Source organism: Conger conger, chromosome 7 (assembly GCF_963514075.1).
Source record: "Conger conger chromosome 7, fConCon1.1, whole genome shotgun sequence".
NCBI classification, from domain to species: domain Eukaryota; kingdom Metazoa; phylum Chordata; class Actinopteri; order Anguilliformes; family Congridae; genus Conger; species Conger conger.
The window spans coordinates 30,304,809-30,432,900 of NC_083766.1; the positions used below are offsets into that span (position 1 = coordinate 30,304,809).

The 128,092-nt window shown below is 41.3% G+C and overlaps 4 protein-coding genes across 5 annotated transcripts; all 4 read right to left on the bottom strand.

Annotated features, from left to right (window-relative positions):
- Window positions 1-33,430: 33,430 nt before the first annotated feature.
- ubash3ba (ubiquitin associated and SH3 domain containing Ba) lies at window positions 33,431-86,468 on the bottom strand. Its single transcript, XM_061249833.1, has 14 exons — window positions 85,945-86,468; window positions 48,135-48,188; window positions 46,755-46,941; window positions 45,536-45,734; window positions 44,973-45,142; window positions 43,950-44,158; window positions 43,363-43,510; window positions 42,661-42,781; window positions 41,867-41,989; window positions 41,114-41,206; window positions 40,111-40,255; window positions 39,197-39,303; window positions 38,465-38,574; window positions 33,431-37,877 (listed from the first exon to the last, which is right to left on the bottom strand). Exons 1-14 carry the CDS (start codon window positions 86,070-86,072, stop codon window positions 37,740-37,742), a joined length of 1,932 nt encoding a protein of 643 aa, XP_061105817.1. The 5' UTR covers window positions 86,073-86,468; the 3' UTR covers window positions 33,431-37,739.
- Window positions 86,469-89,175: 2,707 nt separating this feature from the next.
- On the bottom strand, window positions 89,176-99,786 carry f11r.1 (F11 receptor, tandem duplicate 1). Its single transcript, XM_061248704.1, has 10 exons — window positions 99,530-99,786; window positions 95,284-95,343; window positions 95,031-95,147; window positions 94,003-94,143; window positions 93,224-93,426; window positions 92,546-92,648; window positions 91,842-91,949; window positions 91,698-91,710; window positions 91,112-91,163; window positions 89,176-90,642 (listed from the first exon to the last, which is right to left on the bottom strand). Exons 1-10 carry the CDS (start codon window positions 99,570-99,572, stop codon window positions 90,607-90,609), a joined length of 876 nt encoding a protein of 291 aa, XP_061104688.1. The 5' UTR covers window positions 99,573-99,786; the 3' UTR covers window positions 89,176-90,606.
- A 4,734-nt stretch (window positions 99,787-104,520) lies between these two features.
- Window positions 104,521-113,592, bottom strand: LOC133133862 (upstream stimulatory factor 1-like). The gene is given in 12 exon segments (XM_061250125.1): window positions 104,521-105,641; window positions 106,508-106,636; window positions 107,054-107,148; window positions 107,730-107,788; window positions 108,425-108,512; window positions 109,844-109,994; window positions 110,576-110,689; window positions 112,169-112,198; window positions 112,201-112,319; window positions 112,434-112,483; window positions 112,674-112,742; window positions 113,507-113,592. Coding segments are annotated over 11 exon segments (933 nt in total). The 5' UTR covers window positions 112,682-112,742; window positions 113,507-113,592; the 3' UTR covers window positions 104,521-105,551.
- Window positions 113,593-114,891: 1,299 nt separating this feature from the next.
- On the bottom strand, window positions 114,892-119,248 carry thy1 (Thy-1 cell surface antigen). 2 transcript variants are annotated; one of them, XM_061250572.1, is made up of 4 exons: window positions 119,157-119,248; window positions 117,800-117,860; window positions 116,590-116,910; window positions 114,892-115,310 (listed from the first exon to the last, which is right to left on the bottom strand). In XM_061250572.1, exons 2-4 carry the CDS (start codon window positions 117,834-117,836, stop codon window positions 115,216-115,218), a joined length of 453 nt encoding a protein of 150 aa, XP_061106556.1. In that variant the 5' UTR covers window positions 117,837-117,860; window positions 119,157-119,248; the 3' UTR covers window positions 114,892-115,215. The 2 variants fall into 2 exon arrangements, with proteins under 2 accessions (XP_061106556.1, XP_061106557.1); XM_061250573.1 differs by lacking the exon at window positions 119,157-119,248 and adding an exon at window positions 118,508-118,575.
- Window positions 119,249-128,092: the final 8,844 nt, after the last annotated feature.

The window sequence follows — 128,092 nt, forward strand, 5'->3', positions numbered from 1 at the left end:
AAACCTGCATGCCATTCTATGTCAAAATCTGCAAACACAGACTTCAATTCACATTGTTTCACCACATAAAAACCCATGATTAAAATTTAATATTAAGGGCTGGGTATTTTCTTACCTTATAATACCATATAATACTTTAAAGGTATTTTCCACATGCTAGATTTTTGTGACACCGCTGCTGTGAACTCTGGGGATTCACACACCCTCCCAGGCCTGAAGTGAGGCTGTATGGTACACTCTCCCAATGAAATCCAAAGTCCTGGTAGATAAACACTCATTGGGGAAGTGGTTTTTCTGAGAAATATTACATTCAAAATAAGCTAAAATAGGCAGTACATAGACATTGCTGAAAGAGATTAACTGAATTTAGAGCAAGATAATTAGCGCTGTAATTATTTGTAGATTTCAGCTGTAATATTTTCCCTGGATTCCATTAGACCATTAACAATCAAAGTAAGAACATTATGAACTTTAGGTTTTTAGGTGAAATATCCTTTGAGTATAGATAATTGGAGGTATGCACTGTGGAATAGCAGTGAGTTAAATGGATCTGTTTTAGTCGCAAAGCAATGCCAGCAAAACCACAGTGTAATTGGAAATACTGTACATAATGGTCATAATATGGCCTTTATCTCACAGGTATTCAGAAGCATACATAATTGCATTGAGACATATAACTATACATTAATGCCTATTAAGACTTATTTTTTCTATTTTACTTGATGCAAATACCTTACATTCTTTAATTAAAAATTCCTTTAAATATTAATGATTATTATTATAGTATTGCTTTAGTACAATTGTTAATATTAGCATGGCTGGCTAAACAAACAGCATACCACTTACATTGCTCTGTACACAAAATGGAAAGCTAAACTAGAAAAGTACATTTCTGTAATTATATTAGCAATATAATCTGCAATGTCATAGAAAGCACAGATCAGCATCATCCAGTGCTGGATTAATATGGGTGCTCACCACACAACAGCTGTGGCTATGTTGCACGTTGGTAGGTAGTTACAGACTAGTTTACTTATCAACTTAAGTGTTTACTTGTATTTAAATTGTATTGAAATAAAGTAAGACATTTTGAGAGATGCATGTTACCTGCATGTTTAAAATCAGTCACTGTAAAATATTGAGTGAAATGAAAAATGTATCGAGAAGGCAGCTATACCCTTTCAGGTCAAAATGTTGTTTGCACTATTAACATGTTTGATACCATTATTACAGTGCATGGTATATTTTTCCATCATTAAAATGTGAAAAAAGGTATAACTATCAAATCTCTGAATGCTATAAAATATTTAGTAAATTGGTACGGCCTGGTTTAAATGCTTGAATGGAAAACCATTTAAAACTGCTGCCAAAAATCCCAGGAGATCAGAGTATCTGTCAGCCGGCTGTGTTTCCTGGTCATCGCCGGTGCCAGAGAGGCAGCAGGTCGGACCAGTAAAATGGCCACATGTGCTCCCAGAAATGCTCAACTCAAACACTTCACACTTGCCGTGGAACCCGGCCAGCTCTCTTCACAGGAAGGGAGGGACGTCGGACCACCCGAGGAGCGTACACAGCCTGCAGCCATACCACCGTACAGTTTACCCTACTTCCACTGAAGAGCACTGAGGGCTGGGCGGATACTGGGATATGAGGCTCCCTGGCTGCTGCTCCTGGAACTGGAGCTTGTGGGCCAGTAGGGAGTGATCTTCCCCTTCCTGCCAATGCGCCAGTGCAGTAACACGTGTCCCACTCAAAACCCTGACTATGTCCGAAACAGCCACTGTGTCCTCAAAATGTACACTGTCTACAAAACTTTAGAGTGTGATATGCCCTGTGCGTACACTGGATGAAACAGTCACTGTTGTTTGGGTGGCATGTTTTTCTAATGCTGGCATGTAAACTCCCAGGATGACGTACATATTACCAGGGTTTCACTGAGTCTATTCGGGAGCAGAATTTTCAAGAAGTAAACCACACTTTTTAGGAGGTCCCATGGAAAGGAAGAGGTGGAGCCATCTTGGGTCCAATCACAGTCTAATAAATGAGAGAGGAATAGGTGGGGGCTTTTTATTAAAGTGGCAGAAGTCTTACAACGCCAGAGTACCGTATTTGAAAATATTATGGAGGATGTATCAGATAGTCAGCACTATGTCTGATAGACAGTAAGTATTTTAAGGACACAGTAGTTAGGAGGCATGTTTCAGGCATGACCAGGCTCAGCACAATCCAGGAAATACGTATCAGCCAGGGGATTTAAGTACACTGCATTTAGAGAAAATTCTGGTTTCTAAACATTTTATACTGAATTCATATGCACAATAAAATAAACAAAGTACAATAAACAGTATACTCAAATTTTATACTCAGTAGTGGACAAGTAAGGTGTTTCAGACAAGGCCCCTGTGTTTTTCTCTCTGGCGCAACCAGGACAGCCCTATAAGATAACAGAGGCCTGGCTTTTTGTCCCACATCTGTGTTCATTCTACACTTAAAATTTTTCACGCATGCACTCTCTGGGATAATTTGGGCAAATCTAAATCAAGCAGTTGTTTGATTCCAAAGACCAGAAACTCGTGACAACATCGGCTGAAATTAGCAACTAATGCTTTGAGAGCGGGAAGCCAGAAACTCTGGCTCTGGTATGATTGGCCCAGCTGTGGGGAACGCTGGAGCTGGGAACCCAAGCCTAGGACACAGGGAACGTCTCCGTGCCCGGACACGCTCGCGCTCCGACACTACCACCCGCCGTCGCCCAGGGCGGAACCGTTTACCCCGGTTAAATAATAGGAGTCCGCGGGACGTGGACGAGGAGGCTATTACCAGGCATGGCTGGGAGCCTGGACTCACACGTTGCTCACGTACCGTCTGAGTCTGATGCAGTACTGCATCTCTGGTGCATCTCCACACCGACCACAACGCCTCCATTTTCCCTCTCCAGAGTCTTCAAAGATACCCGTGGGCACACACACGCAGATACACGCATGCACACACACACTCGCACACACACACACACACACACACTTGCACATGCACACACACATTCACACATACACACACACATACACACACCACTCGCACACACACACACATACACACACACTTGCGCACACACACACACACACACACACACACTTGCGCATGCACACACATGCACACACACACACATTCACACGTACACACACACATACACACACCACTCGCTCACACACATACATATATGCATGCACACGCATACACTCACACACACACTCGCACATACACACACATGCACACATACACACACACACACACTAGCACACGCACACATACACACACATGCACACATACATGCATTTGCACATAAACACACACTAGCACACACACACATACACGTACAATCGCACATACACATACACTCACACACGCGCATACACACACACTCACACACACTTCCAGTACACACACATATTATATCAGACCTTAGCAGGGTGTCAGACAGTCAGCCACAGAAGCTCTCTCTGTCACCCTATTACTGTTCACACCTTTTTTATATGTTTATGCACCTTCAGATAAAGCTATTTCAGATGTCTAAGATGGAATATGCACCATGCAGCATCAGGGAAAAGTATATTCAATGTTTATTCATGAGGATGTTGCAAATCTACACTTTATTTAAAATAAATGATGGACCATGTTTGTATTGACTATTATTAAGTATACTATGTGACTTCAACTGTTTAAGTACTTGGTACAAATGCAGCCACTGTCCTTTTTATTAAGTTTTTTTTTGGTGTGTAAATGAACCACAGACCTAAAAAATAAAAGTACATTTCAAGGGAAAAACTGTATAGTAAATGACTGTCCTCTCGTTACATAAAATCTGTCCTTGTAATCTAATTCAGTTCATCAGACTGCCACCTGAGATATCCGCAGGTTCTGACCCACTTTCGCCAGGGGTTCTGCTGAGCTGCGTAGGAGCTCAAACAGGGAAGCGAGGAGCGAGGTTCTGGAAGGGAGGCCGTCTCTCACCTGGCCTGGTCCTGGCTGTCCAGCTGCCACAGCTGTCCCTGTCATATGTCCCCAAACGCCGCTGAAAATAGACACGCTAATCCTGTGTACAGACAGCCTGTTCCATCTACGCATACTCAGACGGCTTTCTGCTCCACTGCGATAAACACAGGAAAGTCATTATTGGATTAATTCCTCTCATTTCTGCCAGATCCTTCAAAAAAAAGAGGAATAAAACGGCCGTTCTCTGCTTTGCATGTTATTAAAATTTGGTGGCGGGTTTTTAAGCAGTAAAGCGGCTTTTTCTGCTTATTCCCTGAGCTGACACCTACTGACATGGCCTGAGGTGACTCCAGATCCAGTCCAGAGTCCATCCTAGGACACAGACAAATCACACACACACACACACACACACACACACATGCACACAAGCATACACACACCATGCACAAACACACACACATGTATCCATACATTCAAACACACAAACACACAAACATACACACACCATAGACACATGCAAACATACACACACCATACACACAAACACACACACGCACATACACACAAACATACACCCACCATACACACACGCACAAACATACACACACCATACACACACACACAGAGACATACACACTTCATACGCACACATAAACATACACACACCATGCATAAACATGCACACAAACACATGTATACACAAACACACACACAGATGAGTAGTCAGAACAGAGAATGAGGACACAGGAATGATGCAGTCTGGACTCCGTACAGATGTGTTGTCTTCACACACTGTCAGAGCTGTCAGAATCCCGCCTCGTATTAAAATATCTCCAGAACAAAAGCTGTTGAGGGCAGCAGAGCATGGGGGAGGGGAGGGGGGTGCTGCAGTGTCAGGGTTATGTCAAGCCATAAGGCTTTCTGGCGCGCTGGCGGCTCAAACACACGTAGCGTTCACACTGTGTGACTCACAGACTGATGAGGAGGCCTGTCCTCTCTGTGGGGAGAGAGGAGAGAGGGTCACCCACTCAGGGTCGCGCAAGGTCACAGGAGCTGAATGTGCTTAGACAAATGAGGTCTGAGGTTTGAGACGGCAGCGACTGGGGGATCATCTTTGGGGAGAAAAGGAGAAAGTGGGGTGAATGTTTTTGTGTCAATTGTATTATTGTTGTGGGTATTATTATTATTTCTGCTGCTGTTGTTGCTGTAGTATTTACCGACTCTTTAGCTGTGTTTGTGTTCGGATGTGTCGCTGTACAATTTGGCAATATCTATAGATATTTCCTGCCAATAAAGCACTTTGGATTTGAGAGGATGAGAAAGAGAGAGAACGAGAGAGACAGAGAACGAGAGAGAGAGAGAGAGAGAGAGAGAGAGAGAGAGAGAACAGCAGTTACTCACCAAATGAGTAAAATGTTGAATTTACGAGCCACTCGCAGGTACAGAGGCTGCAGCCCTCTTGGGAGGCTGGAGGAAATGTGTGGTTTCAGCAGCACATTACATTACAAACTGAAAGAAAAAAGGGAATTAAAGTCCATTTATGGGCCACATCTATTTCTGTGCGCAGAATATACTGCGTAGGTGTATAGGTTTTATTCCTGTTGTTAGTAGTTCCATTTGTTATTTGCTATTTGTTTATTATGGCAGCATATTTCTTGTGTTGTGCAGTCGGTGTACTGTTGTCATGCCAATAAAGCTGACTGAACTCTACTGAGAGAAGGAGAGAGTGAAACTCGTGTAGACAAATAGAGAGCTAGCAAGGAATATGTGTCAAGAGACTGAGACCAAGAATGAGAGGCAGAAAGCGGGATAGACTGGGAGAGATCAGAAGAGACGGCAGCAAGGGTCAAGAAACAGAAAGAAAGAGAAAGGACAAGAAAAAAATAGTGAGAGACGAAAAAAAAAAACGCTAAACCTTTTCCGTGCGCCCTGTAGCCCGGCCTAATACAATAGAAAGGTGTATCATTTCAGACCCTGCTGAGCATGGACTGTAGGCCATTCTAAGGAAAAGAGGAGAGATTGCACATTAAGACTGACCCGGGAGTATGAGGCAGGTGAGCTCCTCTAGGGGGAAAGTGACACGTTTGTATTGTTGCACTTACATAAAGAGACCCTGGTGGTGAAGTCATGCTATCCTTTTCAGGTTCGGCTAGACAAGATTCTCAAGTGCAAGATGATTGTTAGACCCTGCCATCTTGCATCTAAATCGCTCGCTCAGCTTAATGGGGTTGTTGCGATGTGATTTTCCCTTTGACAGCAAATGGCAACTTCCATCTTCCCAGTGTTCTCACACTGACTTATCATTGTCTTCTGAAATATATCCATATGGAAAGGTAATACATTTACAAATATGGTGGGAAATTCAAAATCTGTTTAAATGCATAATGTGCAATATATCTATAAAATACATAAAACATGTAAAGCATGTATTTAAATATATTTTTACTAATTTGCACACATTTCAAAATATTACTGTATTCCATTCAAATACAGTATATGGAAATTCATGTGATAAAAATGCAAAAGTGGCCCATTTCAAATATTTAAATATATTGTCACAATATATTTGAAATATATGTAAATATATGATGTGACAACATATGTGTAATCAATAAATTACAAATATAAGTACATATATTAAAATATATGTAGTCTACATATATATAATTATTTTGTATGTGTATATCCACCACTTGGTAAATGGTAAATTGACTGCATTTATATAGCACTTTTATCCAAATTGATGCCTTTCATTCATCCATTCACACACGCTCACACACCAACCATGGCCATGCAAGATACCAATCAGCTCATTGGGAGCAATTGGGGTTAGGCACACATTAACCCTTGATTACTGCTCACACTCATTCTGAGAGGAAGGCAGTGTTGTTTGCTTGAACATATGTGCACCATTCATGATGTTTATCTCTCTACTCCAGAGTGGTGCTTGGCAGGAGAGGTGTTGGGCTGTGGTGTGAGATGGAGTCGGTGGACAGCATATTCCACACGTTCCTTCACACACAAACACATTCACTGTAAATGAGAGCCTCAAGTTAACCACCATCTTCCTCACACACACACACATACCTATATACACTTTATTAGGTAGACCTGTACACCAGCTTGTTAATGCAAATATTTAATCAGCCAATCATATGGCAGCAACAAAATGTATAAAACATCCAGGAAGCAGCAGTCTTGCGGGCAGAAACATGTTGTTAATGAGAAAGGAGAAAGGCCAGACTGGTCAAAGCTGACAGGAAGGTGACAATAACGCAAACAACCACGCACAGTGGCATGCAGAAGAGCACCTCTGAACACACAATGTATCAAACCTCTAAGTGGATAGGGTACAGCAGCAGAAGAATGAATAAGTCTAATAAATACCTAATAAAGTGCTCACTGAGTGTATGTACATATTCTCTTTACTCACACCGTGTGCTACACTAGGTTGCGAGCTCATTGCAGTGTGGTAACTGGATTGCGAGTTCATTGCAGTGTGGTAACTGGATTGCGAGCTCATTGCAGTGTGGTAACTGGATTGCGAGCTCATTGCAGTGTGGTAACTGGATTGCCAGCTCATTGCAGTGAGGCAACTGGATTATGAGCTCATTGCAGTGTGGTAACTGGATTGCGAGTTCATTGCAGCGTGGTAACTGGATTGCGAGCTCATTGCAGTGTGGTAACTGGACTGCGAGTTCATTGCAGTGTGGTAACTGGATTGCGAGCTCATTGCAGTGTGGTAACTGGATTGCGAGCTCATTGCAGTGTGGTAACTGGATTGCTTTTGCATTCCATGGCTCACTGAAGGGCCTTTGTGCTCAGTCTGTTTCTGTGTCCTCTCTCCCACCTCTGCAGGCCTGGAACAGGGGGGTACAAATGATAACAGATGCTGATGACAGGTGAAGAATATTTATTTTTACAACCTAATGAGCTGTTTAAAATATAAAAATGCGAACAGAGGACTAGGCATAATTGCCTTGCAATGTCACCTGTAAACAAACATTTAAATATCGACCACCCTGACCAACCAATAAGAGTTGTACATAGAATGTACAGATTATCAGTTTATAGAGTTGGTAAACCGATTGGTAAAACTTGGTAAAACTTTGGTAAAGCTTTGATAAAAGTTTATAGACTTAAAAGCTTAACTTTAAACTCAGTGTTGAGACAAAACATCCTGGGCAGAACTTATGGGTAGAGCACTGTGTGGTTGCTTGTATCAAAATTGCCTGAGAACTGCATTCAAGATGGCTGATGTTTCCCCTGTTCGCTGTCTGGCCCACCTCTCCCATAGCTCCCCCCACACCTTCAACAAAAAAAGCCACTCAGTGATCAACTGTCACTCACACCAGGGATGAAAAAATAGATTTTTTTAAATCAATGGGATCTTCCCTGGTTCCTTTGGTTTTCATTCATCATTAGTTGAGATGTACTCTTCATATAAATAAAACAGGCTTTTAAAACTTTGGGTTATACCTTTATTTTAATGAAGTAACCCCATTGAACATGGTGGCATTATTTGCAGTATCTATTAAATCAGTATGTTTATATCATGTGCTGAAACAGCAAAATGTGTAGTTTTAGCTACTGGATAGTATATTCAGTATGCCTCTACTGTATATTTCCTATATGTTAGCTTGTGGGCTATCATTGGCTAGCAACAAACTATTTAATCTTCTGTGACTGTTAAAACCTTTTTCTTCCTCTGAAATATGAAGACATATTGTGCATTTGGTACACTGCAGGAAAATATTAAAAATGAAAATACCCAAAAAAAATGGAATACATTTTTTATATGCACATGTAAAAATGGCACCCTTTTCAGTGACCTTTTCCTACAGAAAAAACAGTATCAGCCTACATAAAATGTCCTAATTAGGGAGTAGGAGGATTTAATTGTTTATATTACTCACTATAATTTGTGAAACCCCATATGGCAATTTTACACATAGTTTAATGATGATTAAAAATAATGAATGATAGCACATGAATTCAGAATGCATATACTTGCCAAATTACAAATAATATGTTAAAGCTACCTCAACATAAACACATATACAATGTAGAAGCTATTTCCACTTAGGTTCACATAATTTAACATACAGTCAGTGAGCACTTAATTTTTTATTTATTGGACTTATTTTTTTTTTTCTTATTGGTCTTCTGCTGCTGTAGCCTATCCATTTAAGAGGTTTGAGGTGTTGTGTGTTCAGAGATGCTCTTCCATAATTGAACATATATTAACGTGTAACTTTTTTGCCATTCTTTAGATAAAACTGAATTAAAAACCCTGAGCCAGCTATACACACAGGACAGAAAAGAGCCAGGTGCACTACGTTTTTTTGTTTTTTTTTGCTGCTCCAAGATTACAATTTAGCTTGGCACAAAGGACCAGGTGCATATTCAGTGCTTTAGAATGGGTCCAGCGTGTAAATACGGAGGGGGTGAGGACGGGGGGAATGGTTTGGGGGGGGGGGGGGGGTGTTCAATATGCATGTTCCGGCACTCGGCAGCACAAAGGTGTCTGGCGGTTTCCCCGGCCCCCTCCCCTCCCCGCTCCCCACTTCCTCTCCCCTGTCTCTCTCCCCCTGTTGAAAGCCATCTGCATTCGATTTGCTAAACGTCTCAATCTAATTACATTACCCCCGCTTAACGCAGCCCCAGCCCCACGGCCACAATGGCAGCAGTGACAGACAGAACAAAGACCTTGGAAATGAGGGGGAGAGAGAGAGAGAGAGAGAGAGAGAGAGAGAGAGAGAGGCGTCTGGATGCCACCGGACAGCTTCATTTCCATTCCATCCCTCTCTCCCTCTCTCTGTCTCTCTCTCTCTGTTGCTCTCTCTCCCTCTCTCTCTGTTGCTCTTTATCCCTCTCTCTCCCTCTCTCTCTCTTTCTCCCTCTCTCACTCCCTCTCTCTCTCCCTATCTCTCTTTCTCTCTCTCCCTCTCTCCCAGATGTGTACAGTCCTCTTGTTTATTCGCCTGTAAAAAGCAAGTTATTTATTTTGGTCTATAACTGTCTGCTCCTCGGCTCGCACAGCTACTGTAATTGGACTTCTCCTGTGCCCCCACCCCCAAGCCCCCAGGGATACTGTCTGTGGAGGAATCTTCCTTTACACGGCTCAACACGGACACGCTGAATGTGCACTCCACTCAAGGAGCTGAGGAAGGTGCTACAAGCCTGTCCCCTCCTCCTTCGTACAACCGGCAAAAAAAAATCAAATCTTTTGGGGGCCGTGATCAACCGCCCCCACCTGGCCTCCCTGCTCCCCCCCCCCCCCGCCCTCTGTCCAACTCCACTCCTTCCACCACCTCCACACCTCCTTTCACAAACCTAGAGGGAGGGACGGCAAAGCACGTTGGGACAGCCTTTGGTTCAAAACTCATGCAAATGTTCTGTACTCTATTCAAGTGTGCACAGAGGGAGGGAGGGAGGTTGGGGGGGTGTGGCCTGGGGGGATAAGAATGCAAGGAAAATGAGAATACATATCATCCCTCTACCAGCATAGGAAAGGGGGAGGGGGGGGGGGGGGTCCCACAGTGCTTTCAAATTTTAAACAAAATGGAAAAAATGGAGCCCTGGTGACAGCTCCTTTTTTCTCTCCCTCTACTTTCACACATTCATTCGGGCAGAAAATAAAAAGGGAGATCTGAAAGAGAAAAAAAGAGTTAGATGTAAATTCCTTTGCAGACAGACAAAGGGTACTGCAGGCTGCGGGCGAGGGTACTTATGTAGGAAAGGCGAAAGGAACCTGCCGTGTGTGTGTGTGTGTGTGTCCGTGTGCGCATGTGTGTGTATATGTCTGTGTGTGTGTGTGAATGTGCGTGTGTGCGTGCACGTGTACATGTCTGTGTGTGTTTATATGAATTTATGTCTGTGTGCATGCGCGGATGTCTGTACACATCTCTGTGAGTGTATGTGAATTTATCTGCGTTTGCGTGCGCGGATGGGTGTGTACATGTCTCTGTGTGTATGTGAATGTGTGTGAGTGCATGTGCGGATGTGTGTGTACATGTCTGTGTGTGTATGTGAATGTGTGTGTGTGTGTACGTGTGTGGATGTGTGGGTACGTGTCTGTGTGTGTGTATGTGAATGTGTGTGTGTGTGTGTACGTGTGCGGATGTGTGTGTACGTGTCTGTGTGTGTGTATGTGAATGTCTGTGTGCGTGTGGAAATTAGAGCTATGAGATTCCCAATGCAACACCAGTGGTTATATCCCACAGAAAAGACATGTTGTGCATACTCACATATTTAAAATGGCTTTTAATTACTAATCTCATTTAGCCGGTAAGCAATTAAGAGGACCAACTTCATAAGGAACCAACCGTCTGACTCTGAACTCCCAACACCAAATACTGTATGCAGCCCTGCCTCCTGTCTGGTTCGCCAGACAGTCTGGTTGCTGTACTGACTTTCCCTTTTCACGACTCGTCTGTGATCCCGTCCCAGAATAGAAACCTGTAATTCCTTTCATCTTCCTAAATTAAGCAAGACCCTCGTCCCTCTACCTCAGCCTGCAGGGATAAAACTGCACCCGGTGGACAGATAGAGAGACAGAGAAATTAAGCAGCCTTGCAACAAATAAAAATAACTCTGCATCTTCTCAATGCATCTCTTCTCTCAACCATAAGGGGAGCTGACAGTGAGTTCTGGTGGGATGGGCTTGCCTCCATATTGTGCCAGACAGCAGCCAGCCAGTTCACACAAGGGTGAAGTCCCCAGATTCATGCTCCAGATCAGTTCAATGCAAGAGAAATACATTCAGCTCAACTCCACAGAAATTCCTTGTGAACCTCGACTCCATCTGAATTAAGTGTTGCCTGCTTCAGATTTGTATGTTAGCTATTCCAAAATGTAATTATATTTTAAAAATTCTAGGGGTTTGACATTTCTCAACTGACTTTAGACCTCAACGTGTTGGTAATATTATATCCCTGAGCAGTCTTGAAAAGTTGCTTAGAGATTTGTGTTTCTGGTTTTCCATATAGTTTTTTCCCTTGAGTTTATTTGCCCCATTTTGCATTTTATCTGTACATTGTGTTCAAAAGCTGTACGGCACGATTCAAAATCAGCGCAGGCAGCAACGTAGGTAAATTAAGTACAACTCTTGTTTAAATAGCAAGACAAAGAGAACACCATAGCTACACGTGAGAAGCAGACTGTGGGTCAGAAGAAAAGGCTAGTGTGGCAGATGGAGGACGTTTTTCAGCGTTACACCTTCTTAATTAGGGTTATGGATAGCAGCTTGGCAGCATTTGGATGAATGTCATTTTAAAGAAAAACATGAAGAAATATTCAACCATAAAAATACCACTTTCATATCTTATGTAGGCAACAGAGGTGTGCAGCTCAATCTATCTGCATCTGTTCAAACAACAAAATAACCTACAGTATATCTACTGTATATCCATGACGAGGTGCAGGTGACCTTGCAACCAAGGAGTGTGGGGGGCATCCATTCATCTTACAGTGTAATTTATAAACGCATCTTTCATTATGTCAGGAAATGTTTTAAAATGCATGTTTTGTCTACAAAAACATATAGTGGTTCTTTCATTGTCAATCTAGAGCTCACTATTCTTATCTTCTGAAGATATTGCTCAATTTGGCTGTGCATTTCTGAATATGGCATTCATTCACATACGGCTACAACCCCATGAGGGAACGTGACCTTATTCAGTGAGCTGACGGCTTTAAACAAAAGCCAGCCTAGAGTACATGCATGCTCACTACATGTGTACATCATGGATATTCATGGTGAGTGTAAATCAGTCATGTCCCTTTCCTGGTACTTTTACAGATCCATCAAGCAAATTCAAAGAAGTAAATTCACTTCCCATTAATCATAATCATCAAGTTCAAGTTCACCCTATTAGGTTGATTCCAGAGTTCTGTCAATTGTTAACATTTCTCACAGGAAGCCATTGAAAAGGGAATTTCTGTTATCTGAAGCATTGATGGTAGAAAAGTATTTCATTCTCACGTTTGAAGGTTTGCCCTGTGAGCAGACATCATGCTTTGGTTCAAACAATTTGTGAAATAAGCTTTTGTCCTTACATACACCAAATAGGACTGCAGCACCCAAACCAAAAATATTTTGTTCAGTGGCAAGGCCAGGAGCATGGGTCACTCTCCGCTGGGCAGGGGACAGAAAAGAAAGAGCAAGGATACTTTTTTACCTCACATGGACTGAGAGGATGTTTTTCAGTCGCAGGCAGGAAAGAAAATGAGGGAAGAGAAAAGAAACAGTCGGAACAATGAAAATATGGAGAAGAGAGGAAGAAATTGAGCGGGAGGAAAAGATGGAGGGACAGTGACCGGGGCTCATCAAACATGAACCCCTATCAGGACACAACTCTGGAAAAAGCTCAGCTTGGGTCGAGTTGACCCATTTTAAACATTTATGTAAAAGAGGAATGATTTCTTTGAGAGATGTATCTCATGAGCAGTGAGTAAACCAGAGTAAATGTGGCGCTTGTTTTGTGTTTAATATTTGTTGTTCATTTGCATTTGCTTTAGGTATTTTGTCTACTTGGCAATTAATTAAACTGCGAAATGCGAATTTTCCCCGGTAAACCTACCTTCAGTATAGGGGATCTATTGTACAAATATAAATCAGTGACACTTTAATTGTTAAATTTGATCTTGCAGATGATCATGGCAACCAAAATGGATTATATATTGCCTAGAGATAAATATAATAAATATTGCATATTCTATATATATATATATAATAATTTTATCAATTATATTTCTGTATTGCATTAAATCTTGGGAATATTTGACCCAGGCTAACAGTTTATAGCAGTTAGCTAATAAGAAAGGGTTAAAGGGTTAAAAATGTGTGTGTGTGTGAGAGAGAGAGAGAGAGAGAGAGAGAGAGAGAGAGAGAGAGAGAGAGTGAGAGAGAGAGAGAGAGAGAGAGAGAGAGAGCTTCTTATGAATTTAAAACTTAAAACTTGAGATATAGCGAATCTATATGTCTAAGGTGAGAAAAGAAACAAAGTGAGGTACAATGGATCAGCGTCCCTGGTGGTTACTGATTACCTGACATACGTACATCCATTAACCCATTCCTTTTATTATTCATTAAAATATGTTATTTTATGTGCGTCGACATATGTAGATGTGCACACGTGTGGGCATCTTATATTTCATACAGAAAATGGATGAAACAAAGTGTCTTACCTCCAGACAGCCATCCAGCCAGTGCCAGAGGTCAGAGGTCATGGGAAACTGAGGGAACAAAAGAGCACTCAAACTGAGTAAGGGAGGGAGGGCAGCAGTCCTGGAAAAGAAAGAGGACAGAACATAGAGAATATAGAGTGTGTGTGTGTGTGTGTGTGTGTGTGTGTGTGTGTGTGTGTGTGTGTGTGTGTGAGAGAGTGCGCGTCTGTGTGTGTCTGTGTCTCTGGCTGTGTGTTTCTATGTCTGTGTGTGTGTGTGTCTGTGTATGCGTGTGTATGCGTGTCTGTATGTGTCTGTGTGTGTGTGTCTACATGTGTGTGTGTGTGAGTGTGTCTGTGTCTGTGATTGTGCGTGTGTCTGTGTGTGTATGTGTGCGCGTGCGCGTGCGCGTGTGAGCATGACCAGCGTCTCTGTGTGTGGGTGAGAGAGAGAGCGTGTGTGTGTGTGTGTGTGTGTGTCTGTGAGGGAGAGGGGGTTAACCGAACGGGAAGGTGCAGGAAGTTAGCTACAGCAAAACAACAAGAGGAAAGCCCAACAGTAAAGCAGCTTCAGAGACACCCGATATCGGCCTGGCTACTGGAGGCCCTTGTGAGAGTGAGGCCAGGGCTGCCTATCTCACCGCCCCCCTCACCTCCCTTAGAGACTCTGCGGACTGAGACAAGCTCCCTCCAGCATTGTTTGCACACTGACTTTCTGGCAGGACAAAGCTCAGCAATTAACAAGTCGTGCATTACAAAGCCTGGTTACACCAACAAAAGTATAAGGTCAAATTCATTGAGAATTAACTTGACCTTCCACTAATTAAAAGACAGCAAAGCTAGCCTTCAGTGAAAAGAACTGTGGGCAGGTACCTGCATCATTTTCGGCAGAATTTTTTTAAACAGTGTTCATTTAACTCTAACCAATGACAATACAACAGAGTTTATTTTTTACTGAACTCTATTGATTTGACACAGATGATTTTACTGGGAACAGCCATAAAATAGTACCTTGAATGGGGGTAGGTCATGTAGATATAAAAAAAATTTTTTTGAAAGGATGTATTAGTAATACTCAGAAATCTGTGCAACGGCAGAGGTGGCAGCATTTGAAAATAAAAAAAGCCTGGCACTTGAACTGAGGCACCAAGTCCTCATTCCACCACCTGCTGTATTAAAGCAAAGCACCAAAACAAGTCTGCATCCATAATTAATCTAATCAAAACCTATGTATGCTAACTGAAGCAAAATAATGACAACTACAATGTTTGAAGCTTTTCTTATTACAGTAATAGACATTTGAAGTGGTACATTTTCTGACATGTTATTAATAACAATAGCATACATTGTATAGTTTTAAGTTAATCCAAAATAATTATTAATAAAAATGTATACAGTATATCCATAATAAAGACGATGTTAGCCTGCCATCCAACAAAGAAATTCATGATTTATCATACAGCAAAAACAAAATGATGGCTTTTGATTATTTACTTTCAGTGAATTGTTAAGTGAGCTGTCACTCTCAAGGAGTACATTTGAATAATTAATCTACAGTACATTCACAAAGAATTTGTGGTACTTTATTCACACACCAAATTCAGTCATCACAAATATCTCATCTGTTGCAGGTTCTGCCTTCCTTTCCTGGGGTATATGTAGCCCAAAGCAGCTGGAGCCTAGCAAATGCACAGGACAGGGGCAGGATGAATCACAAAATGTGTCAAACTTTGCTGATAGCTAGTTTCAGTTTTTGCATTTGAAAGGATCAAAAAAGGAAATAGCAAAAATTCACAACAAACAGACATATATTTTTTTTTAAACATCAATTTTAAAATCATGCTGCTGTCAGTCACTATCATCTGTTTCTAACACAAAAGGTCTCACCATCAGATATACTACCCTAGCTAATGCTAACTCACCATCTCTGTGATAGTCACATTATCTGTTCTAGATACATGCCGTCTAAAAATGCCCTCATTGCCAGTGGTTGCAATATGATGACAAACTGGGTAACACTTTACTTTGTTGCTGTATATGCCATAAAGCCACAAAACACTGTCATCAGCATGACATATCCTGCAATAATCAGCCATCATATCTTATGACCAATGCTTAATGACCACCTGTAATGTGGCAGAAATAATTTTGAACCAGTTATTTTTATTTTATTTTTTCAAAAACATGCTGAATACATTATGGCAGTGTTATGACATTTTTCATAAGTAAGGCTGGGGGTTGTCATGGAAAATATTGGTTAGAATCACAAAGCAGTCACAGCAAACTGAAGAAACCCCCACATAAATCACAGTCTTTTAAAAAACATAAATGTATGAAATTCATGAATATATCTCACGCAGCAGTGGGAAATAACAATAACAAGTTCTGAGGCAGCAACAAGTGGTGAAGTTCAGAAGAAAATCCGCAGTCATTCGCCATTAGGAAGAAATCCAAGTGAAATGCATGGCTGGTACATCTCATTGCTTCGGTCCATCGTGCTTCTCTGCCTCTAATTTAACAGAATATAACAGACCTGGGGCTCTGCTGCATGGTAATATCGGGCGCTAGCTGGGAGCACAAGCTTTGGAAGGACCTGTGTACTAATGATGAACCAAAGGCAAAGGTGAGTGGAGCACGGCTACACTCTTAGGGTACGTGAGGCAGGCCATGGTCTGGAATAGATCCAGACAATGCCAGTGCCAACTGTGGGACAGGAACGCATCGCATCACCCAGGGTAGGGAGGCCTTTGGTCAGCAGGCTGTCACCCACCTCAGCCTGTAGCTTAGTGGTGAAGGTACATAACTAGGACCCGGAAGGTTGGTGGTTCCTGGTGTAGCCACGATAAGATCTGCACTGCTGTTGGGCCTTTGAGCAAGGTCCTTAACCCTGCATTGCACTCGGGGGGTTGTCCCCTGCTTAGTCTAATCAACTGTAAGTTGCTTTGGATAAAAGCGTAAGCTAAATAACACATTTTTATGATATTATCGCATGGTAGCGCCCCCTCTGGCCAGCCGGGTCCCTGCGGTCTGCCTGTGCCAGCTGTGTGGTCCTGAGGTGCAGCTGTTCAGCTACTGGGCTGTGGAGTGAGAGCAAAGGGCAGCTGGAGGACCCGCATGGCCACTGACAGAACCGGTGGAAGGCGAAATGTCATCAGGCATCCCAAAATCACAAACAAAATGGAGGAAAAAGGGACCAAAGAACGTCCACTTTCATCTCACAATCAGTCACGTTTCATGCAATGCCATTGGATTCTTTTATTGCTTTTAATGTAGTTTTTGGTGTCAGGGTTTTAACAGTAAATTAGCTCTATAGTGCTTAAAGAAAGCTTAGTGTTCTGTTAGTCAAATTCAGCCATGTAGATATCTCATCTCGTCTCTTCATAAAGCGAGCAACATAATCTCTATATAGTAAATACCTATTTATTTAAGTGAGCATTTAGGAAGTAGTGTATATGAGGGTTGGCACGCAGTCTATCTAAACCTGTGATTTGGTTATCTTTCTAAAGCTGTAGTCTTCCTGTACATACCATACATAAATACTTTTTTTCCTTTTTTCCTTTTCCCCATTATTGGCTGTAGGTAGAGTGAGGATGAGAGCACATATGGTGAGGAAAAAAATACAGCTCTTAATCCAATTCATTTTACACCTGAACCAAACGGGCTACAGCGAGGGTCCTGAGCCACAGGTGGCTATGCCAAACTGTGCCAGTTGGCAGCTCTGATATGGTAGCCTAACATTTCATCAGACTCACTTTCTCGGCTCTAATATTAAGCATAAGTTGTAAATTGTTATAACAAAGGTTCTAACAAAAAATAAAATAGCCTTCACATGTATTATTCATCTTTAACTTTTCTGTCAACCGAATAGAACCTTCTGGCTTTTAAATTTCCTTTGCAACCTTTCTTACAGCTCCAGCTCCTCCCCTATCTCTGGTGTGGCCCAAGCCCTCCTCTGAGTCAAGGCCCACAGCCACCTCTCTGAAGGAACTTCCATTTTCTGCTGGAAGTGGTGTTGGGGGGCCACTAGGGGGCGATCTTCACTCTGGTCAAATTATCCGCAATGCCCCAGCGCAGTGACGGGGTACACTGGGCTTCTGGAGATGCCGTCTTTCAGATAAGACATTAAACCGAGGTTGTGTGGTTGTTTAAGATCCCATGATACTCTTCACAAAGAGAAGGGGGTTCCCCGGTGCCCCCAGCTCTTTCAATCTGCCACCTAATAATCCCCTGATTCAATTGGCAAAAACATTGTTCTCATTCCACCTCAGCTGGTGTGTGGTGAGCGGTCTGGCACAAAATGGCAGCCATGTTGTTCACCCAGTTGGGTGCTACACATTGGCTGTGGCTGAGATGGGTTTCCCCCTCATCACGGTAAGCACTTTGAGTGTCTAGAAAAGCGCAATATAATTGTAATGATCTATCTATAAACCCTTTTGTGAAATGTGAAATCAATCATCAGTAACACGTTGTCATTATTGGAAAGGGCATGCATACATACTGTCAAATCTGAAAACAGTGTCTGGGACAGTAGAACTTGGAATCACAGGAACAGCGTCTAATAAAGTAAGATGAAGAAATATTACATCCAAATACAATGTTGTAAAATTGGTTTATGTTCCAAAGTAATTGATGTCCTAAAACATCCAGGATCTAAACATGGACTGTTGTTGCAGCAATCTGTTTCCATAAAACTAAGCATGAGGAGTAATGCTAGTTACTTTTCATTTCAAACAGTTGAATTAATTGAGAGTTTGATGCATTGAAATGAATGAAAAGACAGTCCTATCATATATAATGTGTGTATTGCATTTTGCAAATGCAAATACTTTGATGTTAAGTTCTGTCATTCTAAACAAGTGATTTGGTTTAGTGAACAAATTATTTTAGGTGTATGTGTATTGTATTCAGGATATTGAATAAAAGTATTTTTTTTAAATGTGCACTTTGATTATCCATTTTGAATTTTGTTTTTTAAATGATCAGCTTTGAAAAACTACCCCAAGGTTCTGAAATGAGCCAAAGTAACTTATTTCAGGTTAAGCATCAAAGTCACTTTTCAAAATGACATTATTCATTTACTGCTGTAAATAATTCAAAGAAATGTCAGACACTTCAAAAATGTTAGTGGAGTCACAAAGGTATAGACGCATACAGGCATTACAGCAGTGTCTGACATATTGTTCAAACCATACTAAACTAATACCCAGGGTCTATTTTACAATTGCTAACAAGCCTCTGATACAGTTTTCTTTTTCAGAACTGCCTTGACAAAAAATGCACTCAGTAGACACAAAAACGTTTTTAAAAATCTTGAATGAATTTCTTAGTCAGGCTCAACCGCCAAAAGAACTGCACATTTCTACAGCCTAATTTAACATTTTTGCACACACAATTAAAAAACTGATACAGTCAAGTTCAAAATCTAACAGGCTAAGATTCAAGTGCATAGCAATTTGCTAAGTCACAAATACTATATTGAAATGCATTCAAAAGTTTTCATAACAGTTATAGAAAGTGAGTTCTGATTGAAGTTGAGACATGTTTTGTGATGTTGTTGGAGGTGTTTTTGCAGTTCCAAGCAACATGAGGGTGCAGACATTTGTATGAAGAGTTTTGAATAAGTAAAAATGCTTGTTTGCAATTGTAATAATATCACTACCTACCTTATACTTTCTTTCAATTGTGTCCATAGAGTAGCCATTTTTTGGAACCCTCTGTTATACTGTTGGTGTGAAGGGTGAAAGTTGCCAGACAAATAACCATTTTGCCCAAAAAAGAACTGGTTAATTGGATAGGGTTCTTCTATTGAGTCACTCAGCATTTTTTTTCTAGGAGAGTTAAATAATCATGCTGCAATACTTTGGTAGCTCAGTATTGCAGTTATGCGGCAAGTGGTAAAATGTCCATTGCTAATAATGAGAGTCTAAGAATGATGTACTCACTCTATCTGAGTTAAATGTTAATTGAATGGAGCAGATTTGACACAAAATATTTTACTATCTGCCTGAGCTCAATGGGTGTATGGGCAGCAGAATTTTGAGTTCCTGCTTCCTCCTTTGGTTTGAAATACTGGCCCCTCACTGGTCATCGCACCTACCAAGAGGGGTGAGTTTCGAGTTTCAATCCCAATTTCAGTCAACCAAACAACTTAGGGAGGTAAGGAATTTCCAAGCACAGCTATTGATCAAAGTCATAGAAGAATGACCCTTGACCCCTGCATGAATTACCTATGACCTCTTACATCAGCAAGAGGGAGTCTAAACAAAATGGCCCCAGGGTTTCCTCCCTGAATATGCAGCACTGCTCACACCTGTACATCTGGAAATATAAATAAGACCAGCTTTGCAGAGAGCAGCTAAACAGGAGAGAAAAGCACTGGACCCACTGCTGGGGAATCAAAAAAAACTGCAGCCCCATGAGAGAGGAACCAGGTGAACTTAAAGCGTGTGTATTAAAATACACACATATTCTGAACCTGCATCCATTCCTTTCAAATTTTTTATTTTCATTAACATGCCCTCACTTTCTACATATAAAAGGCTTATTTTTGGCAATGGAGACTCCCAGCATGCTTGGATTTCACTGCACAAATATCTGTTTTTGTAAACCAGTCCCTGAACGTAACATACTTCATAGGGAATATCTTATTTGTCTTATTGTGTGATGTGCCTCGGAGCGAGTCTTCTGTTCCTATCATTAATTTTTCAAAAGCGGATCTCTTCATGAAAAACATACCCATCCCACCACCCCCTCTCTCTTCCTTTAATTTTTTCACTGGCCTTCAGTGCTTCTTTCAGTCTTCATCTTCACATCTTTCCTTTCCCACTCACATCTCACTGTATCCGTCTCTCTCATCCAAATACTCTCAAGAGCTGTGTTTGTTGTGGTATATCCACATTTGTCTCTTCAAAAGCACTTCCTTTGAATGTTTCATTTCGAACGAGCACTGCGGCTTTCTGGCGGTTTATCCTTTTCTTACCTTACAATACCCAAAGTTTTACCTCTGATGAATTCAAAAATGAGGACTTTCCGTAAAAAAAAGGAAATGTAGTAAACAGTGTCCTCTGCTGGCAGATTTGTGAATGGTTTCGCCTGTATGTGAGGGAGACCGGCTGCCTTATAATGAGAACTGCAGGCATAAATGGCACCACTTTCCCCGTGCTACCACGGCTAGCCACACTAACACTCTGGAATGCCTGAGTCACCTGGGCCGCTCCTACCAGTGTCAGCTCAGCTCTCCCCACACCAGCATGAGTACAACGTTTACTAATTTCAATGAATAAACTAAGGTAATCGATGAGCAGCTTAATGTATTATTAATTTTCTTATGGATAAATTGTATGTGAGGTAGGTTAGCTAGCAAAGCCAACCCATGCAAGCGAGTTATGTAGATAGTTAGTGACTCTGAAAGGAATTTAAACTCTATATGTTACTATGTAAGGGCTGTGCTGTTATGTACACCGACTAACACTAAGTCAAAACGGAATAAAATACGGTTCTGATTCATCTAATTATAGCTCACAGAGATACGTGAATATGTGCTACAAGATTAGCAATCAACATGTTGATTAAATATAATGCCTTTCTGAAGTGATATAAACGATTGTATCGTTACTTGGCTAATGTCAGTATATATAATTAATTTTAATGTATTTAATGTATCAATGTATTTTATTATAACCACCGTTATGTTCAACAGATTAATAGCAAAGAGAAAGTATGCATATTAAGAAACTGTTGCTTCTCTTCTGTCCTTTTGCAATTTCATGAACTTTAGCCAAATAAAAACTATGTTGTATATAATTAATATGACACGGCATACATGAGAGTTGAAAGAAACTCAATGGTTGTTTTCAGTCTTAAAATAACTTTTCACCTCATTAATATGCTTTTTCAACTATGCAACATTATGTTTAATGACGTATTTCACACGTTCTTATTTTAAAGCATTAGGTGGATTCCTAATGGTATATAATAAAAAGTATTGCTCCCCAAAACTATGGCACTCAAGAAAGTAAAATAATGAAATAATGCGTCTCATGTCTCATGAGAGACACCCGAGGGGTTAAATATTCTGCTCGTGAGTCTCGTGCCATAGAAATGAATCTCTACCGCCTCCCTCTGGTAAAACCAGGTATGGAAGCACCCATAAATGGCGGTTATTTTCTGAGAGCCACTCACACAAGCACACCCACCAACACACACACACACACACACACACACACACACACACACACCAGGCAACAATGAGCACAGTCATCTGAAACAATAGCACAAGCCGGGCTGAAACGTAGGAGAACGCTAAAGGTTAATGGCTGTGCGGAAATCGATACAGCAGCCCGGCTCTCCCCTCAGCTGCGAGCCAGGACCTTTTCCATTTCATCTGTATGCTGCAGCGCTGCGCTCCAGACGGACGCGACGCCTCTAATCGATGTGGTCTGATCGCGCCGTGCCTTTCGGGACGACTGAAAAATGTTAATCAGTTTCCATGATGCTAATTTACTCAGTTTCCACATCAATTATGAATGGCCGAGCTAATGCAGCGATTACGGCAGTGCGGCTTAATCACAGGATTCTGAGACGGGACAGGACTGGACAAAAGAGATAATTTGTGCCATCATTTCTCCTTCGTCTCTCCTCCCCGTATCCTCATAGGAACTGATGAGAGCTGCTGACTTCTTTGTTATGCCTCCACACCCTCAAATTAGGCAACACAATAAAAGGTGACGTTGCAAAATATGTAAACTAATGACTACTTTAATTTGGCGTTATACCGTATACTTTGTTCATTAAAGGTATTCTGATTCATCATTCCTTGCAATAATTATTGCATAATAGTCTGAATAAATAGTTGAACAAGGTCTCTTAGTCTACTAGGAAGGGACACCTTGAGGGAAGGCTACTACTTCTTTCCTTATCCTTGTATTTCTGAAGTTGTAAGCTGGAGTGACAATTATACAAGCAGAGTACTGGAAAATATGTGTTAATGCAAGCTTTTGACAACCTGTCAAACATTACCCAGCCTTAATCTCATTCAACCCGTGTGTAAACTGCAGGTCTGCCAAAGCTGTGATGGAACAACTCGCTTTAGATTGAAAGAAGGATTGGGGGCAACAGGGCTAACATTATTTGAATACAATAAATACAGTATTATTGATTCTTTTGCTACTGTGTTTGAGTATGTCAGGCATTTCTGCTTAGTGTGTGATACAGTACAACTGCGTGACCCAGTGAAAGAACGTTAATATCACAAAATCATGTTCTTGTCACAATTTGAGGACAGAGATCAGGGGATGACGTCACCGTCCTGTGCACTGGACTTGTGTTCAGAACGAGCTCCGCCGCTCTGTCTCCGTTTACACTGATTACTTTGGCAGGGTCATGAAGTACTCAGTCTGGGAATTACACACAGATGAGCCCTCCCCTGCCAGCTTCTTCCATGGAGAGATCACACCTTCTCAAAAACGACCCCCTCACCAACTCCAGAATATTCCAGAAAAAAGCACTATAAATGACAAATAACCATCCGAGAGCTGATTACTTTTTTGGACAGTTAAAACAGATGCAGAAAATGTGGGGCAGATGCGTAGTTTTCAAGTTTATAAATCCCTCGGTGGAGCTGAGCTCATTAGATAATTCCGGCCAGACTCCAGATGGAGAATTGCACCTGGTGCAAAGTTCCAAATCCTCCCTTTTCTCAGACTACTTCGTCTGTTTAATTCAATAGAGGAAAAGTTCACAGAATCAGGTTTGTGAAGCCAAGGTAAAGATTGCGATATTTCCCTCATGCAGCTTTCAGCAAACAGAAGTAAATTAATTACTTGTGATAACCCAGTATAGAATGCCAAATCAACTTTATTTTGTACCAATAATACAACAATAATATGACTGGTCAGTGTGAATATATTTGTGGGGAGGTATTCATAAAATATGAAACACAACCAGGAGGCAACAAGGCACATATGTTTCTTTACTCAGAAGTTTCTAGCACAATCAGTTCTGGCTGGGTGATGAGTTTCACTGCTTGCTTTCCGGACGCAAACCGATCAAAGCTTCACTGTCTGACTCCACTCTTATATAGACGTCGGCCTGAAAATATGTCTTTACTGTTTATCGTCCACGCTGGTGTGCAGAGGCTGCTGACATAGCAAAAGGAGACCTACCATCAGAGAATGTGTTGAGCATAAACATACATAATAACTAACATGAGGAGCAGGGAGAATAAGCAGAGTCCTTTGGAGTTTTTTAGTTGGTATGTGGGAGATAACCCATCATTGTATGCTGCCAGTCACCACAGCTGAACTATATATGAATAATATGGATGGCTACCAGCTGTTTCAAAACATAACTTCAGCTGGTCAAATGATGTCAAGCTAGGAGCTGGTCTTTACTATGCAGTTACCAGCTGTTTCAAAACCTAGTTTAAGCTGTGCCATCTTAAAACATGCACAGTTATTATTTATCGTTCAGTCACTGGTGTGAAGAGTGGCGACACTGAGCAGATGCGGACCTGGGCACTGGCACAATTTCTGATGGATCCGAATAACAACTTTTTGATGTTTTTCCACTGATGAAAGGGCCAAGAGCACATCTCTGGCAGGCTGTGTTTGGCCCCGGGGGCCCCATTTGGATGGCCCTGCTGCAGCGGGGTCCGCTCTGAGCCCTGCGGGGCCACACCAGCCACCAGCCCGGCCACAGATAAGGGAACAGATTGGGAAATGAAGGAGCTAAGCTGATTGGGACGCTGTTCAGAAGGATGAATAAATATAAGGAGCAGCAGCTGATCCTCGACCAGGGACGGCGGGTCTCTAATGCCCTCCTTAATCTGCGCGCGAGATGGATCACATCGCCCGCGACAGCCCAGCCCGGCCTCCACCGATGACTGCCGTACGTCACACGCGTTTAATGCAGTCTGTGACGGTGAACGGAGTCCTAAAGCAACGGCTTGCTAAGGTTACGCAATGCCAACAGACCTGTGTATAACGGGTTCCTTGAAGGGCCTCTTAAAAGCCTTTCAGACATTTAATTCATAAATTGATTAAATACTTTAAAGGGTAACCGGGACAACACTAAAAGGGCAACATGTTATTGACTCTGTACGCAAACAATTATAAGAATGTCATAAAAATCATAATAACATAACATGCATGGCTACCGGATGTGCGGTAACCCATAACACAAGAACAGCACGCAGTAAAATATGCTGCGTTCATATAATGTGCACAGAATTTATATGAGTCGAAAAGGGATCAAATGCACTCTGGCAGAGTTTATTTAACACTGGAAGTTGTATGTGTATTTTGCTCAGCTTTAGTCAGTGTGAGATCATGCTTCTTGATGTGGGTATTTGGAAATAGGGCTCTGGTCCTTAATGTATTCTCAGGGCCCTGGAACTGGGCACTTTTCATTTGATTATGTTACTCTGGAGATAATAGTATTGCCAGAAATGTCAGAAATACAGATTGATTAGTCAACCAAACAGAGTATGAACCCAAAAAGTAGCATGAGCAATTACATCTTTTCAAGTTCTCACAATGCATTGATTCTATTTCTTCATCTGAAATGAATGAGCTGTGAGAAGGTTGCAGAGGAAACGGCTTAATGAAACAAAAACAAAACAAAACTTCTTGTGTAAAATAATACAGTAATTTTAATGCATTACTTGAGACATTGATGGATCCATGTATTAATGAACAATGCTGGTAAGAGCTTATGTTGAGCTGGGCAGTCAGAACTGCATTGGTAGACTGCTCAATGTTCCCTCAGTAACTTGCTTTGAACTCACAGTCTGGGTTTGAACTCCTTTCCGCTCGACAGACTTTAGCAACACACATAGGATACCTTCTTTATGACATTTTACTTTGATATGTTTTCATATTTAGAACATAAGGTAGGACTATATTTTTGTTGCCTGTTGCTCACAGCGGATTATTATTATACTCAATCTTATTTTTCTGCAGAATGGCAAAATTATTTATTTATTATTATTATTAAAAAATACTTTAAAATGATTTGTAGCAATAAGACTAGACTAATATGAGTAAGTATTCCCAATTAATATATATATTTTCAGTGTGTCACATCTGGTGACCTCTAAATGTAACATAGTGCAAATTAAACTAAGAAATTTTTGCATTTGTATTGTGATAATAATACAATGGCTGAGTAAATTGTCAATGAAGTCTGTATTCTTGGCAGTGTGGAAGAGCTTCCTCTCCCACACATTGTCTCCAGTACAGGAAATACAAGCAGGCAAATATCTGGAACCATGGAAACAACACACTGCGTCTGTGCTGGCCACAGCACTGTGCAGAAATATTCCTGTGTTACTACAGTAACTGTTCCAATCACAGTGACATCTACGTTTGAACTGTATGCTAGTGTTGTATTTAAATTTAGTGCATGTCAAATGTATTTTCATCTACTGTTACATTCTTGACTGGGAAAGAGGTTTTCTGTCTCAATGGGACTTTCCGGGAAAGAATAATAGAGTGGTTTGTTTAAAAGGACTATCGATGATTTCGTTTATTCTCACATAATCTGAATGAAAAGCACAAAGTAGATAATATCATAAAATATAATGTCATTGTTTCATTTTTAATCATTAATTCTTTTCTTTTTTTTGTCATTGTATACATTTTGTGAAATATGAAAGATCAATTGACATTTTCAGCACTCTCTTTATGTCAGCTTGGTGTCCTTCTATTTATAATACCTATAATGTCGCCCATAATTATAGAAATGTTTTCCAGGCCTTGGGGCCTATGTCACCCAAACTCAATGCTGCAGTAATGTGCTAAAATATCCAACATACAACCCATATTCAAATATTTAAAAAACTTGCAATATATGCTTACAATATACTATGAACCAAGATTATTACTTTCTGCTTGAATCATAAAAAAAATAATAATAAAAAAGATTTTTCTATGTCTTTGTGAATAATTCTGGGGAATAATGAAATATGAACTTGAAGTATAAATGAACTTGCTGCTATATTTAACTTGTTCAATTCAGACTTAAAGATGGTTCAAAAGCAATTGTGTCTAGAAATGTAACTCAAATGCTGAATGTCACAGCAAATGCTACTTCAGGGAGTGATCAAGGAAGCAGTTTTTTAAACCTTATGAAAACATTATGCTAAACTTTGATATTAGTTTTATATTATTTATAATTCAGAGCAGATGCTGTACTAACAGTACCTCCTTCCAAGAAACACAGGAGACCAGAAAATCTATTCAGCCTGCAGGATGACAGAGATGGGATCTAATTGACCTTGCACTGGGTTTAATGGAGCCACTCTAAATGTTCCAAGCCATTAATAGATATACAGAATAAAATGATTAAACATAAGATTATAATTATTCATTATATTGATTACAGCCTGTCCCCGATCTCTCTGTTTTGGCAACAACAAGGCATTTTAGTGTAATTCTAATTCTATAAATGGTCATAAAACTAGCTATGGAAAAAGGTATTTAAAAAACCCCGACAATTTATAGTCTTGGGTAACATGAGGCTAATATGGGTAACATGGGTAACATGAGGCAAATGGAATTATAATCAACAATGATAAAAGATATTGTACTTAGGGAAAGAACAATCAAATTGTATATAATGTCCTGCCACATTACCAAAAAACCGTCCACTGGATGCGACATCATCCAAGCGCACCCCATCCTGCAATCTGTTGGCTGAGACTGAGCAGAGGTTTCATTTGTAAAAGGAGCGGTCGACCTCCCGCTTTAGGTAGATTTGAAGGTTTTACAGGAGAGCTACCCTTTCAAGGGTAAGACGTCTCTCCGCTAGATTCAATTATGGCTGCAGTCAATGGGTCTTGCAGGGAGGGGAGCCTGATGAGAAAGAGCCGCTCGGGCTAAATCAGGACAAGCGGGGCAGGTATTACATTTCCCTGGCTGGCTCCCTGTAAACCCATTGCCCCGCTTTAAACCCTGTGCTGCTGAGGAGGACTGAAACTTGAGCCGCTGCAACGCTGGGCGTATTTATAAGCACAGTTTACTCCCGGTAAATTTACCCAGGGATTCAGCGTATGCGACGCGCATACACACAATGTGAGAGAGAGAGAGAGGGAGAGAGGGAGGGAGTGGGGGAGAAGGAGGGAAGGAGAGGGGGAGAGAAAGAGGGAGAGAAAGAAGGAGAGAGGGAGGGAGGAAGGGAAAGAGAGGGATAGAGAGGGGGAGGAGAGACAGAGGGAGGGAAGGAGAGAAAGAGGGATGAGGGAAGGAGAGAGGGAGAGACAGAGAAGGGAGATTAATGATTATGCTTTTTAATCGTTAAATAGTAAAAATAGAAGAGAGATGGCCTTCGTTTGCGCCAGTATGTGCTTCCTCAGAACTAGCACTGCTCATGACTGCCCTCTATGGGCAGCTGTCTGCTACAGCGGGGCAGAGAGGCAGGGAGACAGCAGTGTAGTACACTGGTTAGGGGACAGCAGAGAGGCAGGGAGACAGCAGTGTAGTACACTGGTTAGGGGACAGCAGAGAGGCAGGGAGACAGCAGTGTAGTACACTGGTTAGGGGACAGCAGAGAGGCAGGGAGACAGCAGTGTAGTACACTGGTTAGGGGACAGCTCAGAGGTCAAGTCTCACAGCAGGAGGGGCAGTGGCATTGCAAAGCCTTCAGTAAGAAAACCCGCTCGTATAAATGATGTAGAGTGCAATAATGTTCAGACTCGCTGTTCCCAGGCCACACTATTACATGCATCTCTACCCCGATTCTCCTCTTAATTTACACTCCAATATAAAAACCACCCGGAGCAGACGCATTAGTAGCACTGCAAAACGACAGGCTGGGATTGTTTCAGAACCTCTGATGAAGGCTTGTTTCCACCAGAACACGTTAGCGTTCGGATAAGGGGCGGCCTACAATAAATGGTGAAATAGTGATCAGTCTTATTTTTATGACTGGGCATGTGACCTTCTCGTTTTTGAGATAATTGAGCTCTCAAAAATAAATATTTGCCCTTTTTTCCCCATAACTGCATTGAACACTGAAAAAAAAAAAAAAGAGATGGCCAGTAAGCATGACTTACCGCAGGAGGCAACTGCCTATATGAGCAGAAGCATATTCATTTGATCTCTTTCAGAGTCTGTTCTTCCATGGGGGAACAAGAGCATTACTCGGTCAGCCTATTTCACTGTCTATGTTTGTCCTTGCTGTTGTGCTACACAAATAAGCATGCATGCACAACAAAGGCAAGGAATTGACAAGCAGGCTGCGATCAGAGTTTATTAGTGGTTGCCATGCTGGGGTGGTAGGAGAAGCTCTGAATGAGTCTGGGCTCCATCACACAGGAACACAAACAGCCAATTTGGACCGAGCCGGAGTTCATGCCTCCACCTACAGACTACAGAGTGTGGTCTCATTTCCAGCTGAGCCCTTTCCCTGAGGAAGTTAAAAGCCTTCATGTCCAAGCCAGTTTGTCTGCTGATATCAAGGCGTGCGTGATGCCATGATGAAAAGAAAGCTTCCAAGAACCTTGTCAAATGCTCACTGCAATAGAAATGAAATCATAAAAATGATTATTTCCAGTTATCCAAATCCTGTCTACAGCATTTGAATAACACTGAGCAGCTTTGGTGGGAATTGCCGTGTGCATGACATAGACATACCAAACCTTGGAGCTTGACCCTAGTCAAGGGTAATTTGTTTGCTTGAGACTGGTCAGTCATGTCAGTCTTTTTGTCAGCTTGAGTGGTACAGGGTGTGTCATTTGCACCTTGACATGTCATGTCTTTAGTGTATATACATCAGAAAAGAAGAATTAATTTGTGAAGTCCCTTTCTTCAGAATACAGTGGAATTATGATGCACTCTTTCAGGTCACAAGTGGTTAAAAAAGGCTGTATAGTGGCTCATCACACTGCAGGGTCAACAACAAGCTCTTCATAATAAATGAGCCATTATTTTCTGTAGAAGTATGCAAAGGTTTGGGCCCCAGGTCAAATTACATGTTTTGTTGAGTTTCTACATAAAAACAGGTTTACACGGCCTCTGCAGTGCATAAACTTCAACCTGACATATTTCTGTGAATTTTAATGCATAATTACTATTCATTTGCTGAATTTAACGGTTTCATAAAATGCAGAAATGTAGCGTGAGCACAGGCAGCCTTCCAGGTGATCCATTAATGCTTTGTTCTCAAGGTTTCAAAACTCAGTGGACTTCACTTTTAAATGAAGTCAGGCCAAAACAATCCCAGAGCTTTATGAATAATCTGACCCCTCTAACCCATCAGTGTTGTGCTTACTCTCCACAACCGCTCCAAATAAAGATAATTGACTCTTATAAAGCAGGAGAAGGCTATAAGAGGATATTTACAATGGGGGAAATAAGTATTGAACACATCAACATTTTGTCCAGTAAATGTATTTCCAATGGGCCTATTCAAGTGAAATTTGCACCAGACTTTGGTATTAACTCAAAAAATCCAGACAAAAAATCTAAACATTAAAGTCCATATGTAAATAAAGTTATGTGTAATAAAGTGGAATGAAACAGGAAAAAAGTAATGAACACACTAAGAAAAAGCAGTACACCACAGCAAGGAACCAGCAGAAAACCATAGCTAATTAGGAGGCAAATCTACCTCCAATCTGTGTGAATTAATGTCAGCTGGGTTAGAATATATTGATGGGTCATAAAAGGTTTTTTTTTTGTTACCAAGGTGCCACACAAGAAACATCTAATGATGGGAAAAAGTAAAGTGTTCTCTCGAGACCTTCGCAACCAGATTGTTGCAAAACATGAAAATGGAATTGGCTACAGACGTATTTCACAACTTCTGAATCTTCCAGTAAGCACCATTGGGGGAATAATCCGTAAGTGGAAGCAACATCACTCCACCATCAACCGGCCACGCACAGGAGCTCCTCGCAAGATTTCTGATCAGGGAGTCAGAAGGATACTTAGAAGAGTAGCCAAAGAGCCAAGGACCACTAGGAAAGAGCTCCAGAAAGACTTGGAGGCAGCAGGTACAACTGTGACAGAAAGGACAGTAGGCAATGCACTCCACCGCCATGGCCTCTGTGCACGCTCAGCCTGCAAGACTCCACTACTGAAAAAAAGACATGTTAAAGCTCGTTTAAAGTTTGCCAAACAACATTTGGACAAGCCAGTGAACTACTGGGAGCATGTACTCTGGTCAGATGAGACCAAAATTGAACTTTTTGGCTGTCACACAACACACCATGTTTGGAGGAGAAATGACACTGCAGATCACCCGAATAACACTATACCAATAGTGAAGTTTGGAGGTGGAAGTATCATGGTGTGGGGCTGTTCCTCTTCTCGTGGTACTGGCAGACTTCATATCATTGAATAAACAATGAATGGAGCCATGCACAGAGAGATTCTTGAGATGAACCTGCTGCCATCCACCAGGATGCTGAGGATGAGACGTGGGTGGACCTTCCAGCAGGACAACGATCCAAAGCATACAGCAAAGGAAACTCGCAATTGGTTTCAGAGAAAGAAAATCAACTTGTTGGAATGGCCCAGTCAATCACCTGACTTAAACCCAATTGAACATTTGTGGAAGCATCTGAAGATCCAGATTCACAAGAGGGCCCCCCGCAATCTTTAAAGATTTAAAGACAATCTGTGTAGAGGAATGGGCAAAAATCACACCTGAATACTGCGGGCGATTAGTTACTTCATACAGAAAGCGCCTTGAAGCTGTCATTACAAACAAAGTATTGAATTAATTTCACTTAGTGTGTTCAATACTTTTTTCCTATGTCATTCCACTTTATTACACATAACTTTATTTACATATGGACTTTAATGTTTAGATTTTTTGTTTGGATTTCTTGAGTCTGGTGCAAATTTCACTTGAATGGCCTCATTGGAAATACATTTACTGGACAAAATGTTGATGTGTTCAATACTTATTTCCCCCATTGTAAATGCTTTATGCTCTCATCACAAAATTCAACATCAAGACAGTTATCAAGACAACACTTTCTTTGACACTTTGACTTTCTTATATTTTGTAAGTGCTTTAGGCTGATGAAACAAAAACTGAGCACTTTGACCAATGGAATACATTTGGTGAAAAGCAAGAAAATAACATCTTACCAAACATTAAGCAAATCCAAAAAACTAACATCCCCAAGTAATGCTGAAAAAGAGGTTGAATATTTCAACAAGACAATGATCCCAACCATAACTCAAAATCAACCTAATGGAGGCCTGCACAGTCCTCGGAATATTATTGAAAATCTGTGGGGAGATCTCAAACATGCAGTGTATGCAAGAATGCCCAAAAATATTCCTGAAGTAGAAGGGTTCTGCAAGAAAGAGCAGCAGTGATTGCCAAAGCAAGAATATAAAATTACTGTCAGCCGGGTACAAGATGTTTGGAAGCCAAAGGAGGCGTTACTAAGCAGAGACTGACAAAGTACCCAAAAATTTGCACATGCCACATTTACTGTTCAATCTTTTTCAATCAGTTAAATCGAGCAAATAAAAATTATATGTGTATATGCACTGTGTAATTTTGTTCCCTGCAGAGGTTGTAACTGCCATTGGACCAGGGGTGGCCAAACCGTTACGTACCATTGTACTATTTACGGGTACTAGAATACCCAGGTTTACAAAAATAATCAATGAACTGAAAAAGAAAGTACCTCATAAGACCCACCTAAAGTCACAGTCAAAGTCTTCCTAATGTGTGCACTGTCAAATGCCCATTGCATCTTCATGAACGACTGAACAAGTTACACAGTGCCACTTAGTGGGAACTGGCAGTATTGCTGTGCAATACAACAGCTGAACGAAACAAAAACAAGATACACTTTAAAAACGCATCATTAGAATGCTCTATCTAATTGAGACGAGACGGCTTGGAGAAGGCGTGTCACTCTCAGGGTCACAAGATCCTACTGGGCCGCCGAGGGACGGGGTCGTAAGCGGTGTATCCCCAGCTAGCACCAACTGGATTAGATATTAGATATTAGGTATAATCGGCTACCTAATTGGGGGAAAAAGAGGAAAAAATAAATAAAATAAAAAAATTTCAAAAAAGGAATGATATATCAAAATGACTCTGGAATCATTTATCTCAGGGATCTTAATTAAATCTAAATGGGTCAGTGTATTTTAACATGCAATAAACGAAACAAAGGACATATAAATAGCTGGAGTAGGTCTGCTCTCATCTTCTGTGTTTGCTCTCAGTCAAAATGTCAATGCGGTGCCTTGTTCATTGTTTATCACAAAAATAAAAAATAAAAATACAAACACACAAAATGGCAATAAAACATTTATTTGCAAACATAATTTATATATTTCTAAAGCGGTAAGTTGTTATAATAATTATAACAATCAATAATTACTGAGGCAATCATTTGCAACAAAATAGAATACACATTCTTTAGAAACACTGTTTTGTAAATGCATAAAAAATTAAAACAATAATTTAAATACATAAAGCATTTTAACTTTACTTTTTATTTTTGTTTTATTTGTTCTTATTCAAGTAAAGGGTTTGCCTTGAATCAGCGCATTGTTGTACTTATCCCCCATTTCTCATGGTGCATTTCCATTAGAATGCATGCAAAGCCCTGGAGAGTTCACTCCAGCAGTTCATCTCACTTCATAAAGCATGAGGAACATTTTTTTGTTCTTTTTTTAATTACAAGAAAACAAGAACGGCTACCCATAGCACGTGGGGCAAACAATAATTCCCAAAGTACTAAAACCATTTCCTACAGACAGTTAAATTCAGGACAAGAATACGACAAACCGAAGACGGGAACAAAATGAGACGCAACAGGACAAGGAGTTCGACTGGTCACATCTGTCCCCTGCAGGCATGAGCGAGAGAAGAGTCTAGTACCATTTTATGCTTATTGATGAGTTCTTGAGTTTTATAGAAAGGCTAAACAAATGTGCTTTAACATATCCACAAACATGTGAAGGTTAATACACAGAAAATAAATGAAATCCTCAAGATTACTCTTTGTAACATAATCCTACAAAGTGATAATAGAGTATACTATCAATCAGACTCTTCAGCACCCATGTAATATAAATCAAAAAGCTATGATGGCCTTCATAATAACTTCATTGATACAATTTCATATGCTTTATGTTATACAGGCCTAACACTTGTATGAATTGCACCATAAAGTGTGACTGAATCTGCTCGTGAAAACATCCAGTGTGCGGTGCAATAAAAGCATATAACTGGATACAAAGACAGTAACAGAATATAGCTTTTCTCTACAATAAGAAAATAATTGGCCGCAGAAATTTAGCTCCGCCCCCTCTGGTAAATTTGTTTTCTGACAGTAACCAGCCACGTCTTTCGATGTATTCAACTTCCTACACGTTTCGACGCAACCGGCACATTTACCGTTATTTTTACAATCCAATGTCTACGTTCGTCCATAAACCTCTTAATTGCATCCCAGACGGTTTCTGCAGACACAGAGTTTGTTTACATGTTACAGGCCTGTGTGAACGCTGTCCCAGGGAGACAGTCGATTTGACCGTTCTGATATTATGAGGTGCTCAGTTTTGCATATAGATTATGTTAAGCATGGCAAGCAGAGGAAGTTTGGCAATAGCAAGTGAGACACATACGTACAGACGTATATGTATTTATTATCCCTAGAATCAACAGTGAAAGAATAACCTACAGTCAAAGTTGATAACATAAAAGTAATTAATAAATTATAAATCGACAGGGATAAAATATTACAGGGGGTTTTGACTACCAGCACCTAGAACAAATGTATAATATTTTTTATTTCAGTGGAATTTTAAAATTCAGTCTCATGTTCTCCACTACATTTAATTTCAGTGAATAAAAATATAACTGTGCTAAAGAGTCTGATCTGAAATCTGACAATGTGCCCCTCTTTCTCCCAAGAGCAAAAAAGGTAAACATGGAAAAAGAAACATTTTGCTAATTCTTGGCTCACTGATTTAAAAAAAAAACATATCTGACAAAAAAACATAAATACATTAAACTGCAGGTTCTCCACAGTTCTGTGGAATCTGTGCTCAGATTTGTTAGGAAAACTTTCCACAGCGGGTCACGTGCCATGACAACAAAACTGCTCTGTATACTTTTTATGGGCATACAGGACTCTAGTTATCTTTTTCAGTATCGCTATTATTTCCCAATCATTATACTTTTATTAGGCTCTGCTGCAGTTTCCTCGAGGGGACTGCTCTTAATGTTATTCGACTGATTGCAGAAAATGAGCCTCCTTATTAAAGAACAAGGTCACCGCTAATGGAAAACGCACCATTAACTGGCAACCTGTTTAACAGGCCAGTGAAAAGAGCAGCGACGCTACATGCTACGTTGAGTTCAGGGCCTGTATATATTTTTAAGCGTCTCAGAGTAGAAGAGCTGTTCTAGGACACGTTTTGTTCTCAGCTCAGAACAGATATGGATAGGACAAGCATGGGGGAAAACTGATCTGAGATCAGCATTCCTACTCTGAGACACTAATACAGGCCCAGCATGAATCTCACAAAACCACAAAAACATTCTGCCATGGATGTAGGCCATAAGTATATGCTGCATTTTCATTAGAAACCGAGTCAAATGACTGACTCTGTGAAACTGAAAGTAATGAAAAAATGAATATTGCGGTACCTGAGACGAATGAGGAAATGTCATAGTCAGGGACAGAGATGCTATACGATAAGTCCTACCCCAGGACACAAGAAGAAGAAGGATACACTAAATAGGAAGACTGAAACAATCATAAGACTCTCAATACCCGACCTGTCACTTGGGTCATTTAGTTATTTAGCGTGGTCGTGACAGAGAAATGGCTACTGATACATACTGATGTAGAATTACATGCCAGGTCATCCATCCAGAGGAAACCGCACGTTCATAACTCAACAGCGACCACATGCATCTTAAAAACACACATGGACCCATTCACACCTCTCTGATTCTGTTTTACGCAAACTGGCAAGAGCACGACTTCATGATGACAATGTAACGTGCATCAGCACACACAGCTCACGTGTATGATATGTAAAGGTGGGCAATGGATCTTTACAGTGCATGGTGTCTCGACATTTTCCCAAACACGTCATCTATGTAGGTTAACAGGGACTCGCACTACACAAGCACGCACACGCACATACAGTACCCACACACTTGTAAATATACGTGTGCGTGTCTGTCTTTCTAAGCCCAACACTCCCTTTACCACAGAGCTAGTGTTATGTAATGGTTGGCCAAAATATCTAGAAGACCAGTTCAGATCAAATCTGAGACAACAGACAAGATGGTAATGGTGAGTTTTTGGAAAAAATCTTAGACTGTCTTAAATGCTACACAGTCCATGTCAAAATGATGGTTAGCAAATTAAACAGCTGTTACTGTTACAAGTTATGAGCTGATGAAGGAGATTTGTCTCATCTTCGACCCTGGACGCAATCCTGTGTATAAATTCACTGTGAATCTTTTCTGAAAAAATTCTAAAATCTTGCCAGCCAATGACCTTGATCTGAACAGTTCTTTAACTTTCCAGCTAACACAAAACATTCTCAAAATGTTTCTACCATGTAGTGGCAATGTTATAACATTGACAAAACATTCATGGGGCAGCCTGTAGCGTAGTTGCTAAGAGTTGCTAAGAAGGTTGGTGGTTCAAGCACTGGTGTAAGCCATGATAAGATCCGCACAAGTGTTGGACCCTTGAGCAAGGCCCTTAACCCCACATTTTCCAAAGGGGGGGGGGGGTTGTCCTCAGCTCAGTCTAATGACTGTAAGTTGCTTTGGATAAAAGCGTCAGCCTAATAGCAAAGGGAACATTGGGGGAACATTTTGTTTTAGCTGGGTTGGTGGATTGTCGGGAGTTTGCGTTGTGCTTTTCACACCTTTATGGTATTCAGTCAGGAGGAAGGTTTCACGGTTCTGCACAGCGTGCGAGCGAGCCGGACTTAAGCGAGCGGCGGGGGGAAGCCGAGCCCAGCGTCTGGCCGAGAGGACCCGGAGCAACGCGTACGAGAAAGCGCTGGATGAACCCAGAGAGCTGTGCTTTACCGGACGCCGCGACACCCGGGCAGAGACCAACCACGGCTCGTCTATCCCTGGGCTCGTACTAAAATCACACTCATTCTGTGGTAATAACTCATTTAACAGCATCCGTTAATTCTCCAGCACGGTGGAATGTGGGCATTCATTGGAACCAGACAGAGCAGGGTTCAGCCTCCTGCACTCTGCTAGCACCAGGGTCATGTATTCATGCAGGGAGACACTGCTCCCTCAGATCTCCCTCACCGCTTTCATACGCACAGCTAGATTAGCATAAGTATTGATATATATAAATACCATATATACTTTTAGGTCTTATAGCCAGATTAGAGGGCGATATACATGCAATTTGAATGTGACAGAAGATGGAGAGGGAGTGGTTGGGGGTTGGGTTTAGGGGGTAGAAGCGTGGTTTAAACCGGCGCGTGTGGGTGACCGTTGGCCAGCTTGAGTGGACAGGGTATCAGAGAGGAAGAGAGGAGGTGGGTGATTGGCTCAGACCTGCAGCAGGACTGAGAGGAAGAGAGGAGTTCTGTGATTGGCTCAGTCCTGCAGCAGGGTCTCTCTCCAGTTGAAGCTGTGGTTGGGGCCATGCGTGAGGGGGAGGATGGGCGGGTCCACCAGCTGCCACGCCCCCGTATCACCCTGCTCCTCGCACGCGCAGAATCCCAGGTAGGGGATCTGGAGGAGGAGGAAGGGAGAGGGAGCAGAGAGAGGGGAAGTAAGAGTCAGATTCATCTGGCAAAGCAGCGCAAATGAAGATCACAAGAGACACCAGAGGAACCATACAGCCGCTACTACACACAAAGTATGTTTGTTGCTGTGGCGGTACCTGATATTTTATAAAATCTACCCCTAGCCAGCAATACATAACTAATTTGTACACAAAGAGAACATACTTTCGGGGTACCTTTGGGTAATATCATCCTTGAAAAACAAAATTGTGTCTTTATTTTTGACAGTGGACTAAAACACTAAACAACAATAATACTTGTTATTATTATTAATGTTGTTCCCTTAAGGAAATGCAATATACTGAAACATATTGTAAATCAGCAGCATACTGAAACATATTTTTGTAAATATACTGCAATATTTGAAAGCAGTATAATGAAAATCGGAATAATATATTGTATTTCAGTACGTTTTAGTATATTCCATAAAGGCGATAATAATACAGGTTATAAAGATTTTTCATACAGTAGGTTCAAACTATGTTCTAAACAAAAAGAAAGAAAGAAAGCGATGGCCGGCTAACGCTAGCTCACCTTTCTGACCACTTGGACAAAGTCCTTGGAGTTCTGGGGCGTGAGGCCCTGCATCTGCCGTGTGCAGGCCTCCAGAGAGGAGGCATGCGCCACGATGAGGATGTTGTTCCCTGCGGAGGAACACACACACGCACATACACACACACACACACACACACACACACACACACACGCACATACACGCACAAACATGCACACACAGGGCCACGGTGAGGGGAGGCATTCAAACAGACCCACTGTAGGCATCCCATAATAACCCTCATCTATAACTGACATCTAAAAGTCAAAGAGTCAAGAAATGCTTTGCCTCGCTGTCAAGTTCTCTATAACATTGTGTGGAGGAAATGAAACATGTTTGTCAAAAATTCAAAAGCATACGAACTTTGTACTGCGTATGAAGGAGTGGAAAGTGTCAATCACATCCTCGACTGACATTAAACTCAGCTTCAAAGTCATAAGGTCTCTTTTATGTTTCAGTTTACAAAACGGCAGTAATACTAAATGGCAGTTGGAAAATACAAACTCCGTCTCTTCTTTGAAATCTCTGCTTAAAAGACATTTTAGAAAATGTGCTGCATTTTCATTTTAAATTTTAAAGCTCTTTGAACACTCAAACACTGTGGCTTAGTAATGAACTACATATGATTTCAGCACAGGAAAACGCGATCATTATTATTAATTAAAAGGAGCTATTACAAGTTTTGTCACTGTAAGCCCCGGGGTCCAGCTTACCGATGCTTTTACAGTCGGTCAGGATCTCCCTGGTCACTTGAAAGCTTCGGCTGATGTACGTGTCATAGGACTCCGACACGGTCAACTTGCTAATGGGGATGTGAGGTCTACAAAGGAGGGAAAAAGAAAAGAGAAACAACATAATAACATGTTTATATACATAAATACTGTATGTAAACCTGAGTACTACCCTGGTAGCAAATCCACAGATTGCTAACACTGTATAGATTCACTCAGTGAGCAATTATGTATTAATTTGACTTATTTTTTAGACTTTTTGGTCTTCGGCTGCTGTAGCCCATCCACGTAAAGGTTTGACGCTTTGTATGCTCTTCTGCATACCACTGTTGTAATGCATAGTTTCTGTCACCTTCCTGTCAGCTTTGACCAGTCTGGCTCTTCTCCTCTCCCATTAACAAGGCGTTTTTGCCCACAGAACTGCTGCTTTCTGGATGTCTTTTGTTTTTCGCACCATTCTCTGCAAACTCTAGAGACTGTTGTGCGTGAAAATTCCATGATTTTATGCATTGCACTGCTGCCCCACAATTGGAAGATGAGATAATCGCATGAATAAGTAGGTGTACAGGTGTTCATAATGAAAGCACAACAATGTAATTGCCAGCGTACATTAGCCAAGAAGTGCAATTTTCCATCATTTACATTTTCTATCAATTACACCAGATTCAAATTCAGATAACTGAAATAACACACGGTGGAATCCGTTTTTGTTACAGTATGTTAGAGCTTAGTTCCAGCATACATAAAACATCCGACATATCGCCAATATCCACAGTAACCACAGTGATAAAAAAACAGATGAGACAGGTGGTCAAATGTGTGTGGCACTATCTACAGTTTAAGCGATGCCCACATTTGGGTCTTCAACACCAATCACGTTACACAGCGGTGAGCACCTGTAGGTTGTGTCCACGCTCAGGTTGGCTGCAACCAGGTCCGGGGGGGGGATCCAGGCAGGCAGAGAGGTGCCTGAAACCCACTTGGTCCATTCAAATAAACCCGGCTCCACCTTAATCTTAAGCTTCCCATCCTGCTGGAGTCCTGAGAGGTAGCGAGACGGAGAGAGGGAGAGAGGGAGAGAGCGAGCGAGCACAAGCATTAGAGACAAGAATGATATACTATGCATATATACACTTAAAACTTAACTCCATCCATCCATCCATTATCTTAACCCGCTTATCCTGAACAGGGTCGCAGGGGGGCTGGAGCCTATCCCAGCATACATTGGGTGAAAGGCAGGAATACACCCTGGACAGGTCGCCAGTCCATCACAGGGCACACACACCATTCACTCACACACTCATACCCACAGGCAATTTAGACTCTCCAATCAGCCTAACCTGCATGTCTTTGGACTATGGACTTTGCTTAAATACTTAAATTATGTAAACCCATACAGCACGGCTGAATTCCCAGTATATAGTGTATGTATACAATGCGGTCCATAAGTATTTGAACAGTGGTACAATTTCTGTTCTTTTGGCTCTGTACTCCAACACATTGGATATGAATTGAAACAATGAAATGAGGTATTTATATCCATATTTACATTCATATTGGGGGATCCGTGTAGGAATCACATCCCTTTTTATACAAATTGGGCATTCAGCTGTTTCTGATCAATCAGGCCTATTCAATCGCTTCCTGAGTGCAGGTATAAGAAAGCTTTCAGTATCTAGTCTTGATTCTAGGCTTTTGATCGCCTTTGATCGAAGTCTGTTATTCCGTTTGTCAACATGAGGACCCGAGTGGAACACAGACTGCACTATAATTGCATATGCGTGTGTGTCTGTGACAGTATTAAGAAAGAGGGGGGTGTGTGAGAGGAAACAGAAAATAACGAGAGGAGGAGCAGTGTTGGGAGCTGACTGCTTTCTTTCTGATTGGTGGAGGCTGTACCTTTGAGGATGTTGTGAGCCGTCTGGACACAGCGGAGGGAGGGCGAGCTGTACACAAAGTCAATCACCGTGTTGCTGTCCAGTAGAGCTTCCCCTGTGACGCACACACACACACACACACACACACACACACACAAAGAGTGAGTAAAGCCCTGACACTCTTCCAGTACATTCATTGTGACTAGTTGACCATTCCTAAGCGATTTTGGTCAAAACATTCCTTCAAGATGGTACTACCCATACCATTAAGACAACTACCGCAAGAAATAATAAATTGTTGCTGGAGACCAGACACCATTTCTTCAATCTGACAGCCTTACATTATGCTGCTTAACTCCTCATTTTGGCGTCCAGTCACAAAGTACTTTGACAATGCAACATGCATAAATAATAATAATGAATACATGTCAGCTAAATAACAAGAAATGTAATGAATCGTTATCTGTAAACAGAATTGGTGTGAAAGTTCAGTTGGTGATGATCCTAGCCGATCAGGGGTATCTTTGGTCACTATTGCAAGTCCCCCCCTTTTTGCCATTTTGCACAATACAAATCTCTTTGCAGATTGCCAAGCTGTGGTTGGACCTTCAATGACAAAGGGGCGGGGGTTAGGATTGGTCAATTGTGATTGATGTTGACTGACAGTGACTCTGACTGCCGTTGTGACTCTGCCCGGCTGTAGCTGTTATGGTGAGTGCGACTGTGACTCTGAAGTGACGGTAAGGACTGTAACTATGACTGTGACTCCGCTTACCCACGAGCCGGGCCTGTGTGGAACCAAACACGGTGATTGGCCCGTCCTTGTCGTAGTCGCGGTAACCTCCGATCCGGGCAGGCAGGCTAGGCGGCATGTTGAGGTTGGTGCGAATGTATCGACCTGCAGAATTCAGCAAGAGCCGTGATCAGAATTAAGCCCAGAGTACGCAAGAACCGGGATCAAAATTCAGCACAGAGCATGCAAAAACGGGATCAAAATTCAGCACAGAGCACACAAGAACCAGGATCAGAATTCAGCACAGAGCATGCAAGAACCAGGATCAGCATTCGGGACTGGGAGATTCACACAGCAAGTGACTAGGTGTTCGGTAAGAACAGATATCTGTATCTGAGAAATATTGCAGACATGCAGAGACACTCTTCATCCTGCTCTTACCAAATCCCGTGCTAATTCCCCGGTATCACCCCAATATATCCCAGTCAGACCTGGGTCAAATACAAAATTTTTTGGATTCAAATACTTTTCTACGTTATACTGAGCTTGTCTGGTGAATGGGAAACAATGGAGTAGTCTCAAAAGGTGCAATATCATCAGGCAAGATCATTTGAGCGCAGAACTTTAATCTGTATTTGAATCCGCAAGGTCCAATTACGTATTTGATCCAGGTCTGATCCCGGTACCATAGCTGCCAGGTAACAAGGGCAAGGTAAATAAACAAATGAGCTGGGTAGCTAATGCAGTGTAAGATTAAACTTTAAATGTTGAGAGAATAATGCCCTGCAGTATTGAGGTTTTGGTCTCCGGGTGTAGTTCCTCCTTGCACCCCTCACCTTTGGCATCAAAGCACTGCGACAGCCAGTGTTTCCCAAACACCACATCCATCCTCTCACCATGGCGACAGACAAACAGGGTCCGTTTAGGCAGCCGTGATTGGGTGTTGACCCGTAGTACCTGATGAAAATCACGACAGATAAACATGCATGGTGTGTAACTACTGTACATTATTACTTATCATTAATAATTAAGCTAGACATGCAAGGTCAGCCAACCAGCATCCTTCTTAGCCATTTTTGTAACCTAGAACTTCACATTACTGAATTCACTGACTACACAGATGTTCTACAAACATTCCTTTGAAAATTTGTCAATGAACGATACTGATGCAACACTGTGAAATGTTCAGCAAGTACAGAAGCTCTTTCACTGCGTTATGCCTACTTCCACCAAGCTCCCCTTTTAAATCATGGTCATGAGCAGAGCTTTAGCAGGCAGATCAGGTCAGTAGGCAAACCTAGAAAAATGAGCCTGCAGCCCACAGGTAAAAACCTCTGCTCTTACAGTAATCAAAATGTATTGAAAGAAAGTACATTACCAAGATATTACAACACTTCACAGTACATAGACAAATACAGTTACTGTTTATAGCAGTATACTGCTGTGAAACATATGTATCATTATATTTTCGTAAAGGTTATTCCTAATATACTGTTGTACGTGCAGTTAGTGTAAGCGACCCAGTGTGACCAACGCACCTGCATGGGCTGGCAGATGACGCTGATGGAGGACGGGTCCCCGGGACTGCGGTCGTCTAGGAGACGGCCGTCCAGAAGCCCGTCACACACCCCGCCCACTGCCCCCCCTGGGCCTGAGGGGGAGGCACAGCTGAGGAAGGACTGAGACCTGCAGCACACACAGGAGAGAGTCTGAGAGAGAGAACTACACACACACACACTGTAACACACTGTAACACACATACATATACACACACACACACACTCACACACAGACACACTGTAACACACACATACACACACAGTCACACACACACAAATTCTGTAACACACACACACACACACACACACAGACACACTGTAACACACACACAAACACTTACAGACAGACACACTGTAACACATACACAAACATTCACTGACAGACACACACACACTCACACACAGAGAGAGCATGACACACACACACACGCTACATACGCACACACACACTGTAACACACTCACACACACACACACATACACACACACACTGTAACACACTCACACACAGACAGACACACACACACACACACACCAGGCAGCGCACAGGGAGGACAGCAGGCTCACCCATGGAAGACCCAGGTGTCGCACTCGTCAGCTCGGCTGATGTAGTTCTCAGGCAGCAGGCCAGACAGCCCTGTGCTGAGGGAGGTCCCGTAAACCCAGCCCTCGCTGGTGCTGTTCTGCTCCACCGGAGACATGAAGATGAAGTCCCCCGGGACCAGCTCCAGCTCGTCCTCGTTCTGGGGCGCGTAGGGGTACATCACCCGCAGCGTCTGACACACAGGGCCAAGGGGTCACAACAACACCACTCATTCATGTACAAACCATAAAAACACAACTATGAATTCTCTTATACTTTATACTATCACACGCGAGGGCCAGAGGTACTGAAATACGGCTTCCAAGAACAGTTGTACGACTGGGTTTCTTTCCTTTCCTTCCTTTCCTTCCACTCCCAGGTCTAATTCAGAGGCTGATAAAAGGGAAAGAATGACCATCAGCACTCCTATTGGCCTCAAGGACAAGAATGGAGTACCCTGCTCTATATTTACCCCTGAGATATTCCTGCAGATTACAAGCAATGTGAAAGCAAACATCCTCTTTTGGTTGGCAGACTGTAGCGTAGTGGCTAAGGTACATGACTGGGACGTGCAGGTTGGTAGTTCAATCTCTGGTGTAGCTACAATAAGATCTGCACAGCTGCTGGGCCCTTGAGAAAGGCCCTTAACCCCACAATGTTCCCCTGCTTGGTCTAATCAACTGTAAGCCACTTTGGATAAAAGTGTCAGCTAAATAACTAATGGTTTAAGAAATAAATTCCAGTAAAAATGTGGAAACAGCAAAACAAATGTTATGAACATTTTACAAACCACAACATAAATATTCTTGTGAAAGATAGAAATAAATAATAATAAAATTGTCAGTAAGCTGCAGGAAATTGTACAGGAAATTAATGCCATTAATGTAATGTGATTAGGTTACATATGAAAGTCCATTCCGAATAATACTTTTGCTTTTGTTGTGCAGTGCTGGCACAGAGCATATCAGCTCTAATCAGAAGACTGAATGTAAAGGGGCGTGGGCTACCTCATGATTGGCAAATCGGATGTCACGGGAAAACAGCACAGCCAGCCAATCACAGCCCATGGAGACGTCGACGCTCTTGGCCAGTTTCTCTAAGGAGGGCAGGTGGTCGGGCTGGAAGTGGTAAGCCAGGGTCACGTGCAGCTGTTTCTTATGCGGCTCTACATGCACGTCTGAGGAAGGGGAGAGAGGGGCTTTTTTATTTAAAAATTCACAGCTTTCTCTACCTTTTCCTTCAACTGAACACCTGCCTGTGGGTGCTAATGATTCCGTACCACTTACATGTCATACGGTAACAGTATCGAGAGATTATCAGCTAAGTGTCGAGTGGTGAGCATGTTCTGTGTAAAAAGCAATGACACAGCACCACTCTGGAAAACTGTGCGTCAGGAACTATCATCTTGAGGCAGGTCATGTAAGAATGCCACAGTGCTCGTTAACTTGAATTTCCCCGCCTTTTGAGCAAACTAAACTCATTGAATGACACTTTGTATAATTCCTTTTTTTCTGGACCTACATATGGAAATGACGTGATTTCATTGCGCGTTCGGCCCTTGTGCTCCCACCTGCTTTAGCGGCTGCCTCGGTGGAGAAGTCGGAGGCGAAGGTCTTGAGCACCTCGGCCACCTCCTCCTCCACGAACAGGCCGATGAAGTTGGAGGACGTGTAGAGCTCCAGCGGCAGGGGGCTGGGGAACCGGCCTCTCCACTGCCCCACCGAGGACTGCAGCGCCTCGCACAGAGCCTCCACCTTACCGTCCGCACACTGGGGCAGAGAGCACAGCGTACAGCATGAGGGGCAGCACAGTCTTACATGAATACAGCACAGCCTGAGATAGAGCACAGTCTTACAGGAATACAGCACAGCCCGAGATACAGCACAGTCTTACAGGACAACAGCACAGTCTTACAGGACAACAGAACAATCTTACAGGATAACAGCATAGTCTTACAAGAATACAGCACAGCTCGAGATACAGCACAGTCTTACAGGACTACAGCACAGTCGTACAGGAACACAGCACAGTCTTACAGGACAACAGCACAGTCTTACAGGACAACAGCACAGTCTTACAGGAATACAGCACAACCTTACAGGAATACAGCACAGTATTACAGGAATACAGCACAGTTGCACAATCCCCACAGCACAACCGGAGATACACTATAAGATTTCACTAACCTATACCTACACTAGTCTCACCCACTGAGATGCAGCACACTAACCTATACCTACAGTACTGTCCCACACTGGGAAACAGGACAGAGCACAGTAATACACTGATATCCAGAGATTACATCTCAGCAGGTTGTTGTTATTATGATGTGCAGTTGTTGCGGTTGTTGTTGTTATGATGTGCGGTTGTTGTTATTATAATGTGGAGTTGTTGCGGTTGTTGTTGTTATTATGATGTGGAGTTGTTGCGGTTGTTGTTGTTATTATGATGTGGAGTTGTTGCCGTTGTTGTTGTTATTATGATGTGTGTAGTTGTTGTTATTATGATGTGGAGTTGTTGCGGTTGTTGTTGTTATTATGATGTGTGTAGTTGTTGTTATTATGATGTGGAGTTGTTGCGGTTGTTGTTGTTATGATGTGCGGTTGTTGTTATTATAATGTGGAGTTGTTGCGGTTGTTGTTGTTATTATGATGTGGAGTTGTTGCGGTTGTTGTTGTTATTATGATGTGGAGTTGTTGCGGTTGTTGTTGTTATTATGATGTGGAGTTGTTGCCGTTGTTGTTGTTGTTGTTATTATGATGTGCAGGAGCTCCAGCCCCTGACCTCACCATAAAGAACTGGCAGAGGGTGATGTGGGGGAAGATGTTGTGGGCTTTGTTCTTGCCGCAGGTGAGGCGGGACTGCTGCCAGAAGTGGGAGAGCTGTTGTGCCAGGGGCCCGTTGGGCCGCAGGTACAGCACATACTCCCTGGGAAGGGGGTCGTCCAGGAAGGGGTCGTCCACATGGGAGAACAGCCTGGTGACAGGGGGACAAAAGGGTTAACGGGGACATTTAGGGCGGGGGAGCGATTCACAGAGACACCGCTGCACAGCTCTGCTCCTCCAGGCACTGGCAGGACTAAACCTGCTGAAGGACTGACACACTAACCTGGCTGCTGCACTTACCCCCTCTCTCCAGTAGGCGGCATTAGTAGGTAACCACACTGGCATACAAGTGGCACACTTATTTACTGGTATGAAACAGTCATCTGAGATTTTACTACTGCACACTTTATTAACTCAGGAGGTAAGAATGGTTGTCTGGCAGTCGGAGGGTTGCCGGTTTGTTCCCCCCCCCGGGTGTATCAAAGTGTCCCTGAGCAAGACACCTAACCCCGAATTGCTCCCAACGAGCTGATTGGTACCTTGCCTGGCAGCCTAGGTGGTGTATGAGTGTGTTTATGAATGGATGAATGAGAGGCACCCATAGTAAAGGGCTTTGCATAGAAGTACTATAAGAATGCAGTCCATTTACATAGATGTAAATGTGTGTATGCACACATGGAATGTGCACACAGATACACAGCTGTGCTGGCACGCGCACACATACACACACACACACACGCACGCAAACACACACAAGCAGACATGCACACACGCAGGGGTGTCATAAGGGATTGGGGAGTTAAGATTATACCAAGAGCCCTAACAAGCAGGGGTGCTCAAAAATGACATATCTGGGTTGGTGGGGCCCGATGTGTGATCTTTTTATGGGGCTGATAATTCCTGGTGGCTCCCCTGCTCACAGGCACACAGGCAGTGACACAGCAGTCTTTACCTCTGACGTCTTAGACTTTTCACCAGTTTATACATTCAACATCCAGAAGGGGGCAGCAGAGACACTATGATAGTTGGCTTGCCTCAGAGCGAGTGCTATAAACAGCAGCAGTTCTGGAGCAGACACATGTGGGCTTGTTAAAATATATGCCTACAACTATAACACATAGTGGCAGTATATGCGCGTGTGTGCGTGTGTGTGTGTGTATGTGTGTGTGTGTGTGTGTGTGAGTGTGTGTGTGTGTGTGTGCGTGTGTGTCTGTGTGTGTGCGTGTGTGAGTGTGTGAGTGTGTGTGTGTGTGTGTGTGTGTGTGTGTGTGAGTGTGTGTGTGTGTGTGCATGTGTGTGCGTGTGTGTGTGTGTGTGTGTGCGTGCGTGTGTGTGTGTACTCACCAGTCACAGGCAGCCTGCACACTTCTCCCTCCAGTGGACACCAATGCCTTCAATCTGTGTAAGAGAGAAAAAAGGACAAAGGCAGTCGATATTAGATAAAATTAGACAAAAAAGAACTTCACTATTGAAACCAACAGGACAGGAAATGAACACTGGAACACCAGTAAACAATAATGACATATTTCATCAAGCATAGACCTGACAATCTGCCTAGCAAAGCAATGCTAATGCAGCAGGCCCAGAATTATCGCACCTGCCTACCGGTGCTAGTCTTTGTAAGTACCGGATAGCCTAGCCACCTGTGACAGATCCACCGACTTACTGGCACATTCAATAGCCTCTAACCAGGGAGTTGGGTGATGTGTAGAGGAGTCATTGTGTTGCCTGTGTGATCAGGGAGACCTGACTCCTGAGACATTTGCCTACCTTCCACACCCACCTTCCATTTTCACAGGCTTAGGAAAACAGACTGCAGTCATATTCGAGGAGAGATACCGGTCATCGCACAGATGCCGCATGTAGGGTTGTGCTTCTGCACAGTTCACCAGGTCTGGGCAATTTCCGTCACATCACATGACCACTCTGCCCTGCCACAGTACCTTTATTGTTTATCCAACATATTTACCCAAAGTCACTTACATATTACACTAATCATGTGCCAATCTCCACTGGAGCAAAGAAAAGACTGAAGGAAAATAGTAGCAGTTTATAATGCTAACATTGTTCACAATATTACTGCAAAACAAAAAATAATAGGCCCATTTCTGATTTATACATTGTTTATAGGAGACAGAACATATGTGGGCAGTACATAAGTTTTAGTAGTTTAAGAAATAGAAGAATAGTTCAAGAATAGTGGTAGCGAAACAGAATCTTTAGCCTGGGAGACGCAGGTTATTCTTGTTGCAAGGTAACAGCTAGTCTAGCGTAATGCAGAAGCAAAACTTTTTTTTTAGAGCTTTCAATTCAGGGTGATGTCCGCAGTTCAAGGGTGACCGCAAGCAGCCTCAATGACTCAATGACCAATGTCACTCAGTACATTTCCCAGAATGCTTGTGGTCAGTGCGTGCTCACACTGCGTTGAGTGTTGTGAGGGAATGCAGCCAATTAAATACCTTCCTGATATCACACGGCCTCTCCCTGCCTCTGCTCTGAAGCAACTTCTGTATGTTTTAAAATGGAAAAGTAACAGCTCAAGCTATTTCTCAAGAACCCCCGACTGCAACAGGGGGCGGTGGAACTCAGAAAGTAAAACATCAAAGGCTCTCTGGCTAACGATGTTATGGGCAACTGCATCACCATCATGCAGTATCTCTATCCCCCACTCCCCCTCCAACCGTCTTTCTTCCCCCTCTTTAACTGCTCCTCTCTTGCCGTTTTCAAATTGTCACTCTTTTAACTCTGTGTATTCTTTTCACAACGCTATTCTATTATATTCTAACTTTCTCTCTCACTCACTCTCCATCTCCTCCTTTCTCACTCCCTCATTCTCTCCATCTCCTCCATTCTTGATCCCTCATTTTAAGGTTTCTGATATACCTTCCATGAGGCTAAGCTGTTCTAAGGCAATTCTCTCTCTCTCTCTCTCTCTCTCTCTCTCTCTCCCCCTCTGCCCCTCCTCGAAACACAATAGCCACTCTGGTTTCACAGGTCTCGTTTACAGAAAGTGTTAAAATATTACCACTGGCTGTTTTTGTGGGGCCTCAACACACAGCAGATGACATACGCAGCAGCTCAACCTACACACTGATGCATTAAAACCGCTGAACAGATGAGCAGTTTGTGTGTTTGTGTGGGGAAAACAGCGCTGTAAACACATAAATGCGTGCAATACGTGCGGTTGTTTAGAATTTCTCAAACTACAAGGAATTTGGAAGAATGAGGTTGCTTAAAATCTGCCAACGCACACAGACACACAGGACATTAAGAGCTTAAGGATCTAAGAACGCTTGATGACAAGAACAGGCCGCTCAGCCCATCTGGGTTCGTCATTTGCGTTACGGTCCCCACAATTCCATCCAAAAGGCAGCGCGCGAGCCGAGACCAGAGCCAAAATGGAGGACACGACCTACAGAACAGTGCGTTTGATGGCGCTCGTGCAATGTGTGACCCCATTAAGCAGTGTGTGAGTGAGAGGCCCTGCAGCCAGGCAGAGCTGTTAGCTAACCCACATTCGAGCGGCTCGGGGCCGCGGGCACGTTAGCCTCCCCAGAGGAGGGAGGTCCGCCTCGCTCTGACCTGCCCACACATTGCCGAGAGCCCCCTGAGGCAGAGACGCCAGCCTGCTTTACTTTTCTGGCCACCTTCGAACCGAAAAACAGCTTCCTGCCCCACTGCCCTTCAATAGATCAACATCTTACACTTACATTTTAGGCCTTTAACAGCCACTCTTACGCAGAGAGACACAGCCAGCAGTTTTTACATAAAACTCATTCATAAAGCCATATGTTGAGGTTAAACAGATTGCTCAAAGGTACAACTGCAGTTCCAGTACCTGGGCATTAATCTGCAACCTCGGCATTACAAAGTTCGCCCCGTTTCCTAACCACTGCACTACACTTTATCACGTCCATCTTCGGTCAGTGAAGGACAGAGACATCTGAAGATCCCGATCAGACCGTCTACACAGAGAGTAGAGCGACAGCACAGGAGGCTGCGGGCTCTTTTGATGTGACCACTGTGTGAACAACTAGGCTGAACTGGCACAACACCGTATGCATGTTTCTCCTGTGGCTTCTGAGTGATTAAAGCCTGCTCTTTTCTAGCCTGAGCTCTGCATGACTGGGTGACGGAAAAAAAATATATCTTTAATCTCTCAGCCAGGCGAAATACTAATCTTTAAACACATTTCTGTCTGCTTCTGCAGCTCTAAGCTCATAACAGGACCCTGAGATACATTTCCTCTTCAGGGTACAGATCACCGCCCACACACAAAAGCACACACACACACACACACACACACCTAGACACACACGCATAGCCAGAGACACGGATATGCACACACAACAGACATCCACAAACACATACACACACACACACACACACACAGACAAGCACACACACATTCTGATCTAGGCAAAGGCTAAACTGTGTCGGAACACACAAGCTTACATGAGAGGCAATACGTAACAGAACCTTGTCTGGTCACAGATCCAGTCGAACTTCCCTCCTACACAAACCATTTCACGTCTAGAGGCACTGCCAGGACTGAAAAAGTGCTGATAAAATCATTATTAATGAGGCCTCTTTCCAAAACTGAGCCTTTCTGAGTTCCATTTCTTCCTTTCTCAAGGACAATCAGCCAGCCATTCAAACCCAATGTGCATGCACATGAATTATTGAAATAGTTTTGTGCTCCTCACAGAATTGCAACCAAGACACAGTCCTGCACCTTTACAACTCAGAAACTCTTATACTTTCGACCAATACACAAAAAAACTAGAGACACTCACAAAACATTCACCCCTAGACAGAGGTGAACCCCCGAGTTCAGAGCTGATGAACTCTTTTACGGGTCGGTGAGACTATATTAGAAAAAAAAGTCATTTATTGAAACATTTTCTGATTCAAAACCATATATACAGTGCAACATCAGTATGAGCAATTCATTAAAGCCTAACATCATCTTATAGGTTTCACAGAGCCATTTAAAAAAAAAAAAACATTGGATAATCAGAAAATGTTTTTAGGTTGTTGTTTTTCCAGTGGCTTTGGAATAAAGCTGGCGAGTATAAAATGGCGGTCAGACATCAGCCGCTTGAGGTTACGGTGTTCCTCCAGGACAGCCTCGACGCGTGACTGGCCAAGAAGAGGAGTCAGGGCCGCGGAGCACCTGAGACCGTGAGGAATGTGAGCTGAAGACGTTGGGCTCCACGCAGCTCTGCCCCCTCATTAGTCACATCTGTCCTGCAGCATTTCACCCTGCTCAGTGCCGGATTCCTGAGAGAGGGGAGAGAGGGGCCTTTCATACGCTCTTGGCCTGGCCTGTCCCCAGTGCCGACTGACAGGCAGGCCTTCAGACAGGAAGTTTCTCCGGAGGGGGAATAATTGGGTTCATGTGCTTGTGTGCGTGTGTGTTGGGTGCGTATGTGTGTGTGAGCGTGCATGTGTGTGCTCATGTGTGTGTAGGATGTGTGTGGGTGTGTGTATGCATGTTGGATGTGCGTGTTGAATGTGTGTGCACTTGTGGATATATGTGCGCCTGTGCCCTGCACGTGTGTGAGAGAGTATGAGTGTGCTTGTGTGCGTTTGTGTGTGTGTGTGCCCCTGTGTATGCGAGTATGTGGGGCGCATGTGCTCCGAATGTGTGTGAGAGCATGATTGTGCTTGCGTGCTCTTGAGCGCAAACATATGTGCATGTGCATTTGCACGTGTGCCCTGTGTCTGTGTGTAAGTGCATGTGTGCACGTTGGTGCTTGTACATACAGTATGTGTGCGTGTATGCAAGTGTGTGCATGTGTGCGCGTCCAGAGCAACACTCCCCCACCCTTTTTCCAGAGCACCATTTCCCATCCCCTACCAGTGCATGTGTCCGTTTGTGTGTGTGTGTGCGTGTATATGTGTATCCAGACCAACTGTTTTCCATCTTTCATACACATTTCCCATCCCCTTCCAGAGTAAGAACACAGCCCAGTCTGGCCTCCAAAGCCAGTCAATCGGCACGCCAGCGAACGGAAGGGCCCTGGAGTGCAGTCAGCGCCCCCCTGCGTCACCTCGCCCCCCTGGAGGGCGAAGGGTTAACCTCCCTGCCCCACGTGCAGTCAGTCCATCCTCCCGAGCCAACAGGCAGCGGAGCCCACAGCAAGGCCATTGTGACACGCGCCAACAGGCCCCGCCCACACGGCCGAGGAGGGGAAGGCCATCCGCGTGGGTCAGTGTACGTGGCGTCCACCTCCCGCAGTGTATGAAACAACAATATTAATAACACAAATAATGTGGAGAATAGTAATATGTAGAGGAAAAATAAGAATATGAAGAACAATATGAAGAAAAAGAAGAAGAACATAAAGAAATAGAATAATATGAAGAAGAAACAGAATAAAAAGACGAAGGAGGCAAATATTCTCTGTACTACACAAATAAATTCAGTTCAATTCAATTAATGTTTAGCACTTCTCACACCGAACGCCGTACAGAATAAAAGCCCGAGTTAGCTAATTACAATCAATACAACGATACTATTACAATTCAGGAACAAGCGCTTATTAATTACCCCAGACACAAAGCAAACACTTCTAATCGAGGGTACACAGCAGCGGTGCAGACGGAGATCCACATCCGCGGCACACACACCGCGCCGCCGGAACACTGCGGTGCTAAGGCAGCGCAGGCTCGCACGGTCATAATCCCCCCTTCGATCGATAAGGCCGTAGTCAATACGGTGGATGGATGGAAGCAGAGAGGGAAAGAAAGAAGAGAACTTCCTGTGTCCTCTGACCGTGAGCTACATATCCCCTCGTCCACCTGGGAAAGGAGAAATCTCTCCCTGAACCCCCAGCAGCCTCATTAGCACAGGCCTGATAATTCTGTGTGAAGTGCTCTGAGTCACAAAGAAGTAGGTCATTCCTCATGTCATTTTTTTATTTATATATTTTTTGCAGCTAGCCAGATAACACAAAGTAGGTTTTGAGGCCCTTTGACAAACATACATCTTTCACACACACACACACACACACACACACATGCACCCACGCACACGCACACACACACACACATTACAAATACAGGAAAACTCTGACTTTTGACATGCAATAGCTGCGGTTAAACTGGCTGTGGCTGAATACTATTTCGCGTTTGGCCCAGAAGCGGGATTTCTTAGTTTCAGAGCGGTGATCTTTTATTATTTCAGAAAACGTACCCCTCAAAGAGCACTTCTGAGATCTAAAGCAACCTGGGTAGGAGACTCCTGCATGGTGAGGCTACACACACAGCCTGTCCGCACGAGGTCAAAAGCTCAGCCGGGTAAAACTCCTGCTTCGGTTTGGAAGACTTAGTTATGACAACGTCCACTGTTCTGTATGGGTAGTCTCACGTCTTTTTAAAAGCAAGCAAGGACTGAAAAGCCACATTTGTGTGGCTGCCGAAGTCTGTAATTTTATGTTTTTTAATGTTTTTTATAATGCAGAAAAAAAAAAAAACCTATACTTGCATTAGGTGGCTTTTCAGCTGAAATCAACCTAAAACCTGAATTTCCTGAGAAAAGTGAATGTTAAAAACGAAATGCTTATTTATATTTCACACAAATAATTTTTGTACATCCTGCTATGTGTGTGTGTGTGTGTGTGCATGTGTGTGTGCGCGTGTCAGTGAGAGCCCTGCATATGCCACAATAGGAGTTCCCCTTTAGCAGTGCTGCCTGTGTTACTGACAGGAAAACCATACTTAGAGCCTATCAACGGGAGAGAGTGTGGTCTGTCCACACACATGCACCCACGCACACACAGAAAGACACATACACACACAAGTGTACGCATACACTCACACACACACACACACACACAGAAACAGACACAAACACACACAAGCGCACGCATACACTCACACACAGACACACCAGCAGCCATGAGAGGACAGTCGGCAGAAGTGGGAAACTCTTGGCTGTAAACACAGAAGTTTCAGTACAAACACAAACACGAAGCAAACAAAAATGGCCACAGCCATGCCCCTCTATTCTGTGCAAAACATATGTCTATATATGGACAGAGACCGCCGCTGAACTTAACAACATAAACTGCCTTCCTGCTCCATTGCCGGTACAACTAGGGCCCTGCCTGCATTTCCTCTCATCTCATGAATAATCCATTGGTCTTACCATGTTGTGTCAAGCAACACAGCAAGTAGGATCAAGATGTTATGATTTTTAGCTAGCAGCTTATGTTTAGAATAGCTCACATTCCATTTGCAGACCTCTTACTGCCAAACTGTTTAAAAATAACTAAGAGCATCCTGCACAGATGCACCTAGGTTACAGCTCCCACTGAGGTAAGGAAATTAAGCATGTTATTTTACTCTCAAAGGATAAAGGAAAACAATATTCATATCCTTCATCTCTGGACCACAAGACAAATTAACCCTACTCCATTTTAATAGCTTGATATGCATTTTGGTTGATAATAACTAAAACATGATGAACGGCAGATGGCTACCCACACAACACCTGACATACAGTGCAATCCGTAAGTATTTGGACAGTTGGGACAATCTCTGTTCTTTTGGCTCTGTACTCCAGCACACTACATTTAAAATGAAACAATGAATATGAGGTTGAAGTGCAGACTGTGATCTTAATTTCATTAACAACCATATCAGTTGATCTTTGTAGGAATTGTATCCGTTTTAATACAAAGTCCACCTTTTTAGGGAACCAAAAGTAATTAGTCAGGTGTATTCAGTCACTTCCTTTGTGCAGGTATAAGAAAGCTTTCAGTATCTCATCTTGATCCTAGGCTATTGAAAGCCTTTGAAGTCTGTTATGGGTGTTTGTCAACATGAGGACCACAGTCAATGGAAGTCAAGGAAGCCATTATGAGGCTGAGACATAAGAAACAGTCAGCGACATTGGCCATTGTGCTGTAAGACAGGGCCAAAAGAACAGAAACTGTACCACTGTCCAAATACGTATGGACTGCACTGCACGTCAACTATGATGGTATGATGTGAAGAGAACACAATAAAATCAATGGCAGTATACTGTGAAGGGGAGAACCAAGGAAGCACGCAGATGGGTCCAGTTAAGAAATGAGGAAGTGCTCGTATCTTTGCACTTCCTCAGTACACTAACACAGGGACTCAAATATTCCCCCAAGGCCAGAAGTACCCCTGGTTTTCATTCTTCAGCCTAATTAGGGGAAGATATAACCCTGATTTAAACCCCGGGACACCAGATGGGTGAAATCACTGGCCAATCAGAGACACAAATCAAACAATCAACTACAAGGTGGAAAAGATCATTTGCAGTGCTACCGTCCTTCGAGAATCATAGAAATGACCACCGCTTTTTATGCATAGTCCCTCCATTTCAGAGCGCCATAATACACTGGTAGGAAAAGGCGAGCATTGCTGGGCTGAACGGCATTTTCTTGCCACTGTGTTATGTTATGTTATGTTATTTGGGACAAATGGCTTCATGGCTGCTTCTGATTAGTCAGGTGGGATCAACCAATCGCTTCCTAACACTTCCAGTATCTACTCTTGATTCTAGGCTGATTGCCTGGACTCAGTTATTGGCATTTGTCAACATGAGGACCAGAATTGTGCCAATTTATGCTCTCTTTCTTCTTAGTGATGTTCCAAAAAGTTGAACTAAATGTTGTCCTGTGTCTGACAATTTCTTCCTAATTTCTCAAAGTCATAATGGCTTCCTTCTTTCATTGGCACAACTCAATTTCACAAATGCTAAGAACAATCAAAGCCAATCAAAAGCCTAGAATCAAGACTAGATACTGAAAGCTCTCCTATACCTTCAATAAGGAAGCGATTGAACATACCTGACTAATAAGAAACACCTGAAATTTGTCCCAAATGCTATAGCGTCACTCTGTATAAAAAGAGATGTAATTCCTATAGGGATCATCCAATATGGATGCAAACACTCTGCACTTTAACCTCATATTCATAGTTTTGTTTCCAATCCAATGTGCTGGAGTGCTGAACCAAAACAATAGAAATTATACCGCTGTCCAAATACTTAGACTGCACTGCACATTTTAGCCATTTAGCTGACACTCTTACTCAGAGCAACTCGCACTGAGGGGGATAGGGACGTACAGGGTGGACGTGGAAGAGGTGAATGGGAATTAGGGTGAGGAAGGGGGGTTCTATATTTCAACAGGATTTCCTGGTTCAATAATACATTTAAAAGTCTAAGTGAATACTTGTTGGGAAAAAAAAAACAGCATACACCCTACCCCTCCAGGAGCTGTACCTCCCACTCTACAGGAACAACTGTGCCTTGGCTCTGAAGGACAAATCAAAGTCTAATAATGGCTTTGACTTGTAATGGCACATAATGGCTAATAAGATGGGACTAGAGATTCAAAACCTCTATTCATTTTTAAACATTTTAGCCTTTACCCTGAAACTAGACAGCCGTGTTCCACGTGTGCCCCAAAGTTATAATGACACAATTGACTCTTACAGTTATCCAGTAGGTTTATTGTTGTTTTTTTAATATGTCTAGTCATAACGTAACCATGACAACGCCCCTGCCCATGGCTCCAGGTCACACCGTTTAGCCGCAGTGGAGTCAGCATTAAAAGCAGACGTTTCATTATGTAACCACAAAGGTTTCCACTATTATATGAAAGCAGCAGCAACACGACGCTCTCTGAAGGCCTATTTTTAAACCTAGTTTATTAAGGGAACCCCTCCACCCTCACAAGGGGAAAAATAGACAACCGGACATTTTGCAGGGTGTTTCTGACTCATTTACATAGCTCTCAATGAAGAGCGCACAACCATGATTAAGTGTGAAAACAGAACAAAGGTGTTTGTGCGCACAGGCACGTGTGTGTGTGTGTGTGTGTGTGTGTGTATGTATGTGCCTGTGCCTGTGGATTTCTGAGACAGACTAACCGAATCTATTTCATGAACTATTACATATCATATTTTCAGTTCTCTACAGATAATTGTTAGCAGAAAGAAAATCATCTCACAAAGATTGAAAAGCATCCTGTGTTGACAAGCTGTACAGCTGTACCCTGCTGGTGACCAGTGTCTTCAGGGGAAAACACCATCGCACTGGAAATATGAAAATACTTCATAAGGCTGGGCCTTAAGAAATAATACATGAGCCATGCGCTGCATGGGCACACAGCATGACTATTTCATGCTCTGTGTCATGGTTCTATGCTGCGTCCAAATTGCCCCATGGGGATCATCGTAAAGCAGTGATCTGAGCACAGAGACGCCAGCTCTCCCCCTGATTGGTTCCTCACATTAAGCCGGCCACTCAGACCACATTCAGTCTCTTGCGTGATCGATATGACCTCAGCATCAATAAAATGGTGAATTTACAAAATAAAAGTCTGGCTGTTCTGGCTGTTTGAGATTTGGCAGCACCTCATAAAAGCGCTTTTGTGTAAATTTGTGAAATGCTATTAATATTCAAACTGTGCGCTTCACACAACAAACATGTTTTTTTTCCATTGGCAGTTAAAGTTTGTTACCAGATCATCAGTAAGCATCAAAAGTATTTTTTTCATTGGCAATCACAAAAGAGGAGAAATTTGTACGAATGAGAAAGAATGTTGCAACATCTCGACTAGCAGGACATGCTCAATTATTTTCCGTTTACAAGCTGTAAACACACAAGCTGAAAAACTGCAGTATGTAAGCGTTGCTTTAATGCTACCGCCCACACGTCAAAAAAAAAAAAAAAAAAAGTGAGAATTTTCCAACCAGACACTCCTAGTGAGCTTTCTCATCAAGACAGAGGATGTTCAATACAGGTCTTGCAGTTTCTCAACCGCCCACACACTCACACAGACACACACGCACAACACACATATCGCAAACACTCATGTAAGCACACACACATACACCAAAACGTTTACTCGTAAACTAATTCAGGCAAAAGCCGAATAAATGCAACAGCACAGCATACACAGCAAAATTTTATGAATGAGTTTCTTCAATGAACGCTTCGAAGTGTTTGTGTTCTTCACATTTTCAGGAGCAAAACTGCCATTTTACCCGTGGGCAAACCTGCAATGCTCCAGTCACTATCCAGCTTTCCAAACAAGACTGTGTTCTACATGACAGTGTCTGCTCAGTGCATATATGTAAAGGTCCACAAATATCTATGATATAACTTACCCAGGTCTTATTTGTACTGACTACCTGCACAAGCAGCAGAAGGAATATCCTCACGAGAGGGTGATAATCTAATTAACATGCATGCACGCATGCATACACACATGCACGCACACACACACAGGCAAGTTATGCAGCATGGCACCATGGTAATAAAACCTCAACAATTTCAATCCTCAATTAAATCATAATCATAAATTATATGACTACGACTGTTAGTTATCGCAATAGGTTCAGAGCTGAAGACGTTGTGGCCAAGTTTAAGTTCTGGAGAGACCAGACATGGCCAGGTAACAGCTTACTATTTAAAACTAGCTGACTAGCTGACATTCTGTCACAAAGTCTCACGTGTTTCCTGCATCTGCTAAGACACTTAAATATCACAGTGAATAGCGTGAACAATTGAAATAGAAACATTGTGACATTATTGCTATAACAATCACATTTGGTGTCAAATGTCGCTGTAGTCGGTATTTTAGAGAAAGGAACATACAGTATAAGGTCATTTCCCCAGTCTTATTCACGGTGCATGAACAATGGAAGGTGTGTTAAACACATGCATGAACACAGATTAATTCTTTATTTAGGTCCACATTTACAAAATATTTCTTATATTATAAGATAGTATAAGGGCCCAAATATATTTCAGTTGCATTCTGATATCATTCACTTATGTAGCAGAAACTATACCAGTAGGATCTATGACACAATATGCAGAATAGATATTGGCATCTCAATTGCTCCAGCAAGAAACATTATGAGTATAGGAAACGTCTTCTCCATATACAGCGACTGCATATAATGGAGGAAATAGTTGCTTTGCTCTCCCTTTAGTCAGCCTGATTAACCTTAAACCTGTGACCACTAGCCTGTGGACATGGCCTAAACCTCCACTGACTTGACACTTATAACCTAGTCCAGGCATTGCTTCTAGTAATGGCTGGTACTTTAATTGATTTGCTAGATATGCTTCTTCCAAACTTGAATTGAATGCACACCATACTTTGAGTAGAACACACAACGCACACAGACACAGATATAGACACACAGTCTACACGGAGACAAGGTAGTTCTACTTTAAAGCCAGGAGCAGGAGACCCGGTACAGGCATATTCCACACAGGCTCTTCCTGTGTTTATGGCAAAGCTATACCATAATCGGATAATCTGAAATCATTCTCTGCACGTGACTACAAAGATATAGGACATATTTTTCATAAAAGCAACACATCTCAAATGCATGTATCATTTCAGTAAGTAGCAATTAAATATTACAATTTGTTGATTATGTACCTACATATTTATAGATACACAGTGTGTGTATGTGTGTGTGCGGGTGTGTATGCTTGAGTAAAAGAGAGCATCCTTATACATGCAACTGTATGGGGTGAGAATTATGGGACAATCTACTCATTAATAACATCTCAAAATGAGAAGAAGAGCCCAAATATTTAACAGAATGCTCACGTCACACCGCCCACGTTTTTACTCGCTGTCCCAGCATCCTGTCCTCTACCGACCCATGTCTCACTGACCCCCAACTCATTATTCAAGAGGTTAATCAAAACTCTCAATATTTCCAGTGCTGGTCTAGTCGCCTCTATCGCCAGCTCATTTTCATTTTTATTTGCGCATCATTAAGGTGATTCATAAAATGAAACATCAATGGTAAAAACCCCATCTGTTCCGCTGTCGCAGGTTCCTCGTGGGATATTACTGTCATTTTGTGAAACGATGTGAAAATGTCCACCTTCTGTGCAGCAGAATTAGTATATGGTTAATAGATTCCTGTGTGCTTTCTAATTCTGAATCACATCGCTTAGAAACATCAGCATAGGGACAGTTCCTTTTTCATTTCTTGTGAGCTATTACACTCTCACGTTTTTCATTTTCAATTAAAGTTGCTGTTGAGCATGTTTAAAAATAGACGCTCCACTGCAAATGTTCTCCTGGATAATTTGGCTGACTTTCCTACCACCTACCTTCTTGAAATATTAAGTTACGTAGGTGCAGTAAGAATGTCGGCTTGATTATCATGATCTATCACCAACAAACCCATACCAGTCAAGCCATGCACATCCTGTCATAACCAACAGAGTGCAACAGCATTCCTACACTGTTGTAACACAGCAATTATAAATGCAATTCCAACACAATATAATTCACAGGTTGTTATACTGGAATTTGTTGCCTCCCTGTTAGTGGACCATGAAGAGGCAACATAAACTACCTTCAGGAAGGGACAAGTATACACCCTCTCTGTTTTCTCCCACAAATCATAAATGCTTCATCCCCACCTTTCTGCAGTCTCGCTCACGCACACACCCGTGAACCTTATTCCTCACTCTGAGCGTGGTGTGGAACTGAGAATAGTTCTCCAATGAGTCAAGAGTCACCTGCTCCAGTGGAGTTTAGAGAGAGAACATCAGGTGATGTGAGGGAGATGAATAAGCAGACCTTATCGCTGACTATAAGTCAGAGTATGGAATGACAAGGTCAACTCAAGACCAAACAGACACACTGCATCCTCCCTGGACACCGATATTCTCAGGGCCGTTGAGAACATTTCAGTACGCCCCTGACCGGATGCCCGGTAGCTTGGGCCATGAGTTTGTACATTATTAGACCGAGACAGTAAAGAAATAGCTTGAAATGTTACAAATAACTTAACCTTATTACTTACAGACTTGGCTGATTTACCTTGTGTAGGCTACTCGACTTTACAACCGATCATATGTGAATTATACCTCATACAACCTGTTCTGTTTGTTCCATCACCTTGATAAGCACTTTTTCGTATGTCTCTTTTGATAAAAGCATCCGCTAAATAAAATGTAATGTAATGTAAAAGTAAATAATAAATGACAGAACATTTTGCCACGAGAAGAGATGCTACAGCTGTGAAGTGACTCAAGCTTGCAGCTTTGTTTTCACTTTCCGATCAGAGGGGACAGCTGCCCTCTGGGGTGTCTTTCCAAGCATGTCGGCATAAATCACACGCCAGAAACTACCCACTACCACGTTTCAGCGCTAGAGCAGTTTTTCTGTTTAACGTAGGGGCCGTGACACTGTGCGGGGGGCAGAGCACCACAAGGACATGGCCCTCTATCGTCAACACAGATATAGCGGCAGTAACCATAGCGACTTTACAGGATTGAGCAGAGCAAATCAGACTTTATAACATATGCCCACTGTTTTGCCGGGTGAACCCAAAATCAAATTTTTTTAATGCGTTCTGAAACTATGAGCCCAAAACAGGTTTTTCAAAAATGCAAATGGAAAGTTACAGAGAAAAGTAACTACGCCGTTAATTAACCGACACCTCTTCAGTGTCAGCCCTAATAACTGAATTGCATTACAAAGTTTGATAATGCGATTAGCTGCCCCGTCTATAGTCAATATCTCATCAGAACTGAAATGGCTGTTGCGTGTGTATAAAATTAACATCACGCTAAAGGACTCCAGGTCTGTCTGCAGTGAACAGAGACAGCACCACTCCTTCAACTACAGCCCCCGCTCAAGGCCAGATGATAGGAGAGCGCCAAGCCACCCCCACCTCAGGCCATTGACCACACAGACACAGGCTTTGACCTCTGACCCCCGCCCCTCCCCCTGTAGCTCTTTGGGGAAGTCCTGCGGCTCGGCACAAGCATCCTGACGCTTCCTGTTTACAAACCTGCCACTGATGGTGGAGGCCCCGAATTGCCCAGAGAGAAGCACTAGCCACTGACCACAAAAGCCCCCATCAGCCTGTCGAGAGTTACCTCGCCCATCACACTTACACACACACACACACACACACAATGACACAAATGGTGAGACAGTCTCATTCACTCCAGGCCAAGAGGCCTGTATATATAAGAGGATGAAGTGTTTAAGATGGCAACTGAAATATCTCTTGAAGAATACATATATAACAGAGTGTGAGTGGTTGTGCTATATTGTGTACTCTGTTCTGGGGGTAAGCTTCTGCCACTGCTTCAAAACAAAAACACAGAGCATAACTCTTTGTACAGCCTCTGCCCAAATGCCATCAAAAGTGGAGCCATTTCACGCTGAAAGCTACTGATAATCCAGACGCAGTGTGCAGGATAGCTCCCGTGCTTTTTATGGAAGACTCACGGTATCACAGCAAAAACACATATCACACCAAGTATGAAGACCACAACTAAAAGCCGCACCGTGATTAAATAAATTATCAATCACCTGGCAGGACAATGTGAGATTGGTTCATAAACATTACAGAGAGGCTGCCGATTGGCTGCCAATCTTTGACAGCAACCCCCTCCAACTCCAACTGACCAAAATTGGCAGCCGTGCAGTGTGGGAACACACAAGTCAAAACTGAATTCAAAGACTCACAGAACACATATAGCTGTTAAGTTAAGTTCTCATTCCTTTTCTATGGTTTAATGTACTTATTTGAACGTATATTTTTCCTTACAGCACACAGAAATTTGTGGGTATAAAACCATTAACATGCATTATATTAATTAATATTCAATGGATAAAATGCTAATAAAGGAGGGACAGATACTCACTGGCATTACTTTACATTTACATTTTTACTTTTAATCCAAAGTGACTTACAAGCGCATAAGTTCCTCAACAACTTAGCAAATCCATAAACAGCAAAATATGCGTGGAGAGCCGTTATAACCAAAAACAATAGTCGTCGCTATCACTAAGTGCCAAATGATTTTATTTTTTTATTTTTTTATTTATGTTTAAATATAGTGTATACAAGAGGGATACTGAGGGGGGTGTTTTCAGTCTGGTGAAATATGGGGAGGGATTCTGCTGCTCTGACAGTGGTAGGCAGGTCATGCCACCACTGCAGAACAGAGACAGGTACATACAAACACCGTAACTGGCTGCTGAGAAAGAACCAGCCAATGAGCAGTGTTTTCCCACCGGCAAGAACCGGGTGTTAAGCATAAATAATTTTCCATTACTGAAGACGGACATCTGCAAATTTAAAGAGAGAAGTTAACTCATTATAAAGTAATGCAGCATCGCAAGACATCCACAGTTCCAGGAAGGGGAATTAACAATATAATCACATAAATATTTAGGAAGTAAATTACTGCGACATTTATATGCCATGTGTGCATACAGTTTCTCAAACAAAAGTGACCAAGATAGAAATATAGTTCAATAAATAGATTGTCATTACATGCACTATGTATTATTTATTGTACTGAAAATGTATGGTAACGCTGTACGGTAATTTTAAAGCCAGTTAATTACCTAGTATTTACTGTGTAAAGACCAAGTACCTATGAGGTAACTATTTTAATTTCATAGGTCAGCATAATGAAACGGGCAGTAAAATATATTTACATAGTACTTACATATGGTACTTACAGACTTTGCTTCATAGTACTTAGAGTACCACTATAATCAAATCAGTTACCTAATAATTACACAAATAGATGTGTACTTACCCAGTAAAAACATAGTAATTAATGAGATGTAAAATAAAGCGTTACCAAATGTATTCCTCACATTGTGAGTTTTATTATATTATAGATAACTGCCAAGTATTGTTTTGCCTTAAAAAAAGGATTCCAGTGCTTTCACAGGTTGCCACTTTGCACAGCAGACAACAAACCCTGAGTAACTAATGATTCTCCGCTTGTTTTTACTAAATTCAGCATCAGACCAAATTAGTCTGTATGGGGGAGGGATGATACGATGGCCAGAACCAGCAATAAAGAGACACAATGTCCATGTTTCTCCCAGAGAAAGGCACCAGATTTACCCACTAATTATTCTGCACTGGCAACTAATAGCATTTTGAAACTCATTCATTGTGAACCAGGTATTGAATGGCAGTTTTCGCTATACTGCTCCATTGTCACTATCAATGGCATCTTTCAAAATCCTAAATTTAAACTTGACTGGGACCTGGAAGGTTGGTGGTTCAAGCCCTGATGTAGCCACAATAAGATCTATGTAGCTGTTGGGCCCTCAACCCCACATGGCTCCAGGGGGGATTGGGCCCTGCTTAGTCTAATCAACTGTCAGTTACATTGGATAAAGCGCCAGCTACATAACTTATTATTATTATTATTATTATTATTATTATTATATCTTTGATGTATCCATGGACAATGAAAGATAGAAACTAGGCAATTCCTTGGCCACATTGTCCTACAACTTCAGCTTCAGCAATTGATCACTTCCACTCATTTGGCCAAATGATTGCCTCCAATGTGCAAGCAAAGCCTTCTTTATGAAGAAATAAGAAAGAAAATTCTAGTAATTTGCCTTGTGCAAAAGGTGAATGTCCGAACGATTGGATTTCACAAACAACATGCACGTTTTTGGAAACAATTCTGTTAGATCTCAAACCAGCCCACAGTTGAGTGACTGTGCCTTGATGATTCACTGAGAGCCAACTAGCTATATATGGTAGAAACAAGGGAGCTCAGACTATTCAGATTCAAAGGGAAAAGAGCTCGAAAGGCTCAAAGGTTCTTTTATCAAGCATTCAGAAACGATCATAGTTCTGCCTCTGCTACAGCATGCTATTATAATATAGGCTTAACTGTGGCTATTAGTCATTACGCTCAACACTGCGGTATCATTGTGGAATCATGGGTAATTATTTTCACTGAAAAAGAGCCTGTCCTGCCTACAGTATGTAGCAAAGTAGAGACAGGCCCAATTGAGCTTTCTACAGATGGAAAACGACAAAATTCCTAAGAATAAACGCTATGTATGAGAGTTTCCGGCTAATGTAGGAACCACCACCAATTTCCCTCCCCCTTGCTTACACTAAGCTTGCAGAAGAAGTGGGCTCCGTTTCCTTAACCTGAGAAATTGCGAAACTACACACTGGTTTCAATCTGTGCCCGGCTGTCCAAAATGGATGGATACCACTCTAATGGCTGTCATTAGAATGTAATGGTTATCCTTATATAATCAATGATACCTCCTCATAAGGCACATACACCCTAGCACAAACACTCACACACGCACAAATGCTAAACCCATGAAATCAGTCACACAGCATCATCACAATTTCTGAATGTGACTTAAAAACTGGGCACACAATGAACAATTCTAAATTATCTTAAGACTCAAATACGCAACATTCTGTATCAGGTGCGTGGGCACACTTTGGCCAAGATGGCCAATTTCTCAAAATTCCAGCCAGTATTTTCCACTAAACTTAAAACTACTTAGATTGGTGCTTCAATATGGCACCATACTTTAATCATTACATTTGCCATATTGAAGCACTAATCTAATTATATTTCTTTTTGGCCAGCCATTATCATATTTGGCCATAAAGTATGACTTGAAAAGTCTGGCAATGCTACGGTTCTCTCACATGGATAAATGCATGTGAAAATACACACACGCATACACACACACACACACAGACACACACACACACACACACACACACACACAAACACAAACAGGCACCTCCTCAGTTCAGGACACGCGGGAAATGGTGAGAAATCTGAAGAGATTACGCGTGCGTCTGTGTGTGGGTGACTCTCAGTATGGTCCCAGCTGAAGACGTTCACATAAAGATCTATTGTAAAGGAACATTTGTCCACATTTCTAATAGATGTACTGCACTGACAACAGCTGCCAGTACTGTGTGTGTCCATCTATTCCTTCAACAGAAAAAACAATAGCGTTTCTCCCCACAGCTGTGGACATCTCCTCCCTGACGAAGGCTCCAATATCAAAAACATGCTTCCCTCCTCTATGCTGAATGAGAAAGAGACAACCATTTGTTGTGACTATCATCACCAACATTGTATAATGGTTACTCCCTCAGTGTTTCTGAACAGGGGCCTCATGTGTGAGGCTAATTGCCTTCGGCTGTTAGCCAGGAGAAAACATTGCAAAATCCACCCACACTCTGGGGCATAACCAATATCATTTAACCAATAACATCAACCCATTGAATAGCATGAGACGTGTAAAATATATGACTTCTGTGGAGCATTGCTGAGAATCTCACCAATGTCTCATCTGGCATGTCTTTGGTGGGCCTATCACCATTGCAGTAATCGTGTTCTAGGACCGGAAGGCAAAACTGTCTCAAAATTTTCTGAAATCTGCCCATCTAGTTGAGACTAATGAACACCATAAGGCCTGGATGTAGTCCAGGAGTCACAAGGGTACACTCGTGATTGGCCATCGCATATCTCAGGGGGAGTGGTTTCAACTGACAGGGTATTATACATCCAAAGAAAACAAGATATCCTCTAAATACCAATATCTATTCCCCTGTATCAGTCACAGTATGTTGTGGGGTATTAGCTTTTCTGTTGACATTCTCCATTAATCAGGTTATGAGATCAGTCATTGTTTAATTAAATACAAATGGAGTGAGCCCTTGTTTTAAGCCAGTTGGAAACTTGGGAGCCTTGAAAATTATCTGCACCCAAAGATCATCTTAATAATGATGAGCGTACGATATTGAAACATTGTGGCACACTGCCTTTATTCGTAGTGCTAGTAACCTTTATGAGCCCGATTCTAAAATGCCACCACAGATGTAGAGGATCATTGGAGCGTCTCAATTCCTGACAGAGTATAAACTGTTAAGATTATTGAAATGATGAAAATTCAAAACATTTTCAATTAAATAATTGAACAGGGTTAGATTCCAGTATTTAGTTCATTTTAGTTCAGTTTCTGAAACCGATTTGAAAAACAATAACAGAACATTTAAAAAAATGTTTAAATACAGACAAGGTTAATACATGTTGACAATACATCAAATTTCCAAGGAAACTGCAGACAAAACAAATCAAATAACAGGCAGTTTTTTGTTACTACCAGATTTCAACAGTGTTGTTTTTCAGTTCAAAGGCTCCTTTAGCAGGAACCTGAAAAACAGTCTCTGAGCTGTATGAGCGGAGTATGTCTCTCTCCCCTTTCTCTCTCTCTCTCTGCACATATGGGGGCTCTTACATCCAAAACCCAGCGCTGTATAAAAGGTCACACACGACTTCCTGAAACAGACCACTTCCTCTCAGCGGACACCATCTGAATGCAAGATTTACAGTACACATGCCATCATGGGTGCGTGTGTGTGTGTGTGTGTGTGTGTGTGTTTGCATGCGTGCCTGTATGCATACATGTACATATACTGTATAGTATAAGTCCATGTGTGTATTTTGTGTTCAGAGCACGTTTGAGCATGAGACTTGGGACCAGAACTGCTATTGGGAATCCACCCAGAGAAATGTATTGTGTGAATAACAGTCAACAGCAAATGACAGCAACACCATCAATAACATTCAACTTACAATGTGGGAGCCTGAGTATCTAGTAGTCTGAACACACTGAGTTCAGAGTTCAGTGCAGATCCAATGTTCTCCGCTTCATGTAGTGTTATGCAGCGTTAATAATGTCAAAATCTACGTACCATAAGGGAAATATCATAAGTGCTATCAGGGGTTTCCCCAATACTCACTATGTTTAGAGAGGCAGTCGATAGAAGAAATTCAACTGTCTTAGATAGAAATTACTAAAGATGTAGAATATACACTCAGTGAGCTCTTAGGTATTTATTAGACTTATTTTTTAGACTTAATGGTCTTCTGCTGCTGTAGCCTATCCACTTAGAGGTTTGACACGTTGTGTGTTCAGAGTTGCTGTTCTGCATACCACTGTTGTAATGTGTGGTTATTTGTGTTACTGTCACGTTCATGTCAGCTTTGCCAAGTTTCGCCCTTCTCCTTCGACCTTTCTCATCAACAAGTTTTTTTCTGTAGAACTGCTGCTTTTTTTTTTGTTTTTTGCACCATTCTCTGCAAACTAGAGACTTGTGAGTGAAAATCCCAGCGTTACCTTAAGAAAGATTTGCAAAATATATTTCATAGTGCTGCCAACCTTTAAAAACTAAACAGTAAATATCACATCACAGATCTATAAGAACATTGAAGAGGAACTGGAAAACTAAAGTGACCATCTTCAATCAGCACAACACATGCATATCTTTGTTGGATCAGTAACCACGGAAACAGCAGGGGAACTTCTTAAGAGCACTCTGGACAGGAAGATGGGGGTGGACACAGGTCGATATTTCTGTTCTGTGAATGGCGTCAAAATAAGTGCATCAATCCTTCAGTCAAATGCGTTATATTATTTTATCCTTTTATTTCAGGAGGGCAATATTCATTCACAGGCCCTACTACTGCCCAGTAAACCAAGCAAAAAGCCCTTTAAATCATTCACTCTCAATCTTTCGGAACGTAGCTATGCTTCTCAAAACAGTCAAATGTTTCAAATACACAAAAATAAAAATACACAAGTGCACTTAATATGTCACAGTGGTTTTCGCTATAGGATTTAATGAAGTGTACATATTCCACTGGCCACAAATTAATCAACACAAACAAAAATAGCCCTACTCTGGGCATTTACAGTATTTGCCCCCTTCACGACCACCTCTATTATTGCATATTTGACACATTGACAATATACAGTGGTGTGAAAAAGTGTTTGCCCGCTTCCTGATTTCTTATTTTTTTTGCATGTTTTGCACTTAAATGTTTCAGATCATCAAACAAATTTAAATATTAGTCAAAGACAACACAAGTAAACACAAAATGCAGTTTTTAAATGAAGGTTTTTATTATTAAGGGAGAAAAAAAATCCAAACCTACATGGCCCTGTGTGAAAGAGTGATTGCCCCCCCCCTGTTAAAACATAACTTAACTGTGGTTTATCAAATCTGAGTTCAATTTCTCTAGCCACACCCAGGCCTGATTACTGCCATACCTGTTCTCAATCAAGAAATCACTTAAATAGGACCTGCCTGACAAAGTGAAGTAGACCAAATGATCCTCAAAAGCTAGACATCATGCCGAGATCTAAAGAAATTCAGGAACAAATGAGAAAGAAAGTAATTGAGATCTATCAGTCTGGAAAAGGTTATAAAGCCATTTCTAAAGCTTTGGGACTCCAGCGAACCACAGTGAGAGCCATTATCCACAAATGGCGAAAACATGGAACAGTGGTGAACCTTCCCAGGAGTGGCCGGCCGACCAAAATTACCCCAAGAGCGCAGCGACGACTCATCCAAGAGGTCACAAAAGACCCTACAACAACATCCAAAGAACTGCAGGCCTCACTTGCCTCAGTTAAGGTCAGTGTTCATGACTCCACCATAAGAAAGAGAATGGGCAAAAATGGCCTGCATGGCAGAGTTCCAAGACGAAAACCAATGCTGAGCAAAAAGAACATTAAGGCTCGTCTCAATTTTGCCAGAAAACATCTTGATGATCCCCAAGACTTTTGGGAAAATACTCTGTGGTCTGACGAGACAAAAGTTGAACTTTTTGGAAGGTGTGTGTCCCGTTACATCTGGCGTAAAAGTAACACCGCATTTCAGAAAAAGAACATCATACCAACAGTAAAATATGGTGGTGGTAGTGTGATGGTCTGGGGCTGTTTTGCTGCTTCAGGACCTGGAAGACTTGCTGTGATAAATGGAACCATGAATTTTGCTGTCTACCAAAAAATCCTGAAGGAGAATGTCCGGCCATCTGTTTGTGACCTCAAGCTGAAACAAACTTGGGTTCTGCAGCAGGACAATGATCCAAAACACACCAGCAAGTCCACCTCTGAATGGCTGAAGAAAAACAAAATGAAGACTTTGGAGTGCCCTAGTCAAAGTCCTGACCTGAATCCTATTGAGATGCTGTGGCATGACCTTAAAAAGGCGGTTCATGCTCGAAAACCCTCCAATGTGGCTGAATTACAACAAATCTACAAAGATGAGTGGGCCAAAATTCCTCCACAGCGCTGTAAGAGACTCATTGCAAGTTATCGTAAACGCTTGATTGCAGTTGTTGCTGCTAAGGGTGGCCCAACCAGTTATTAGGTTTAGGGGGCAATCACTTTTTCACACAGGGCCATGTAGGTTTGGATTCTCCATTAATAATAAAAACCTTCATTTAAAAACTGCATTTTGTGTTTACTTGTGTTGTCTTTGACTAATATTTAAATTTGTTTGATGATCTGAAACATTTAAGTGTGACAAACATGTAAAAAAATAAGAAATCAGGAAGGGGGCAAACACTTTTTCACACCGCTGTAGGTGTATGATAACCGTTTACTCGGGTTCCCCTTGTCTAATATTACATTTAGTCAAAAACCTGCAATAATAGAGGAAATGAGTAAGGGGGGGAAATGCCTTTTCAGGGCACTGTATGAACTTCACTCGATAAGTCACTGTGGAGAACACTTCTGCTAAATGAATGTCATTTTACGTAATAAGTCCCCAGTCTCCCCCTGAGACCAATCACACCCTGATCAGACTTTCTGTTCCTTTAGCCCAGCTGTGTCACCCACATTTCAGCGTAAAAGGTGATTAGCTGGAGTGAATCAGATTTTGCTGGAAACTAGCTAACGTTTCAGACGACTGGTGTAATTGAAAGAATGTCCTTAAATCTACTGGTGCTTGCACAGGCCAGGATGATTCGGCATGAGATCTGTGATACGGTTGGATTTCGGGCAATCCACACACATGGTGTGAGCACCAACCATGGAATTATCTTAAAGATAAACACGTTTATGTCGGTCTCTGTTACACTAGCACTAGGATGACAGCAGATATTGAGGCTGCTGTTTTATGTCTCATTTTAGTATCTGTGTACATCAAACTAATTTATTTTTCTTTGGTATGAGCGGAAAGCATCTAGTGTAAAATCCACAGAAAAATCTTAAGAGAAAAACCTTAACCCTTATAGGTATTTTTGCATCAATTCCTTTTTTTCAGGGCTTAATTTTCAATCACTATGGTAACAGGATATACCGTTTGAAAGCGTTAAAACTCACGGTTCTATTAGTATAACCTATTTTAAGATGCCATTGCTTTAGCGACAACAGTTCCATATTTTGTAACATGTGGGCGGTAAAACAAGTGTGGGGACATCACCTTCTCTGTATTTTGGAAATCCACATACTACAAGGGAATGTGAGTGTCCAGCAGACCAAATTAATAATAGTTTCTCAATCTAATGTGCTAACTCAGAGGAACATTGATAGAATGTCCATTGTTTACTTATAATTTCTCTGGAGCAATTATCATTGTAGTCCGTCTACTCTCTAGTCTACTCTCTCTGTATTAATTGAGTCTAGTTGGGCTGAATAATCTGCTCTCACCAAAACATACTGTATTCTTGATTTAATGTCTTCATGAGTGTGGTACAGGTGACTCAATGAGAGTAGAGAGTATGTCTCAATATCGGACCAGAGGAACTGTCAAGTGTTAACTGCTGAGAAAATGAGAAGCTTGCACGCACACATACCATACATTGAAACAAAATGTCCGCCTCTTGCCACTCGCCTTACTCTCAGTGTAATGAATGCACTTAAGAACAGGGTTCAGTGAAAGAGAGTCTAGCTCAGGTAGCGTATCCCGTATTGCCACTTTGCCCGGGCATACCTGACAGAAGTGGAATAAACCATAAAATACTGGAAATATTGAAATAACCGTAAATATTTTTCAGTGTAAAGTTCTGTGATATCTTAAATATGGAACAATTTGCATATACCTTGAAAATATATTTAACTTCTATATATTTATAGAATGTTCTATTTCTGTAAGGGAGGGGTGTTGAGGGATGGAGCACTTGGATGGTCTATGGCAGGCTGTGGCAGCCAACCCTGGTCCTGAACTGGCACAGGACTGCTCAATTAAAGCAGCTGATGACACAGTAACTCACTGCTGCACCTGGTTTCTTGTGCCTATACCTGTATAAGTGCATAAGAAGCCAACACACCCTGGAGATCTACAGGACCAAGGTTGGACACCCCTGGTCTGTGAGACCTTCCCAATCTTCATGAACCTAACCTGCGTTGTTCTGGATAAAAGCATCTGTTAAATGAATGTCTGTAATGGATACCTTCTCATTACTGCATTAATAATCCTCTCCAGACCCCAACGAGACCAGTCTCTACTCGGAAGCCCGGAGGGCCGAGCACACTGCACTTTCAGAGCCCTGTAATCACACCAACTGTACGCTGCACGCTAGCACACGCTCAAGCTCTTTCTCCATGACTATGTGTCATATGTGGTCTTCCTGTTTCCCATGTTTTCCCTTTTGACCGCACGTATGCAACTTCTATTTCTGACAGGAAGCAACACACACCACTGGTCACACACAGGGGCATGAGCTAGGAAAATAAAACTGCAACGTGTCACCTCAGCTACTGATCAGGAAGGAAGCATGAGTTTGAACACAAAATATGCATGTATACACACACATTGATCACACTGATCACGCTCTGCTATTGTGATGTCATCATTAGCTGCCCAATGGAGTGAGATCAAATCAGGACTGTAATTAAAAGCTAATCTCATCCCAACTGCTTTCTGACCACTTAGGACCACCTCCTATCCGCTGCTGGAAAGCTGTGCCGAATCCTGCACATTGTCCCAAGGAATCCAGTTAGAAGGCACAGGCTGTAGCCTGGGTAGCTGCTCTTGAAGATAATTTGCTCTCACTGGCAAGGGTTGGGTGGACACAGATGGCTCATCTACAAACAGAGGCACACACCCACACACACACACACACACACACACACACACAGGCACACAAAGCCACAGTGGAGATGGAAAATAAAAGCTGCCTGGCAACAAGTGCTTATCCACCTCAGCTGTCATTACCAACTGGCCCAGCCGGGACCTCACCAGTGGGGTTTTCAGGATTGTGCTGTGTAGAAGGGCTAGGATCAGCTGCTTTGGGACTGAGAGTGTGAGTATGTGTGTGTGTGTGTGTGTGTGTGAGTAAGGGTGTCCGTGAGTGTGTGAAAGGACCACATAAGCTGAAAGAGAACACAAGTGTGGCATGATTCTGGGGTGGCTGCCAAACAGCTGTGCCGTTGCCCTGGGCCAGGAGGCGTCTAGTGTAGCAAGGAGGTCGGCAGTAAAAGACCCCGCTCTGCACCAGCCGCGTGGGGCGTTTTGGGGGAGAAAGGCAGATGGCGCTGAGGCTGCACCCCTCTCTCCTCTGGCCAACATCAGGCCAACGCCCATCCAGCGCGGAGCTCAGAGCTCCCCAGGCCTCGCTGGTAAGGGCAGCAGCTGTTGCACGCCTGCACCAGTCACCGAGGGACAAAGAGGGCAACGTGGCAAAAGAGGGCGAGCCGGGCCGCTTACCGTACCAGAAACCCAACCACCCCCTCTTAACTGTAACCTTCCTGTCCAAATAAAAGCCACTTCTATGTCCTACTGTTTACACAAAAACAGGAAGAGGGGTCATTCCGTGTCAAATCAGACTTTAATCCAGGAAAGTGGTTGCAGCACCGTCAAAGTTTGTCTATATAATGTTAATATGACAAATATTTTTGTCCAATTCCAATTTGTTTGGCCTTTCATATTTCTTTAGTTTTACACCCTCAAAAATGCCTTATCTGGGAATCCATGTTCGGGATTTTGAAAAAAGCTATTCTCATTTTCCTACTAGCTACCCCACATACCATTTTGGTCCTATGAAAATTACCAAAATATGCGACCATGCCTTGTTTTATTCATAATGTCCATTCATGTCCATTAGTGGTAGAGATCTCAAATATTGGCACAAAATTTAAAAAAGATGAATTTGTATTTGCAGAAAAAATAAAGATTGATACTAAATTGGTGCAAAAATGTGGGTTTGTAGTACCCTCAATATCACTCTTGTCTAGGTTTTTTATTTTTTTATTTTATCTAAGGCATGTAGTTCAGGCTTCCAATGGCTTTGGCATACAGGAAGCATGTTTGTCTTCCATCCTAAGTTTGGTGAGGCTAGGAACAATACTTATTATAGATATTATTAGATATTAATGCCTAAACATGGCTTCCCAGATAAAGCATTTTGCGGCTATAAAATGAAATAATATCAAGGGCTGAAAAATATGAAAACATTGGATTTGAACAGAAATATTACAGGCCTTGGTTTCAGGACCCATTCATGATATAATCGAAGTTTGAACAAAATCTGAGACGGTGTTGCAACAACCTTATCTTATCTGACACGGAATGACCCAGAGGAACAAGAACTACAAGCCCAGGGATTGGACCTCCTAAGACAGGTGTACGCGACTTGCCACCATCTTGCTCTTGGAAAAAATATATACAATTCAGACACATAAAAACCTCTAGCTACAAACTGATCTGCACCTGTAATGTCCAGTCAGCATACTTCCCATTAGCGACAGGGAAACTTGTATACACTTGGTATTCATGAATGCAGTTTCTAAATCCTACATATGTGGAAAATGCCTGGGCCCTTCTCACTATTATTAAAAAAATTATCCGTCCCTTACACAGTGGCAGCTGGAGAACACAACCCGAACCAGCGGTCCGGACAGATAAACGTCCCCAGGTAACCCCTGGCCCTGCACTCGGCCCGAGGGCCAGGGTGGCTGGAGCGAGGCGTGGCCCCTCGTCTCTGCTCCAGGCTATATTTACAGACTGTCTTATTTGGAGGAAGGAAATGAGCGACAATGACAGAAAGCAGAGATAACATGAACTCCCCACAGGCAGAGCTCCAGCATTCACTCGCCCCACTGCCCGTGCGCTCAAACATTGCCGTGACTGCCCGACAGTGTATACGACCCCAACGAAGAGGATAGGACCAAGGCATCTACTCATTACAGGCTTCAAAATGTAAAAAGCTTTTACATTAACCTTTTAAGAATCATATTTTAATCAAAATATTTTATATTTATTTAAATTTGTAAAAAATTAAAAATTAAAAAATAAAAAATTATTATTATTATTATCATTATACTGTATGCCAGCAGATTATATGTTTTAAGTTCTTTCTACTTGTCATATACAGTAAATGCCAGATCAAACACACTTCTATCACCCATGGGAAAACATACTAATTGACAATTTGTTTTACCACTATTTTTAAGATGTGCATTTCAACTATGTTATATTTGTACTTCTATATATTAAAACGGCATACAACGACAATAAATAGTGTGTGTGCCTTAGGGTAAACGCATACTTAATCACAATTATACAAACACAGCTATTCTATTCCAACAATGACCGTTCAGATGTAGTGGCACTATATTATCCAAACCCCGTTAGAGCCGAAATTTCACATTCACAGACAAAATGAATTTTCCATTTCATTGGGAAGGAATGTGTCATCATCAGTGAATGGTTTGAGCAAGCCCTCACTGAGGCATGGGGTGGCCTTTGACCCCCCCCCCCCCCCCCGAACAAAAAAAGCCTGACAGAAACCCCTGAACGTCACAGTATCGAGCGCCCACTGCCAGCACCTGGGACCGCTGTAAAATCACACCTGCCAGCATGTCCCGTTCACCATCCCCTGGCCCTCTCTGCATGAGATGACAGGTGGGAGGGGGGAAGAGACTAAGCTATGGTCTGTGATTGTTTTGCCTTTTTCGGTGCCTGCGTTTCTTTCCCGTGCCCTCGTTTTCTCGGGCCAGCTGTCGCCTCTCTCAGCCAAGACATCGTGGGCCCGGGCCGTCTGATCTCTCCTGGAGGAGGCAGATTACCTGCCGCACAGCAGGCCGCACTGAGCATGTGCACGGCACAAGCCAGCCTTTCAGAAGGGACAGGATCCCTCTGGGCAGCCTACGCCAATGTACCTCACTGCAAGGAAAACGTGGTTTTAACAAGCGTTTTTATTCTGTAATACAACTTAATTCTTACATTAGCTCATTTTGAGTTTCTCAAGATTGGCAAATCTTCAAATTAGCGCTTGCCAATATACGTGAAATATATTGAAACTTGTTGAGATAAAAAAAAATTTTGGGGGGTTTTTGCAGTGCATATCTTGATGACCCTTACGAGAAAGCATTTATCGGTAGACACAGAACACAAAATTGAAGGAATATACTACATTTAAAACATTTCTAGCATTCACATATTTTATTGAGGAGACACTACAAAATGCAGATATTTATTTTTATAGAAACAAAATTTCCGTATAAACTACAACACAGTGTTAGGTGATGGGAAAACATAATCAATCTTGTTTCGGTTAAGAAACAGACTTCATAAAATGGCAATACAAGCCGCTATTCATTTTCAACAGAACTCAAATGTTCCGTTGCAGGACAACTCACAACAACCACTTCCTTTTTTTTTTTTTTCTGTCGTCCATGGAAATCTTAAGCAACCGCTTGGCCCAGATTGCATCATCAGGCCGAGAGGACGGCCAAGGCAAGCGAGACTGGAAAGAGTGACCTTCGCCTGAGTCAGTGACTGGATCCCTAAATGCATCTTCATCTCAGTCTTTCCAGTCAGCATGACCCCCGTACCCCCACCCCCTCGCCTCCACATGAACTATCCACCTGCGCCCCCCCAACTGAGATCAAGTTGACACAGCCTGCCCTTTTTTGGCGATTCGCACCACTTCTACAACGGCAGCTAACTGGAAATGGTGACAGAAGCACTGAATCGGTTGTACTACACACGCACCCTGAAATCACCGCTCAACACATCCCTTAGCAAAAAGGAAGGCATATAATAATGGTTGTAGACTCAATAAGTATTTATTGGACTTTTTATTATTGGTCTTGAAGTGGATTACTGCTGTTGGCAGCTTTCGATGTGGTGTGTGTTTCGAGACGCTCTTCTGAATAGCACTGTTATAACAAACAGTTATTTGAGTTACTGTCACCTTCCTGTCAGCTTTGACCAGTCCGACCCTTCTCCTCTCACCTCTCTCATTAACAAGCCGTTTTCACTCACGGAACCTGCGCTCACTAGATGTTTTTTTGTTTTTTGCATCTCTGCAAACTCAAGAGACTGTTGTGCATGGAAATCACAGGAGGTCAGCAGATTCTGAGATATTCAAACCACATAACCACATAAAAAATGTACGTCTTTGATACTCTCCCCTCTCCTTAAAATAAATATATGAACATATGATTGAAACTTACTTTTGAAAATATTACAACCTCTCTATGATGCCCTGTGGTCCTATTAATACATTTTTGGTACAGTACTACAAAGTGGCTGTACTTTCTTTTTGGCTGTAATATTTCAATGGAGATTTAGTAATATTGCATGTACAATAATATGTCACATTGTGTAAATAAAGTTAATTCTCATCTTATTTGTTAATGTGTTCATCAATATACGTTGTTAATTGTGATGGGTAATCTGCTCCTGATGGAAGCCGATCACTAAAACGCGCAATTCAATTGCATGTGAGGTATTCGTTAGGTTACATTTTACGATTATGAATCAACAATGAATTTAATTTGAGCCAAAATGACTCATTTTCACCTTTGCTGGTCTTGCCATCTTTCCTGTACACGGTTTCATCCCCATAATGTGTGCTTTCTTCACCTCACCTCACAAAATTTCCAAAGTTCCAAATCTTATTTATATTGCTTTTTTCCTATTTATTTTGCTAAATAATACACAATTATTGCTAATGAGGTGACACAGCTTTGCCTCAGTTCAGGATTTCAAGAGAACTTCACTTGTCAAGTGAACAGTACCTCAAAACTAGCAGATACATTATGTGAACATACTTGAGAGAAAACAATACGATTTTAAGTCTCATTTCAAGACTAAAACACTTGCTAAGGCAAACTTTTATTGCAGTGAATACACTGTCCACAGAAACACGGTCACGGATTCTACACAATCAAGGCTAGCGCACTACCCTGCCCTCTATAACTCCCTTGGGGTCACATAGCCGAACGACCTACACAGCAAACTGTGACTCGGCAGGCAGCAGTGCAGCGGATTGACTCTGCTGTGAACCGGGGCTGGAATGCGGATGAGTGATGCAATGGGTCTCGGTGGTGCGGGGCACTCCTCGGCCTCACGAGGCTGCAGCCAAAGCAGCCATTGTTCACGCTCCATCAGAAAACCCGAAAGGTAGGGTTACAGACCGGGGGAAGGGGGCGTGTAGAAAGGAGGACCGCGGTGGCGAGACCTATCCCGCGGGGTGTGTACCTCAGAGCCGATGAGGAAACACGGCAGATTAAAAGAGTTTGTGTGCATGTTTTTTTTCCCCCTCGCGAGCGAGACTGATGAGATTAACCGAGTGGAGAAGGAAGTCTGGTCGCCATCAGTGACGTGCACCATGTTTCCTCCCAACTTCAAGAGACAATGTCGTTCAGCCCCCTCACCAACATTCGCTCCCTCGTTCGTTTGTCGCGCATGATAGGCAAGTGACAGTTGAGAGCTCAGTCGAAAACGAAAACATACAAGAACAAGGCTATGAAGGAACGTATGAGGATAAGAACTGACACAAGGAACTTGAAAAACAGGAAAATATGATGTACAAAGTCAAAAGAAACAGGATAAAGCTGTACAGGTATACAGCCATTTCCACTTTATATGTATGCTATAGTGGGCTAATCTAATGTTTCAGCCCTCAGATCCTGCCTACAAAGCTCACATTTGTCTTCAGGGGAAAAAGCTCAATTCAAACATTCAGTTATTGAATATTTTATACCTACCATGAGGCAAAGCTATTCTAAGGCAATTCTCTCTCACCCTCCCGCTTTCTGCCTCTCTCTCGCTCTCTCTGAATGGCAAAAATCGGCAACATTTACATTCTGTTAAAAATAGCTGGAAGCACACTTTGTGAATGATTGTTTAACACAGTGAGTTATTTCAACAAAAAAGGCAGGAGTAACGTTTTGTCTAGGACAGAGGCCATACAAAACAAGAATGGCTTATACCGAATACTGAAGCCGCAAAAATGTTGGCTTCCAGAGAATTTCAAATACCAGACAGGCTTCTGGTATTTTTATAGGTAAGTGTTTTTTCAAAAGTCAAAAACTAATAGGGGCTCTAACTAGGAACAAGGGTACTTGATACATGTTGGTATTGGCAGCCCAAAAAAAATAAAACACACACACATTTGCTTAGTAATAAGCACATTGTGAGAGTGCTATAACTTTGCCATTTATTAGTTCTGTAGATCCAATAGTAGCAAGTAGCAGTAAAAATGCAATCAAAAACAACTTGCTCATGGTACAGCCTTGTCCCCCACGGGTCAAGGGATGGGTGCCCCAACCAAAAGCACAAGCAGCCAGAGGCCAGGACTCCTTTCTGGGGATGAGACGGGGGTGGGAGGGGGGGTGCAGTGCCCTCAGGCCATCAGCACAGCCCACTGGAGAGAACGGCACATTCATGGTCAAAATGTCTACCTTGGAGAACATTTTCCTTTCAGTAAGTCAAGTAGGATCAAAAGCAAAGAGGAAGAGGAGAGGAGGGGGACAGTTCATAACTCCATCTGTCACAGCCAAGTTGTCACAGCCTGTCTGCCGTGAAAGGCTTTTTTTTTTTGCTTTTTTTTTTGTTTCCACCCATTCTCCTCTGCCGAGAGACACTGCCTTAAGGCAGGCCGGCCTGAATGGAGGAGCAGGCCCGGCTACACACGCTGAACTGGACAGAAGTCTCTGTTTAAAAAAACCTCTGGAGTCTGGCCACAGTGTTAGCTGCCTTAGCCTTTGTACCGTTCCTTTGGTACAATCGCCGTCACTCGGAATTCATTGTACTTCTCTACAAAGCCTCTGTCAGCTCTGCTCACTAGTGCACACTGCTGCCCTTATAAGCCATCATTAAGCTGTACATGATTTATTGTATTATAGCTGGCATTACGGTAAGGCTATAAAGTTGAGCTCTGGCTTAGGAGTGAGGTGGTTTAATTAGAGCTCTGGCAAGCCACCAACTCATTAAAAGGCATGGTGTGAAATGAGACATATTTATTATGTATAAATCAAACATCTCAGAGAATCATCTGAAATGGGTTTAAAACACCTGCATGAATTGCATTCAACAGATATATCTTTTTTTTTTTTTTTTTTTTTTTACAGGGGATCAGTAGTTTCTGAGATCAAACCACCCTGCCTGGAACCAACAATCATTCCACTGTTAAAGTCACTTAGATGACACTTCTTCCCCATTCTGACATTTGGTCTGAACAACAGTTGAACTTCTTGACCAAATCTGCATGCTTTTTAAATATTTGCATTAACAAACTGGTGTACAGGTCTACCTAATAAATTGCTCACTGAGTGTATATTCACTGACTTGAGAGTCGCAGATAGGAGGTTGGGGTTTCACCAAATGTCAACACGCAATGCATTTTTTTAAGCTAGAAAGTCACGCAAATTGTGCATATCTATTTCCTTCGACATTAAGCATACAAGTGTTGAAGAGCCAACAGGGCCGCAGCATCTGCTAGCCTCTCTCTCGCACACTGTCAGGTGGAGTACATGGTTAAGGAGAACACCCCTGTTGCAAAAAGGGAACACAGAGTTAGGGTAATTGGAACAAGTAGCAGACAAATTACTTTTTGCAAGTCTTCTCTGTCCGTTCATCTCAGTTACTCTCATCTCCCAACTCTGTCAAAATCTCGTGCTGATTTACGGAAGCCTGATTCGGTCGCATTTCAGTTGCCAAATGCCAATAATGCTCGAATGGAAAATGTGAATAAACCCCCAAAAAATAATGGAATCCACATGAATATACATAAATCACACAGAACAAAGTAATAGAACTTTTAAAATATATACTTACATGGAAATAGCTGAGTTTTTATGGGAGACCTAGGTGAGGTTACACACTGTCCACACATCATTGAACCCACAACACCACACTCACTGGATATGCCACACACACAGATGTGCTGTAGTGAGAGACATTGTGAGAGCAAATGCCCACTCTACAACCAATCAATGGCCAATGGACATCCATGTAGAACCCAGAAAGGCAGACACGTACACACGCGTGCACTAATACACACAAAGCATTAACATGTCTGGCAATTCTTTCATGCATATTTCCTGTGTAGTATCTGTAGCCAGAGGAATAACATAAGAAAATGTTTTTAAAAACGAACTGTAGGAGATAAAAATCATATTTTCCTGTCTCACATTTCAACCATCAGAACATCCATCTCGCCTTTTTTTCTTGTTTGTCACAACTTTACCTCATATACTGTAAAAAAATAATTAATACCCTGGCAGGGTAAATGGTGTAAATGGTGTACCGAAAATAATTTCCTTTGTCAAAACATCCCCTCTGTCATCTAAATTCCAATCCATTTAGCCCATATTAGGGTTCAATTGCCCATACATGCCTATGCACTAGTGGATGTTCTGAGGATGTTCAGAACATGGCCACAGCTACAGTATCACTGAGATCATGACCTTGCTAGTTTTTAATAAATATATATTTTAAACATGTTTTCTGGCACACTGCCTACAGTATTACAAATATTTACATTTAATTTGTAAAGTTAAAATGTCCTGCCTCCTTGATTCAGAGCGAACAAATAATAGGCCTACACGGGGCTTCAGGACTGACAATGCATAAAGAAATACTAAATAAATTTTACTGAGATAAATGTTACATTTTGGAGAGGCACCTCATACGGTGAAATAAGGTGGTGGGTCAGTGATGTGTTTGGGCTGTTGTCATTCCAGAGGTCCTGGGGCACTGGTTAAGATCAATGTTATAATGGACTCCACCAAGTATCGGGCAATTTTGGCTGACAGTTCGGTTGCCTCTGCCACAAGGCTGAGACTTGGCTGTAGGTAGACTTCTCAGCAAGTCACTGACCCAAAGCACACAGACAGAAATGGTTCTGTGACGACAAAATCTATGCTCTGCAATGGTTTGGGGCCACCCTTGATCGCCAGGGGGCCCCAAAATTATTCTAAAAATATATGCTATTTATGACGTTGGGGCCTCACAAAGGCTCAGGCAAGCACTACTCGCATGGCAAGAAATCATAACATAATGTCACTTGGATCAATAGCAACCAAAAAGGAACTGGCAAGCTAGCTAACTGATACACAACATGCTGTTAGATTCCACAACGATAGCCAGCTAGCTTTAAAGTTACATTACATTACATTATTGGCATTTAGCAGACGCTTTTATCCAGAGCGACATACAGTTGATTAGACTAAGCAGGAGACAATCCTCCCCTGGAGCAATGCAGGGTTAAGGGCCTTGCTCAAGGGCCCAACGGCTGTGCGGATCTTATTGTGGCTACACTCGGATTAGAACCTTGCGTGTCCCAGTCATTCACCTTAACCACTACGCTACAGGCCGCCCACTGGAAAGAAAAGTAGAATTAGCTGGCTGGTTATCCAAAGAAATACTTATGCCAGTCATACATAGTCATATATAGAGGCTCTGAACTCATTTAAAATACAGGACTGAACATCATAGCTAGTTATCCAAGGAACTACATACAACTACAACTGATAATGATATATCTAAAACAAATTTTTAAGTTCACAGGAGTATTTATGTTTCTTCGAAATGTGTTGTGCAATTTGACAAGGGACATATTTAAATGCTAAAATAGTGATAATACCATTTGAAAATGACAGGTCACCTCACAAAATATTTAATTTATTTATACAAAGTATGACCTGATATTCATTAATAACAAGTTAACCACTTCTGTTTTGTAGTGGTAATATGTGTATCCATGCAGTGTAGCAGACATGTCAGTCAGCATATTAATCAAATTAATAAAAAAAAAAGATTAATAATCAAAGCAATCTGAAATAAAATGATAATACAAATGAGATTTTTCTTTTACAATTTGCAATTAAATTGCGTTAATATGCATAAATGTGTTTTAGAGACATGTTGTGGTGCACTTTTTCCATTTGTATTCTTTTTTTCAGATTCATTCATCTAAATTTTGTTTTGAGTGACAATGAGCCTTGTAAAACTTAAAGTAAATGAGAACAATCACTGAAAAACTGTTTAGGACAGGCAGTAATTTAATAAGCCTTTGGCTTCAACCCATTCCTTTTTTTGTCACTGATTATGTGAAATGGACTGGTGTAAACATGGATGATGTTTTTGCCTGTCGTATTTCACACAATTTGTTAATTTTTTTGTGTGATCAAAATAAACTATTAATTCATTCAAAAGTAAATTAAACATGAAAAATAAAGTGACAAAAGGACGATTATGATAACACACTAACATTGGATATTGGAATTAATTTCAATTTATGGAGGATTATGGGCTGGTTTTGTAGACACAATACCTAGTCCATTAATTACATTTCTTTGTAATTTTCTAGGGGCCGTATCATTTGGTATGGAAATCTGACCCCAAGTATACCATGGATCAAAAAGGTAGATTTTCTCATTTCTTTTTTCAGAGACTTGTTAACCTTTCTGCTGGATCACTAACGCAAAGGGGTCATTTGGGTGTTTCTTCATGAGGAAAATTCCTGTCACACAGGTTACTTAAAGCCATGTGATGTTAAATGACTTTTTGCAATTAGTTACACTACCTGAAATTAAATTAGCTTCTGCCAACTGAAACTTTTGTCAAAAAACCATTGAACACAACGATTAAGAACAAAAAACAGAAAACATGGCAGTACTTCCTATTTACTGAAAAGAATGCCACAAGCACCATCTGTGGTATGGTGGGTATTCTAAATGAACACATTATGTGACAGTGATCGTGGAGCAATACAGCTGTCTTTTTAAAGCCCTCCCAATGAATAGGAATCATAACTCAAATGAGATTCCCATTTGATAAAATTCAAAATACACCTTTATACTGCATTCAGGTTCTTGCATCATACCTGAATGTTGCTAGTTTCGAGCTTCTCATACAAGTAGCATTGATAGGTTGCAATAAACAACTTTTCAGGTTAGGCATACTCCAGTCATTGCCCTTGACCAAGGCACTGGCCTCAGAAGTTGGTCTCCAGACACTACACAGTGACTGCCCACTGTGCCTAGGTAACTAGGATGGGTTAAATGCAGAGGCCAAATTAACCAATGGGTTTCAAAAAAGTACATCTTGTCTCTTACATAACAGACACGTTAAATTGAACACATACCGTACTCCAAATAATTTGCTATATTAAATTGAGGTCAATAAAAGTTGAATCAAATATGCTCATGTTAATTTAATGCTTGTCTATTTTGATCTAGAAGCATTTGGCATTTGCATGTTCAACTTCTGAACCTCAAGCATATGTGTCCAACATTTTGTTTTGATAATATTGATAATGTGATAATATTATGGGCGTGGGGGTCTATCTGTATAGTTCATTTTGGTGGTAGGGGAATGGTTGTGACAATTAACCTGAATACCTGAAGCATTGCTTTTTCACATTTCAACAAAACAGTAAACACAGATCCTGAGTCACATTCTTCAGATTGAAATGACATACATTCAAAGCATGCAGACCCTGTGAGAAATGTGACTGATAGCAGGGAGGTCATCATTTCTCATCAAATCTCAATCCTACAGAAAATGTACTTTTAACTGTTAGAAGTTCTGAAAATCAGCGCATTGAAGTTGGCCCATTTTAATTAGCTCCTGTTTAGACCAGGTGTATAATGGCAATTATTGGTGATGATTTTATGATTAATTATCAGATTAATGGTTGGATTTACATATGCAGGTAAGAGTTTATATTCTTCCACGTGTAGCCTATATTATTGGTGGTCTTTGGAATTGTAACCAAGCGGTGTAGGGGACCCTTGTGAAACTTAAATTTAATGATATGCCAACTGTTGCTCGACTGTGAGCTTATGTACGTGGCAGGAATTGACCTTTCTGCAATTCGACTGTAGCTGCGCAGGGCAGGGAGTGGGTGCGGAGAGAGAAGCAAGCGTCCGGGGTAGGCTAATGCTGTCACTCACTGACAGTGATGTTGAAAGGATGCAATAACGATCGCATGTTACAGACGAAGACGCGTTTTTCATGTAATTACAAAAGAGTCTAACATGGTTGGGGGAAAGCATAAGTTCTGTCGTTGTTCATTTTCAAAAGACGTTTTGTTATTCTTATTCTTCTTATTATTATTATACACCCGCGAACTTGTGGACCGTCGAGAAGCGGAAACACTAACCACTGAGAATAACGGTACTGTTGTGCTGCGTTCCGTCATCATAGGACTATCATAACTGCTTTAACACCACGGACTCTTACAGCTGCGCAGTTAGGCAACTAGCTAAACCATCTGGGACAGGGAGGGTAAATTAATAGTCCGACAGATACTTACGCCCTTGTTTTTGGAAAACCCATGGATAGAAGCACGTCCAAATTAGACCCATGTTTCACGGTGCCGGGCCGGTTCTGTCGCTGCCTCCGTGGGGTGACTTTGGTATAAAGATCCTCTTTCGCAGCCATAATTTCAGGATTCCATTGATTTAGTCCACGGATCTGATAGCTACCATTGAATGCAGCAAGAGGAAAGAAGCAGGCATAGGAAACTGCAGATTATTTTGTTAGCTAGTACAGTGCAATCGCACTCTCCCCCCTCCCCGCCTCCCAAAAAAGGGAGAATAAAGTGCGTCTCTGCTCAGTTTTCCGTGTTCCTGTGCTCCTGCACTGTATGAGCTATGCTTCCTGGTGTACAGCGTTTAAAGTCAACATTGCAGGGGGGTCACTCGACGGAGGTCACTTTGGCGCTCTCCAGGTATCACTTTGACTCAATATTGCTGACCAGATTTGAAATTATCTTCCCTGAGCCCCTTCCAACCGAGTTGGAAAATGTAGCTAGCAACACATTTATCATGAACTGAATAATCATGAGTTGATTTGCTTCCTCTTTGCAATGACTAATTCATGAATGGCTTGTGATTGAACGTAGCTTCGGCCTGTCAGCAGGCTGGGCGTTGAGTACCGCCCCCTTTTTCTTAAAGCTATAGGCAACCGTCTGCTGTGGATGCTCTTTGCTGATACACAAACTTGGTTCACGGAACTGCTACATTTCACTAAATAAGTGAATTTATTGAAGACTGTGTTTTGAAAACAGATTTGCCTTTTTAAAAGTACTATGTACTTTGCACACAAAGTAGTATCATCATTTTGTTGATGTATCTGCTGACACAAACATCAGGACAACTCCTGTCCTTAATGTTTTAGCAGCCCACCACTACTTAGGTTAATGTAACATTATCCAATGCCTTTTCCACAATTAATTCTAGATTTTGAGATTCAAATTGAGAAAAGTTTTTAAAATTTCACATCTTCCTACTTTCCTGATGACAAATTTAGCTGCATAATTGCCAGAAGTAATGCTCAGAACTTTCTTCATGTGTTCCCTTCATGATTAAATCAGTAGCTTTATTGAAATGTGATGTTAATGCATGATATATACAAGCATACCAGACTAGATAGTTGGTTTACATCCACATGTACTCACAGTGTAATACTTCATACATTCTGGAGGGCACTTAATTGGCTTCCCGGTTTAAACTGTCAACCTTTGTCAGTGACTGTAATATTTAAGAGTTGAGTGTCATGTAACTAATTATATTTGCAATCATCCTGCCAACGAAGTAGCTAATCCTATACTGGCCACCAATTTGAAAATAATTGATGGTTGCTGCTGCTCCTCCGATCTAGCTTGTAAGAGTATCCCAGAGATGAAGTGAAAACATTTAAAAGTTATTGCCTTCAAAACTACTATGGATACCCCAAAAAAAAAACATTACAGCATGTTGCCTTAACCAACTAGTTTAACTTCAATTTTGTCTCAGAATATCACACAAGTAAATAAATAAGCCTAGAACCTTCAGTTAACACAAGCAACCAGACCCAGGAGCTATTCGGTTTTGATTTTCACTTTTTTTTGTCCGTTTCAGTTGAAAACCATAAATATTTAGAAATTTAGTCACACTGCACCTAAAGCAAACCAGCAACACTTCCATCTGTTGACAATTTCTCAGAGATGACAGCTGCAATCTCAAACTTCTCGGAAATGACGAATGACGTGCAACCATATACAGTACTTCTTGAACCGGGTGGTGTGGAGCCAAGTAAATGCACAGCAATATCAATTTAGGTGTTAGGTTCCATATCCTTGTTTTACCCAGCACAAAAGTTGAACTTGAGACCTAAAGAACCTACATGAGTTACACTGCCACCTGTCAGTCAAGAACGGAATTGCACCTTGAGTCACTTTTTTTTTTTCAGGTTAATTCCTTTTCAGGTTAGGCCGATGGGTTCAGATGAAGAATTATCCATTAAATATGATTTTCTCCTCTAGAGCAGCAACTGTTAAGAGAGCTTTAATCTCTTTCAAGGATCTTAAAGTGCTGAATGTCTCCCACCCAGTTTTAAGTAAAGCACTCCAGCCACTTTGCATAATCCGTATACATTGACTCAGGCAATTTCATTAGCGCTTTAACCTGTGGGATGAATTGGTAGCCTTACTGAGAGCCTGGCCATGATGATCCCAAGCATCTCTCTGTCTGAAGTGCCAAAAAATAATAATAATAATAATAATAATAATTAAAAGGCATTCAATGACCTGAATCACATTCTCATCCAAGACATGGCATTGCCTACAGCTGCCTGTATCACTGTGCTGGTGCACGGGGTATCCACACAGGCCAAGGGAAGTCTGCTTCCTACTGGCATACCAACGTCACCAACAGTCAAATATTTTTCCAATGCCGCCTGTAGATATCATGCATTTAAACATCCATTGATTTGCATGGTCCTTTAAGATGATGCAAATATTAAATATTAAATGCTTCCCATTTGGTCTCGTTTCTTTCTTACGAATCCTCATTTCATGTGCATTACAATCTAAAGCCATATTTATACACTTTGGATTTTTTCCAATTAAGAATAAGATTATAATCAAAATGCATCACTGATATGCACTTGTGGTATTCAAAATATTATTTAGACCAACTGTACTTAAATACTAAATATTTTACTACATTTACTAAAACACTTAAATACTAAATACTTAAAATACCATTAATGTCCACTGCACTGGACTAACCACAGACGCAAATAAAAACTAAAAGTTAAACAATGTTTAATGCAGTCTTGACCGCAAACAATCTCCTCTCTGCATTGACGTAGTCCGGCAAGGCACTGTAATCTTTCAATAAGGTGCCGTGAAATCATGTTTGCCAACTGAGACAACTTCTAGGTAGGGGAAATCTTACAATTAAAACACTCAAATGAAGAATTTGATCATTTAATTTGAAATTAATATTCTTCATGCAACAAAATGGGCAATTATAGCCAAATAATCATCTGTAGTCAGCATTTTATTTTGCTCTTTTACTGCAAATTACTGTTAAAACTAGAGGCCGCAATTCTACATTGTCCTATAGGGGGAGCCATTATCGTTATGAACAATAAAAACAAACAAGAGGCCCCTCAATATACCGCAATCATTTTTCAATAAGGTTCAATATATTTGCTGATTGTGACAACTTTTAATAAAGAAGGGGAAACTCTACAATTAAAACACTGAAATCAAGAATTAAATAAAAATGTCAAATTTATTCATATTCTTCACAAAACAAAGGGGACAATTCTAGCAAAATGACAATCTGTAGTCCGTAACATTTAATTTAGCTCCCCACCCATTACTAATCACAGTTAAAACCAGATGCTGCAATTCTACATTGTCCTATAGGGGGTGCCATTTTCATTATGAACAATAAAAACAAACAAAAGGCCCCTCAATATTCAAACTAAAAAAATAAAACATAGCCAAACAAAATTGTTGGGGCTGATAGACAAACAGGTGCTATATTTACAACAAATTATAAAGAGAGCAATAGATAAAGGACAATTCTTTAAAAAGTCTTTAAAACAAAAAGGACCCTTGGTTGAGACATTTTAGATGTATTGTACAGGAACAATTACTAACACTGCATTATCAAAGCAAGCATAAAGTACATTAGGGAAAATCAATATTGTTGAATGTCCTGATTTGTAGCGATGTAGTGAGGTAACAGATGGAACTATAAAGTAAGCTCTCAATCATGGACTAACAAATAAAAAGGCTTGGTCCTCCACAGCAACACAATGATTGGTTCCAACCAGTCAGCCAACCATAGAGTATTACTCCACCCTGTTTTGGCAGCATGAAGCTGAAAAAAACTGTGATAAGTTTGTATGGACTGAGGGCATAATATCCAGAGGTATGCACATACAGGAAAAGGGTGCATTTTTGGCTTACATGAAGAATGAAAGGGTGTTTACAAAGGCAGACGCACAACAGTCTACACGGTCTGATCCAGGAAATGGCCACACCTATTAGGTAGGACCAGCTGCAATATTACAAAATTCTCCATCACCAATTCCAACCCAACACTGAAGCCCTGCACTGCTTACATGTACCCAGCTACCTCCTCACACCTGATTAGAATAAATGGAAATGAATCAGCCCTTTGAACAAACTACTGTACATTACTGGCATTTCTCAAGGAAGCATCGACTTTCGCCAATGTTTACAAAAAATAGCCTTTCATGAGATCATACGTTTTGGCTGGAGACACAGACAGCCAAATTAATGTTACATTCTCAGGGATCTAAAGGAGGGTTTTTAAAAATTAAATGAGGATCAAGTATTTCATATATGCATTTTACCCTGGTCTGTTCCATCTCTATCTACCTACGGCTCAAACAAACAATCACAGTCCAAAGTACAGTGGGGGAAAAAGACCTAGTGCAGTACAGGGGAACAATGACAGAATTTAAGAAGCTTTTATCAAGCCAGAAAATTAGGAGTGATTTAAAATTGAGATGTTCATCCAGCAACACAGGATTAAAAAATGTACATTAAAAGCTCAGAATGTTAAAAACATGGACAACAAGCCCACTGCGAGTTGGTAGTGGTCTTCTTGCATAGTCCCAATGAGACCCTTTTACCAGTGCTGGCCCAGCAGTCCTATTCCAATGTTGTTCAGACCACGAAGGAGGACTTCTGCCTGAACTCCCCCTGAAACGCAAAAACGTCCGCCTCAGAATCCGCCTCCACCCACCCTTAACTACCCAAACAGCGAATGAACTACAAGACATCATCTACACACATTTTGGTTGAAAAGTACATCAGACTCCTGTTAAAAGGGAGGTGGTGGGAGGATTTTAATAAAAGAAAATACCAAAAACATGCAACAAAATAACAAATGGTACATTATTGTTACTGTCAATGTGCTGCATGAGCAGAGTGCTTCCAATTCAGTTCTACTGCATACCAACATGTCAATGGTCTTAACCCTCTTTATAAAAAGCATTCACTAATAAATATAAATTATGAAGTTGTGGCAAGCTATAAATATAGCAACATTGAAAGGAAAAAAATGTTTACTCCAAACTGTCAATGTTCAAAGTACTGCAGATAACGAACTACCCGCCCCCAGGTTTTTGCATGGAGCGCCCCAGAAAGCACCGGTCTCTGGTGTACTTACGTCTTCCTCGTCGACATAGTCTGAAGGAGGCTGGTACAGTGCCCGGGGTTTGCTGTGGGAGGAGATGTGGAAATTAAGCAAGTTATCCCTCCCCCTGTACCTCCCCCTCTCTCTCCACCACTCAGAGCCTGGTGAGTATTTTTTTTTTTTTTTTTGGAAGGCAGATTCAGCACGAAGAAATAGTATTTAGCCTTGAGGCAGTCTAGTTTCCCTGTAGCCATCGAGCCTCTGACGCATTACGGTTCAAAAAGGCACACGCTGCTCACCCCCTGATCTGCCAGGAGCCTTTATATGCTACATGATACATTAGATATTGGCATGAGGCCAACTGAGTTCAGAGGAATCAGTCCATGGGGGAAAATAATAAAATAAAAGAATAAAAAAATAATAATAAATACATAAAAACACTACCAAGCTACCATTTCCAAGCCAATTCATTAGCATACTGGCATTTGGCAATACATACTATGAATCATAATAATTCTTAAATATCCTAAATATCACATGCAAGTATTCTTACACACCACAAACATTATTCCTTCAATAATTTGTCAGTTTGGGATAAATATGAAGACAAGACACTCACCTTTCGGATTTTTCTGTAGAGAGTAAATGAGAAAGCACTGGGTTAGAATCTCCTCTCAGCCGTCTTATTCTTGTATTTACAATACATTTTTGAATCAAACTAATTGACTTGTAATCTAGAATCAGTGGGAAGTATAAAACTCACTAGGAAGGTAGCCCTTGCGATGGGCATACCACAGTCCGAATGCCAGCAGTCCCAGTGCCAACAGAGCAATGATCACTCCTGCTGCGATGCCCCCCTTGTTCAGGTCCTCTATACACAGAACACAGCAGCCATTTTACCATCTGTCCTATAGGCAAGGCCTGCAGAGCACATAGTGCCTCGGCTAGCTAACAAAGGGCCTATTAAACCGTTATAAGTTGACATTTGTTTATAAATGTTGTACCTGGACTGCTAAACATTAAGTACACATTCAAATGAAGTCTAATCCATAGGCATAGGTTTCACTTCAAATATGGGGAGACATAAGATACATAGATAAGATACCCCTGCGGAGTAATTTGTCCTGATCATTTCACTCCTCCCAGTTACATAGGAGCAGTGGGCAGCCACAGTGTAGTGCTTGGGGACCAACTGCAGTTCTGAGGACAGGGTCTTGGTCAAGGGCAATGACAAGAGCATAAACTGATATGCATGTATTTTGGTGTGGGAGGAAACCAGAGTACCCAGAGGAAACTATACAAACATGAGGAGAACATGCATACTGCCAGACCACCTAGACATGCAAAGTCAAATTTCTAAGTTTAAAATGTTTCCATGTTTAAAATGCTACTTTGTTCTGAAAATTAAAAGCAATAAATCTGTACTTCCGTATACTAACGGATATGATAAAGACTGGGAGAACTCACGAACTGCCATTCTAATGGCGGCACAGCTCTGAGGAGGTCCAGCACCGTTACTGGCTGTGCAGTGGTATTCTCCTGAATCCAACTTTGAGATGTGTGGAAAAACCTGGGAGAAGGAGAGGGGGGGGAGAGAGAGAGGAGATTTAAAACCACCTCTTATTCAGGAGCAGAGAAACCACGTTTCCTCAGATAAAAGCACTGACAACAATATACAGTATGCTACATGCACAGAACCAAGACTCCAGCGCAAATAAGCAAAATGTGAAAATGGGGGTGTAATGTGATACATACACCCCGTAATTGACAAGGTAAAGTCTGAATATCACAAAATATGTAGCACTTGCTATACATACCACTTGTTTATGTGAGAAACAAAAGTATAACAGTGTTTGTAACAGGTTTTGTTGAGAAATATATATATAGTTAGTAAGGAAATTTAGTTGGGTATGTGTGTGCGTGTGTGTGTGTGTGTGGCGCGCGCAAGCGCGTGTCGCTTGAACAAAGGAAAGGTAAAAGTGAGAGTAGCTAGCTGGGGTAAGCTCTGAGTTCTGGGTGTGTTAGTTATTGTTAGCTGCGAGAAGACTACTTGCATAGTTTACTCTATATATGCGCAAAAGACAGCGAATCAATTCACGTACATAATATATATTTCTTTTTTTTATAAATACACCCATTACTGACCAAATCCCCGGTTTTGGGGTCAACTGTAAACGTAGAGTTCCTGAAGGCGGGGAACTTGCTGGGGTCGTCGGGGAGGGGGGTCTTGTTCTTGAACCACTTGTAGGTGCAGGGGGGCGAGCCATCACTGTCGTAGCAGGTGAGTGTCACACTCCTCCCGGTGGTCACCGAGGCGGGCACTCTGCACATGGGCTTGGAGGGCGGCACTGCAGAGGAGAGTCACAGGATTGAAACGGCCCTCTGAACACAGCCATTTTGCAGTTATTTTGCTAAATATCACAGAGTGGCACTATACAAGAGACAATGTGCAGGAGACAATAACGTGGGAGTATATATATGCACTCCACAGAGCTAAACGTGGTGCTGGTAGGTCTGATACAGGTTTTTAAACACAGCCCTCGAGGGCCAGGGTAAATTATAAAAACCAGCTGAGCTACTCGGCTCAGGGCTGGAATGTCCTACACCATAAGATAAATCAATCCAAGATGAGCCGACTGCTTCTCTGGAGTGAGCCTACCTCCATATCATCGTCTCCCGAAAACAAGTTTTATCATCCCAGCATCAGAGTGGCTACACAATATTAGAGTGGCTATACAAAACCTACTTGTTTTTTTTGTTTTGTTTTGTTTTTTTATGCTCCTTCTGAACAATGTATACAGCTCTAATAAACAGACCTTTTGGTCCACCATTTTTTTGGTGGACACAAATCCTTTATTCACAGGCCTTGCACAACCCCAGTCCATCCCTGAGGTTAGCCAACTTCAGTAACGTAGAATACCAACCTTGCACGACCAGCTTTATGGTGGCTTCTCCGAAGCCCTGGGCAGAGGACACCTCGCAGGTGTATTCGCCATTGTCAGCACGGGTCACACTGTTGAACCTCAGACCGCCTGTGTAGAGCTCAACGCGGCCAGCATACCCCGCTATGGAACAAAAACAGGAACAAGTTCATTAAAAACAGTTTGGGGTGACAGTACACGCGAGGCACAATATACTGCAGTCTCCTTATGGGTGAACTGCAATAAACCAGAAGAAACACCAACAGAAGGGCACTGGATATATTGTCTATATAACAGCCGAGTTACTGAGTTACTTTGGTAAACTTGTTACGTGCTGTAAATATTTTCCCTTCAAGAAGATGTCCGTATTATTACCACCCCGAATATTTAGTCAAATATACATCTGCAGTAACATGCTATTTTTTAACATCATCTCCATGTGAAAAATTCAAGATCCAGATCTCAAAATCAACTATAAACTCCATGTTAGCAGGGGTTTTTATACATGTTGTCAGAAAAAGCCTTTATTGTGTCAAAGTAACAAAAATAAGCATGTGGAATTTGCTAAATGGTATTTGAACCATGTGTTACGGTCAGATAAGAATAAACGGGAGTTTCCTGGCACATCAGCATTGCGCATGGATGCTTATGCTAAAAGAATGTAGCTTTGCTGGGGTGATATTGTCATTACCCACAAGATTTCCAGTACAGTCATTCCCCCCTCACTGAACACAGCTAGTCCAAATACAACACTTAAGGACACTCATAACCTTTTGATTTTCATCACCCGTTACAGTCATGGACAGGGTGGTAAAAACAACTACACAGAGGTGAATGAAAAGGCATGTCTTTCCACAGCAAGGAACGTGCAAAATACTGGACGTACGATTTAAGACATTTACTTTTATTGTTTGTTAACCTGGTCATGGAAATCGACTTGCCAAATGGACGATCGACTTGCCATACCTTCAACACTGGAATTCTGTAAAATGAAAATGACAACTGACATGATAAATAAAGACTAGTCTTACCAGTGGGCTGTCCATCGAAGACAACAAGAGTTTGAGACTCGTCCATGAATGCCTTGAATTTCCATTCAATCCTGGGAGTTCCAAAGTCAGCACTGTATGAACATTTTAGGTCAGCACCTAGAAAGAAATAAAAACAAATGCAAAAATGAATTGTAATCAATCACAGCTGAGCACAAACTGCTTTTAATCATCTGACAATTAATAAACAGGACAAAAGCAAACATTTCTGTCTTTATGAGAGACCATGACTAACCTTGGTTTTCTGGCACGTTGATGACTGGAGTGCTTGTTGTCACGGTGAAGGCTATTGTGCCTGTATAGAGAAAGGAACAGGAGGTTAATTCAGATCATAGAGGGGTACGGTATAACTGCAATGATAGTGGTCTGCATTTATTAAGCCAGTGTGTTCTGTAACCTACTGAAAACTCTGAAAAGGGTGTGTATTTTTTAGGTATTAAAATGATTTTTTTGCAATGTACAGTATTCTTTTTTTATTTTTATTAAGGTATAACTGGGGACAGCTAAGCCCTACATCAGGGGTGTCAAACTGAATCCCTAAGGGGCCGCATTGTCTGCTGGTTTTTGAGGTTTTCTTTCAATCAGCAGTCAATTAAGGCCTCCAGAACAAGGAGTGTCGATTCTTTAGCCAATCAATGACTTAAATACACCACAGGTTCTGAGAACAACCCGAAAACCAGCAGACACTGCGGCCCTCCAGGACTGGAGTTTGACACCTGTGCCCTACATGATCAATCGCTTTCATCCTCTGATGCTGAATGGTGCAAGATACTCTAGAAATGGCATTTCTGTAGGCCACCTTACCCGACTTGGAAGCGTAATGTGTAGCAAGGTCAAACTGAAGGCTCATGGTAAATGCAGAGAGAATATGTTAGTCGAGAGGTGGACAACTAGGATAATATCGGTGTATGGTTTTCTGGCCAACATCTAGCCATAATAACTTAATTTGTCCTCACTATTTATGCCATCTGTTGTTTTAGCTGCATTCCTTGATAAGCGCATGAATGACAGCTGAACACAGTTCTGATATCCATAGATTAAACGTTTACCACGATCGAATTTATGAGTGAACCAGTGTTTGTGCATACAACAATTAGTAGCCACTCAGGTCGCCCCGTAATTGGTGGAAATTCTAAATCAATTAAACCAGTATACTGACCACAATATTTTCATTCTTAAAGATCAAACTGGATTAAAAAATAGGCTACACGGTAATGAAAGTCAAGGAAAGTTCTGTAGTTTGGCAGCTTGTAGTAGCACATTCCCTTTAGAAATTATTTGCCACAAGCACCATTGATTTGTTCCCTGTTGAAGGGAACAATGTTCCTCGTTGAAGAACAAACAGGCTCTGCATTTACAGAAGTACCTGTAAAGTTCAGGTATCCAACTGTACCACGATTTGACCGCACAAGAGGATTCTGGTAAACTGGTAGTGGCACAAGCTCTCCACATATGATCATCTACTGCTACAGAACATTATTCAGTTATGGTATTTTTTAAAATTCCAAACCTGATCGGTAATGCACTAGTGTTGAAAAAAAAAAAACCTTGTTAATCATAAGCAGGAGAACATTTTTGAATCACACAACTCACTGCATTTTAAGAGTGAACTAACAATTTTTTTATTGCTGTATGTTTGGGTCATTGTCCTGTTCAAAAATGACTATTGGCCACAAGTAGTCCTTTGTTTTCATGACAAACAGCTCAACGTGACTCTAATCAAACCATTCAAAAGGTCCCAGGGCCCATTAAGCATCTTCCTCAGAAATGGCTTCAGTCTAGCCTCTCTCCCAAAGAGGCCAATCCTCCAGCCTCCCAGTCTCCCACTCCCCACAATGAGCTCTGAAGCTCAGTGAGTATTCTAGCCGGCCTTGCTCCATCTTGCCCATCTTGTCCAGTTGTCGAGTTTGATAGAACGGTCTAATTTGTGTCATGTTATTTCTACAATTTTACACAATGGACTTAACAGTGCTCCTAGGAATATTTTCAGAATATTTTTATAACCTTCTCCTTTTTGCATCCTAAAAAGTTCCAGAGGCAGTTTCATGATAGTGTGACCGATTTGATCTTTAGTCAACAATCCTTTAGTCAACGATCCTTTAGTCAACAACCAGCCTCATTGTGGCGTTGTTTTTTTAAGTCAAATGAATGTAATTGGTGAAAAAATTATAACATTTATAAATAGTTTACCAAGTAGTCTCCCTTTAAAGTTAGTTTGTGTCAGCCACTACAGCTAATCGAACAGCAGGATAATAAAATGCACAGTATATACTTCCACAGCAGACCGACACTGTAGGCTGCACCACAAGCCACGGAAAGTTTGCCGTTAGATCAGACACCCTGTGAGCCCATATCTTTTACAGTTGAAAATACATCTGATCATTATCATCAGGCAGTAAGAAGACAGCAATAGCATTCAAACATTCAACAGTCAAAATACACTAGGGTCTAGAGAGTTCAGTTAGTCAACATACGGCCTAGATCATGGGTGTCAAACAAAACTGCAGTGCAGTCCGTTCCCTTATATGTCAGTCTATGTTGCAGTGGTCAGCTTCGAATGAAGGCCTTGAGAAAAATGTTTGATTCTTCAGGCAAACAATGATTTCAATGACCCACTGGTGCAAAAACACCACAAAATCCATCAAACACTGCAGCCCTCCAGGACTGTGTCTTAGATAGTTCCCCAAACCACTGACACAGGAACACAGAGTATCAGAAAGGAGCAATGCCCCTGCTGTGGGATCTCATCAGCCCAGTGCCCTTTGCCACAAAAAGACCTACACACTATTCATAAGGAAAAGTATAAAGAAAATCACTGAACTGTATTTTGTCACACAGGGATGGTGCATGAGCAGAGCTGCACTGGAGTGGTCAGGCTTCGCACTGCTGACTTCATTAAAAGTCTCACTCCTCTACACAACAAGAGCATGTAAACACCTTATTTCCCTAAACCCTTTGGGTGTGGCGAGTTATACAGGCATGGGCTGCATGACTCATGACTTCTACAGAAGACGTATAGCAACACTATGCCTTAACCTCTGGGACATGGTGCAAAGCTTTAAGCTGCAAACCATCACTTAGGTAAGGTATGCTCAGCACATTACATGCCGATACTTCGCATTAGATTTTCAGCACAAGACGCAGAAAAGAAGCAATCGAGAGGATAAATGAGTAGCTGTGGGAACTTTCACAATTTCCAATCTCAAAATTCACACCAGACAAGCGATCGAATGTTGGAGATTGTATCAGCAGAGAAGAATCTCGCTCTCCCGGTTTGATTAAATCTGGATTCTGAAGGATCCCAATAAAATAACTGTGGCTTCCCATGCCCTGAGGACCACAAATGGGGTTAACCCAAATCTAGACAATATGGCTTTTAAACTGAAAATGAAAAAGCTGGTGACTTCCTATGAAAAACAGGTCTGTGGAATGCTGACCGCAAACAAGAGTGTGTAAAATGTCTGATAACTTCCTTGTTTGTTGTATGAGTAGCAGTTTCGGGGGTGGGAAACTAGCTGAGACTTACGAGGAGAAAAATACAACCAAGCCTAAACAAGTCAAAAACAAGTCAAACAAAAAACGAATTCAAAAGACCATAGAGTAGTTTAAATCTCCATTTTGTAGTCGTGCACTTAGTTAAACTGGTATGGGGGGGTGGGGGGGGAGACCAATGGACTTTGAACACAATGCTGGGCCCTTGTAAAATGCTCATCCAATGAGAGGAGGGAATAAAAGTAGACAACCAGGAGCAATGTATGAAATTATCTTCAGGTTCATATACTTTAATTTCACACATGACAATAATGGCCATGACTGAATTTGTGAGGGTTTTTCAAAAATAATAATTATGAGTAATGCACCTACGCCAAGACCCTTATAGAGGAAATGTAAACCCTTACAGGATATAAAATCATATTTCACGTGGTAAACAGCTACCCCAGATCAGTTCTAGAATTAAATTCACGCATAGGCCTACAATAAATTCCGTAACAACTGGCCCTGTACTCAAGCATTGGGGTTATAGATAACCCACTCCCCACCTAGTTTAGCACTGAAAATGAAATTTACTATTTTATAAAAAACACATTTTATTATTTTTAAATAATACCTTAAATAGAAGGAATTTTCCCAGTTCCCAACATAGCCTACCGTCATACATTTATACACACTAGCACGCGGGCTCCTATAATACCGTATAACCACGCAGCAGTTATTCGTCATGGCAGAATTGCTCGAACAAAATAATTTTTTGCTTCCCTACTAAAGATTCCATTTTAAAAATAGCAAGTGAATGAAGCAAAAAAGAAAGAATTTGAGGTTAACCGAAGGTCATTTAAGACACAGCATTGCAAACATTTTGGCAAGAAACATTCAGACTCTAAAAGTTTCAACGTTACATACAAACAAAATACCATTGTGTGAAACCTTCATCTGAACTGTCTGATGTATAATTTCGAGTAGCTACAAAAAGATAGTCCTACCTGTTGTCTGTAAAAAGAGAAGTACAAATACGAAAACAAACATGTCGGCAGTGATAGGTGCTTCTTTTGGAGCGTCGATTCCACCTGACTACAGCCAACAATAACTTTATCGCAATATTCTCAACCAGCAGGCCCGTCTTCCTTTAAACACAATGATATCGAATAAGCCCACGATCGAAACTGGAAGTTTCTCAAGCCCAAAATGGACAAGTCGAAACACCTAGTGACGAAACCCACCCTTCCGCATAGACCTCACCTGTAAAAGGAGGATTGGCCTGTTACTTGATAGTCCCGGTGACGTGTTGGCAAAGCACCAACTGAAAGAGGTTGGGCCAGTTCTGCATATTTTTGTAATTACTATCGTTGGTGAAGTGGACGAACAAGTCCTTGGATCGCTTTGGACAAATCCTCATAATTTACTGGCTAAAATCACCACGATATTTAACTCTTTGCTTTGACAATTCATTTTATTTTAGTGGCATAGGCTTATACATCCTGGCCTTAAACAGTTTCAAATGTATCTCTCCAGTCCTAAATGCAAACAAATCGCTCTTAAAAATACCCATTCAAAAACTTACACAAATACAGGCGTATTTTTACTGTCTGAAATGCATGTAGCATATAACCTACAATCATCTAATTGGGCTATACTGTGCAATTGGCTATATTGAACATAATAGACATATATATTTATTATCCATGCCTGCATGTGCTGAAATATGATGTTTCTGAGAGGGATTTTGCTCAACAAAGAACCCCCAACAGTTTCTTATGATGAATTTATATTTTACATATTTACAACTTGCCTGCTTAGAATGGCTTGTATAGGGGCAATGTTCCTGATTTCTATAAACAGGGCTGGGGGGGGGGGGGGGGGGCGCTGGGTCACTGTCACAGCCTGAAGGGGACCCATCAGAGGATCAGGGATTGACATTTCTCCCAAAGCTCAGAAAGCTTGTAGTAAGCCTCTGGTGCCATTGAAGTCCTTTAGAAATGATAAATGTGTGGAATTTTACTATTTTGGACAGTAAATGGTTGGCATTTATATAGCGCCTTCATCCAAAGTTCTGTACAATTGATGCTTCTCATTCACCCATTCACACACACACTCACACACCAGCGGTGATTAGCTGCCATACGAGGTACAATTAATGAATTAATTCCTGTATTAAATGTACTGTATTTCATATATCTGATTTCTTTGGTGATATATTAGTGAAGTGACATGAAGACCATTTCCTCACCGATTTTTGTTGCCTCTTTGAAGTTGGCTCCGAGGAAGTAGTTGGCCTCTTCTCCTTTTTCTTTTACATTTTTGGTAGCCACCCCCCATTGGCCTATTATTGCCACCTACTGGAGTGTTGGGTCATTTCACACTTTAAGTCTAAGAGGGGAAAAAAGGTTTGTGTAAATCCTTGTATGTAATTTCCCTGTGTGGAAAATATATTCCCTTTCCTCCTGTGCCCTCTTGTGTCCTATTGCCATCTTTCACCTACAGCCTTCACAGTCCTGCACTTCACCTGAGCTTATGGGAGCTTACTACCTCTGGAGGCATAACAATGCTGTACAACCTGCTTCTTCCATGTCGCACACACACACAAACATGCACACGCATACACACATTTACTTATTTCAACCAGAAACCTGTGATCCTCCCTGCTCTCCCAATCTAGGGTAGACATGTCATCAGAAATTTTTGTTGCATAAACATTTAGGTCAGTCTCCAGAAAAGGTTGAGCATGCATAAATGAATGGCAATGAGCTGAGCTCGTGCACACAGGGATTTTGCACTATTGAGTAGGTGTCATAAGCAGGACAAAATCAAACTGCCATTTCTGCTTCTGTAACAACTTCCTCAGGCCGGCCTCGATTCTTCAACAAGCTGATGACATGAGCACTGACTGTCACTTCGCTTTATTGATCATTATTCATCAATATACAGTACACTAGGCCTACAGTTTACATTTAAACATCATTTTGATGGCTGTGGCATCTGTGCAGAGATAGGGAGGGGGACTGCAACCATTCAGATGCCAACAAACAAAAAGGCAAGAGTGGTGCTGCCATCTTGTTTCTGCTTTTGCTGGCGAGGACATTTTTCTGCCAGAATGTGGGTGACAACACTACGGGAGCAATCCAACCCTACCACCAATTAATGTTTTTTGGGTCTGACATGCATTCAACAAGAGAACATTGGTGCTTCTGGGTGGCCTGTCCTGTTAAGGCACTGTCATAATGCATGAATGGACAATGGGAAGAGGCAATTAATGCACAGGTAATTAAAAAAAGGTCAGTAAAAAAGCAGAAACAAAACCAGAATCGTACACAATGACTGAAATGAATATTAGTCTCACATGAAACTCCCAGAAAGGGAAAGAGTCAAGCATTATGTGATCCAATGTATATCTTGCAAAGGACTCTGCTTTCCATATGAATAGATGACTGTTGCAAATTTTCATTCATTTTCATTAGATGTTTACTACAGAAAATGGAGGCATGACGTCACTAGTGTTTTGAGGGTTGTTTTGAAAGAAGATACAAAAAATTAAAACACATACTAACACCTTTCCAAAGACAGAATTGTAACACTTGAAAGATACAATTGGATCAAATGATATATTAAGTGGTCACTAAACAGCCACACCACACATTCAGTAATTCATTTTTATAAAATAGTTATTTTTTCCCCGCATCGCTCCTGCCCACATCAATCAAACACCTACTGGGCCCTAATTTTGAAGTGGGTTCTATTAGATAACCTACTGCGTACCAAGCCATATTTTCACCATTCCAAATGGCAGAGTACTTTTATCACAGATATACATTTCCAACAAAAAAACAAACATGTACAAACAAACGTACAAACAAACAAATAAATAAATAAAATGTCAATTCTGAAAGCAGCACAAAGCTTTTTGGCAGGAAAAGAAATTCTGATTATAAAAGTTTCACAAAGCAGTATGTGCAAACTTTGAGCTGACCTAAAATCCTTATGTTCAGATTTATAATTTTTCATAAGGCAAAGATAATCATTGATGCTGTCTGGAAAAAGAGAAGTCCAAGGGTGAAAACAAACACACAGGCAGTGCCAGGTGCAATTCCACCTGTCAACAAATTATGTCAGTGAGGAGTCATGTTTTGACTGCGCTGTAGTGTCACCAGGAAATGATTTAGGCTTGAGGTACTGAGGAATCGATGCATTCATGTTATTGGAGGGATGGTAAAAGGTGGGACTCTGAACTGCACCTTATCATTACTCAGGTGCCACTACCGCACCTTTACCATTACATGACACAACTATGAGATTATTATGCAACAATACTGTCTGCCTGCAGAAGAAGAAGAAAATAAACAATCAACATCAATTTTCACTTCATAAACAGGTTATATACAGAGATGACTTAAGCAACCTCTCTGTGAGAACTTTTGGAATTACCCTTAGCTCATGTAGGAAGTAACATTTACCACACCATGGACTTCAATCATGTGGCATGTACAACTAAATGCATACAAGCATGCAAACATGGTCAAGAGGTTCAGCTGTTTTTCAGACCAAATGTCAGAATAGGGAAGAAACGTGATCTAAGTGACTTTTACCATGGAATGACTGTTGGTGCCAGACAAGGTGGTCTGAGTATCTCAGAATTGGCTGATCTCCTAGGATTTTCATGGAGAGTTGTCTCTAGACTTTGCAGAGAATGGTGCCAAAAAATGAAAAATATCCAGAGAGCAGCAGTTCTGAGGGCAAAAAAGCATTGCTAATGAGAGAGGTCAGAGGAGAAAGGCCAGACTGGTCAAAGTTGACAGGAAGGTGACAGTAACACAAATAACACATTACAACTATGGCATGCAGAAGAGCACCTAATGTGTGAAACCTCTAAGCAGATAAGCTACAGCAGCAGAAGATCAATAATTCTAATAATTACCTAATAAAGGGATCACTGAGTATAAATCTCAAATATATTCTCTGATATATATATTTGTCAGAGGATTTGTCAAAATAATTGAATCAGTACAATAAATCTAATATGATGCAACTTGACACAACAGAAAAGACTTGTGATTTGATAAAATTTCAAGATTTATTTTAGTTTGAAGGGCTTGTTCCTCCAAATAAAGTCAAGGAATCCTGTTTATCGCCTTATAGGTTGCCTACCAAACTAACTAAACAAAATCCAATTCGTAATGGGACAATGTATAAACAAATTGAGTGGATGAGCACTCTCCCGATTCCTTTGCCAATTATGAAATATGTATTTCTTTCGTTTGTATTGTGAGAGGCTTGGGTCTTGTCCAGGTACGTGATTTCTTCTAATTTCTCCCAGTTTCATACAAGGGTCATATACCTTTAAGCCAGAGTTTGATGTTTGTTGTTGCTTGATGACATAATGCTTGATCAAACCATATACTCAGTTATGCAGTCTTGTCATCTCTGTCATTCACAAGAGAAAAAGGGTCAGACAAGTCTGTCTTTGTTTTACTCCATACCAGTTAGGAAATTGTTATTACATTATTGGCATTTGGCAGATGCTTTTATCCAGAGCGAGCTACAGTTGATTAGACTAAGCAGGAGACGATCCTCCCCCGGAGCAATGCAGGCTTAAGGGCCTTGCTCAAGGGCCCAACGGCTGTGCGGTATTGTGGCTACATCGGGGATCGAACCCCACCTACCTAGCATGTCCAAATCATGTACCTTAACCGCTACGCTACAGGCCGCCCTATGAATGAATATTGATTCATAAAATAATCATCACCTTCTGGACTGGAGATGGGATAAATTGACTGCGTGTTAGAATAATTTATGTGATTACAATGCATATCATTCATGGCATGAATGATAATCTAATCAGGGTCTCCAAAGCAACCAGGGACATTCATTTCAGAAGTAGCCTATCGCGCCCAATCCCAACTGTACACAAATCACTGCTCTACACGAAATGAGAATACAAAACACAGGTGTACTTAAAAGATGAAATAAATGGATACAGGGATTATATGGAGTTACATTTAATAGAATGACAGTAATGTTTATTGTCCCGACCAATAAACAGTTCCATGCACTGAAACATGATTTGGTAGACGAGCACAAACAAAAATAATACAACAACATCAACAAAACGATGGGAACCCCCAAACTGGCACATACATACATTTATTTAGTCTTGATGTGGGTGAAGTACATGAAGAAACGGTACTCGGAAAGCATGAGAAATGGCACCCGAGCTGCGTGGCACTCAGAGCACTGCTGTAGCTCAGACAGCCCACCATATTCACCTGCAGAGGCCACAAGAGCGTTTATGGACAATAGCCGCACAGCCATTTCAATCATTCTTCCTACAGTTACCATAGTTTCTGTACAGGTCCAGGCCCTTGAAGTCCATCACACCCGCCTGAAGCCGCCTCACTTCACACAAAGGACAACCGCTGGCCTGACCGGGGATCTTTCAGGCACTAATCGTGGGTTTGAATTAATATCTGCTGGAAAGAAGCATCCCACTTTACCATTTTATAGGCTCCACACAAAATGGTGCTCAAAGCAGATGAGTAGGTTCTCGCTAACACAAATCAGTACATATGAAGGGAAACCATTGAAGAACACCCCCCCCCCCCCCCCCAACTGATTGATAAAAACCGACAATGACCACACTGAACACAGGTCCTGGAGTGAACATCTTTAGAAAAGATCAGGCAGTACCAAAAAGTTTACAATGTTCATGAACGGCATGAGAAAAAAGGAAAAAAATTAAATACACACAGGGAAAAAAATATTTGCTTCAGTTTTGAGTCTTCTCAAAGCCCATATGTTGGGCATACGTTTGCTAATGTTGTTTCATACCTATGGAAGCAAAGCGGCGTCTTGAGTAACACATAAAAATATTGTAATCTACATGGTGGATCCGGTACTGCAGCCAGCCAGGGAGTCCCTTCCTGGATCTCATCATCTGTTCTGATGAGCCAATGCGTATGACTGTCTCAGCACCATCTCGCCCTCTCGCCCCTCCCTCTCCCTCGCCTTCCCGTCTCACTGCGGCTCTGTACTGGCCACTCCCACAATGCCGTGCTGTCGTAGCTGGTTCCTCAGAATCTGGTTCTTGGATTTCCAGTCCTCTACCTGCACGTGTGACAGAATGAGGGGATGAAGGAGAAGGAATATAGATCAATTAACCTTTGATTGTCATAGTCATACATCACATTACAGCTATTTAGATGACGCTTTTATCTAACGCAGCTTACAGTTGATTAGGCTAAGCAGGGGCCAATCACCCCTGGAGCAATGTGGGGTTTAGGACTTGCTGCTCTGATCTTATTCTGGCCACATTGGGGCTTGAACCACCGACCTTCCAGGTCCCAGTCAAGCGCCTTGGCCACATACACTCATTTATTGCCTGATAAATATATTCTCATTTTTATTTCAACATTTTTGAAATTTGTGCAATGGATCAAATCGTTTTTCCCGCTTTTCGAAGCTTGAAAATGGCTTGCTTTTCTCCCAAAGATGGCTCTCTGGTCTTCAGGTTGCTGTATCTTTTCTAACAGATGCACAGGCAAAACCCAAGACTAAAACCAAGAGTGGACAATCAGAACTATTTATTGTTTAACCAATCAATCTAACAGGACACATCTGGGCAAGTCACGTTATTGGTCAGTCACATATTCCAATAATGTTCACCTAAAGATTAGACGGTCTCATACAAAAGGTGATACGCTTCAAGTTGTTTAACAAACCTAAAATAAAAGCTGAAATTCAGATCTGTCAACTTATGTACATATTTTGAATTCAAACTCAATCGCCTTCAGTGTATAGCAAAAACAAAGGAAGGCTGTTCCAATATTTCTTTTGGAGGGGACTCTACTTCCAATACATTGCTAATATATTGAATATATTTCGAAATGCATTGCATTTCCTTAAGGGCAGGAATCTTCTAGAAGCAGGAATGCTGCTGTGAGTGCTGGGGTGCCCTGCTGCCGGGGGCGTACCTCTTGCCGCAGGAGCTGGTTGTCCATCCGTAGCCTCTCCAGCGTGTTGAGCTCATCCACCAGCCTGCCGTTGTTCTGCCTCAGCTCCTGGATGTAGTCGCAGGCCTTGGACAGGATCCCCCCTTTGCTCTGGGAAACACAGTTAGGCCCCGAGTATGTCTGCCATCTTATTTCAGGTCACTTGACAAGATGCAGAATTCTGTTGGCCGGCCTGTGGTTAACTGTTCCACCGTAATTCCACAAAGCAAAATGGTGAAAACGTGTCCAAAGGACAAGCAGGAGGTGAAGATATCGCAAGTGACGCGCTATCAAGATGGGAATGTTGACGATGGGAAAATATACCACACAAAATTTAAGCAGAATTTGGATCATTTCCCTTGAATCTAAAGCCAAATTAATCCCTGGAAAATGGACCCTTTTCTATTTCTAGGTCTATTAGTGGCTAATGGAGATCCAACAGACACTGCAGCTTGACAGCCCGGGCCTAACCAATAGCATGAAGGATAAAACACATATAGTACTGTAATGTATGGTGAGTTCCCCCACCTGCCCTGTCTTGGTGGAGTCCATGGTGCAGTCCGGAATGGTCTTGGACAGCTGGACAATCCAGTTATTGATCTTGTCCCTCCGCCTGCGTTCAACTGGGGGACAACAATAAAGGGGGTAACGGAAACAAACCACATTTTAACGTGCACTTCCATCCTGCCAATACTCCTACAGCGGATTGCAAAGTGGATTACCCCATCTGAGTTTCTGAATTTTACAATGCAAAAGATTTAAAAATGAAATTGGGTTTTGATTTTGTTTTAGAAATATTACATCACTGCTAAATGTAAGTAAATTTGAGCGATTTTATCAAATGTAAAAGCCTTCACCCCTTCAAAAGGGACAGACAACTTCAGGGGTATAACTTCCTCAAAATGTTTAACTTCTAATACCCAGATCTTGAGGCTTATATGACGGATGTGGAGCAATATACAGAGCAATATTTCTGGGCAAATGTTGCACATTTACTAACAAAGCTAATATCAGCTGCTTTCAATATACTTTAATAGGGTTTGGGGTACAGGACAGATACTACTTCAGAATACATAAGCATACTGTGTCCTGCCTGGTAATCTTAGAAATTCATAGAATAAACCCTAATGCATTTTAAAATCTTTTCAGGTATAGTACAATGTAAAAACTAATTGCAGTCCACTGTACGTGGACATTGCCTCACCTTCATTATGCTGGGCTCTTCGTTTGTCGTCTCGAGAGGTCCGTGGGGTATCCGATTTACTACAAAAACCAAAGCAACAAACGTGTAAATATAATGAAGCTCAGCAATGCTTTAATCTGCTATCCGGTGGCATCAAACATGCCTTTACACATACACACAAATGTAAAAAAGGCTGATGAAGGCTGTATATCTGAAAGAACCAATTAACTTTTCAAATCAAATGGCCCCAATTGGGGGAAGTAAATGTCAACACTATTGTTATTGGCCCAATCAAACAAAATGGGGGTGCTGGAGAGCTCACTTCTGCCCACTGAACAAAAACAGTGCTTATTCACTATACATTGTGGTGTCTAAAATGCTCAACAGCACTGAAATTCTGAACAGGCATATGGAGGTACAATGTATCCTCTTGAGTGAAAGTTGGTAATGGGGCATGGAAGGAACTATTAACTTTTAGCAAATATGTCCCATGTGTGGACCTGCCATATCTTTACATTTGCATAGTGCTGGTGATGGTATGCATGCCGAGGGCCATCTTCTAGGTTACATTCCTCCTGTCAAAAAGCAGTTTCCCATCCGACACCATTTACAGATATAAGGGCGAAGACGGCAGCAGCAGCAGCAGCAGCAGCCATGCCTCAGGAGGACCCTTCACCTCATCTCCCCTGGGCCCAGATAACGGAAGAGTACATTACGTGCTGTAAGTCTGTGTGACGGGCGCAATGGATCTCTGACTGGACCCGGCCAGAACATCCTGAGGTGACATCATCACATACAACTGCCCTGTACAGCACAGAAGAACAGGAAGAAGGCAGTTGCTATGGTGACTAAAGACAGATGTCACTGCCGGTTACTTGAGTCAAGAAACAAGATATTAAGTTTCTCCATATGACGTTGTGAAAAGGAATAATACATGGGTGTATTATTTTTATGGACGTTTATGATTTCATATATGCATGCAAATACACTTTATAGATCATTTTCACTGTAATCGGTATCCAACCCGCTCATACAGTGGCTTCAAAAAGTATTCAGACCCCTTCAGTTTTTGCACTTTACTGCATTGTAGATTTGGATTTTAAATGACTAAATTGCTATTTTTGCCCATCAATCAACACTGTGACAAAGTGAAGACATGTTTTTAGAACTTTTTGAAGCTTAGAAAGACATATATGGTCCCGCAATTCACATTGTTTTGAGGGAAAGAAAACCTGCCCCAGAGTGCAAGACCTTGAAGAAAACCTGCTCCAGAGAGCAAGCCTTTGAAGAAAACCTGCTCCAGAGTGCAAGACCTTGAAGAAAACCTGCTCCAGAGTGCAAGACTTGGAAGAAAACCTGCTCCAGAGTGCAAGACTTTGAAGAAAACCTGCTCCAGAGTGCAATACCTTGAAGAAAACCTGCTCTAGAGTGCAAGCCTTTGAAGAAAACCTGCTCTAGAGTGCAAGCCTTTGAAGAAAACCTGCTCCAGAGTGCACACAAGCTCAGACTGGGGCGATGGTTCACGACAATGACACGAGGCATAGAGCCAAAACAACGCTGGAGTGGCTTCGGGACAAGTCTCTCTCTGACTGTCCTTGAGTGGCCCAGCCAAAGCCCAGACTTAAATAAACCCCATCTGTGGAGAGACCTGAAAATGGCAGTTCACAGACACTTCCCATCCAATCTGACAGAGCTGGAGAGGATCTGCCTGGAAGAATGGGATAAACTGCCCAAATCCTGGTGTGCAAAGCATGTAGAGACTTATCCAAGAAGACTTGAAGCTGTAATTTCTGCCAAAGGGGCTTCTACAAAGTACCGAATTAACAGAATACTTATGTAAATGAGATTTCAGTTTTTGATTTTTAATACATTTGCAAAAAATGTCATTTTGTCATTATGGGTTACTGAGTGTAGATTGATGGGCAACAATGGCAATTTTATAAATGTATAATTAAATCTAAAATTAAAAAGTGAAGGGGTCTGAGTACATTCCGAAGCCACCCTATTAATAAAAGGTGCAGAGGTGCTACAGGAAAAAATGAATACTTTGAAGATTTTTTTTTTTTTTTTTCATTGTACCCATGATGTTTTTCCTTGACAGAAACAGACACTCTTCTCAGACACACACCCCTCACCTGTGGGTGTGTTCTGACTGAGCAGGGTGTCTGGGGCCTGTACGCTCGTAACCATGGCGCCAGGGGCGGCGTCCGATATGGTGGCAGGGTAGTAGGTGTAGTGAGTCTCAGAGCCGTCTCCCTCCAGACCTTCAGACTGGGAAAACACCGCCTGAAATGGAGACCAGCCTCAGCTCACTTAACCTGTCTCCACAACCGCAAGCTTCACATCCAGACTGGGAAAACAAGGACCCGCAGCTTACTAAAGACAAGCAGAACTCAAAATTCACTTTTCCCACAATTTAGTCAATTCTCCATAGCCAGTATACAAGTATATATATTCCAAAAAATGATGAAACTGTAATACTTTCTGTGTATTTTCATCGTCTATTTTTTTTCATCCACTTCCTGAAAAACAATCATTTACGTCATCGTGTAGCAGTGGCCGATTAAATGTCTCAATTTTCCGTTCCAATAAATATCCTTTTCACACAGCGGCACGCATCCTTATCTCTTCCCCTTCCTCATTTTACATCAGTCAAATCAACTCCCCGCCCTTCTAAAATTCCCCTGAGAGATCAGTTTCACTTGTGTATACGTAATATCGTGGAAGCTAGTTCTGCTCCAACTTACTAAACAGCTTACTACACCTGCCTGCACAGCGATCGATCATAAGGGGCAGCTGCACATTCCAGGTTTAAACCAGTGCTCCAGCCTTTGCAGAATGTAAGATTTAGGGTTAGTCAGGGTTACCTGGGTGACCGGCTGTGTAGAAGCAGGAAACCCCGTCACCACACTGACAGCTGTGGCTCCATCCGCCTGACCCTCCAACTGCCCATCAGACACCTGGATCACCCGGTACGTCACCTAAAGCAGAAAGCGTCCTTCTGAGAACCATCATTTTACACCAGCTGCACGGCTGGCTTCCAGGGAGCAAGGATGCATCGCTTTACAATGAAGCATTGAGCAGAAGGCCTGATCCAGAAACACTTGGGACAGTCTAGATTTGCCTTACATACAGTCCATTTATTCAGCTTACGTAACTTACTCAAAGATAAATTGGCCTGGGAAGCTACAAGCCCAATTCCTTAAGTATTATGTTTTATTTATTATTAATGTATTCATGAGCATCATCTTCTAAGGCAACAAAATGAGCACTCTACACTAGACCCATTAGAGCTGCTCAGAGGCTAGTGCGTTGATCAAGGGCAATGGCAGGTCCACACGGAGGGGCGTTAGACTCTCAAGTTAACCTAACCTGCATCATGTCTTTGGACTGTGAGAGTACCCAGAGGACACATGGGGAGAACATGCACACAGAAAATCCTGGGCGGGGCTCCCAGGACTGTCTGGCTGTGAGGCAACCGTGCTGATCTGACAAAAACCAGGCACCAGGGAACACCTGGCCCACGGCAGACATCAGCAGTCAAACTGCAGACACCAATGACAAGAGCTCAACAGCCACTTTGCTGGAGCGCCTCAACAGGCAACCATTCACACAGACAGAAAGAATATCTGAGCTGGTGTTAAGACAACATCCAGGGTTGTTATTGGATTCAGTAGTCAGTGCAAGGGCTACACATAAAACTCACGTAATTCTGACTAGGACTACAAGACGAAACTGCCATTTGGTTAAAATATGGTCAGTGTGATACCTGATGCAGTTTCCTCATGAACTGTCACAGCCCCATATTAAATGCAGTACAAAGAACTGTTCAACAGGTACCGCAGTGACCACATAAAATACTCTTTTTAATTCTGTGCCTTGGCACAAATTCTAATAACATTTTCTGACAGACATGAATAATGAGATTTCAAATCATGATAATGGTTTCCTACGTATCAGCGCATTAACTTGGAAACTTAAATTAGAGACTTAAAAAACTCCCGCATGCACATATTAAGCTGTGCTCACTGTGATGGATAGCAGAAATAAAAACGCTACACTGGACTGAGGTACAGACTGTCCAGTAGGTGGAGTAATGAGACACCATAAGAACACAATCGGGCAGGAAGCAAACACAAAATTCAAAGAAGAAAGGAATTCCTATACATTCTCCATGTCTTTCCCAAAATGCATTCCCAAACTTTTATTTATTTAAATTCAACAAACCCCAATGTATCGCCACAGCTGACGACTATCCAATTATAAAAGCTTGTATAGCAATCAAAAAAGATGGAGGCATTAGCAATCAAAAAAGACCTGTCAAAGGCATGTCACCTGTGCGGGTATTCTTATAAAAAATTACTTTTAAAACCTTACTGCATTAATAATTTTGAACGTTTTGCTCGTCAGGTCCAAATCGGTCCTCTAGTACTCAAGAGTTGTGTCCTCTCCCCTCCTACCTGTGTAGTGGGAGGGTACAGCTCCTTTACAGTACCTGCCCCCCAGCTCCCTCTGTCTTGAAGAGGTATTTGATTGGTTGCTCCGAAGAGAAGGTAGTTGCTGACTGGATGGTAGCAATGGCTGATGGGTCTTCTGCTGTGGCCACAGCTCCTGGAACGCAAACACGAGACGCAAATGGTAAAGGACATTATTCACATAGTGCTTTTCCTGTGGGCTGTCCCATTTGGCAGTTGAAGTTGTATTATTAGTTGGGAGTACTCTTACCCTCTTCAATAACAGGGCCGTTCCCGTCATGATCTGGGCTTTTTTGTTGCCTGGAAAACAAACATTTTTTAAACTGAGATAAAAATATAGTTAAAATTATACACTGTACAGTACGTGTATGCAGCAAAAGTACTAATATATTCCGTGGCCGTTTTCTGTCAGTTCCCCAGTCACAAGTCCAAGCCACTGATGTTTCCAATTTCCACTGTAATTGGGGCAATACATTATCCTGGAACTCACCCCTTCATTTCCAGTAAGTGAGAGTTGGATAGAAGTTCCCTCTTCTTGGGTAAAACGCGCAGGATGAACCTATAAGCCGGCACGAAACGTGAAAGTTATATGACACGGTAAACACCTGTCGAATAATCACTAAAAACATTAAGTTCTATACTCATACATATTTCCATACAAGATCAAGACTTAAATCAGGCATATTCATTATGATTATAATATCGTAATATCAATACAGCACGGATTTCTGCATTTGTACGCCCAGCCAGTTAGCTTTAGCTAGTTACAAAAGAAGCATTGTGGAAACTGACATTTATACTATCTTAACTCATACCGTAGTTATCCTGGCACAGGACAGCAGTGTAACCCAAAACAATGAACAAATGACAGGTAGGTAACTTAGCTAACTAACAAAGAGCACTGAATAACAGTCACTAAACTAGCTAGCTGGCATTAGCAACTTTATTGTGTTGCTAGCTAGCGGTTTCATAGAGCATCATATCGCTTCCAGGATATCTTATTGGTTTTAACTAACATAAATGCATGATGCAGCGTGAGCTTTGGTTTCATTCAAGAACGCGAACACTGATTTGGTTATTCATAATAAAGAGCAACTAAGTTGGCTAGCCTATGGTCTATCTGGCTAGCAAGCTATCTAACAGCGAAAACAAATACCAAATGTAATTGCAACGTTATCACTGCAAACTCCGCTAAATACAATAGATAGCAAGCAATCTGTGTGCATGGAAAAATCTGTTTTCGTGTTATTACGAGCAATAACGCTACCAGTGATCGTAAAACATGAAACATTGTTTACATTAACTAGCTACAATTTACGTTACCATTCGCGATTCGGTTCTTCGTCTTGCAAAAGATCCTTATGCGCAAGCGTGTTTACAACACGCGATGACGTAGTTCTTCTTCTTTTACGATTCTCTGTATAAAGTCATAGTATTCACTATGGCATATACTGCCATCAGGTGGTAAATAAAACTCCGTTACTGTAGTCTTTTAATTGTATGTACCTCTCTTTCCTATATTTCTTACGTTATGATAATATGTGCCACACTCACTTAATCCTGGATGTTGCTATACAATCTTGAAGCATCGTTTAACACATGGTGCCCCAATCTTAAAGTTGATAGATTAACTGCATTGTGCCTTTCTCTCCACATAAGATTTTTTATTATTATTACCGACAGGTTCTTGAATTGAAAAGTAGGCTAATGCCTCCCTCTTTTGTAATTTTTACACACCTTCTTGCCATGATTTTCTCATTTCCTCTTTGATTTTACTCTGATGTTCCGCTGTTTGGAATCCACTTTTTTTTTTTTTACCTTCCACCTTTTAATTTCCCCCATGTCCAGAAATCCACAGTAGTCCCACAGTCTTCTGTCGTGTAAATATCATTGCTTGATAAAGTGGGAAAATGGACTCCCACCCTGCCCCCAATTACCTCCCGTTAAGCTTCTATTACAATGAATATTTTTTCACCTTTACCCACCCTAATTCTATCATCAAACCACATGAATACAGTTATCTACCTCTAATGGTGAACCAACCCCAGACCAGTAATCTTGTTCTTAAAACCAAAATATGCATTTAAACTTAGTAGGAGAGATTTCAAAGCCGCAAATGTCTGCTCAACCTTCACCTAAGAGCTTTTTGACCTTTTTTAATTCAACATCTCCTCCAGAGGGGGTCATCATCAGCAAAACAGGATAATCCAAATTCATTTCCAAATTCTTGAGGGTGGGAATTGGACATGTTCAGTACACAATTGGCTACACAATTAAAGAAAATGCTACCTATAAGATCTAACAATTTAACCAAATGGAGGCAGTAACCAAATGTACAATTAAATACATTATTTTAGGTATATTATTATTATAACTATTATTAGCAATCAGCTATGATAAAGAAATTGTGATGTTCACCCATGTTTAATGTTGCATAATTTGTTCGCTTCCTTCACCCTCCTTTAAATTCTTGTAGTGGAATTAAAAAAAGGTAAAATAAGATTGAGTTGGATAATGAACACATGCAAATGACCTAGAAAAATGTTATTTGTAAAGCCCACCTAAAACTCATACAAACAATTCAACTTAATTAGTCCCACCATATTTTTTGATGATTAAAAGGTATTGTCATCGCTGAACTGAATATTACCTTATGGATGAGGACTGACAAGAACCAGACATTAACATACAGATGAGCAACACACATATAAAATAATATTTCCATCAATTTATTAGCAATGCCAATTCAATCACCAAAATCAAGCTTAGTGTGGGGAAAAAGCAGAAATGTTATCACACACTGGACTTATTATTATTATTATTAGAAATGTGTTTATCCACAGATACTGAATTACTAAAAAGATTCAATGTTTGCAAGAAAAAGGCAGTCTCACAAGACGGCCATGAATGTTATCAATCAGAAAAATAATTCTGTCAAACTATGTCAGCAGGCCAGTTTGTGCATACTCTAGGTGTGCCAATCAAGAAAGGACTGATTGAAATAAGCCTGATTCAAATGAAGGTTTGACTCTTCAGAAATGGAGCAGCACTGGAAGCAGTGTCACAGTCAGAAGACTTTTGCTGGTCTGGAACAGCATGCTGATGGCGGAGCAGGTCATAAGTGTTTCTGAAAAGAAAAGCACAGACCACAGTCATAAGTTTCCACCCAAGATGGAACCATATCAGTACCCATCCCTTCAGCACAAAGGTACAAACCTTGGCCCTTTCAGAAATGGAATATATTACAGTATACTGTGAATGTAGTGAAAATTAGTACATTTCACAATGTGTTTTAAAATATTGAAATAATAAATTTTAATATATTGAAATACAGTAGCTGTATACTCATACTATTTATTTGACTTATTAAGTCTTCTGCTGCTGTAGCCTACCCACATAGAAATTTAATGTGTTGTGTGTTCAGAGGTGCTCTTCTGCATACCACTGTTGTAATGTGTGGTCACCCTCCTGTCCACTTTGACCAGTCTGGCCCTTCTCTGTTGACCTCTCTCATCAAGGTGTCATTCTGAATAAACTCTAGAGACTGTCGTGTGTGAAAATCCCAGGAGATCAGCAGTTACTATACAGAAATACTCAAACCAACAATCTGGCACCAACAATCATGCCAAAATCACTGAGATCACATTTTTTCCCCATTCTGATGGTTGATGTGAACATGAACTGAAGCTCTTGACCCGTATCTGCATAATTTTATGCATTGCACTGCTGCCACATGATTGGCTGATTAAATAATTGCATAAATAAGTAGGTGTACCTAATAAAGTGTATATTTGTACCAGCCTTGTATATTTGTTCACACGCTGTGATGTACAAAATTAATATCAGTCATTATTAGTACCCAGTAATTTGAATCTTTCATCACCTGCAATGTCCACAGAGGAACCATATTCACTGTTTTTTGGAGAAGTTGCTACAAATTTTATGTAGGGACACATGTTCACTCGTGAGCTTATCTGGACATCCAGCTAAAAATTTACTTCACATAAAATTACTAGGCTGTTTCAATAATTAACGCATCAAATCCAGAAAAAGATATGGCCCACTCTGTACACCTCTGCTTTGACAGGATGCCCCATTGGTGAGGAAAAACATTACACCACTGAAAAAGATTATGAAATGGATTAACTAATAATTAAATTAAATTTTCGAACATATCTTACCAAAGCCCTCAAATCCGTTCCTTGGGAGTTAGTAACTAGTCACTTACATTTTATGTAATTAGTTTCAGACTTGCAATTTCATTGATATTTTAAGATGCCCTTTGTGTCGCAATGAACATGAGTAAATCAGTGGCTCCATTTTCCTATATGCAAGCCCTCAAACCGAATGTGCATATTGTTTTAAAAGCTAGAATCAGAGCATGTAATGATAAAGATAATGCTTACTGCCATCCACAGACAGAGTCTTATTTGCAGATGTGGCCTCTTTGATAATGCAGGTATTGTTTTGGGGCTTGTCTTGAGAAAACCCCTTCAAGATGAGGCGACACACATTGTCATCCAACAAGGTTATATTGACTCGCTTCTTGAAGGTTGATTCAGGTGTGGTTGCGGGGTCTGTGCTGCCCATCACCTGGTCGTCTTGATTGTACTGGCAGCTCGGTGTTTTGGATGCATCTGGGAGAGTGTACTTACAGTCCATTCTCAGATTTTTCTCTTTGGTTACACAGGAAGTTAACTCTGTCACTTCCTGTGCCGACAAGACCCCTGCAATACAATATATTTAATCTGAAAACTGAAATCTAATTTACAGGAGACACAAAACAAAGATAGAATACCATGATGTGTAACTTGTGGCAGAATTGTGATATGAGTAGTGAATTAAATAATTTTTTACAATAATACAGGGATTAATTACAGTGTTTTGTATTATGGGTGTGGAGATCCATAGAAAATATTCATAAAAAGACAGTTTTTTTTTCATGGAATAACATAGATCACAAAAGATTTATGTAAATATAATAAAGCAATATAAAAGTACCCAAAATGTACATATTACAAGAACAACAGTCATTTCAGCTCTTGTTTATTATTAAAGTGACTGTTAAGGTAAATCCGTTAATGGATTCAGATTACATTGTATGGGGTAATTGTGGTATGTATTATGTATCAGCAAAATTAGAGAAAGCAAATGCATTGCAATATTGATTTACAGTGTATCAGTCTAAACATGTCCATCTATTCCTATGTGGGGATTAAGTGGGTGGAGTTCAACTTATTACCAGACTATTGGGTCAGGGTCTTTCATGACATCAAGAATTCCCTGACCTAATGGCCAATAAAACATTTTTTTTGTCTAATTGCATATCTCCTCCCATAGTTTCATTCAATTTGTATACAAAGATTTTTTATAGAGATTTTTTTGTATTTGGTGGATGTGTCAGGGATATATGCCTCTGTGAAAATGTATGGTTATTTCAACATTTTCCCACCACTTTACAATCACTTTAAGCCAACATTTTGGTGTGAATTAATGCTATATCATGTTATTTGGAAATTGCATTGTACTAAATTTCTGTATTAAAGACAGTTTGGGTGTTAGTTAAAACAAGTACTGTAAACAGTTGTGTATTGGGATGAACATTCTGACCCTTACCCAGCAGACAGAATGTGATGAAAAGTTGCATCTTCATGGTTTTTTGGCAGGAGAGTTGATTCTGTGAAATAGATAAATGTGAAAATGACCAGGGTTAATCTCCAACTCACCAATCAAGGCGTTATGACAATCTGTACTTGACTGGGAATATAAACATACTTTCACACACTCATGTCTATACTGACACTCATTTTCGCCAAGGGTTGTGGTAGGAATACCAGGATGTCAATAAATTATGCTGTAGTCAATTTATTTTGAAGCAAGTGCAGGCTCAAGCATCAGGTTTAAATCTAAATCTGTATTCCACAGCTTTGGATAGGTGTTCCAGTTGTAATGCAATTCTGCGGGCCAGAGGTTTAAACTGAGGTACACTGCAATTGACCCAAAGGGTTGCCATGAACTAGGTAAAGTCTGGTCTAACTATCAACCGACTGGACAGGTTGTGAGTGTTCAATCAAAGATTCCAAAAACTCAGTTTAGAATGCTTAGTCACATGTGTATTTGCAATCCACTATAGAAACGTGAATTTTAAATGCTCAAATGAAGAGAAGAGCCAGGGCAATCTAGGTATAATGTACAGTACTGCAATGGTAAATGGTTGGCATTTATATAGCCCCTTTATCCAAAGTGCTGTACAATTGATGCTTCTCATCACCCATTCACACACACACTCACACACCAACGGCAATTGGCTGCTATGCAAGGCACCTGCTAGCGCGTCAGGAGTGTTAGGTGTCTTGCTCAGGGACACTTTGGCACACCCAGGGTGGGATCAGCCAACTCCCAACTCCCAGACAACCACCTGAGCCAATGTCGCAATAGTACATTTCAGTACAGCTCTTTTAAGATGTTCTGTATGTTCCCGATATTAATGACAATCCATTTCAAATTAATTTAAGTAAACAAGACTGTTAGCTAACATTTGATACACCACTAGGGGGTGTATTTGTTTGAGAACAACATAGGCTAATACATTTACTTTGGACAGGAATACATGCAAACTAGTTTTTAATTGTTTTGGTATTTTGAAAAAAGTACAGAAAAGGATTATAGCAATATAGGCCTCTATTTGAATTTTTATTGTATATTGTAAATTAATATACACTGTGCATGAATAAGGGATTGCATGCATCATTATAACATTGCATGCATCGTTATTTCTGACAAAAGATCATTTTAATCCACAAACATTAACATTTTAAGTTAACATTAACATTTTAACATTAAAATTGTGGTTAGAAGAACAAAACCAAAAAACATGGGTCCCCCAGGATGGAAAACCACCATGTAGTCAACCACATTTGCACTTGTCAATTACTGTATGTATTTTCATCAATATTTCATCAATATTTCTCACCTGGTTGTGCAGTTGAATTTGTTGTACGGGAGCTCCAAAGAATCTGTCTGCCTGCAAAGCTTGATTCACCTTCAATTAAACCTGCATGAACATGTAGATAGAGAGAGGGTGGGGGCTGGGCGGGGGTGGGCGTGAGGGAGAGTGGGAGAGACCTATTATCCGATGTTCAGATAATGCTATTATGCAATCGTGCTGAAGTAAACTGTTTTGCATACTTTTTTTATGGATGAAAATGGCTCCGAGAGACGACAGAAGGGCACACATCAAATCTTTAAGCTTAGGCCTACTAAATCTCTTTAAGCACACTGTTCCCATAATGTGTGCCAGTATTGTATATGGATATATTAAATCATATCCATAGACATGCAGAAAACATTTAATGAAGGAATACAGAGCACACACAAGGTCATGAGATATGAGTCTTACAAGCCAGGACTCCTTTTCTGGAACAGAGAGGGAACATAATCACAATTTGATTAATTGAAGCCAGTGTGTAACCCTCACCAGCCCTTTCTGGATAAGATTGAGGATACCTGATCTAAGGCATGGTGTATATGAGTGTGTGTGTGTGTGTGTGTGTGTGTCTGTGTGAGAGTGAAAACATATCACATACATGAATGGATTCAGATGTGTGTGATATGTGTATGCAGGTGAGTGAATGCAGGTCTGTGTGTGTGTGTGTGTGTGTGTGTGTTCACGCATGCACCTGCGCACATACATGTGGAAGGCTGTATGTGTAAATTAATAATAAATGAATGGACATCAGCTGATTTCTGTTCATATTTTTCCCTGAAGGCTAATCCAAGCCCACTCAAAATGAGCCTATTCGAAAGTATGAGTGCAACACTTTAACTCAAGCAAGATGAGAAGACATGACTCCACCCATAATTTAGAACTGCTATTCTTCTAAACACCTACACTTCACACTAACTGCCTGTCAGTGAGATTTCATCTCAAAATATGTCATAATGTCACATTCTCAGAGCAACTGCTTTTAACCTTTTGAAATTCTAAAAAGGGAAAAAAATAATAATAACCACATTTGGATTTCTACACTCAGTCACAAGATTCTTTGTGTGTTTTGACAGACATGTCTAATTCCAAATTATCATAAAATAAATTATCTATAATTGATCTAAATTATGTATAATTCTTGATTATAAAAAATATTTCAACACACCAACTGCAACAGGGCAGACTCTCACTCTGGGTCACTCTCTTCCTGTTTCTCAATAATTATCTTTTCTCCTTCTCTCTCATATTAGTGATTCCTATCGCAATATAATACTTTCACAGTTGGAGTTGATTTAATTTTTTTAAACCAGACAGATTACAATTAGCAAGAAAATGTCATTCATGTCATTACGCTTCATATAATGGAAAAGATTGCACATCATCAAACCACCCTTGAAAGCAGCCGCTGTAAAAAACAGGTTTTTCATGTGGGCCTTTGAAATTTGTTTATTTGGCCCTTTCTCAGTCTGGGAAGTCTGGGAAAACTATATTTTCAGCTTCAATTTCTGCACTATACCAGTTCCTCTGAACATTAATTTATTAAGGATGTTTATGACAGTAGAAATACCAAGATGAAAGCATTGAGATATCTTCTAAATTAATAGCCTCCCCTGCTTTGTAAGAGTCAATTATCTAGTGTATTTTCAGGCAGCTCCTTAGAAGATCCCATGGTTGTTGAAAGTAAGCATAACGAGTCAATAAAATCTGAGAAATACAATGAACTGCTTGTTCAATTTATTTGACCCCATAACTAGTTGTTATTAAATATAAGTCCAAGCAGGGATACCACAAATGGCACAGGAAATCCATTAAAAAGCATGCATAACCACACACAAAACAAACTTTGGAAAACAAACTTTATGTAAAGCCGTTTTTTCTGTTCATTGGTATTTCCACCAAAAATGACTGCGCACTCTTCAGCAAGCTCATGGATCCTAATGAAGAAAATATGAAAGCACACGGTGCTTGGAGGAGTGCTACTGAGGTTATATCAGGTGGATTACCATTCTGGGTAAACATATTGCATCATATCAGCAGGGCGGTTGGGATGATTGACAATGAAAACATGAAGATTTGCTCCAACATACAATGGCATTTTTCCATCAGGGAGTGGAACTTCCCCACCTTGTGGGTTCCTTATCCACTGCACTACACTGCCCCCTAGTGATCTTAAGCCATACTCTTGGGCCAGCATTTATAAAGCATCTCAGAGGAGGAGTGCTGATCCAGTGATTTACTGTTACAGCTCATAATAGGATGATATGGACCAGATCCTAGATCACTCATACTTCGGAAAGCTGTTTAAGCTTTTATTCCAATTTTATTCCATTTATCCAAAAATTAAATTTTAACTACTTATAACTCAAATTCTGTGTATCAACAATTACATTTTAAGTAGTAATAATTACAATTCTTGATATCAATAATTACATTTTTACAAGTTGTAATTCAAGCACTTTCGTATTGCAAGGCATTTAAGCTTTTATTCAACTGGTTTTTGATATCAATAATTACATTTTCACTAGTTATAATTTGAATTCTTGATATCAAAAACCAGCCGAATAAAAGCATAAACTCCTACCCTTGTGTATACACATCCTGTTCTTCCAGTGCGGGGATTCCATATATGTACACAAACCAATTTAAATGTTTGTCCAGTTGTTCTATGTGTGTGTATCAGTGGGGAGTAGAAAAACATTTTTTGAAGTATAATTTTTAGGTTTTTTAGGTGTCTTTAAAATTAATGTAGTCACCAAAAACATTCCAATATATTTAGATGTTGGCATTTCAAAGGAAATTTAGCTGGGTGCTAACATTATATTTATGATAAATTGCACTCAAAGAGCAAAGACTAACTCCCCTATAAAGATCCCATATAAAAGATCCCACACCCTGAATACCCTTTTATGTGTTTCTAATACTCACACACACACACACACACACACACACACACACACACACATACAAATAAGGCTGTGCACAACATTTTAAAGAGGACTGATATCAACAAACTTTAATTGTTCAATGTTCCTTCAAGAGCAGGGCCTCCTCCACAGAAGTGCTCACATACTCATGGTTTTACAGATGGGCAAACTTCTGTTAGAAAAACTAGCACACTGACATAGCCATGCAACATGTCAACCTGGCACTCAGCAATAGTGGAGGCATTGCAAAATAAATCCATGTGATACCAAGCAAGTGAATCTTATTCTATTAAAAAACAAAGATTTCCTACAGGCACTTTTAATGTGTGCAAATAGCGCAAGGTTGGGAGTAGGGTGATAGCATGCAGACGAACCATGGTTTTTGGTAAAGCTAATGTTTGTGCACTCTTGTATGCTGATGGTATTCTGAAATGCTTCGAGCACCCTTTGCCTCAGACATTACTGTCAATCAGCAAAATTCCTATTCAGTTTCTATTGGCAATGAGCTATCCGTGTTGTTCTAGCACACATGTAGACACATAAACACAAGACTGCACAGCAAAGCATTCTCTCCGATTGATTTTCTTATCCTCATGTGCCACAGCACCGTTTGGGGTCTCTAATTTAGATTTCTGACTTGTGCTTAATTACTGCCAATCTAAAATTACATGAGGGATTCAGCCAAGATTTTGTGGAGGCTTCTAAAGCAAGAGGCCAACAGACAGACAGACAGACCAGATAATCAGGTCCAGTAGATGGTTTTAAAAAACTGTACAAAAATGTCTGTAAAAATACTGTAGCCCAAAGAAATTGGATATTGTTTTGTTCACAGGGAGGACTGCCCTTTGTGGCTTGAAAAGACTAAATAAAGAAATGTAATATTCAAGTCCTTCATCATTAAACAGAATATGAACAATACAAAATAGAAAGAGTAATAATAATTTCATCTATAAAACATTTTAAAGAGAACATCTATTCAATGATTAAATACTGTAAGTATAGTAAATAACAGTTGATGAATATATTTGTAACACATAAACATTGAATCAACTTGGAATTATACTAATTTTAAGATTTTCCCTTTACTGTTGAACATACGGTAAACGCTTTGGCTTTTGCTGAGAGAATTTCCCATCCATTGCTTCTTCAGTTACATGTTTTCATTTTGATTGCTTAGCTACAGGAAATAAATAGGTTGAATTAAAATGAAATACCATTATGAAAATGGAATAACAGCATTAGCTCCGCAAATAGTAGTAATTGTAGTAAAATGTAGTCCCATGTAGTTACAGTAGCCAACAATTTCTTATTGGTAGTACTTTGGTAGTACTTTGTGGAAGACCAATGGGCTGACTAGACTTAGTTTGGACATTTAACCTGGAAACATAGTGTCAAATATGTTGTAATATTAGCTGTGATTAGTCGGGGGTTTTGGAAATCAAATCTAAAAATTGAAATACAATAAAAATGTAATCCTATATCTAATTTATTCTTGAAATAACCTAATGTAAAGCAGTAACTGTCCAATAATTCCCAATAAAATTAGATGGATTGAACTACATGGCAAAAATAAAAATAAAAAGCTAGAAAAACAAGCATTTTGACTTTGACATTGCTAGTCCCCCTGATTGAGATTCAGTACCAGTGCTGAGCCGTTGGTACATATGCTATGTCAGGGGTCTTCAAACTCCATCCTGAGGGCCCATTGTGTCTGCCAGTTATCCTTGCAACCGTAATATTCACCTCTGATTTGTAACAAGCTGTTAATTGATATTAAATAAGACAACTTTTAATAACTATTGACAGATTTGTCCTGTTAAAGCCAAATTATGTCAGAAATAGCAATGCTTGCCATGAAGAATCAATGACCCAATTTGCCATTCCAGTCAGACAGACAAATGTTTTCATTTACTGCCATTTTCTAGATATTAAGATTCCTTCAGAAAGCGGTTTATTTTTTAAATGATTAAATTATAACCTGACAGATTAGATCAGCAGTGTTCTCACAGCTGAAATCTTGAACAACTGGCTACTTAACCCACAAGTTCAAAGACAAATGGCAAAGAGTCACTTAAAAATATATACATTGGATAAGTTAGATGTGTTTTTAAGCTGAAAATATCAAGAGTATACTATAACAAAACTATAACAAAAGCCAGCATGCACAATGGGCTGCAGGACTGAGTTTGAGTACCACTGTGTTATTCGGTAGCAAATGTGGAGCCAGACTCTTTCAGAAACAAATTCAGTCACTTCAATACTATAAATATAGGTTATGAGCAAGTAACACGGCAACATCTATTCCCAATATACTGTACCACCGATGTGTTTTACATTCTTTATGATTGTGGACATGCACATTATTATGGTAAACTGTAGACAAGTGTAGTTTTACAAAAGGAAAGAAAGAGTTGAGAAAGAGGATGACCCCAGCCAGAAACAGAGCCCGAAGCAAGTGTTTGTGTTTGTCTTCAGGCAGATAGGATTCGCAGAATCACCGGAAGTGACATCACAGTCAGTAGCAAACTTGGGGCACCTTGGAACAGGACACTAGGGGCAGAACAGACAGGAACATTCCCTGGAGAAAGACACATGGATGATTACCCTTTCACACTTTACACATTCACATTCGTTTTTTCACCGTTCTGGTGCACAGTGGCCAAAGAAAATCAAAACAGGTATCACTACATATGGGAAAAAGGAAGAACCATTTTTTATTGAAGTACAGTACATCCTGGCTAATGCAGGACTGTTGGTAACCATACAGAGGTAGCCTTCCTTTTCACTCACTTTGGTGTAATGCCATGCTGTTCTCCAGGGCCTGCGTCCCCTGTATGACCCGGCAGGTGTAGGTGAACGCCTTCTCATCAAAGGAGCCCTGGACCCGGGTATAGATCAGCCGGCACTTGTAGGGAGTCACCAGGGTGACGTTGGACCTCCTCTTCAGCTCCGGGATAGGCTGGGCGTTGGCCATGGTGCTCCCCATTAGCCTGCTGTCCTGTTTGAACTCACAGTAAGGCTCGACAGTGCTGGAAGGCGGGAAGTCACAGTCCACCCTCAAGTTCCGCTCTATGAGGGTGAGGCACGGGTACAGCTGGGGTCCCCTGGGAAACCCGAGTGGCTGGCCTACAGCCACGGCGACTGATAAGACACACAAGTATGGGAAATAGGCTGTTACACCTCATACAGGCCACTAGTGCAGCAAATACCTATTGCATGGAAGACAACACACTAATCATGGTCCAGTGTCAGTGTATGCAGTATAGGCAAATTGATAAAAGCGTTTTACAGCAATATCTTCTAGGAAGGGAGAACAATGTGCTATTGAAAACTGAGAGCTGTTTAGTTCTAGAACAATCAAACCCTCTGTTTCTGGTTCTTGCAAATCTTTTTATTTTATTGGCAGCAGCGAATGGAAATCTTTGCCCAGTTGCTATGCAGAGTTACCATCGTACCGAGCAGGAAAGCCACTGCCGCAGAAAGATGCAGCTCCATGGTGCTTCTTCCCTCGTAGTCGATGTGCTGGAACTGTCAGAAACGGGAAAAATCTGACACCGCTTTAAAAGTAGTCCACATTGAGCCAAGCATTTAAATGCACCTGCTATGGCATCTTCTTAAAACGGATGCAGAAGTAAAATAAATGCATATTCTTCAATAGCCGGATTGACTCGCCTACAACAAAGTTGTAACAAATTGAATGCCAACTTTTTCTAATCCTACTCAAAAACGTCGCGTACAGGCTATGGAGTAAATTGTATAGTATCTGAAACCTAAGCCCTCAAAAATCTAATTATGTTCATTCCAGTGTATAGTTCTTGGATTCAGGGGAAATATAGCGATGACCTAATTGAAGCACACATATACCCCCAATAAATACCGTCAACTAACTATGCTAGTATAGCACGACGATTTTCTAACATTGCAAGTGACCACTCAAATAACAGCAAATAATAGCAAACCCGCATTTTCTCCCTTTAACGCAATTCATGTGTAGCCTAAGGTGTAAATTAACAGGGCGGGAGCGATAGGCTGCTTCTGGAGATCAAATAAAAACGTGAAAGCACAGCCCTATACACTTCACCCAGATAGTTCATTGGGTTTAGATACACCTGACTATAAATGAGATTAGCTAGTTATTGTCGATAACCTTTCAACGTGGTCTGTGGGTGACTCCCTGGGCAATAACCAAAATGGTGCATTATAACGGGAACGAAGGACATGCAATAAGCTACGTCTTCACGCATCTACGTGACTACACCGAGCGAGTTGTATATTGTTAAAATTACATTAAATAATGAAGTACATTGAAAGACAAGCATTTCTTTCGAATTACCGTATAATTTATCTGATTTGCGCTCCTCGCTGATCTTGGTTTATCTGAAACGAAGTCGCCTGTGTCTCCTGGAATCTGTTACTTGCGCAAGCTCGAGGATAGGCAATTGAACCCAGAGCGCTCAGCAGTCTGGTGGTGCTGGGTGTATAAACTGTATTAATATCTGTGCAAATAATAAGCACAAAGGAAGTATAGCCGTAAACATTTCATATAGGCTAATAGACAACACTCAAAAATTATTCACATTGATAAAGATTAGCAATGCATTCTAAAACACAGAGAATCATAAAATGGGCTTTATTGTAAAAATATTTTTTACATTTTCTTCACACCCCTGTTATTGGTATGTTGTGCACCTTTCATTTGCAAGGATAACACTATTGGTCTCGGTCATTTATCATGATTTATGACAATTTTGTACATATTTTGGGGAACTTTGACCATTCATACAGAATCTTTCCATATAGACTACTTCAGACCCTTGGTCTGCATCAGTGGAGAGCTTTCTTAAATTCAGACCACACATTTTGATCAGGGTCATGGCTGTAGATCAAGTCTACTGTAAAACAGTAAGGTTTTGTGGTCAGTTCACCATTTTTAGTTCATTCTCAGGTATGCTTGGGATCATCAACTTGCTGAAAGATGAAGTTTGTGAAGTATTATTTCTGGTTGGCCTTTTATTCTCAAAGGACTCAAAGACCCATGTGCAGCCTTAATTTGTTAAGCACAGATTTTTTCATTTTCCTGTGGCAGCCTGTAGCGTAGTGGTTAAGGTGCCAAATGCCATTAATGTAATGTAATGTAGAAGCAAAGCCTGCGCCGTAAGCTAACTTAAGTGCGCAGATGCTAAAACAATTTTTAAACCCCACACAGTAAATGTGTATGGCCCCTGCTTATTCAAATAAACAGTAAGTCGCTTTGGATATACATTACATTACATTATTAGCATTTGGCAGACGCTCTTATCCAGAGCGACATACAGTTGATTAGACTAAGCGGGAGACAATCCTCACGTGGAGCAAATGCAGGGTTAAGGGTCTTGCTCAAGGGCCCAACAGCTGTACAGATCTTATTGTGGCTACACTGGGATTCAAACCCTCGACATTTTTTTGTGTGTTTCAATGTTTTAAACGCATCATATGTTTATTCACAATTATAAACATGTATATGATATGATATGATATATATGACAATATAGGGGCAGTAGGCCTTCCTTCTCAGTAGCATAGGAAATAATCCAAACCTAAAGCAAAATCGATAGTTATTTTAGAAAAAAAAAAAGAATAGTATACATACATCCAACTTCTGGAATCATGGATCCCTGTACAAGTTGCTCTGAAGCTGCTGTAGTGTATTTTCTTGCTTTACACCACGACCCCCCTAAGGCCCTGACACCGGCAATTGTAAAGAAAGACCCCAGAGTTTCTCTCGTGTGTGCCCTCTGCTGGGTCAATGGAGAAATTATATGCTTTTCCGGTGGGGGGCTGAGATAGAAACATAGGATAGAAATTGTGCGCTCCACTCTATATGTCTATATCATATACTTAAAAACGGCATACTTAAAACTACATGGAGATATTTCAAATATTTTTAAAACTACAAACGAGTTTTAAAATAACCGCATACCTACATTATTTAGCCGTTCGAAAGATTTTCATCTACAT

What these genes read in the sequence shown, in the direction of transcription:
- thy1 (XM_061250572.1), bottom strand. Translation starts at nt 117,836, where the DNA reads ATGAAGATGCAACTTTTCATCACATTCTGTCTGCTGG. An exon ending in CATCACATTCTGTCTGCTGG is followed by an intron (nt 116,911 to 117,799) that starts GTAAGGGTCAGA and finishes ATTGTATTGCAG; the next exon opens with GGGTCTTGTCGGCACAGGAA. An exon ending in GACTCTGTCTGTGGATGGCA is followed by an intron (nt 115,311 to 116,589) that starts GTAAGCATTATC and finishes TTTTCTTTTCAG; the next exon opens with AAACACTTATGACCTGCTCC.
- f11r.1 (XM_061248704.1), bottom strand. Translation starts at nt 99,572, where the DNA reads ATGTTTGTTTTCGTATTTGTACTTCTCTTTTTACAGACAACAG. An exon ending in CGCCATTAGAATGGCAGTTC is followed by an intron (nt 91,950 to 92,545) that starts GTGAGTTCTCCC and finishes TTCTGTGTATAG; the next exon opens with AGGACCTGAACAAGGGGGGC. An exon ending in ACTATGTCGACGAGGAAGAC is followed by an intron (nt 90,643 to 91,111) that starts GTAAGTACACCA and finishes TTTGCGTTTCAG; the next exon opens with GGGGAGTTCAGGCAGAAGTC.
- ubash3ba (XM_061249833.1), bottom strand. Translation starts at nt 86,072, where the DNA reads ATGGCTGCGAAAGAGGATCTTTATACCAAAGTCACCCCACGGAGGCAG. An exon ending in GACCGACTGTAAAAGCATCG is followed by an intron (nt 38,575 to 39,196) that starts GTAAGCTGGACC and finishes GTTCCTCCGCAG; the next exon opens with GGAACAACATCCTCATCGTG. An exon ending in TTGTCCAAGTGGTCAGAAAG is followed by an intron (nt 37,878 to 38,464) that starts GTGAGCTAGCGT and finishes CTCCTCCTCCAG; the next exon opens with ATCCCCTACCTGGGATTCTG.